Here is a 124981-nt window from a genome sequence, read left to right on the forward strand (position 1 = left end):
AATAGTAATAGTAATAGTAATAGTAATAGTAATAGTAATAGTAATAGTAATAGTAATAGTAATAGTAATAGTAATAGTAATAGTAATAGTAATAGTAATAGTAATAGTAATAGTAATAGTAATAGTAATAGTAATAGTAATAGTAATAGTAATAGTAATAGTAATAGTATAATATAATAGTAATAGTAATAGTAATAGTAATAGTAATAGTAGTAGTAATAGTAATAGTAATAGTAGTAGTAATAGTAATAGTAATAGTAATAGTAGTAGTAATAGTAATAGTAATAGTAATAGTAATAGTAATAGTAATAGTAATAGTAATAATAATGATAATAATAATGATAATAATAATGATAATACTAATAATAATGATAATGATAATAATAATAATAATAATGATAATGATAATAAACATATTTCGTAACTTTTAGCTCAAATGATCTCAACTGGTTTGATCTACGAAAGGCTTTACTAATAGCTGATGGTAGACCTGATGTACACTCGATATTTACGAGACGCAAAACGTAATAGAAGTAAGTAATATTAATATTAATGGTTAGAGTTAATGCGTTAGTTAGTTTGTCCTGACTGACTGATTGGTGATCAACGTACAGCCCAAACGGTAAAATCTAGGAAGCTGAAATTTTGACTCAAGTATCATTTCATAGTCTAGGTGCCCACTAAGAAGGGATTTTGGAAAACTCCAGCTCCAAAGGGGGGAAACGAGCTCCAAAGTTTGTTTGAAAATTCTGCATTTCTGCACCGAACAACAAAAATTTGATTTTTATAATCTATAAAAGAATACAAACCAAACTGCATACTAGGATTTTTGAAATTTGTGGTGGAGCTTGAATTATTGGGGTTTTAATATTTATTCACCTTTTCAAATGAAAAGTTTGTGTTATAAATTTTTTCCGATCGATCACATCTATGTACATGTACACATCTATGTACATGTACACTTCTATGTACATATGTATGTATGTTCATTCGTCTTGCACTGACAGAGCAAGAAATGTTAATTAATTAAAAATTATTTAACATTTTTAAAAGTAATTTTTTCTTTGCTTAGTACATTTGTCATTATGGTTTTCATTAGTAACTTTATGCAGCATCAACAATTTACAAAGAACGCAAATATAAAATGGTTGGGGACATCATATACACACACTCATACACATAACAAGCAACAGTTCGTGTCTATGTGTGCGGTTCTCTACGTACGGTTGAAAAAGTAAAGAGAAACATGCATGCATATCAGAGAACTGCAACGAGTATGTTTGACCACCCTTGCTGAAAATTCAATCAAATCAGATCTTTGCTTGGCTGCAAACGAGCTCGTACGAGTTGAGTACTCTCAGAATTTTTCTTATGATCGAACTTGCACGAGCAATCTTTCTATTTTTACGAACAAGCACCGGTCTTGATTGGTTTGCTTTCAAACACTTCAGGCTCGGTCACTTCGTTTAAGATGACTGGGTGCTGATCGAAGCAAACCTGACTTTGCAGAATGAGCGTTTGATCGAACGAGTATAGTGCCGTTATTGGTCAAGTATTGTTTGGGTATTGCGCGAGCTATACTCGGGTATTACTTGAGTATTGCGCAGGTTTTACCCGAGTATGACCATATGAAATATGCATGTATGTACATATTTACATACGTATTTGTGCGTGAATGTGTTGTTTGCAATTATGCGCAAACATGTGTATATGTATGTACTTATTTTAAATAAAGAGGTACAGAATGAAAAGAAAACATGTATACATATATTTATGTGATATTTAGCATGATTTAATTTCTTAAAAAAGGATCTCAAATATCTTAAAAAAAGCAAATTAATATAAATTAAAATAGCATAACTTTTTTTAATTTAAATAAAAAGGAAGGTATTTCTTTTCGCTAATAGTTGTGTTGGCTTCTTTAATATGCATTTACATACTTGTATACGAAGTTACTATTGAACTAATAGCCGAAAAAACAATAGAAAATGCAAGTGCACGTGCTCACTTTTGAGTTTTTGCAGTTTTGATTCGAACTGAGTGTTCGTTGAGGGCTCGTTCGCAACCAAATGAAATAATCATACCGATTATGGGTAAGTACTCGAGTATGACCGAAAATGTAGTACTCGTTTCAGTTCTCTGATGCATATGTACATACATATGTATGTATGTATGCCAGTGTACGTACATATATAGCATGTATGTACATTCGTATGTATGTATGTGTACATTGGACAAACGAGCACTGTTGTTTGATTGTAATAAATAATGATCTATGGTTTTAAGTCAAATTTTTAAAACGAAAACAAAAACAACTGCAAGTCATTGGTTGGCGCTTCTTTCGTTTTGATCATTTACGCCTGTTAATTTCAAATGCAAAATGTCAAAGGTTTACAGTTACCGTCGCCAGTCAACAACTGCGTAAGCAATAGTAAAGCAGAAACCGAAAGCGGACCTACGCATATTCTGCTTCGCGTTGTGGGCAGATGTACATATGTATGTTTGTATATGATTAGTTCTAATTGATCTCAATAAATTATAAGCTGTTATTATTTAAATTTTCTGCTAATTGTATTCAAACTTCGATGGAATTATTGATTGTATCGACGGATTCAACTATCGATAGTTTTGATGCTCTAGCACATAGAGCATCCGACACATGCCCATCTCTAGCATCTCAGCTGATAGCATATTTACAGCGACTTACCGTTTTAGTGTTACCTAACAACGCTACAAATGTATTCTGAACAAATCTAAGAGTCATTTACCGTTCAGCCTATTTTATGAGTGTATTCATGCGATTTACAAAAGCAGAAACACACCTTTTACATTCACAACAACCATATTTGGAATTGAAGACACAAATTAGTGTTGAATTAGACTTACAGTTTTAGTGTTAGCTAACAACGCTACAAATGTATTCTGAACAAATCTAAGAGTTGTTGCATCGGCCAATTAGCGGCCGCGGTTTCTGGCAACGCCGGCATATATTTATCCCGCCAATCAGTCACCAGCGCCACCTTGCGGTACTGGTAAGTGACAGTGCCAGCCGTTGCGGTAGCAGGCCATGGTTGCTGGAAATGGGAGTAGGAGATGGCAGCAGGAGAAGGATGGGAATAAACGGATGCGAAAAGGATTTGGAAAGTGTCACGCGGTTCGCGAAATGGCGGCGGCATTGTTGCCGGCGAATCAGACGGGCAGATAGATGTTAGATAGATGTTAGATAATCGTAGACCCAGAAGCAGACGAGCGGCTGCTGGGTCTATATTAAATTTGGGCCTATATTTTGGACCGACCTAATTTTGGGACCAGTGTAAAGTGTCTATTGTTTCGGCCTGAAACATTACCTTCTTCGGCGGCGCATTGTAAGGTTGCACAGGACTCCCGGCATCACCATCATTGTCAACGGCAGCCCGTAGTAGCGGCCTATTCAGCGCCATCCCACCGACCGGCAGATTCAGCCGTAGCATGGTCATCGAAGGCGGAGGATAAAAAAAAAGGAGTGCAAACTGAGTGAGTCCGTTCCGATACAAGTCCCCGATGATAGCGGCGCCTCAGCAGCTGAGTCCTCGCCTCTTCGTGGCCTGCTTGCCGAGGGAACTAGAGACGGCAGTGTAGGGACTCATACGGGACGCTTGCCAATTGTTGTGCCGATGGCGAATTGTTGTCCCGGTATAGATCAGATAAAAAGAAAAATTATAAATAAATGAAAATTAGTGTGGATCAGATTTGCTTAGAACTCATGTATGTATAGACGCATTTTCGATGTGGACTAGTAGGGCTGATTGCGAAAGAAAGCGGAAAGGTTTTCAATATTTGGCCGTAATTAGATAATATCGAGGAGTGCCCCTGACCCCATAAGAGCTCTTAGGAGGGAAGGTGATTTGCGCCCGTAGCTATCTTCATTCATGTAGGCCTGCATGTGTATCTGGCTTTCATTCTTTTGTTGTTGCCTATATAAAGCCGCATGCGAGTCTGCGTACATACCCTAAAACCTGGTCCTTCTGCGTATGCCAGCGTATTATAACTGGGCTATATTTTGCTCACATGCAATATATTTTAGTTCACAAAATATAAATAATTTAATATGAGTTTATTTTATTTTTTTGATTTCCCCCCTCCCCCTTCTTCCAGGCCACAGAGTTTCGTTAATAATGTCCACATTTCAAAAGCTACATAAACAAAACTTTGCACACGTCATCTATCTTTGTTTTAAATTTCAATCAAATCGGTACATTTTTAGAAAAGTTATTAGCAAAAACATTTCACTCTAGTACTACGCCCACAAGCACAGCTACCTCAAGCTACCTCATGTTCTTCTTTTTGCTTCCGCTATAGGCGTATATAACTCAGTGCTTGAAGTTTGTCTGGGTACAGGGTATTTCATTGTCGGGATTGCTCGACTATAGCGTTTTCTATCACGGCTCAAAATCGCCATCAACATCAACAATCATGTTAAAAGCAAAACATTTTGTGTTTTTTTTGAATGGCTTTAAAGTTTGATTACAACTTGGCATGTGTTTTTTAATATAATTAGATAAGGTGTTTACTTTTATCGATATTAACATAGTATTGTATTCATCTAAGATGCTTACGTTAATTTTCTGTAATATATTCTGCTTAAATGCGTATTCTGAGTCTTTGTTGCTGCTACAAATGTCAATAATGTTTGCATGCCCAAACAGTAGTTTTGCTGCAACAAACGCAATTTTACAGAAAACGTTGGGACGAAGTTCTTTAGGAATTCCATAATAAACATATATTAGTTAGTATTTCCACATTTATAACTTTTTACAACTCTTTACCATTCAAAAGTACTATTCCACGAAACACAGCGCAACTTATAAAGGTTAATTTAAAAAAAAGCACATGAACAACACATGGCACAATTACACGAACACACTTCATCGCTTAAAAACAGTTTTGGATTATAATTTTACATACCTTGATTAACGTTTTCCATTATATAACTTAACTTTTGTGGTTTATTTTCTTAATTCTGGAAACTCTGAAAGTTTACCAAAAATTGCTGCCAAAATCACAAATACATGTGTTTCACACAATCAGGTAACTTTGACTGCGCGCCAAGAAAATGGTGTTGCCATATCAGCAGGAAATAATTTAATTTTCGCTTAATTAAACAATTTATAATAAAATAAAAATAAAATTGTTTATATTTGGACAAAATTTTTTTTTGGACTTTCTGCCAAAAAACGGAAAAAAAAAACATAGTGCCACGGCTCGGACCACTCTCGACTTCAGGAACTTCCTAGCAAACTTCGCGTTGAACGCTTTGCTAAAGTCGCTGAGTACGAAGTTCCGGCGGTAGACTTCTTGACCAGGAACCGCATGGAACTTACGCGCTCGTTGGTCAAAGCGGGCTTTACTTCCCTCATACGCGGTGTGTAATTGTTTCTGCACCTTTTCCTGGACGAGTTTCTGTCTGTCGGCTTTGTTTATATATGTCATCTCGTGGTCGCCCAGCGACTTCAGTTTCCTCGCCAAGTCATATTGGGACCCATGCAACATCATGTGCTGCCCGAAGAGTGCAAAGAAGGGCGTCACTCCTGTTGCCGCGTGTACGCTGTTTCGTGTCGCCACTTCGATCTCAGGCAGATGCAGATCCCACTCCCTATGGTCCTGTTCTAGGTACGCTCTGATGGCTGCCAATACAGTGCAGTTGACCCGTTCCGAGGCGTTGCTCTGGGGCGAATATACCGGGGTCTTCAGATGCTTGATCCCGTACGCACCAATCATCTCCGCAAACATCGCTGATGTAAATTGCCGCCCGTTATCTGAATGGATCACCTCTGGCACTCCAAATGTGTGAAAGACGTTGTTCACCAGAAACTCCACCACATTTCCAGACGTAGCCTTCCTCATCGCTTTCAAGAAGGTAAACTTTGCGAAATGATCGACTACGATGAATATAAACGCTTGGCCTTGTTTGGATCTTGGATATTTCCCTAGGAAATCAACGTACAATTTCTGGAACGGTCGCCCTGTCACCACCTCAGCATCAATACCGACCTGCATATTAAAATTTTGCAGCCTTGGTCTCTTTGCAGACTCTTCCAGCGTCTTTGCAACTCCTCCGTGTGCCGCTGTTTCCTCGCAATGGGCTCTCGTAATCAGAGCTCCCGTCAGCGCGTCTGGCACCCACAGCTTCCACTCGACTCCGTCCAGCTGTTCCTCCAGGCGGTTGAATGCGATCCGATTGTAGATGATACCGTCCACGACGGGCAAATCCGTTGCTGCTGCTGCTGGCGCTGTGGGCGCAGCTCTGGGCGACCTCTCTCTTCCTGCCCCATAGCAAAGCTTGCCGCGAAGGCATACCTCTCATAATTAGCCTCAACTTCTTGGGCCAGCGCCAGTGCTGTCGGCAGAAGGGTGAGCCGAAAACAGCACGTCGGTCAGACTGCGCTTCAGTCCAGAGATAAATACGCGAAGTGCCTCACTCCTGAACTTTTCACACATACCAGTTGCCAAATTATCATCATAAGACATATGGGCCTTGTTCGTGAGCAACGTGAGCTTCTTCTCGACTTCATCGTAATACTGCAAAATGGACATGCCACCCTGCCTAAGCGTACCCATTTCCTGTTCAATCACATGGATAGGCCGCTTGTCGCTATACGTAAAGTCCATCCTCGCTATAATGGCCTCGAAGTTTAACGGAGTGTTAAATGAGGCGAGAACTGCGTCCGCCGGGCCTCTAACTTTACTCCTAATAATCACGGTGGCCTGGTAGTGGCGAGAACTTCCATCATATTTTTTTAAAATTTTATAGGTGGCATGCGCGGCCTGCCTCCAGGACACGTAAGTGTCCTGAGTGCCATGGAATTCGGCAAGGCATTTTACCACATCTAGAGACTCATTACACTCCCCCCATCTACGATCTCAACCTCCTTGTAGACTCTGACTTCGGGCACCGATAGCTGTGTATTTCTCAACTTATTTGACACCTGCGCAATTTGGCCCTCAAGCTCCTGCCTTAGCCTAGCTTCCCTATTTACGGCTTTTTGAGCCTGGGCTGCGAGTGCGTTCTGTACCGCTGCATCAATTATAGCGCGCAAATGTTCTGGGTCCATGACCAAGTCTGTTTCTATACTGGGCGCAGTCGGAATAACACCACCCGACACCTGCAATGTGCCGAAATTCCCCACCAAACTCACTAAAATGCTGTCGTCGCTATCGTAGTGTTCGTGTACGTCTACGTCGGAGTCACAGTCACTCATTCGAATTTACACTTAATATGAAACCACACAACGCCTGAAAGGTAAGCCAATGAGACTTTTGATTTTTAACGATAATTTATTTTACTTAAAACAAATCTTTTCTACCACTCAAAAATAGGCACTCTTTTCCTTACTTTAACAAATTTTAACACTGTATGCGTTTATCAAATTTTCTCTTAATTATTTGTATTCTCACATCGCAAATCACTTACATGGTTCTACTGTTGCCTTAGTTTCGACTTATTAGCCTAGTGTAGCAGCACGATGAAGTCCAACGCCGCCGTCACAGCCAGAGATGATTATGCCTTAGCATTCGCAGTAGCAGCCTGATGACCTCCCACGCTGCAGTCAAAACCAAAGATGCTGACTCTAGCTTTTTGTTGCTCAATATTTATTGCTTGAGCTGATTTCACCAATCACGTTTACACTTTGGTTATTTTGTTGTTTATTATTTATTATTCCAGCTTTAACCGATTTCGCGAATACGCGTTTATAATTACGATTTTTTTTTTGTTATTTTTATTTTTTTTATTTTTTAAACACTGTATCAATTGTTTAATTGATACATTGTTTTAGTACTTTTACGTTGGGCGCCAATTAGTCCTTTAATGACTATGGTTTGCCTTTTTTGCAAATGGTTTTGCAGATCAAAGCCGAGTTAACTAATATGAAAACTTGCGGACGATACGTCGCGCGTTTATTGGTTTCAGAATTAGACTAAAGAATAAATTATAATAAGCTAAGCCCGCAGCGTCGCCGTCGCTGCTGCAGAGTCGCTGCCGCTGCCGCAGAGTGGCCGCCGCCGCTCCCACGAAAATGCAGCGTTAGCACCTCGTGCGCGGTGTCGGATGTCCGTCGCTGCCAACAGTGCAGTCGCCACACATCTTTCACAACCATGACTCTGGTCATTGGCTTTCCCAAAGTGCTGGGTCAGCAATTGCCAATCGTCAGTGGTTAACTTGTACATATGCGCTGGAACGCGCTTTAGTAATTTTTTTTTTTTTTTTTAATTGTGCTGTCTGTAATTACAGCTCTGACAATTTATCTGTATTTACAGTTTTTAATTAAATAAATTGTTTTTCACTCGTCGCCAAATTTGTAATGTATTAATAATTCACACGAGGTCTTTTACATTATGTTAGGTCTTTATTCATTGCCACTTCGTTGCCTTCTCTCCGTCTTCTTACATATTTTCTTACTTCTTAACTTTTCTTAGTGTGGCTGTGTTGGTTTTATTTAAAAACGGCTAATAAATCTTAATATCCAACACATATGTATGTACATACATATATGTACAAGTATATCTTTGATAAATATACAGTGGACCATCGAACACTGTTGTTTAATTGTAATAAATAGTGTTCTATGGTTTTAAATCATAAATGCAATTTTTAAAACGAAATACAACAACGGCAACTGCAATTCATTGGCACGCTCTTATCCTTTCGTTAATTAATTGCAAAGGCAAAATGCCGAAAGTTTACAGTTACCGTCGCTAGGCAACGACTGAGTAAGCGATAGTAAAACAGAAATCGAATAACGGAGCTACGCATATTCTGCTCCGCATTGTATGTATGTGTGTACATATGTATATGATTTGTTCTAATGGATCTCAATAAATTATAAGATGTTTTTATTTAGATATTCTGTTTATTGCATTCAAACTTCGATGTATCGATATCAATAGTATCGGTGGATTCAAATATCGAGCTCGTGCGTGATCGTATTGACTCAATAAGGCACGAAAAGATAAAAATGTGAATTTAAAATTAGCTATACTCTTATAATTATTCCCCTTTTTTGCACATAGTCTATCTTAAAACGTTGCGTTATCTCTATATACTTATATCAAACAGTTTGTCCTGACTGATTGGCCTGACAGCCCAAACGGTAAAAGCTAGGAAGCTGAAATTTGGGCTCAAGTATCTTTCCATAGTATCCATCATAGTGTAGGTGCGCACTAAGAAAGGCTTTTGGAAAATTCGGGCTCCAAAGGGGGGAAACGACCTTAAACAAGACGAATGCTAAAGTCGAGCAGGCTCAACTCTTAAATACCCTGTACCACCCCACAAAAAAAGAAATTAATTAATAATAATAACCTTTCTCTATATACTCATCCAACAACTGTTGAACTGGCGTCTTTTCAGTATATGACAACCGCCTGGGGGGGGGTTTTCATTTCACATTTTACATTTGGTAACATTGGCCTTTCTGCGTTTTTATATACTTTCTTGAACATGACTTCCAGTTTTCCCTTAAGCTTATGACAACATTGCGTCCCCACTATCAAATTATCGTCTTCATCTAAAGATGGGTATTGCACTAGTAATAAATTAAAATTATCTTCTTTTGCTTTTTCTGCAACTTTGTTGCTATTTATACTCTGTACATGAAATGTACAGAAGTATATTAGGTTTGCGGGAGCTGAAAAATGTAACAGGCAGAAGGAGGCGTGCCAGACCCCACAAAGTATATATATTCTTGATCAGCATGACGAGACGATTCGATCTAGCCCTGTCTGTCCGCCCGTATGAACACCTAGATCTCAGAGACTATAAGAGATAGAGACACCAAATTTTGCACAAAGATGCCTTATGTGTGTATTCTATACGAGTTTTATTTTTTTGATTTTCCCCCCACTTACCCCTTATGGGGGTTTTCCCGATTTTCCATTCGTATAATCGCCTATATCTCGGAGACTATAAGACCTAAGAACACCAAATTTTAGTCCCAGATGCCTCATGTGAATACGCAGAAAATGTATATTTTGGAATTTCCCTCCCTCCCCCTCTCCCATGCAAATCGCGATTTTCTCTAACTCCCGTAATTCTTGGAATTTCGAACTAAATACCCCCAGTTAGTTATTATGTGTCCGTATGCAAAGTTTCACTGTGGTAGACCGATTTAACGATAAGTTATAGCCATAAATATATTTGCTGCTACAGCGCTGCTCAAGCGCTGAACGCGGCTGTTGTTGATGCTGGTACTTTGGTTGACCTCACACATGTTTACACAGACACGAATAGATGTGCATAGGCATACATACACTCACACAGACGCAATTGCTATGTAAATGTGCAATTATACACCATTTACGTGAGTTCGAATACCGAGAAAGGTAAAATCAAGCAAATTTTTTTTTTTTTAATTTTTTAAATTTTTTTGGTTTTCTATAATTATTGTAAACATATGTACAGAGTATTTCAAAGTCGGGACACCCGACTTTAGCTTTTTTACTTGTTTACTTGTTATATTCTGGTTTTCCAAACTATCATTGATTTCACTCTCATTTTCCCCACCTAAATTTATTAACCTGCCCTCCCCTTCTATGCTATTCAACTCTCTTTTTGTAAACTTTCACTTTCCAACCGTTTCGCTTCTAGACACTCGTTTTCATTGTGAACACATTCTTTTTTAGAACAATCATTTATACTCCACTCATTCTTAAATCTGTCATTTTCAACACTAATTTTTTGTAGCTTCACATTTCTTATCTTGCCTTTTTATACATCCACTTTAGAACCACTAACCATACAACATATAGATGCTTCATTTCATACAACGAAAACGTCCCATCAAAATTGTGAGCGACAGCTCCCACAGCTGTTCGGGTATTTGCCGAATGGGAGCTGTCGCACTTCGGCTAACCCGACTGGGAGCTGTCGCATTCGTGCTCTCTGTGAGCGAATTTCATTTCAATCGCAGAGAGGCAGTCAACAGCGACGGTCGATCTGTGCCGCTTATGCTCTTTGAATGTGTGCCTGCACATACATCTATATCTATAAAACAGTTTGTCCTGACTGACTGACTGATTGGTGATCAACGCACAGCCCAAACGGTAAAGGATAGGAAGCTGAAATTTGGACTCAAGTATCCTTTCATAGTCTAGGTGCCCACTAAGAAGGATTTTGGAAAACACGAGCTCCAAAGGGGGAAAACAGGCTCCAACGTTTGTATGAAAAATCTACAAGAAAAACTGTATACTTGGTTTTTAAATATTTTTTTTGGGGCCTAAAATATGGGAGTTTTCCTGTAAAAAAATGTTGGGGGCACAAAAGCAAACCGCGTCAACTCCCACAGCCCACACGGTAAAAGCTAGGATGCTGAAATTCATCCTATCATGGTGTAGATGCGCACTATGAAGGGATTTTGGAAAATTCGAGGTCCAAAGGGGGGAAAACGAGCTCCAAAGTTTGTTTGAAAAATCTGCATTTTTTAGCCGATCGACATAAAACTTGGTTTCTGATCAATCAATAAAAGAATACAAAGAAAACTGCATACTCGGTTTTTTAAATTTTTTGTTGGAGCTTGAATTATTGGGGCTTTCTTGGGGCACAAAAGGAAACCGCGTCAACAGCCCACAGCCCAAACGGTAAGAGCTAGAAAGCTGAAATTTGGGGTCAAGTATCCTATCACAGTGTAAATGTGCATTAAGAAGGGATTTTGAAAAATTCGAGCTCCAAAGGGGGAAAAGTAGCTCCAAAGTTTGTTTGAAAAATCCGCATTTTTCAACCGATCGACTTAAAACTTAGTTTCTAAAATTAAAATTCAATTAAAGAATACAAACAAAACTGCATACTCGAAATTTCTGTTGGAGCTTGAATTATTGGGGCTTTAATATTTATTCACTATTTCAAATGAAAAGTTTGTGTTATAAATTTAGTCCGATCGATTTAAAATTTGGGTAATGTGCAGTGCAAGACCACGTAACTAAATCTACAACTTTGCATTCAAGGTTTTTCAAAATATGCATTTTACAAAAGCAGGCAGAACAAAGAATACAAAATATCAAACAGTTGGGGACAACTCAGTATACATACACACACACACACATGCAAGCAGCTGTTCGTGTAGTTACGTGCAAACGATTGAAACTAACTAATTCTACAACTTTGCATTCAAGGTTTTTCAAAATATGCATTTTACAAAAGCAGGCAGAACAAACAATACAAAATATCAAACAGTTGGGGACAACTCAGTATACATACACACACACATGCAAGCAGCTGTTCGTGTAGTTGCGTGCAAACGATTGAAATAGCCAAAGCAACATGTGAGACACTAATGTGTGAATGTCCATACATATACATATGCACATCTATGTATGTACATATGTATCTACATATGTATGTATGTACATTCGTCTTGCACTGACAGAGCCAGAAATGTTAATTAATTGAAAATTATACAAGTATAACATTTTTAAAAGTAATTTTTTCTTTGTTTAGTGCATTTGGCATTAGGGTTTTCATTAATACCTTTATGCAGCAACAACAAATATCAAATAGTTGGGGGCATCACATACACACACTCACACACACAACAAGCAACAGTTCGTGTCTATGTGTGCGGTTCTCTACGTACGGTTGAAAAAATAAAGAGAAACATACATATGCATGTATGTATGTATGTCTGTGTATGAATATAGCATGTATGTTGTTGGTAATTGGCAACGTCAGTAATAAAAAGGGGAACTATTCATTCGCTGGTGTGGCAACAGTCAATATACTAAATAAACATGCATGGTGTATCGATAGTGGGGCAATTTCACATATGCGTGCCCGTCGTGAATTATTCGATAAGTTCGAATGTCATCACGAACAAATAGAGTTGGCAGGCGACAAACACACAACGGCATGTGGTCGCAGCACGGTGGTCATCGATGGAATGTGTGGCTACAAAATAAAATTAAAAAATGTGTTATATGTCCCAGAATTACAATGCAATTTTATATCAGCAAGCAAAGCTGTAGAAAACGGTTGCACAGTAAAATTTGATAAGCAAAACGCACAGATAAATGACAACAAAAGTCTAGTTCTTACGGCCAAGAAAGTTAATGGTTTGTTTATATGTGGAATGCGCAAACATGAAGTACTGACGACAATAGCCGATATGTTCATGTTTATTTTCTGAAACACAAGTCAGAAGTATTTCAAATATTTAAGCAACATGTAACTATGGTTGAGCGGCAGACAGGTAAAAAGGTAAAAGCTATCAGGAGTGATAATGGGACGGAATATTCAAACATGGAGTTTGAAGAATATCTGAAGGCAACAGGCATAAAGCGCCAGCTCACGGTCCCATATACACCACAGCAAAATGGCGTCGCTGAGAGATTCAACAGAACCCTAATGGAGATGGGTCGAACCATGTTGAATAGTGCAGGGCTTCCTGAATCATTTTTGGCTGAAGCTGTTGCGTACGCATCATATCTGCGCAACAGGTCACCTACAAAAGCGTTGGTAGGCGTGACTCCATTTTAACTATGGATGGGATACAAACCGATCGTCAAGCACCTACGAATTTTTGGGTCGATTGCTATTGTACTTGACAAGACGCAGAAGAAAAAATTCCAAGAGAAAGGCAAAGATATATAATGGTGGGATACTCAGAGACATCGAAAGCATATCGTCTGTATGATAAAGAAACTGGTGTCGTGAAGTTTAGCCGTGACGTATACTTTGTGGAAAGTTTCGAAACAAAGGAAACTGTTAATGTCGAATCTGTGATGCTGACTGATTCTGAGCAAGTACTACTCGAAAGCACAGGCGAGCAGAACGGCGAATCCAGCAGCAGTGAAGAGGACGACGATGAGCAAAGCGACGAAGCTGCAGAAGGGCATACTGCGGCAGATGACACACAGGTGTCTGATAAAGTTGGTCCAGGCAGGCCAAGAATCATCAGAACGGGATTAAGAGGTCGACCGCGCAAGGCGTACAACGTTCTCAATATGATGTGCGGCGACGACATTCAAGTTCCAGAAACCGTTGAAGAAGCGCTATCGAGTCAACAGGCGCATAAATGGCAGAGCGCTATGCAGGAGGAGTGCAATGCGTTACTCAAGAACGAAACATGGCAGCCAGTCATGTTACCGGCAGGTAAAAAACCCATATCCTGCAAATGGGTATTTACACTAAAACGAAGTCCGGATGGCGATATCGAAAGATACAAGGCACGCTTGGTGGCAAAAGGATGTAGTCAAAAGATTGGAATTGACTATGATGAAACATATTCTCCAGTCGTGAGATATGCAACCATTCGCATGATCTTGGCTATGGCGGCTGAATGTAAATTACATGTCCACCAACTAGATGTATCAACGGCGTACCTTAATGGTGATCTTCAGGAAGCGGTATATATGAAGTAACCCGAGCAATTTGATGATGATACTGGCAACGTGCTGAAACTGAAGAAATCACTTTACGGGCTGAAGCAGTCAGGCCGCGTAAGGAACGAGAAACTGAATAGCGTCCTAGAACAAATTGGCTACAGGGCATGCGAAAGTGAGCCATGCCTGTACACGAAGACCACAAAGAACAAGAAGAGCATCAACGTAATTGCAGTTTACGTTGACGACATGATGTTAGCGTGCTCAGATCTAGGTGAGATGGTAAAGGCTAAAAAGGCTATCTCTTCTCAATTTCAGATAGTAGACAAAGGTCCAGTGGCAAACTTTTTGGGTCTGGAAATCGAGAGAGAGGGTGATACGGGTACAATCCTTGTGAGCCAGAAAATACATATTCTGGGCTTACTCAACACGTTTGGCATGAGCGAATGCCGCTCGGCAGCAACTCCGTTGGACCATAAATTCCAAGTTAGCTGCGAAAATTCTGAGTGCAAGAAAGTGGACGAGAAAGAGTATCAATCCGTTATTGGTTCTCTAATGTATATTGCACTATCTACAAGGCCGGACATTTTGCATTCCGTATGCAAGCTGTCACAAAGAAATGCTAATCCGCATAGTGAGCATTTAGCAGCAGCCAAACAAGTATTGCGGTACCTGAAGACAACAGTGGATCTGAAGCTAAAATACGAGCAGACCGGTGAGCCTATCTGTGGCTATGCAGATGCAGATTGGGCACGCGATGAAATGTATTTACCATTTAAGCTTGATTCTGTTGTAATGCATGGTGACAATCTTAGTGCTATAAATCTTGTAAAGAATCCAGTGTATCATGCTAGAAGCAAGCATATTGATATTAAGTATCACCATATTCGTAATTGTTATGAAAACAATGAAATTGATATAAAGTACTGCCCAACAAAAGAAATGGTTGCTGATATTCTTACAAAGAACTTGTCAAAGAATATGCATCAAAATTGTACTGCATTGCTCGGCTTAAGTTAAAGAATTGTATTTGTATACATATAAGCATTGAGGAGGAGTGTTGGTAATTGGCAACGCTAATTAGTATACAACTATATGTATGTATGTATATGATTTGTTCTTATGATGCTGATCTCAATAAATAATTAGATTTTATTATTTAAATATTCTGCTTATTGCATTCAAACTTCGATATTTTGATGGTATCGGTGGCTTCAACTATCGAAAGTTTTACTCTAACAAATTGAGATGAGAATTGTCAGTGCTTTTTGATCGTGGCTCATCGCTGCACGGCATTGACACGAGTGCCGTGTTTCATATTCCGAGTTTGTGCGTGACCGTATTGACTCAATATGGCACGAAAAGGCTCAAATGTCAATTTAAAATTAGGATATACCCCTTTTTTGCACATAGTCTATCTTAAAACGTTGCGTTATCTCTATATATAAAACAGTTTGTCCTGACTAATTGGGGATCAACGCACAGCCCAAACGGTAAAAGATGAAATTTGGACTCAAGTATCCTTTCATAGTAACCATCATAGTGTAGGAGCACACTAGGAAAGGCTTTTGGAAAATTCTAGCTCCAAAGGGGGGAAAACGAGCTTTAAAAAATATGAGTTATAGTGGTCATGTTCGTTTAACGAAATAGTTTGGCAAGAACAAAAATGTAACGGACTACTGAATAATATTTTTTCAAGAACAGGAAATGTTCTTTTAAATACCTTAAATGCCTTCCTACTGGTAATTAATAAGGTGAAAACATATGGGTGGGTCATGCACACACAAAATAAATACATACAATTTGAAACATTATATTGAGTCGGGTTAAGACGGGCAATACCTGTGTATATGTATGTGCAATGCAAGCAGAAAAAGCTGCGGGCAAAGCTTCGGTAGATGATATATTTGTGGCTATAACTTTCTTCACAATTGACCTATCACGGTAAAACGTTTTTGCCTTGTTTATCACCTTAGGTTTACACACGAACAATAGAAAGCAGAGGACTATAACACTGCAAATGAGGCATACGCCAAGCAGGGAAACAAATGTCACAGCAATCGTCGCTCCACCAAACTGCGACCAGTCATTGAAAGAAGTACAACAACCGCTACCGCAGTTCAATAACATTCCCTACTTCTAGAGATAGCTTGAGGCCAAGCTCAAATTAAAGGGGGAGGAGTAAAAATAAAATAAGTTTATAATTGAATTAAAATAAACATGTAATACAACAATAAATAATTCAACAAATGAGAACAATAAGAAATATGCATTGCAACAAACCAAGAAACTGCTGACTTCGCGTCTGGCTAATTTCTTGCACGCGCCGGCCAGCTGCATTGAATGATGAATTTTAAGCACAGCTCAAGTATATCTTCTCTAACTTTCCTTTCGGCAGTAGTCTGAAACTATTTTCTATTTAGTTTTATTTAACACTCTCATATCCAGTCCACCAAAAGAGAGCTCCATTCCTTTATCATTTAAGCCTTCATATGTGCCAACAAAAACTCCTGCAATATAAAGAACGCGCGGAGAGCGCTGCCCAACATACATCTGTAACAGCCGTCTACCTATTTTAACAGAGGCCGAGCTTTCCGAAAACAACTAAAACAGGGGACGTTGCTTATAAGCACAAGCAGCACACATATACAAAGCGTCTACGTGAGTGTATGTATGTATGTGCTCGTATATTCGTGTCTGTGTAAGCATGTTCGCAGTCAACCAAAGCACCAGCATCAACAACAGCCGCGGGCAGCGCTGCAGCAGCAAATATATTTATGGTTATAACTTCTTGTTAAATCGGTCTATCATAATGAAATTTGGCGTACGGACACATAATTACTAACTGGGGGTATTTCCCAATTCCCAATATTTCCCATTTCAGTTCCCAATTCCAAGAATTACGGGAGTTAGAGAAAATCGCGATTCGCATGGGAGAGGGGGGTGGGAGGGAAATTCCAAAATATTTTTTTTATGCGTATTCACATAAGGCATGTGGGACTAATTTGGTGTCCGTAGGTCTTATAGTCTCCGAGATATAGGCGGTTATACGAATGGAAAAAAAATGAAAAAAAAGGGTGTATAATTGCACATTTATGTATGCATGTCTATTCGTGTCTGTGGGAGCATGTTTGCAGTCAACCAAAGCACCAGCATCAACAACAGCTGCGGGCATACAGACATACATAGATCGACCCGTCTTGTCATGCTAATCAAGAAGATATATACTTTGTGGGGTCTACTACGCCTCCTTCTGTCTGTTACATTTTTCAACTCCCGCAAACCTAATATACTCTTGTACATTTCATGTACAGAGTATTAAAATTCGACAAATGCATTGTACCTATGCACACACTTTTATTTTATTACAAAAGAAGGTTCAGCAGTTGCTGGCAAAGATAACATCTATACCCGAAAAATTTAATTTAAAATTACTGGTTTTGTTAGGTGCACTGTCGACCCGAGCATGGCAACAAACAGCACGTATCCAAACTGGTTTATTCTTCTTCTTTACAGTCGTCTGCCAGCACAAAGAGAAAGTAGGTGTATTGCTTGAAAACTTTGTGACAACAAATACCAGTCGTTTTTTTGTGGTTGAGCTCATGATGCCTATTAGAGAGAGAGAAACATTAAAAAATTATATTGGTTGTTATAATTAAATTATCATCAGCAACGTTTTATAAACAGCAAAATAAAATGGTTACAGATACGAAAAGCGACAATAAGCAAGGCGGACACATTGACTTACCGAATTTTAATGGGTGAGTAAAAATGTACTGGTATATGCTATAATTTCTACTTTATATCTTAAACCAATTATGTGTTAGAATACGCTGGTGGGCGTTATTTGGTGCTGTTTGCTTGGCAACTCTCTGTACACGCTTTTACAAAGTAACAGAACCCGATCATATATGGTGAGCCTTTCTATAAACAAGTGCCACTTCTCATTTTATCATTTGTACTTTGCAGCTGGGATGAAACACACTTTGGTAAAATGGGCAGCTGGTATATAAATCGAACATTTTTTTTCGACGTGCATCCACCATTAGGGAAAGTAAATTGCAGAGTTTTGTATATAACTTAGCAAATTAAATAATAGTTTCACATTTTATAAAGATGCTGATTGGGCTATCTGGTTATTTGACCGGTTACAATGGAAAGTTTGCATTCGAAAAACCTGGCGACAAATATAATGAGACCCGTTATCAAGGAATGAGATATGTAAGTTGCGCAAATGTTTTTTTTTCAGACTTTAACGAAATGCCTTTTTTGGTTAGTTCTGCACTACCCTCGGTGCATTGATAATTCCAATTGGATTCGATACGGTCTATGATTTGACAGGATCAAACGAGGCAGCTCTGTTAGCTGCTGCTTTCTTAGTTTTTGGTAACATTTTCGTTAAAAATTGCTGTTGCGTTATAAAAACGAGCTATTTTAATATTTTTTAGATGTTGGACTGCTAACTCTTAATCAGTATATTCTGTTAGACCCCATTTTGCTCTTCTTCATGATGGGCTCCGTTTGGGGCATGGTAAAAATAACAAAGGCTACAGCCAGAGGGTTATCATATACATGGAAGTGGTGGTTCTGGCTCTGGATCACGGGCACAATGTTGGCATGTACTATAAGTGTAAAGTTTGTTGGGTTATTTGTGGTCCTTCTGGTTGGATTACACACTGCAAGTGAATTGTGGTTTATACTTGGAGACCTTAGGCAACCAATAGTAAGATAAATACGCGTTAACTGCCGCTGTTGTATACTTATACCTAATAATTTCCGTTTATAGATCGAGACGCTTAAGCAGACAACTTGCCGTGCTTTTGCATTGATTCTTTGGCCGATTTTTCTCTACACAGTCTTCTTTTACATCCACTTGAGGGTTCTCAACCACAGCGGAAATGGCGATGGTTTTTACAGTTCTGCTTTCCAGTCTCAACTTGTTGGAAATTCATTGTACAATGCTAGCATGCCGCGCGATGTAGCTTTTGGCGCAGTTGTAACAATTAAAAATCATAAAACAGGAGGCGGATATTTACATTCTCATTTCCATCTCTATCCGAAGGGAGTGGGGGCCAGACAGCAACAGGTAATCGAAAAAAGCAAAGCACTTTTATATTAATATATTTTAATTTAATAGTTTTCACAATTCCAGGTTACAACATATACTCACAAAGATGATAATAACAAATGGCTTATTAAGTCGTATAATAAATCCTCAGGCCGGGAACCACAGCTGGTTCAACACGGCGATCTAATCCGACTAGAACACTTGACAACCCGGCGCAATTTACACTCACATAATGAGCCAGCACCCATGACCAAAAAGCATTTACAAGTTACTGGCTATGGAGAGGTAAGTACATAGTTATTATAGGCAATGACTTGGACAGATAACCATATGTATATACCAAATTTCAGTTAAAAATTCCAAAAATTACGGGAGTTATGAAAAACACGAATTGCGGTGAGTGGAGGGGGGGGGGGGGGGGGGGGGTATATCAGAAGAAAAATACAAACTTGACATTCATAGGGCTTAGGGGAACCTGGATAACAAGTTTGGTAATTCTAGCTCTTGTATTTTCTGAGATCCTTGCGCTCATACAGACGGACGGACAGACGGACATGGCTATATCGACTCAGCTTGTCACCCTGATCAAGAATATATATACTTTGTGGGGTCTGTCATGCCTGCTTCTGTCTATTACATACATTCGCACGAAACTAGTACCTTACCCTTTGTGTAAAGGCTATAAATACAAATAAACTGCATAATCGGTTTTCTGAATTTTTTCTTGGAGACTGAATTATAGGGGCTTTCATGGGACACAAAAGGAAACCACGTCAACATTCCGTAGTCCAAGCGACAACAGCTAGGAAGCTGAAATTTGAGCTCAAGTATCCCATCATAGTGCAGGTGAGCACTAAGAAGGGGATTTGGAAAATTCGAGCTCCAAAGGTTTTTTGAGTTATTCTTGTACACACAACTTATACGCAAGCCAAGTTTGAAGCCAATCAAATGAAAATTGCAGATTTTTCATACAATTTTGTGAGCCCGTTTTCCCCCCTTTGGTGTTTGAATTTGGCGTTGATTGACAATCAGTCAGTCAGTCAGGACAAACTGTTTTATATATATATATATATATATATATACCTATATATATATATATATATATATATATATATATATATATATATATATATATATATATAATATATATATATATAGATATGATATTTCTCGCCGACACTCTAAAGCACTCTAAATATATACATAACTTCATTACGCGCCGGGCCGCGTACATACATTTGTAGCGTTGTTAGCTAACGCAACCGTTTAACACAAACGGTAAATCGCTTGTAAATATGCGATCAGCTGAGATGTTAGAGATGGGTATGTATCGGCTTTTTTCGGCCCGTCACAGCTCGATCACGTAATTGGCTGTAAAAAACACGAATCCGTATACACAGTAAATGAGTACACATATTTTTCTTTGTAAATCGAATAATTAGGTGAAAGTCGATATTTAATTTATGCTTGAATACATGTGTATATGGTACTCCTTAAAATTAAGGACCGATATATGTACATACCACCAGATATTATCCATCTTAACCCGGCTCAATATAATGTTTCGAATTATATTTATTTTGTATGTGCATGACCTACCTATATGTTTTCCTCTTATTAGTTACCAGTTGGAAGGATTGTAAGGTATTTAAATGAACATTTTCTGTTCTTGACAAAAATTTGTTTAGTATTCCGTTACATCTTTGTTCTTGCAAAAATATTTCGTTGAACGTACATCCACATGACCACTATAACAAATATTTGTATAGCCTGTACCCAAAGGGTAAAAGGCTATACCAGTTTTGTGCGAATGTATGTAACACACAGAAAGAGGCGTGGCAGACCCCACAAAGTATATATATTATTGATCAGGATGAGCAGCCGAGTCGATTTAGCCATGTCCGTCTGTTGTCCGTCCCTCCGTCTGTCTGTATGAGCGTAACGATCTCAGCAAGTACAATAGCTAGGATAACCAAACTTGGCATTCAGGTTCCCCTAAGCCCCAGGCAGATCGACTTTGTGTTTTTTTTTCTGATACACCCCCCCCCCCCCCCACTCAACCACAATTCGTGTTTTTCCTAACTCCGGTAATTCATGGAATTTTGGACTGAAATTTGGCATATACATCCAGTTCGTGGTTATTTCTCCGTATGCCAAGTGTCATCATGATAGGTCAATTATGAAGAAAGTTATAGCCATAAATAAATCGCTGCTCATGCACTGCCTGCAGCTCTGCTGGCAGCGCTGGCCCCAGCTGTTGTTGTTGTTGCTGCTTTGGCTCAACTTTATGCTGCATACATACACGCATATGCACGTGATGTAAATGTATGCTGTTAAAACTGAACATAAACATGTCTTCTAATTTAATTTAATTAATTAATTAAATACTTCAATTTTTTTTTAATAATTTAATTTTAAACAGGAGAGAACGCTACAGTCGAGCAAGCCCGACAGTATAATAGCCTGTACTCTCCACAAAAAAAAAAACAAGTAAAAAAGCTAAAGTCGGGGGTCCCGACTTTGAAATACTCCGTACATATGTTTACAATAATTATAGAAAATAAAAAAATTAAGAAAATTAAAAAAACAAAAAAAAATGTGTTCGATTTTACCTTTTTCGGTATTCGAACTCACGTAAAGGGTGTATAATTTCACATTTACATAGCAATTGCGGTTGTGTGAGTGTATGTATGCCTATGCGCATCTATTCGTGTCTGTGTAAACATGTGTGCAGTCAGCCAAAGCACCAGCATCAACAACAGCCGCGGGCAGCGCTTGAGCAGCGCTGCAGCAGCAAATATATTTATGGCTATAATTTCTTGTTAAATCGGTCTATCATAGCGAAACTTGGCATACGGACACATAATAACCAACTGGGGGTATTTTCAAAATTTTAGTTCGAAATTCCAAGAATTACGGGAGTTAGCGAAAATGTACAAGAGTATATCAGGATTGCGGGAGCTGAAAATGTAACAGGCAGAAGAAGGCGTGGCAGACCCCACAAAGTACATATATTTTTGATGAGCATGACGAGACGAGTCGATCTAGCCCTGTCTGTCTGTCTGTTCGTATGAACACCTGGATCTCAGAGACTATAAGAGCTAGATACACCAAATTTTGCACAAAGATGCGTTATATGTGTACGCTGTGCAAGTTTGTTTTATTTTTTTGATTTCCCCCCCCCCCCACTTCCCTCCTATGGGGGTTTTCCCGATTTTCCATTCGTATAATCGCCTATATCTAAGAGACTGTAAAAATTTTAGTCCCACATGCCTTATGAGAATACGCAGAAAATGTGTATTTTGGACATTCCCTCCCTCCCCCCTCTCCCCCGCAAATCGCGATTTTCTCTAACTCCCGTAATTCTTGGAATTTCAAACTAAAATTTTGTAAATACCCCCAGTTAAAAATTATGTGTCCGTACGCCAAGTTTCACTGTGATAGACCGATTTAACAAGAAGTTATAGCCATAAATATATTTGCTGCTGCAGCGCTGCTCAAGCGCTGCCCGCGGCTGTTGTTGATGCTGGTGCTTTGGCTGACTGCACACATGTTTACACAGACACGAATAGATGCGCATAGGCATACATACACTCACACAACCGCAATTGCTATGTAAATGTGCAATTATACACCCTTTACGTGAGTTCGAATACCGAAAAAGGTAAAATCGAACACATTTTTTTTTGTTTTTTTAATTTTCTTAATTTTTTTATTTTCTATAATTATTGTAAACATATGTACGGAGTATTTCAAAGTCGGGACCCTCGACTTTAGCTTTTTTACTTGTTTATATACGTGTATGTATGTAGCACAAAGAAATCAGCAACAACAATAAAAGCTGCGGGCAGCGCTGCAAGCAGAGCATGAGCACTGTCACGGAGATGAGTGGAAATTCCTTTAATACAAGTTATATGTTGCATACAAGTATAAACCTGAATATCGGAAGAGCAAGTGATGTAAAGAGCAAAAGACGGAAAAGTTACTTTAACAGCAACAAATTCAACATCATTTTACATATCACCAAAAATGAATCTGCCACGCCTTATTCTGCCTGTTACATTTTTCAGGTCCATAAAGGCAAAAGTTTACAGTTACCGTCGCTAGGTAACGACTAAGTAAGCGATAGTAAAGCAGAAACCGAATAACGGAGCTACGCATATTCTGCTTCGCAATGCGGGCAGATGTATGTATGTGCAAGTATGTACACATGTATATGATTTATTCTAATTGATCTCAATAAATTATTATTTAGATATTCTGTTTATTGCATTCAAACTTCGATGTATCGATATCGATAGTATCGGTGGATTCAACTATCGAAAGTTTTACTCTAGCAAATTGAGATGGGCATTGTTAGTACTTTTTGATCGTGGCTCATCGCTGCACGGCATTGGCACGAGTGCCGTGTTTCATATTCCGAGCTCGAGCGTGATCGTATTGACTCAATAAGGCACGAAAAGATACAAATGTGGATTTAAAACTAGCATATACATTATTCCCCTTTTTTGCACATAGTCTATCTTAAAACGTTGCGTTATCTCTATATATATCAAACAGTTTGTCCTGACTGATTGGTGATCAACGCACAGCCCAAACGGTAAAAGCTAGGAAGCTGAAATTTGGGCTCAAGTATCTTTCCATAGTATCCATCATAGTGTAGGTGCGCACTAAGAAAGGCTTTTGGAAAATTCGAATCGAAAGGGGGGAAAACGAGCTTAAAATAATATAAGTTACAAGAACAAAGATGTAACGGACTAACTTAACAATTTTTTGTCAAGAACAGAAAATGTTCTTTTAAATACCTTAAATGCCTTCCTGCTGGTTACTAATAAGGTGAAACTAGGAAGAAATGTTACCTCCCACCAAAACGGAAAAAACGAAAAAAAATTGAAAATTATATTAATTAAATTATTTTATTAAATTAAATACAAATTATTCAATACATATTGGAAGTGCTCGAGGTTAGGCTATTTTATATTTGTAAAAATGTATTGTTAAGGTGCTATTCTGAAGGCTTCAATGCTTTGATTAAACAGAAAAAAACAAAAAAATTCAATACATATATACGATAGTGGAGACATATTCATGTACAGTTTCAACAGCATAGACTTACATCAGAATCGTGTTTCTGCGTGTTTATATGCGTGTATGTATGCAGCACAAAGTTGAACCAGAGCAGCAACAACAACAGCTTCGGGCAGCGCTGCAAGCAGAGCATGGGCAGCGATTTTATTTATGGCTATAACATTCTTCATGATAACTCTTGGCATACGGATACGGACAAATAACCACAAACTGGATGTACATACATGTACTTGTAGAGTAAAAAGAAAATTCGATTTTCATTCATTCGGTTTCAATTATCAATATTATTTTATTCGGCTCTAGTTACATACATATGAGTATGAGTATGTACTATAAATTTGGAGACCATTGAAAAAAAAATATTACAACATATCATATGCATAAAAATAACGAAAACAAAAGTTATTAATGAAAAATTACTTTTAACAAGAGAGAACGCTACAGCCGAGCAAGCCCGACAGTAAAATACCCTGTACTCTCCACAAAAAAGAAAAATTATAAAAGAAAAATTTTTTTTAAAAATTAAATTATTAAAAACAAGAGAGAACGCTATAGTCGAGCAAGCCCGACAGTAAAATAGCCTGTACTCTCCACAAAAAAGAAAAATTTAAATAGAAAAAATGTTTCTTTAGAATTAAATTATTAAAAAAAATTGAATTAATTAATTAATTAAATTAAATTAGAAGACATGTTTATGTTCAGTTTTAATAGCATACATTTACATCACGTGCCTATGCGTGTATGTATGCAGCATAAAGTTGAACCAAAGAAGCAACAACAACAACAGCTGCGGGCAGCGCTGCCGGCAGAGCTGCAGGCAGTGCATGAGCAGTGATTTATTTATGGCTATAACTGTCTTCATAATTGACCTATCATGATGGCACTTGGCATACGGACAAAATTCTAAGAATTACCGGAGTTAGGAAAAACACGAATTGCGGGGGAGTGGGGGGTGTATCAGAAAAAAGCACAAACTCGTTCTGCCTAGGGCTTAAGGGAACCTGAATGCCAAGTTTGGTTATCCTAGCTATTGTACTTGCTGAGATCGTTGCCCTCATACAGACAGACGGAGGGACGGACGGACAGACGGACATGGCTATATCGACTTGTCTTGTCATCCTGATCAATAATATACATACTTTGTGGGGTCTGCCACGTCTCGTTCTGTGTGTTACATACATTCGCACAAAACTAGTATAGCCTTTCACCCAGTAATAAAAATGTTAAAAAATTTTTAATTAAATAATATTTCTTGCCTTGTCAATGCAAGACGAATGTACATACATACATATGTAGATGTGTGCATACATTCATACATTAGTGTCTCACAGTTTGCTTTGGCTATTCCAATCGTTTGCACAAATCTACACGAACAGCTGCTTGTATGTGTGTGTGCTTGTGTGTGTGTGTGTGTATGTGTGTATGTATACTAAGTTGTCCCCAACTATATGAAATGCATTTTATGTTGTTTGTTCTGCCTGCATTTGTAAAGCGAAACCCGTATTTCTATATTTTGAAAATCCTTGAATGTAAAGTTGTAGATTTAGTTTCGTATTTTACATTACCCAAATTTGAAATCGATCGGAAAAAATTCATAACACAAACTCATTTGAAAAAGTTAATAAATATTAAAACCCCATTAAATCAAGCTCCAACACAAATTTCGAGAAACCGTGTATGCAGTTGCATTTGCATGTTTCTAGAGATTATAAGAGCCGAATATGATTCTTAGAACAATGCGGATTTTTCAAACAAACTTTGGAGCTCGTTTTCCCCCACTTGGAGCTCGAATTTACCAAAATTTATGATGGGATACTTGTGCTCAAATTTCAGCTTCGTAGCTCTTACAGTTTGGGCTGTGGGGTGTTGATTGTGTTTAAATTTTCCCACGGGAAAACCCCCCTTTCTCATGCCTCAGGAAAAATTGTGAAAAACCATGTATGCAGTGTTTTTTTAATTGTAAAAATTGTAAAAACTATTTTACAGTTGTTAATTGGTATTCGTTGCAGTCTGGTATGGGAGATTCTAACGACATTTGGCGTGTTTTCATCATTGGAGGGAAAGCAAATGACACCATTCAGACGATAACATCAAAGTTGATCTTTGTGCACTACCTTCAAAACTGTGCACTAACATCAAGTGGTAAACAACTTCCAAAATGGGGATTTGAACAGCAGGAAGTGACCTGTAACCTAAACATCCGTGATAAAAATGCCCAATGGAATGTAGAGGGCAATCAACACTTCAAACGTACGACTTAAATATGCATCATCGTTAATGCTGTTTGACTAATATCATTTTTTAAAGTTCCAAGTGTAAATTTCAGTGCATACGCGCCTGGTTTTTTTGACCGCTTCTTTGAGTCTCACGCGGTCATGTTACAGGGTAACGCTGGGCTTAAGCCCAAGGATGGAGAAATTACAAGTCGACCTTGGCAATGGCCCATTAACTATCGAGTAAGTAAAAGATGTACAATTACTTTTTTCTCAATAATGCCTTAAGTGTTCAACATCCTCTAAAAACATAAAGTTACTGTTAAAATGTACACAAACGCCAACTACCTGCTTGACTATGTTCACCCCGTCATTTTTTAATTTACTCTGGGCAGTGAGAAAATTATAGTTTTTCAACCGTCACAGAGTTGAGGCAAAGCAGCAACAACAATAACAACTGCGGGCAGAGCTTGTACAGGATTACATTTATGGCTATAACTTAGTTTAAAATACTCCTACCATGATGAAACTTTGCATACGGACGGGATCGAGGGAAATTCCAAAATACACATAGCTGCATGTTCATATAATCTTATCTTGAGCTGTTATAGTCTTTGCTGAATATATAGAAAATATATATACTTTGTGGGATCTGCCACGTCTGGAGACAGAGAAGGAGAATAGTATACCCTTTTATCCTTTGGGTACAGAGTATAATTATTTACAGTCTTAAAATTCTGTAAGTGGCCAGTTATATAAAAATGTTAAATAGTCGTAATATCATGCAAAAAATATCAGCATGAGCAGACGAATCGATGTAACCTTGTTTGTCTGGCTGTCTGTCCGTATGAACACCTGCACATCAGAGACTATTAGAGGTAGAGATGCCAAATTTTGCACAAAGTTTGCTTATGTGTGTGCGCTGTGCAATTTTATATGATTTTCCGTAGCGCCTATATCTCGGAGATTATAAGGCCAAATTTTAGTCCCAGATGGTTTGACCTTACATGAATACGCAGAAAATGTGTACTTAAGAATTTTTCTTCTTCCCTCCACTCCCCTGGGCTCGATCGACTCATCTTGTCATCCTGATCAAGAATATAGGTGCGAGTATATACTTTTGGGAATCTGCCACGCTTTCTTCTGTGTGTTGTATATATTCGTAGAAAACTAGTGTATCCTTTCACCCTTTGGGTACAGAATTACACAGCACGTAAATGCAGTCTTGCAGAAAATACATTTACAATATTGACATACATAGTCAATGCGTGATTCTGTGATCGCGAATGTGTGCAGAGTTGTGCCAAAGCAGCAAAAACACAAACAGCTATGGGAAGAGCATGAGCTGAGGTTTGACTCATTACCATAAGGACCGATACATTTGACATATCGTGATGAACTTAACAAGAGAATACATAAGTACGGAATGGATTTGACTGCCGAATTTGAATTGAAAATTCCGAGAATAACGGGAGTAATGGAAAATTTACGATTAATTGGATTGATGCGCAGCTATTCTACTCGATTCATGTTGTCTCATACGTTCATTATGCTATTCTTGATATTGACGTCTGCGAATATCTGCTGTTCTGATTCGGTGAGTTGCGTGAGTTTTTCTGACTCTTGAGCTCTCTGAGCCCAATCCCAGCGGGCTGTATTTCTGCTACACACATTACTAAGGTTTGATTTTTTCGGCAGCATTATTATATTCGGTTATTAAATACTTCTTATTCCCGCAAACAAAAACACTTTGACTCTATTTTATTTTTCAGTCTTACTTTTGACGTACTCATCACTAACTAATGGGAATTTTCCGAATTATAATGAACAAGTAAAAAAATAAAGTCGGATGTCCCGACTTTGAAATACTATGTACATATGTTTACAATAATTATAGAAAATGAAAAAAAATTAAGAAAATAAAAAAAAGAAAATTTGATCGATTTTACCTCTCTCAGTATTCGAACTCACGTAAAGGGTTTATAATTGCACATTTACATAGCAATTGCGTCTGTGTGAGTGTATGTATGCCTATGCGCATCTATTCGTGTCTGTGTAAACATGTGTGAGGTCAACCAAAGCACCAGCATCAACAACAGCCGCGGGCGGCGCTGCAGCAGCAAATATATTTATGGCTATAACTTCTTGTTAAATCAGTTTATCATCATAATAACTAACTGGGGGTATTTCCAAAATTTTAGTTCGAAATTCCAAGAATTACGGGAGTTAGAGAAAATCGCAATTGCGGGGGAGAGGGAGGAGGGAGGGAAATTCCAAAATATACATTTTCTGCGTATTCACATAAGGCATCTGGGACTAAAATTTGGTGTTCCTAGGTTTTATAGTCTCCGAGATATAGGCGATTATACGAATGGAAAATCGGGAAAACTCCCATAGGGATGAAGTGGGGGGGGGGGGGGGGGAATCCAAAAAATAAAACAAACTCGTATAGAATACACACATAAGGCATCTTTGTGCAAAATTTGGTGTCTCTATCTCTTATAGTCTCTGAGATCTAGGTGTTCATACGGACGGACAGACGGGCAGTCGGACGGACGGACAGACAGACAGACAGGGCTAGATCGACTCGTCTTGTCGTGCTGATCAAGAATATATATACTTTGTGGGGTCTGCCACGCCTCCTTCTGTCTGTTTCATTTTTCAGCTCCCGCAAACCTAATATACTTCTGTACATTTCATGTACATATATACTTTGTGGGGTCTGCCACGCCTCCTTCTGTCTGTTTCATTTTTCAGCTCCCGCAAACCTAATATACTTCTGTACATTTCATGTACAGAGTATAAAAAAAATTAAGAAAATTAAAAAAAAAAATTTGATCGATTTTACCTTTCTCGGTATTCGAACTCACGTAAATGGTATATAATTGCACATTTACATAGCAATTGCGTCTGTGTGAGTGTATGTATGCCTATGCGCCGCTATTCGTGTCTGTGTAAACATGTGTGAGGTCAACCAAAGTACCAGCATCAGCAACAGCCGCGACCAGCGCTTGAGCAGCGCTGCAGCAGCAAATATATTTATGGCTATAACTTCTTGTTAAATCGGTCTATCATAGTGAAATTTGGCACACTGACACATAATAACCATCTGGGAGTATTTCCAAAATTTTAGTTCGAAATTCTAAGAATTACGGGAGCTAGAGAAAATCGCAATTTGCGCGGAGAGGGGGGAGGGAGGGAAATTCCAAAATATACGGACAGACTGACAGACATGGCTAGATCGACTCGTCTCATCATGCTGATCAAGAATATATATACTTTGTGGGGTCTGCCACGCCTCCTTCTGCGTGTTACATTTTTCAGCTCCCGCAAACCTAATATACTTCTGTACATTTCATGTACAGAGTATACAAATTTTTGATAGATTTGTTTATTATTAATTTAATTAAATCAGAAGACATGTTTATGTTAAGTTTTAACAGCATACATTTACATCACGTGCCTATGCGTGTATGTATGCAGCACAAAGTTGAACCAAAGCAGCAACAACAACAACAGCTGCGGGCAGCGCTGCCAGGCAGCGCATGAGCACCGATTTTATTTATGGCTATAACTTTTTTCAGAATATATTTATCATGATGAAACCTGGCACACGGACACATTATCACTAACTTGATGTAACTACCAAAATTGATTTCAAAATTTCCAGAATTACGAAATTTATAAAAAAAAAAACAGGAAATGCGGGGGAGTGTGGGGGTATATCAGAATAAACAAGATAGAACGCTACAGTCGAGCAAGCCCAACAGTAAAATAGCCTGTACTCTCCACAAAATGGAAAAATTAAAAAAAAAAATTAAATTATTAAAAAAAATGAATGTATGAATGAATTAATTAAATTAAATTAGAATACATGTTTATGTTCAGTTACATCACGTACCTATGCGTTTTTATATGCGTGTATGTATGCAGCACAAAGTTGAACCAAAGCAGCAACAACAACAACAGCTGTGGGCAGCGCTGCAGACAGAGCTGCAGGCAGCGCATGAGCAGCGATTTTACTTATGGCTATAACTTTCTTCAAAATTGACCTATCATGATGAAATTTGGCACACGGACATATTAGTACTAACTGGATGTACCTACCAAAATCAAAATTCCGAGAATTACGGAAGTTATAAGAAAAAACATGAATTGCGGGGGAGTGGGGGGGTGCATCGAACAAAAACTCAAACTCGTACTTTCTCGGTCTTAGGAAAATATGCAAACCAAGTTTGGTTATTCTATTGTGGGGTCTGCCACGCCTCCTTCTGTGTGTTACATACATGCGCACAAAACTAGTATAGCCTTTCACCCTTTGGGTACAGGCTATAAAAATAAACTTGACCTGCCTAGGGCTTAGGGGAACCTGGATACCAAGTTTGGTAATTCTAGCTCTTGTACCTTCTGAGATCCTTGCGCTTATACAGACGGACGGACAGACGGATATGGCTATATCGACTTGTTTTGTCATCCTGATCAATAATATATATACTTTGTGGGGTCTGCCACGCCTCCTTCTGTATGTTACATACATTCGCACAAAACGTACCCTTTGGGTAAAGGCTAAAAAAAAATTTTATAAAAACATATATATTAATTATTAAATAGGATAGATACTTCTATTTTAATAAACTAGCTTGCCTTATTTTTAGGGACAATTTTTTTCTGGCAGTACTTACCGAATTTACCTTCTCGGAAATCCAATAATATGGTGGACCAATTTAGTGTTCTTGATGTTGTTTATCTACGTTTTCCTTTGTAATACTATTACGGAACGTCGAAAAGGCCATGATGGAGTTTCACTTCCTTATACCATACAAAAAATGAGAACGCGCTCTTTGAAAGCAGCTTCGTGGCTTTTTGTGGGGTGGCTGATTCATTATTTGCCATTCTGGGCTATGGGCCGTGTACTTTATTTCCACCATTATTTTCCGGCACTCATCTTTAATTCAATGCTTTCTGGTAAGTTACAACTGCTTACTACTTTACCTAGTTTTTATTTTAAAAAGGTGAAAACAAGATAGAACGCTACAGTCGAGCAAGCCCGACAGTAAAATAGCCTGTACTCTCCACAAAAAAAAAAATGAAAAAAAAAAAAAATTAAAAAAAAAAAAATTAAAAAAAAAATTAAATTATTAAAAAAATGAATGAATTAATTAATTAATTAAATTAGAATACATGTTTATGTTCAGTTTTAACAGCATACATTTACATCACGTACCTATGCGTGTTTATATGCGTGTATGTATGCAGCACAAAGTTGAACCAAAGCAGCAACAACAACAACAGCTGCGGGCAGCGCTGCCGACAAAGCTGCAGGCAGCGCATGAGCAGCGATTTTACTTATGGCTATAACTTTCTTCAGGATTGACGTATCATGATGAAATTGGCACACGGACACATTAGTACTAACTGGATGTACCTAACAAAATTAATTTCAAAATTCCGAGAATTACGGAAGTTATAAGAAACAAGAAAGGAATGCTAAAGTCGAGCAGGCTCAACTCTTAAATACCCTGTACCACCCCACAAAAAAGTAATTAAATTAATTAATTAATTTAATTAAATTAATTAACTTAATTAATTTAATTAATTAACTAAATATTAACTAATTAAATATAAAATATTCCATGCATGCATACATACATTTACAATTACATCAGAATCGTGTCTATGCGTGTTTGTGTACTTGTACATATGTATGTATGTGTGCATTGAGCCTGGTTATATGGCTATAACTTTCTTTCCGATCATTATATCATAATGAGACTTGGTATACGGTTATATAATTACTAACCTAATGTGACTACCAAATTTTAGTTCAAAATTCCAAGAATTACGGGAGTTATAGAAAATCAGTAATAGGGGGGGAGTGGGGGGGTGGATCAGAAAAAATGAACAAACTCGTCCTTTCTCGGTCTCAGGAGAATCTGTATACCAAGTTGGGTTATTCTAGCTCTTATACTTTCGGAGATCCTTGCGTTCATACAGACAGACAGACGGACAGACGGACAGACAGACAGACGGACAGACGGACATGGCTATATCGACTCGGCTTGTCATGCTGATCAAGAATATATATACTTTGTGGGGTCTACCAAGCCTCCTTCTGTGTGTTCCATGTGCACTCGCACTAAACTAATATACCCTTGTACCCTTTGGGTACAGGGTATAAAAACACGAATTGCGGGGGAGTGGGGGGTGCATCGAAAAAAAACTCAAACTCGTACTTTCTCGGTCTTAGGAGAATATGGAAACCAAGTTTGGTTATTGTAGCTCTTATACTTTCTGAGATCCTTGCGTTCATACGGACAGACGGACGGACGGACAAGGCTATATCCACTCGGCTTCTCATCCTGATCAAGAATATATATACTTTGTGGGGTCTGCCACGCCTCCTTCTGTGTGTTACATACATGCGCACAAAACTAGTATAGCCTTTCACCCTTTGGGTACAGGCTATAAAAATTGAATTAATTAATTAAATTAATAATGAAAATGTATTTAATACATACATAGACGACATGTTTATATTCAGTTTTAACAGCATATATTTACACCACGTGTCTATGCGCGTTTATATGTTTATATTCTGAGATCCTTGCGCTCATACAAACGGACGGACAGGCGGACGGACGGACAGACGGACATAGCTATATCGACTCGTCTTGTCATCCTGATCAATAATATATATACTTTGTGGGGTCTGCCACGCCTCCTTCTGTGTGTTACATACATGCGCACAAAACTAGTATAGCCTTTCACCCTTTGGGTACAGGCTATAAAAATTGAATTAATTAATTAAATTAATAATGAAAATGTATTTAATACATACATAGACGACATGTTTATATTCAGTTTTAACAGCATATATTTACACCACGTGTCTATGCGCGTTTATATGTTTATATTCTGAGATCCTTGCGCTCATACAAACGGACGGACAGGCGGACGGACGGACAGACGGACATAGCTATATCGACTCGTCTTGTCATCCTGATCAATAATATATATACTTTGTGGGGTCTGCCACGCCTCCTTCTGTGTGTTACATTGTACCTGCGCGCAACTAGTATAGCCTTTCACCCTTTGGGTACAGGCTATAAAAAGTATATTAATTAAATTAAAGACATGTTCATGTACAGTTTCACCAGCATACATTTACATCAGAATCGTGTCTCTGCGTGTTTATATGCGTGTATGTATGCAGCACAATGTTGAACCCAAGCAGCAACAACAACATCTGCGGGCAGCGCTGCAAGCAGAGCATGGGCAGCGATTTTATTTATGGCTAACTTTCTTCAGGATTGACCTATCATGCTGGCACTTGGCATACGGACACATAAGCACTAACAATTCTAAGAATTACGGAACTTATAAAAAAAACTCGAATTGCGGGGGAGTGTGGGGATGTATCAGAATAAAACAAGATAGAACGCTACTGTTGTATTTGGGGTGGCCGAGCAATAAATGATGCGAGAGATGTTTGAGTCTACTTGCAAGAATCAGCGTTTATTCTAGACTGACTGTGTATTAGTATTTTGTTAGTGGCATATGTGAATGAGTACATTGACAATGAGTACTGGAGCAACGTTAACAAGTGCGAATGGTTAAAAGCTATTTTATGTATATGAGGATGTACAACATCTCCTCCCTTAAATTACAACACATTCGCTGTTAGTTATTTCTAATGTTAGTAGGACTGTAGCGGTTGGGAAGCTGGCGACACCGAATGCTTCTTCGAACAGGAATGCCAGAGCGGCGGTGGCTGGAACCTTGTCGGACTTCCGGTTGCGAAGGCAAGACTGCTGACCGTGATGCTGAAGATGGCTGTAGGGCTTCTAGTGGTTGGGAAGCACTTAGCGATGGCGATGTAGATCGTTGCTCTGTTGGTGACGATGAGTTTTCCAAGTAATGATGCCACCAGAATTCAGACGTATCTGTTCAGTGGTTTCTGGACCAAATCTCGGCTTGAGTTCGTTGATGTGGCGTCTGATATGACCAAATACGTGTGTATTTACGATGTACAGCATTTTACCCAGGGAACGGACTATGGTACCTTCTACACATTTTTCTCCCTTGGCGTAATTTCGTGCAAAGACTTGTTGATCAATTGCGTACTTTTCGGAATGATGGCTACGATGATTGTCGTGTGATTGCTCAAAAAGTTGACTCAACAAGGTGCGAACTGGTCTTCCGTGAAGTAACTCAGCTGGGGTTTTGTTGTCTGCATTCGGTGTGAATCGATATGAAGCTAGATACTTAATTACTGCCATTTTAGTTTTATGTCCCTCTTGAATGTTTTTTGTTATAGATGTTTTAAATTGTTGTACGAACCGTTCGGCCAACCCATTCGATGCTGGATGAAATGGGGCTGTTGTGATGTGCGTTATTCCGTGTTTGTTACAAAAATCCTTGAATGTGTCGGATGTAAGCTGAGGACCGTTATCGCTGACTAACGTTTTTGGGTATCCCTCAATGGCGAAAATATCTGTAAGAGCTGCTATTGTACTTTGCGATGTGGTTGAAGATAGCTCTGTAACAAAAGGAAACTGTGAATAAGCATCGACACACATCAGCCACATTGAATTCAAAATTGGACCAGCAAAATCAATGTGTATTCGTTCCCAAGGCGTAGTAGCCTTTGGCCAACTTTGGAACTGTTTCACTGGCGATGAATTGTTGCGTTTACAAATATCACAAGTTGAAGCCAATTTTGAAATGTCGTCGTCAAGACCAGGCCACCAAACATGTTGTCTGCTTGCTTGCTTTATTCTTATGATTCCCCAATGACCATCATGAAGTAGCTTTAAGATGACAGGTCTTAAAGAACTCGGAATTATGATGCGGGTTGCTTCCGATTGTAGACACAGATTATCTTGTAGTGAGACTAAACTGATTTTCTTGTTAAAATATGGCTTTAGGTCGTCGTCTTTTTTAGAGAGTTTTTCCGGCCAACCGTTAATAACATAGTTGCGGACTTTTTTAGTCGTTGGATCGTTTTCGCAGTGTTTCCGTATGACGTCGGCATTGATAGGAGGTGTAATATCGGTGATATTGTAGCATGCCTCTTCCCTATCAAATTGTTCATCATTTCCAACAGGAAGGCGTGATAATGCGTCAGCATTGCCATGTGCGGATGTAGTACGATACATGATGTCAAAGGAATAAGCCATCAATGTGATTGCCCAGCGTTGCAGTCGACGTGAAGCAATCGTAGGTAAATGCTTACTAGGGCTGAAAATATTTACAAGCGGTTTGTGGTCTGTTATTAGAATAAACTTTCTCCCATAAAGATACTGATGGAAATATTTTACGCCGAAGATTATAGCAACCCGTCTTTATCGATTTGACTGTAGTTGACTTGATGCTGATCAAGTGTTTTAGATGCGAAAGCGATGGGGCGTTCCATTCCGTCAGGCTGGATGTTTGATAAGACTGCACCGATACCATGTTCTGATGCATCTGTTGCTAAGATAACAGGCAATTCCTCATGAAAATGAGCTAATTGTGTTGCGTTGATGATGTGAGACTTAAGTGCGTCGAAGGCGTTTTGTTGATTTGGACCCCAAGTGAACTCTACATTTTTTCTACGCAGCTGGTTGAGTGGTGCGGACAGCTCGGAGAAGTTTGGTATGAAATTGCAGTAGTAGTTTACCTTACCCATGAAGGCTTCTAGTTGCTTTAAATTAGTCGACGGTTTTAATTCCTTTACAGCACGCAATCCCGATAGGTCAGGAAGAATTTCCTGTGCGCTAATACGTCAGCCTAAATACTCAATTTCATGCTTTAGGAAAAGGCATTTTTGCTTTTTGCATCTAACACCATTATCTTGTAGAACCTTTAAGACTTGTTCCACACGACTAATGTGTTATTTTACTGTTGGGGCCGTTATAATTATATCGTCGAGATAGTTACCACAACCTTCTATGCCATTTAGAAGTTGTTCTAAGTAACGTTGGAAAATAGCAGGAGCGCTAGCTATACCCTAAGGTAATCGTTGATATTGAAAAAGACCCAAAGGTGTACTCACGACCATAAATTGCTAAGATGGGTCGTCTAGTTCCATTTGTAGATAGGCGTCTTTGAGATCAATCTTTGAAAAATGTGTACCACGACGAACGGTGTGTAACAACGACTCTCGTGTAGGCAAAGGGTATTGTTCGATGTCAATTTGCGCGTTGACAGCTAGTTTAAAATCACCGCAAATTCGTACTGTTCCATTCGGTTTCGGAGCTAAAACAATAGGTGATGCCCCATTCCAAATACCTGCGTTTGTAAGGCGTTCAGATTCTGCTTTGAAATCTGCTAGTTGAGCGAAAGGTATTTGTCTTGATTTGAAGAATTTTGGCGGTGCATTTTGTTTCAATGTGACGGTTGCCTTAAAGTTTTTGATTACTCCCAGAGCCGGTTCAAAAACTTCCTTGTATTTAGTACACAGAACAGATATTTGAGGCGCGTATTGTTCAACCAAGTTTGCCACTTGATGAATTTCAAAACCGAATGTTTGAAATAAATCTAAGCCAAAAAGATTGTTTGCGCTCTCGACATTTGCGACTATTTATGTTATTTTGTCTTCTTTATTACCACATTTTGCGACAGTGTGTAGCTCACCTAATATTGGAATTGGTTGCTTACCGAAGGCGTGCATATTTTGTTGCTCTTTTGCAGCTTTGGGCTGTTAATTTGCTGATATGTTTGTAAATTTATAACTGAAACGGTTGCACCTGAATCCATTTGAAATGTTATAAATTTATGCAAAATTTCGACTTCAATAGTGTTTTTATTTGAATCAAATTTCACTATACCTGTTACACTGTGTATAATTTCTGGCTGACGAAAACGTTGTGCGTCGTTGACGGTTTTGCTATGATCATCCCTTCGTACCTTATGATCATTTTTGTTCTGTTGCTTGGACTTGCAAACGACAGCTATGTGTCCCTTTCTACCGCAATGATTGCATTGGGCATGACGAAATTTGCAGTTCTCTCTTGCATGAGAGTGTCCACAGCCAGAGCACGATTGTAATGCGTTTTGTGTGTTTCCAGTTCTAACTGTTTTCTTCTTGTTTGCGTATGTGCGTGTGTGCACTGCGTTCACTGGAATATGCTTTTCGCTCTCGTTCTTAAGTGTAGCAACGGTTTTGGTTGTTGTCTCATAACTTTCGGCAATTATGAGCACATCTTCCAATGTCGGTTGTAACTTTTGCAAAGCTGCTGAACGTATTGGATCGAATGACGTATGCACTATAATTTGGTCACGAATCATTTCGTCTACTAAATTAGCTGAGCATCCTGGTGCTAGACAGACAAATTTACACTGGCGTGCTATTCCACGTAAATCGGCAACCCATTTTTTGTGTGTTTGTGAGGGCTTCATCTCCCGTTTGAAAAATTCATAGCGTGCGGCAATAACATGTCGCTTAAACTGGAAATGTTCCGTTAACTTACCGATCAATTGTGTGTATGTATACGTAAGCAGGTCTTCGCTGCCAAATAAGTTTTTTAATAACTCGAACACGTCGGCACCAATCCAGGATAGAAAATACGCCTTCTGTTTTCAACGTCATTTACTGAGTATGCTTGCAAATGCTGGCTTAATTGTTGGAGGTATCGGATCCCAATTGAAATTGTGGAAATGCGGACAATTAGTCGAATCACCCGCGGAGCGGCTTGAAACACTAGCATTGTTTTTTAAAATCTCTTGCATCCATTGTTGTTGCTGTTCTAACATAGTTTTTGCAAATTGTTGCTGCTGCTGAAGTAATTGTTGTAAATTACTGTTTTCATTGACTTCGTTTGGCATTTTGATGTACGTTTGTGTGTATGTATACCAACACGACTGATGAAATACACAATTCCGAGAATTGCGGCGAAATATGTATACAAGTAATTGTGTGTATTTTTTTACGCGTTACCAATTGATGAATTGGGCAATGTTTTGTTTTAATCAACTTCGTCACTATTGATAAGTCTACGAATCGATATAATTAGTTTATCCTCGTCGCCAGTTGTGTTTGGGGTGGCCGAGCAATAAATGATGCGAGAGATGTTTGAGTCTAGTTGCAAGAATCAGCGTTTATTCTAGACTGACTGTGTATGAGTATTTTGTTAGTGGCATATGTGAATGAGTACATTGACAATGAGTACTGGAGCAACGTTAACAAGTGCGAATGGTTAAAAGCTATTTTATGTATATGAGGATATACAACAGCTACAGTCGAGCAAGCCCGACAGTACTGTACTCTCCACAAAACAGAAAAATTACAATGATTTCATGACATTTCATCGATTGAAAGTGAAGTTATTGCGTTTTAAGTGTCAGTATGTTTGTGTTATCGGTGCGAAAATGAGCTTCGAACAAAGAGCCAACAATAAATTTTTTTAAAATTGGTAAAACTTTTACCGAAACGTTTCAATTGATGGAACAAGTTTATGGCGATGATTGTCTATCCCATAGCAGAGTGCACGAGTGGTTTCAACGTTTTCAAAGTGGTCGTGAGGTCATAAATGACGATCAACATGTGGGCCAATCAAAATCCGTGATCATCGAAAATTCCATCGAAACTGTGCGTGAATTCATCAAAAATCAGCCGAAATCATCATTGAAATTGATGGAAATGTAATTGAACATCTCCAAAGCATCGATTTATCGCATTCTGACCGAACATTTGGGCTTACGAAAGGTGTGTGCACGGTTTGTTCCGCACAAATTGACTGACGACCAAAAATTGCTCAGAATCCAACATTCGAAGCACATCATTAAAGAATTCAAAAAGGACAAAAACTTCCTTTACAATATTGTGGCTGGTGACGAAACGTGGTGTTTCCAATATGATCCCGAAACGAAACGCCAGAGTGCTGAATGGAAGGCACCGGACGAGCCGAAACCCAAAAAATCGCGCGTCTCATCGATCGACGCTTGTGAACGATTATTTGACTAAAAATCACATTTTAACCATTAACCACTCGCCGTATTCACCTGATATGGCACCGTGCGACTTCTACCTTTTCGGAAAAATGCATTTGCCCATGAAAGGAAAGCGTTATGGAGACGTAGAGGCCATTCAAAAGTCTTGCACCGGCATACTGGCGGCCATACCGGCCAACGAGCTAAAACACTCGTTCGACATGCTTTTGGATCGTGCAAAAAGCTGTATTGAAGCAGAAGGAGACTATTTTGAATAAAATAAATTGATTTTGCCGAAAAAACCATTTGTTCTGTTTTTTTTTTTAAAGTCCTGTTTACTTTGGAACACACCTTTTATATAGTTTATTAGCAGGTGTTGCCCATCTTTGCTGGACTCTCTGATATATGGGCATTTCTCTGATGTCGAACACGACATTCGTACGCATTCAAAGTGAAAAAAAACATATGCCAAAACATAATTTTGTTTTCACAAAAGGAGAAAGTTATAGCTCTTGACTAGCTCTATTGTTGGTGCTAAGGTGGATTTTGGGGATTGTTTAGTTTTTGAGATAATTTAAAAAAACCAAGGCATTCGCACGCGACATATATAGAAGTCGCTTTTTCGGCGAACAGTTCAAACACTGATTTCAGCGAAACCAGAAGGAAAATTTTAATGCGTATAACTTTAAGATGTTTCGCATTGATGTATCTTAATAATGCTTTTTATTTCATTCAAAAATATTAGGTGGTTTATTTATTATTTAATTTTTAACCCCTGTCGCACGCGACATGTCGCACGCGACATTTTCTTCCATCATACTTTTAATGTTTTTTTTTTTATTTATGTGCAGTTAGAAATACATAAGAAGATTATAAATGATTTTTATATATACTTTTTTTTTCAAAATAAAAATTATAACAAATTTTCTTCAATAAAGAAAAAACAAAAATAAGTACAAGTATATTCATCTACATATATAAGAATACCAGAAACTAACTGAACTTAATAGCATTACTTATGCCAAATATATATTTTTTTAAATGGAATATGCAGTCCTAGCTCCTTCTAACTGATGGAACATTATCATTCTGATAAAAATCATTGATGGCATTAACTGACACTATTTGGCTAGATTGGTTTACGTTTTCGTTTCCTAAATTCTGCTTATACTTTTTGATCAGGACCTCAAAAACTTTAACTCTTTTGTGTATGTTCTTTGGCATCGCTTTTTCCACTTTTTTTTACCGCTTTCGCCAAGGTTTGTCTACATTCGTAAGGTGCGGTTTGACTTTGACGAGCGCCTGATATTTCATTTTCGAAGACTTTTTGGCGTCTCTCTCGTTGGCGTGTGCGATTATATATCCGCCGCTCTTCAATTATTTTTTCTTTACCTTCAGCCTGCTCTTTCCATCTCTTCCTCAAATTGCGCATTCTTTCCTTGTTTTTCAATTTATAATTTTGTAATTTTGCTTCATCATCCTTTAACCTCTCTCTCCACCGTTTGCAGTTAGACTTATTTTTCTCGGCTCCGTTCTTACTCATCTACATTTTAAAAGTGATATTTTGTATGTATATATACAAATAAAGCTGTTTTAGATTTTTTTTGATTTTTTTATTTAGACATTTTGCACTTACGATGTCGCACGCGACAAACTTTAAATAAGTTCTGCGACCAAAGCGTTGATTATTTTCGCCCAAAATTTTTAAAATATTATTTGCAATAAAAAACTGTGTTTGCAGCTAATATTTGACGCTCCTTGTACAAACACCTTTGACGCTCTGATAACAAATGTACTTTTTCGATGTCGCACGCGACATTGAAGTATACCTTAAAGCAGAGTTAAAAATTTACCGTAATTGGCAATCGCATCGTTCCTTTTACATTTTTCTTATATTGCCTAAATAACAAACAATATTTAAAAGAGCAAATATCAACGCATGACGTCTCTCATTAAGAACAGTAATCAAAACAAAAAGTGCAACATATGTGTTCAAAACTTAACTTTTGCAGTTGTTCGACTTTGCATTTGAATTTTTCGAAATGTGTTATGAATAAATGTAAAATTTGATTAGATTAGTTAAATTTGATAGATTCTCTATACAAATATGTTAAAACATCATAATTTTAAGGACTTTGAATTTTTTGGCTGCGGTTGACATTTCTGTGGAAATGCCCATATATATATATATTTGTATATATATACTAGGTTGCCAAATTCTACTAACCCAGTCACCACTGCGGAGCCCTATCCTAACCGGGCCCAAGCTCTGTCCGCAGCTGTATTTGTTGCTGCTTTGACATAATTATGTAACATACACATACATATGTACAAGTACACAAACACGCATAGACACGATTCTGATGTAAATGTCATACATTTACATTTACATCATGCATGTTTGGAATATTTTATATTTAATTTAATTATTTAATTTAATTAATTAAATTTTTTATAAAATTTTTTTTTTTTTGGTACAAGATATTTAAGAGTATAATCTGCTTGACTTTAGCATTCCTTTCGCGTTTTAAATTCACATTTGTGTCTTTTCGTGCCTTATTGAGTAACTACGATCACGCACGAACTCGGAATATGAAACACGTCTCTCGTGTCATTTGTGCAGCGATGAGCCACGATCAAAAAGCACTGACAATGCCCATCTCAATTTGTTAGAGTAAAACTTTCGATAGTTTAATCCACCGATACTATTGATATCGATACATCGAAGTTTGAATGCAATAAACAGAATATCTAAATAATAACATCTTATAATTTATTGAGACCAATTAGAACAAATCATATACATACATATGTACACACAAACATACATACATTTACCCGCAATGCGAATCAGAATATGGTAGAGTTCTGAGTAAATTCTACCGCAAATCGAGCAACGACACACGCACTACCTGTATTTTGTTTTTCCATCAATCTGCTTGTGCGTCTGGCTGGCGACAACTGCATGTATTTTGTTTTTGTAAGTTCGCTCGCGATCGATCTTTTGCTTGTGCGTCTGGGTACACATCGCTGGCGTAGATATTCAAAAAACGTAAACGAAAGAATAAGAACGTGCCAATGACAATCAGGTGCCGTTGTTGCTTTTCGTTTTAAATATTTCATTTATTTTACAATTAAACAGTGTTTGATGGTCCACTGTATATATACAAACATATTCATATCTTCTTCTATATATATATCAAGTAGAGAAGCTAAGGTCGGGTGTCCCGACTGTGAAATACTCTGTACATATGTGTATATATAACTTCCTGTTAAAACGGCCTATCATGATGAAACTTAGACATAGACAACATACAAACTTATAATCAATAACTGAGGGTATTTTTCGAATTTCAATGAACAATTCCAAAACAAGAAAGGAATGCTAAAGTCGAGCAGGCTCAACTCTTAAATACCCTGTACCACCCCACAAAAAAGTAATTTAATTAATTAATTAATTTAATTAATTAACTAAATTAATTTAATTAATTAACTAAATATTAACTAATTAAATATAAAATATTCCATGCATGCATACATACATTTACATTTACATCAGAATCGTGCCTTATGCGTGTTTGTGTACTTGTACATATGTATGTATGTGTGCATTGGGCCTGGTTATATGGCTATAACTTTCTTTCCGATCATTCTATCATAATGAAACTTGGTATACGGATATATAACTACTAACCTAATGTGACTACCAAATTTTAGTTCTCAATTCCAAGAATTACGGGAGTTATAGAAAATTGGTAATAGGGGGGGAGTGGGGGGTTGGATCAGAAAAAATGAACAAACTCGTCCTTTCTCGGTCTCAGGAGAATCTGTATACCAAGTTTGGTTATTCTAGCTCTTATACTTTCGGAGATCCTTGCGTTCATACAGACAGACAGACGGACAGACAGACGGACAGACAGACGGACAGACGGTCAGACGGACAGACGGACATGGCTATATCGACTCGGCTTGTCATGCTGATCAAGAATATATATACTTTGTGGGGTCTACCAAGCCTCCTTCTGTGTGTTCCATGTGCACTCGCACAAAACTAATATACCCTTGTACCCTTTGGGTACAGGGTATAAAAACACGGGAGGGAGAGAAATTCCAAAATGTTTTTTCTGCGATTCACATAAGGCATCTCTGACTAAAAGTTCGTGTCCCTAGCTCTTATAGTGTCCGAGATATGGGCGGTTATTATAATAAGCTTGTGCTTATTAAAAAAACAAGCTGTTTATAATTTACAAGTTTATTAATTATAAGCTTAGTTGTTGTGCGTCTGGTTTATTTGGGTGTTGACGATCAACTGAGGAACGAACTAGGTTCTTCTTGAACTTCGCCTAACCAGTGTTGTTTAACATTTGGCACTTAATGTTCAACACTTATTACATGCTTTTCTCTTTTTTTTCTTTTCTTTTTTTTTAATTAATTAAATTAACTTAACTAACTTAAGACCACTCTATGTCTCTATACCGCTCAGGTGGTCGTACAGATCTGCCACTTCTGGTTCGGTAGCAAGGACTTATAGGTTCTTCGTCGTTTGCCTCCGAACCAGATGCTGTTACAAATTTATCCTCTGATTCACTTGAGTCTGGACTGTCTACAATTATATATTTTTCTTTTATTGTACTATTGTTGTCCCTATTAGATATGTTGTCCTTAGGTTCAACGATTTGTATTTCAGGCCAACTCTGATTATTATTATCGTTTCCAGTGTTATTTGACTTGATATTATTTTCAAAACTTATTTCATTTGTGTTTAAGTCCTTATGAGTGGTCTTAGCAATAAAACGCTGATTGCGTCTATAATGGCTGTTAAATGTATCCTTAATAATATATGAACGGTCATTTACAACTCCCACAATTTTTCCATAATGCCATTCATTACCATTTTTCTTAAAAATAACCACATCGTCAATATTTAATAAAGCTAGTGATTTTGCACTGCGGTCATAATAGTATTTTTGTTTTTCTTTTTTAATTTGTCTTGAATGTCTGTCTCCTTTAAGTTATTCCTAATCAACAACGAATCCGATACTGGGAGTTTGGTCTTGAGTAGTCTGCCAAAAAATAGTTCTGTTGGTGTTAGTTTCATGCTGGCTATTGGAGTTGTATTATATTCAAGTATTCGATATTGAAAATTCTCTACATCCTTAGCTTCATAACATCTTTTTAATATGTTTTTCGCAATCGCCACACCTTTTTCTGCTAGGCCATTACTTTGTGGATACCTGGGGCTTGAAAATTTTAATTGAACATTACTGTTGCTTGAAAAATCTCTGAACTCTGCTGAGCCAAAGGGACTATTATCACTTTTAATGATAGTTGGGTATCCGATTTTATCAAATATTGATGTTAATACTTTGATTATATGACGGTTCCTTTTGATTATTTCTCCTGAATTGTTCACAAACACTGCACGATTCTATAAGTTCTTTTATTTGTTTGTTCATACCAGGCCAATAATAAAGCATTCTTGCACGTGAGAGTGTTTTCTCTATGCCTAGATGAGGTTCATGCAACCATTGGGAAACTTTGTGTTGCATTTTGCAGGGTATGACAACCCTGTGATTCCAAAACAATAACCCACTTTCAAACTGTAATTCAGATTTGATAGCGTGAAACTGCTTGCCCAGGTCATCAAGATGATGGTATCCTGGCCGTTAGCCACAAATGAGCAGATACGTTAATATTTTTCATCTTCCTCTAATCCCTTTTCATAAAGATCATAATTATCCTTGGTTACACAAACTGACTTTATAACCGAGTGAATAACCCCTGATAACCCTTCAATCTCAGATATGTCTGGCAATTGAGCACGAGATAAGCAATCTGCCACAAGCATTTCTTTACCTGGATTAGAAGCAATAGTCATTTTTGCATATTTCAATAAGAACATAAACATTCGTTGAAGTCGCATGGTAACATCGTCAATATCCTTCTTAACCAATGTCTCTAATGGTTTATGGTCACTCTCAACAGTGAATTCGCGCCCATATAAAAAGAAATGAAACCGCTGGCATGCAAACACAACTGCTAATAGTTCTTTTTCCAGCTGGCACCATTTTTGCTCACTGCCACTGAGAGTTCGTGAAGCGAACTCCACAGGGTGTCCATTTTGCACTATTACACAGCCCAGTCCGTCTTTGGATGCATCTGTTTGTACAATCACTGGGAGTTTCGGATCATATATAGCCAAAACTGGCTCTTCCGTTACAATGGCTAATAGGTTATTAAATTCTTTTTCATGTTCTGCAGTCCAATTGAAATCCGTATCGTTTTTTGTCAAGTTTCGCAAATTAGCCGATTGCCTTGAGAGATTCGGAATGTATCTGGCTATACTTCAGAAGGCCGAAAAATCTCAAAACATCTGATTTATTCTGAGGCTTCCTTATTTTGAGAATTGCATCCCTGTATTTAACCTGCGGCTTTATTTTTCCCTCCGATATAACGTTTCCCATGAACTTGATTTCAGTACAAGAATACTGAATTTTGTCTGGATTAAATTATACGTCATTTATACGTGCCCTCTCCATAATCAATCGGACAATCTGATCATGTTCTTCCTTACTTTCTGCACAGATGGCTAAATCGTTAAAGTATACCATAACTCCTGGTAAATCCCCGAAAATATTGACCATTTTCCGTTGAAACATTTCCGGTGCACAATTGAGACCGAATGGTACACGTTTAAATCTGAAACTCCCAAAAGGAGTCATAAAGGTTGTCAAATCCGAGCTTGCTTTATCTAATTCCATGTGCCAAAACCCACTGCTTAAGTCAAATACCGAAAAAATCCGTTGACCCACTAATTTTCTTGTTAGGTCATCAATGGTGGGAATGAGGAAATGCTCTCGCTTAATACATAAATTTAGTGGCTTGGGATCAAGACAAATTCGAAGTTTTCCACATGGTTTTTATAGCCTGTACCCAAAGGGTGAAAGGCTATACTAGTTCAATTATTTGCAAGTTGTTCACCCAATCGGTAGGATATTCCACTTTTGATATAATATCGTTTTCCAGCATTGTGTCTAGTTCTGCTTTTAATTTGTCTGTTAATGAGTTCGGTATCCGTTTCTTATAATGAAGCACTGGCTTAGCATTTTCAGTTAATTGAATTCTTACAGTTCCTGGAAACTTTCCGATTCCGTTAAAAACATTCCTATACGTATTTACAAAAGACTCCCTATTTTCATACTGATGTTTAATACTATTTACATCCATTCGTTTCATTAATCCTAACTCTTCACACGTTTCTAACCCTAATATCGGCTCACAGTTATCGGCTACAATTATAAACTTAATCATTTGCTCAATTTCTAGTTTTAAATCATAACATTGTAGCTGTACTGCTCCATATACTTTTATCTTGTTGCCATTATAATCCAAAACCAACATTTCATTCAATTCATAATTAAGCTTAAGATTATTTTCCTTTTTAAGTTTTTCAAGTAGATTTCTTTGAATGCAGTTTACATCGGATCCGCTGTCTAGCTTAAATGTAACTATCTGTCCGCCTATCTGATAGTCTTTGGTCCACCTCTTGTGTTTTACTCCGATTGAATTTATTCTAAAAGAATACCCGTTGATTAATAAACCCGTTGCTTTTGTTACCTTGTGAATTATTGCTACTAGAGCCTGCCATACCTCCTTCGTTCTTGTTTTCCTTCTGGCTTGCTGTCTTCACGCCCATGGTTTGAGATTTCTGCTTTCGGCACATCCTTTGGAAATGACCCTTTTTTGCACAACGATGACACGTTATGTCCTTTGCTTTGCATTCGTCTTTGTGACCAAATTTTCATGGTCCCCCGCAGTTGAAGCAAACTCTATTAATCGCATTAATTACAGGTCCGTCGTCTTTGATGATATTAACCGACTGGTTTCCTTCCAGTATTCCTTTAGTGATAGAGGCTGCTTCAGGTGCTTTGCAAGTATCAATGACTTTTGACAAATGTTCATCACGCCCGTCCAGAAGTTTCAGTTGTAGTTTTTTGTCATGCACTCCGATAATACCGTCACGCAGCATTCGGTTTTCGTATGATTTGCCACACTCACATACGAATTCACAATGATGTAGCTGTTCCCGCAAGTTTGTTTCAAATTCACTAAAAGGTTGACGCTCTTTTTGTGTAATCATGTTGAATTTGTAAGACTCCATTGCATTATTTCGTTGTGGTAGGCAAAATTCATCAAACTTTTTAAGCACCTCCTCCATTGTGCGTTGCTGAACACTGCTTTCCGTTGTTACTGTTCCAAGCATAGAATTCTGTGTACCATCATTCGGGTACATTGTGTTGTAGATTTGTGTACCTTTTCTTCCCACTAGCCACAAGAAGTTTGCAAGTTTTCTCTTTTCCGGTTCCGTTGATTTGCCAGTCGCCATCAAGTACATTAAGAACTCCTGTTTCCATCTTGGCCATTCCGTTAATAAATTGCTACAATCCAGCTCTTTTTTTTTTTTTTTTGATTTAGGTTACTTTGCACAGTTTAATGCAAAGAATTATTTGGCCGTCCACGTTGGTTACGAGGAAAACGCCATCACCAATTGTGTTTTTAGTACGATGTTAACATTTAAATATTAGACTTAATTGTGTTTAGAAATTGTGTGATTGATTTGTATGAGCTGGTATTTTCGTTAGCAAAAAAGTTATAAATGCTGTTGTACTTTAGCAGTGTTGGGAATTGCTGTCTTGTAGTGGTATATTTTATACAGCTGAAGATTATATGCGAGGCGTTTTCCACCACTTCACATGCGTCACATGTGTTGCAGTTTATCACCTTCATTTTGGCTAGTGTTGCTTTATCAAAGCAGTGGCCTGATAAGAGCCTGTTTATTTGTTTACATTCTGCGCTTGAGAGCTCGCCTTTATATTGATGAAACCAAGGTATTTTCACGAGGCTGGGGAAAAGTGCGGTGTAACCTCTATTTCTGTTGGCTGCGAAGTTCCAGTATTCTGTTTCCCATTGGTTTTGGATTAGTTTGCGGATTGAGTTGATAGCGTCGTTGACTGACCATCTCATTATTATAAATGATCCATGAAAGGGGGCCACTTTTGCGGCGGCATCTACCAAAGAGTTTTGGGGAATGTCTTTATGACCAGGTATGTAGTGGATCTCAACGGAGCGGATTTGATTATTCTCTTTTATTTTCAGTAGGATGGTTTTGGCAATGTAGCTGGGTTGAATGGATTTCTGAAGGGCCTGAATGCCGCTGCGGCTGTCTGTAAGGATGGCTATATTTGAATAATTGTGAGATATGGCATGATCTAAGGCTTTGTCTATTGCAATCAGTTCTGCAGTGAGCGACGATGTAATTTTGTTGGTATAGAAACTGTCGATGAACTTGGAGTTATTGTGGAGGAATGCAGCGCTGGAGTGAGTATTAGTTACTGAACCGTCTGTGAAGAAAACTTCAAAATTCCTTTTTTGGAGGCCTTCTAGTTTTTCTTGGAATAGCTGATGGATTATGTTCGGATTCGCTTGATGTTTGTTTGTTGCCGATCCTTTAAAGAAGTTTGTGTCCGTGCAGAGCTTGAAGCAGTAGATATATGTGTTGTCGTGGAGTTGGATATGGTTTAGAATATGTGAAAATTCGTTGTATATTTTTGCATAGTTTGTATTGCATGATGAATTGTGAAGTAAAGTTTTGCTAGCCGGTAAATTGTACGCGAAGACTTTGACCAGTTCTTTGGCTGTTAAGAATTTCATTCTGTATTTTGGGGGCAGCTCTGCTGCTAGGTGGTAGATGATATTGATTGGAGTTGATTTAATCAACCCCAGTGCTCTTCTTAGATGAAAGTTCGTGTGTACGGCGATCTTGTCTGTAGCTTTTTTCGAGAGGTTGCTGAAGGATGAGCAAGCGTATTCCAACTTTGATCTTATGAATGTTCTTTTACAGAACCGCGTTTGGGATTCACCCCAAATTGGCATCCGTTCAACAACCTTAGAAAGGCGCATGACTTGTTGGAGTTTGAGATGACTTGAGTTATGTGGGAAATTGGGGAATTGTTTGCTGAAACGAATCTTCCCAAGTATTTTATTTGGTGAACTTCTTTTAAAGGTTCTCCTGCGTGTGAGATGTTTAAAAGATGTCTGCGAGAGTTGAAGTGTATGATGTTGGATTTGTTTGGGTTAAATGAGAGGTTAATTTTTTTGCATTCCTGTACAAAGGTTGAGATTTTTTCCTCTAAGAGATTTCGTGCTACGATGAAGTTCGGGTGGAAGCATAGGAAAAAGAAGTCGTCAGCAAATTGAAATAAAATGCAGTTTGAATCTGTTATTCTGTGCAGGTCCTTTGTGTAGAGGTTGAAAAGAGTTGGACTGAGACAGCTGCCTTGACTGACTCCTCTGTTGATTGTAGTGCTGCTGTCACCAAGAATTAAAATTCTTTTTTGAAGGAACCCTATGATCCAGGCTATAATGTGAGGATTGAAGTTCATTTTTTGCAATTTATTGGATAGAATGGAGATATCCACGCAGTCAAATGCCTTCTGAAGATCAACGCATGCAGCCACCACTTGGTAACCTTTTTGTTTGAGGTCTGATGTTATGTTTATTAGGTCGTTAATGCATTGTGATGTTGAGTGGTTTTTTCGGAAGGCGTAGGATCTTTTAGGGAAAAGGTTCAATGAGTTAATGTGTTCGTCTATTTGGAACTTTATAAGTCCTTCCAGTGACTTTAGGAGAACGCTGAGTAGGCAAATGGGTCTATAATTTTTGACGCTTGATTGGTCCAAGCTTTTCTTCGGGATTGGTACTATTTTGATTTTTCTCCATTCCTCTGGAATATCACCCTTCAGCCATGTTTTGTTTATAATGTTGAATATATCTTTCTTTTTTTCGGAGGTTAGAGATTGAAGAAGTTTGTAGGACACCCCATCCAGGCCTTTTGCGGATTCTGGATTTTTATTGTTTAGGAAAAAAAGGAAGTCTTCAAAAAGCAGGGGAGTGGGAGGGGTCTCGCTCAGATGGAGATTTGCTGGATTAAACTGTGTAGTGTTGCTTGTGATAGTTGGAATATTTTTCAAAAGCTTGAGGAAAGATTCGTTATCATCTTTGGACCAGCTGTTACCAACTTTCTTGATTTGTTTGTAGCTTTTCAGGTTTTTTAGTTTATTCCACATAATCTGTGGAGAATCAGAGAGCTCTTGAAGGAAGTTGCTGAAATTTTTCTTTTTACAGATATTTATATGTTTCTCCAGGTTTTTTTCTGCTTCGATAAGAAGTCTGGCGTCGGTGAACTTTTTAGTTAAATAAAATTTTTTCCTGCAAGCATTTCTGATTCTGAAGAGTTTTTCGGCCTCTGGGTTCCACCATTTTTTTGGGGTATATCTATTGTTAGTTGGAATTGTGATGGTATTTTGAATTTGTATTTTTTTTAAATCTGAATGTAGTTTGTTGAGATTGGAGAAGTTAAGTTGTCCAAAGTCCTTGGATAATTTATTGTATAGAGTTTTTTTGGTTAGAACGTTGATATGAGTAGAATTAATTTCAATGAGTATTGGGAAGTGATTGTTATTCGTTAGTTTGTTATTGGAGGTTTGCCAGGAAATATGTAGATTTGTAGCGTTGGAGAAAGTGAGGTCAAGGAAGGAAAACTGTACTGGGCTATGTGAGTAGGTGGGTGATCCGTCATTTAAGCATATGAATTTGTTGTCAATCATGGCTCTTTCTATTGTATGACCTTTGGCGTCTGTGGATGAAGTTCCCCATATGGTAGATTTAGCATTAAAATCTCCTCCTATTATTGATGGATGTGTTAGAGAGGCGCTTATAGCAAATAGTTCTTTTATACCAGTTTTGAAGGTGATGAGATTAGTGGAAGGGGGGGAATAGGCACTGAAAATGTTGATGTTGTTGGAGAGGTTTAAAGTTTGAATTCCTATTGCTTCTATTGAACATTTGAGATTTAGCAGTTTAAATTTAATATGTTTTTTAATGTATATACCAACTCCTCCGTATCCATCATCTCGTGTCTTACAGAAAAAGTTAAAATCGGCCAAACTGCTGGATGAATTATCTTTAATCCAAATTTCTGATAAGATCGCTATGTCAATGTTGTTGTTAACGAGATACATTTCCAGAATATTTTTATTGTTTTTACTTATTAAACTCTGAATATTTAATTGTAAGATTTTCATGGTGTATTTGTGGTTGAGAATGGAAGTATTTGGTCGTTTATTTTGGCTGCATCTATTTTTGCGTTAGCGTAATTGAGTTGATCTCTTAATTTTAACAGAAAGGTTTTGGTGTCGGCCTCTTCGAAATTGTTATTTTGTTTGCCGATGAATGCCGAAAGTTGAAGTAACACCTGTGTTAGTTCTTTCTCGGCAATTTGTTCGGGATATTTTATGGGGATGATAGTTTGTGATAGTTTGCCTCCATTCATTCATGGTGGCAAGAGCTTTTTCGTTTTTCCTAATTTTGTTTTTATTGTTTTTTACAGTATTGGCGAAGGAAGTTGGGGAGTGGATTTCTCTGGCAGCCTCTTTGTTGCTGTCATAAGTATTAGTTACAATTGAGTTGGACCATATAGGTTTGGGAAAGGCCTGTTCATTTAGGTGGTCGGGAGCTTCTTTATGAAAAAGGGATGGATATTTAGCACGCACTTCTTGTCTTGATAGATTTTCTAGTGCCATACATTTTTGGATGGCAAATGCCTTCTTTCTGGCTGGGCAGCTGGTATGGATTGCAGTGTGTTCCCCCTTGCAGTTGCAGCATCTTGTGTCAGTACATACAATGTCCTTGCCGTGGCTTTCCCCACACTTAATACACTTTGCTTGGCTGCATTTGCAGTGCTGTGCAAAGTGGCCAAATCTGAAGCAGCGGTAGCATTGTGAGAAAGGAATGAAGGGGTGTACTTTGACTTTGGTGTACATAAAACTTACTTCATTCGGAATTTGATTTCCTAGAAAGAAGAGTTTCACTCTGTTTGTGGGGACGAGAAGTTCTTTGTTGTCTTTGTCTTTTCTCATTATTCTGAAAATTTCAATAATTTGGATGGGCGAAGAGATAAATTCTTTTAGGTCGACATCATTGAAATTAGTAGGGACTCCAAAAATTAACCCTGCTTTACAGATAAAATGTTTGAAAATTTTTGGATCATAGCCTTCTGCTCTTAAGCGAACGTCTTTTTGAAGGGCGTTTGCACCTTCTGCAGAGCTACACGTGATTTTGCATCTGCCAAATCCTATTTTACTGATATCGACAATTCCATTAAGATTAAGTTTATGTATAACTGCCGATAAGCTGATAGCATTTATCGGTGCCCTTTCCGTGCCCGTTTGACGTTTGTCAACATAGACTATGAAAGCACCTTTATGTGCTGAGTCATATTCATACCTGACAATAGGATTTTGAGATTTTTCTTGATTCATTGATTCATTTTCTTGACTATTTTCCTCAATAACCTCCATGCTTAATTGTTTGGTCGGTTCGATACTTTTAATTGACTTCTTAAGTTCGTTGATAGAAGGATAATTTGCCTGTTTGGATAAGCCTAGTGGTTTGGTAGTGATTTTGGATTTGCTGACGCCCCCGGGAGGGGGGCGCTTGGTTGCCATTTTTCTTTTTAACTTGTTTCTTGATTCCGTGATTTTCAATTTTTGACTTCGGGATGGAAAATTAAAATTGGAAGGAGAAAGAAAGAAAAAAAAAAAAAAAAGAGATGTCAAAAGTGACGGTTGAATGGGGTAAGCAGTCTTTTTTTCCAAATTACGACCTCTCGGCTCGGATGATGAAAAGCGACTCCATCCAGCTCTTTTATTGCCCGCTCACTTGTCCCCATTGTTTACAATTTGTTTTGATTTTCCGATTATTTTAATTCCAATTTTTCTTATTTCGTTCCGATGCTTCCTGATGATTTCGATGCTTATCGCTTTTTTCGATTATTATTGGATTCCACTACTACAGCTGTTTTTCCAATTCTATTGAATTTTACCGCGTGCTTTATGATTCAGCTTTTGCTTCCAGTTCCGCTGAAGTTCGCTGCTTGCAGTCTTTCCTTTATGAAATTTTCAATTTTAATATCGTTGCTTTGATATACTTTCATGCGTCTCAGCGTTTATCCCACTTCTGACACCATGTAATAAGCTTGTGCTTATTAATAAAACAAGCTGTTTATAATTTACAAGTTTATTAATTATAAGCTTAGTTGTTGTGCGTCTGGTTTATTTGGTGGTTGACGATCAACTGAGGAACGAACTAGGTTCTTCTTTTAACTTCGCCTAACCAGTGTTGTTTAACATTTGGCACTTAATGTTCAACACTTATTACAGTTATAAGAATGGAAAATCGGAAAACCCCCCATAGGGGGGAAGTGGGGGGAAAATCGAAAAAATAAAACAAACTTGCACAGCGTACACACATAACGCATCCTTGCGTCTCGAGCTCTTATAGTCTCTGAGATCCAGGTGTTCATACTGACAGACGGACAGACAGACAGTGCTAGATCGACTCGTCTTGTCATGCTGATCAATAATATATATACTTTCTGGGGTCTGCCACGCCTCCTTATACCTGTTACATTTTTCAGCTCTCGCAAACCTAGTATACTCTTGTACATTTCATGTACAAAGTATAAACAAGAGAGAACGCTATAGTCGATCAAGCCCGACAGTAAAATAGCCTGTACTCTCCACAAAAAAGGAAAATTAAAAAAAAATTAAATGATTAAAAAAATTGAATTAATTAATTAATTCAATTAAATCAGAAGACATATTTATGTTCAGTTTTAATAGCATACATTTACATAAGAAGCGTGTTATATGCCTTCTGTTGTTGTTTGTATTTGCTGTTTTTTCGCATTACCTAAAAGTTCATCTTAGTGCCGCTCAGTTTCTTTGCTCAATTTTTGCTTACAGCATTCTTCTTAAGCTTTGCGCCAACTACGTTATTTAGGTCATTCATCCTTATATTTATTCTGCCCACAATGTTTTGCTGCAACAAGTCTTGCACAGTTAAAGATGCAATTGATTCTGATCAACTTCGGTTTGTTAACTGTTGGTTGTGCGAGAACTTTATGCATATTAAATGTGCAGGATTAAGTGGGCGTGACCTCGACAAAGTTTACTCACCTAAAAAAGGCTGTGGTGGTTTGAGGTGGTCATGCCCTGTATGCAATGGCATCCAATTTAATTTCTCACGTATGTATAATAATGTGCGAAATAAATTTTTGAAATTGCAAAAGTTAACTAAGCAACTTTTAACTGAGTTCGACTCTGGAGAACAGTTGCTAAGTCAATATAAGTTTGTGTCTCCGCCCAAACGTAGTTTAGAGCCTCAATTTCTTGAGATACCGCATTGCTCGGCGCCGTCAACCTCAATACGCCCAAGTTCTCCAGTAGATCTTGATCTATCGCCAACAATATCGTTATCTGCTTCCCCTGGAAATATTTTTGAAATTTCCCCTGTGCCTTCTCCTGCTCAGGTCACCTTAGCCCCTTTGATCGAACCTCCTGCAGTAAGCAAGATAGTAGTGGCCTCGAAAGCTTCTAAGAAAGCTTTCTCCATAAAATTTTCTGCAATTTCCCCCGCAGTCTCATCACGTGCTGCAGATTGTGCGTCAGTTGCTGCTCTGCCTCAGCCCCCGGCTCTTACTGTTATAGCTCCCAGAAGGCAAGTTTTTGTATCAATCTATCAATCTTTTATAATTATTTGTGACCCAAAATTTTGGCCTCCACATATGATTGTTCATGAGTTTAGGCAGAAAAAACGAGCTTTGTCACTGCCTGTTGATTTACAGTCTAATATTTTTTCTTCGAAACCAACGTCAAGTATGGCTTCAAAAAACTAGACTCGCGACCTTTTTCGCTTAATATTCTGTATCAGAATGTTAGGGGTCTTTTGTCCAAGCTCGGAAATTTATTTCTGAGCAGTTTTTCTTTTGATTCTAATATTATTGCGTTTTCAGAAACGTGGTTAAGTCCTTCGATTTCTGATAATGAAATTTTATCAGATGACTTTTGTATTTTTCGTTATGATCGTCCGAGTCGTCGAGCTGGAGGGGTACTGTTTGCAGTCAAATACAACCTTCGGTCGGAAATCATTGATGGTGATGTGCCAAATGATGTTGAATTTGTTGCTGTTAAAGTAACTTTTCCGTCTTTTGCTCTTTACATCACATGCTCGTATATACCTCCCTCTTCCAATATTCAAGTTTATATGCAACATATAACTTGTATTAAAGCAATTTCCACTCATCTCCGTGACAAAGATGCGTTTATTGTGTTAGGTGATTTTAATTTACCTAACATAGAATGGTCATTTTTCAATGAGTCCAAGTATTTGGTGCCCTCAACAGAACATGAATTTTTGGATTGCCTGTTGGACCTTTCTTTGTTTCAAATTAATTCTATACCTAATCACCTCAGCAAAATGCTTGATCGCGTCTATGTCACTGACCCTAGTAGCGCAGTAGTCTCTAGGTCTTTACCCCTGTCAGTGCCTGAAGATACTTACCACCCTACTTTACAAATCTCCCTATCATTTTCAAATCACACCTTTATTCCTACACTTTATTGTAATAAAACACGTCGTTGCTTTCGCAAAGGAAATTTTTCTTTGCTTAACGAACTTATTTTAGCAACTAATTGGTCCTTTTTGTATAGTACGGTTGATATCAACATAGCCGTCAAGTTTTTCTATGACACTGTTAATGCTCTTTTTGATGTCTGTATCCCAAATAGTGTCATATCGTCTGCGTCATCAAAACCTCCTTGGTTTTCACCAAGACTTTCAAACTTAAAAAATGTTAAATCTAGATGCTTTAAAAAGTATAAGCAGTCGGGCCTATCTATTGACTTCTATAAATACTCTTTAGCGAAATCGAATTTTGTTCTTCTTAATTCACTATGTTACAATAATTACCTTGCCCGATGCAAGATGCAATTTGCACAGGACCCTAAACAATTCTATAAGTTCGTTAAGTCTAAACGTAAAACTGCTTCTCTACCTTCATCATTTTTCCTTGGTGACAAAAAAGCCAGCAATGATTCTGAAGCTGCTGACTTGTTTGCCAACTTCTTCCAGTCAACTTATTCCTCTGTCTCTATTAGTAGTTCCTCCTATCTTTATAGCATATCATCTTCCTACACTATTTACGCTCCCATAATTACTGATAACTGTCTACTTTCTGCTATCAAATCTTTAAAATCTTCATACTCTCCTGGAGCAGACAACATTCCTAGTTGTGTTCTCAAGGAGTGTTCTAGTTCCCTATTACAGCCATTACTTAAAATCTTTAATCTGTCACTTGGTTCCTCAATCTTTCCAACTATTTGGAGAGAATCTTTTATTATTCCTCTTCATAAAAAGGGTGGTAAGTCGGATATTTCAAACTAAAGAGGAATTGCAAAGTTGTCTGCCATACCGAAATTTTTTGGAAAAATAGTTTGCAGCACTTTGCAGCACATGGTCAACATGGTTTCATAAAGAGACCAATTTGCTGGAATTTACTTCTTTGGTAAATGAAGCATTTACTCTAAAAATGCAGACTGATGTCGTTTACACTGACTTCAGTAAAGCATTTGACTCTGTGAACCATGATCTTCTGCTCTTTAAGCTAAGTCGTATAGGATTTCCCTCCGCTTTTCGGTGTTGGATTTCGTCTTATCTAAAAGACAGATCCCAACGGATCTTGCTTAGGTCGCACATTTCTAAGCCTGTGTTTGCATCATCAGGTGTGCCTCAAGGTAGCCATCTTGGCCCCTTACTTTTTACATTATTTATTAATGACCTCCCCGCTACCTTGTCACACTCTCATATTCTTATGTATGCTGATGATGCGAAACTAATTCTGACCTACAAAGACCCTTCTCATTTTCATCGCCTGCAGGATGATCTGAACTGCATGCAATCTTGGTGCTTAGCTAACCACTTGTACCTCAATTGCTCTAAATGTAAGTTCATGACATTTCACCGAACCTTGCCTTATTTAGGGACGTATACGATTGACAATGTGCCATTGCAACGTATATCGACTGTTCAAGACCTTGGGGTTATTTTTGATTCCAAATTGAACTTTAACCTTCACATATCTAGTATTGTCAATAAGGCCAAGGGATTACTTGGATTCATTAAACGTTGGTCCAAGGAATTTAATGACCCTTATACCACTAAGCTTCTTTACACTGCTCTAGTACGCCCTGTGCTTGAATACTGCTCATGCGTTTGGTCTCCGCAGTATAGAAAGCATCAGGAAAGTATTGAGTCTGTTCAGAAGCAATTCCTTCTCTTTGCTTTACGTGGTTTAAGCTGGGATCCCAATCTCTGCTTGTCATCGTACTCTAGTAGACTGATGCTTATAAACCTTCCTTCCTTAGTACATCGTAGGACTGTTCTTGGAGTAGTTTTTCTCCACAAATTGGTTATTGGTGAGGTTGACTCCTCTTCCCTCTTAGGTCGCCTTAATTTTTCAGTTCCTTATAGACCAACAAGGAATTATTTGCCGCTTATATTGGCCAGATGCACAACCGATTACGCTTTGCACAATCGTTTTCGGGTCATGTGCAGACATTATAATGATCTTTCACATTTACTTTCGACAGGGCTCTCTCTCTGTTCTATCAAATCTATTCTTTATAATTATCTTCGGGGAAATCTCTGACCACTTACTGCTGTGAGTTGGGGCATAGCTTGCCAGACTGGCATTTAAAATTTCCCCCACCGGGTTGGAGATTTCCCTCTTTTTCTTTTCGTCTCTCTTTCTACCTTTCCCTTTTTCTGTTTCTCTGTCTCTCCTTTCTTCTTTCTTTTTCTCTTTCTCGTTCTACTTCGTACTTTTTCTAATTAGTTGTTAAATAGAATTAATTTTTCACCTTTATCTACTTTTTGCATAGTTTTTTAGGTCTTTAATGTCTCTGACCGCATATGGCTGTGAATCGGGGCATAGCTGGCCAATTGGCAAATAAAATTCCCCCAACGTGTCGGAGGCATTAATAGAGGTCATTGTACAGCTTTGTGTTAGGCTTTCTTATCTTTTATTTTGTTTAGTTTAATTTGTTATATTAAGTTTTATAATATAAACGACAGTAGTATTGTTGATATTTTGAATAAAATAAAATATATGCAGCACAAAGTTGAACCAAAGCAGCAACAACAACAACAGCTGCGGGCAGCGCTGCAAGCTGAGCATGGGCAGCGATTGTATTTATGATTATAACTTTCTTCATAATTGACCTATCATGATGACACTTGCATTACGGATAAATAACCACGAACTGGATGTATATGCCAAATTTGATTTCAAAATTCCAAGAATTACCGGAGTTAGGAAAAACACGAATTGCGGGGGAGTTGGGGGGTGTATCAGAAAGAAAAAAACACAAACTCGATCTGCCTGGGGCTTAGGGGAACCTGAATGCAAAGTTTGGTTATCCTAGCTATTGTACTTGCTGAGATCGTTGCGCTCATACAGACAGACGGATGGACGGACAGACGGACATAGCTATATCGACTTGTCTTGTCATCCTGATCAATAATATATATACTTTGTGGGGTCTGCCACGCCTTCTTCTGTGTGATACATACATTCGCACAAAACTAATATAGCCTTTTACCCTCTTGGTATTCGAACTCACGTAAAGGGTGTATAATTGCACATTTACATAGCAATTGCGTCTATGTGAGTGTATGTATGTTTATGCGCGTCTATTCGTGTCTGTGTAAGCATGTTTGCAGTCAACAAAAGCACCAACATCAACAACAGCTGCGGGCAGCAAATATATTTATGGCTATAACTTCTTGTTAAATCGGTCTATCATACAAGGTGTGTTCCAAAGTAAACAGGACTTTTGAAAAAAAACAGAACAAATGGTTTTTTCGGCAAAATCAATTTATTTTATTCAAAATAGTCTCCTGCTTCAATACAGCTTTTTGCACGATCCAAAAGCATGTCGAACGAGTGTTTTAGCTCATTGGACGGTATGGCCGCCAGTATGCCGGTGCAAGCCTTTTGAATGGCCTCTACGTCTTCATAACGCTTTCCTTTCATGGGAAAATGCATTTTTCCGAAAAGGTAGAAGTCGCACGGTGCCATATCAGGTGAATACGGCGAGTGGTTAATGGTTAAAATGTGATTTTTGGTCAAATAATCGGTCACAAGCGTCGATCGATGAGACGGCGGATTATCGTACAACAAATGCCAACTTTCAGCTTCGCGATATTCGGGCCGAACACGTCGAATACGGCGCACCAACCGCTTCAAAACTCTGGGATCATATTGGAAACACCACGTTTCGTCACCAGTCACACTATTGTAAAGGAAGTTTTTGTCCTTTTTGACCTCTTTAATGATGTGCTTTGAATGTTGGATTCTGAGCAATTTTTGGTCGTCAGTCTATTTGTGCGGAACAAACCGTGCACCTTTCGTAAGCCCAAATGTTTTCATTTGGCAGAAATTATATTTATGGCTATAACTTCCTGTTAAATCGGTCTATAATAATCATCACAATCACTAACTGGATGTGACTACCAAATTTGAGTTCGAAATTCCAAGTATTACGGGAGTAATGGAAAAAAGAAGAATTGCGGGGGAGTGGGGGTGCATCGGGAAACAAACTCGGACGTAGGAGGATATCGATACCAAGTTGGGTTGTAGTAGCTCTTATACTTTCTGACATCATTGCGTTCATACAGACAGACGGACGGGCTATATCGACTCGTCTTGTCATCCTTGTCAATAATATATATACTGATGGGTCTGCCACGCCTCCTTCTGCGTGTTACATACATTCGAACAAAGTTAATATAGTCTTTTACCCTTTTGGTACAGGCTATAAATACTCACACAAAACCTCGCATAATAATAAGTCGTGTTGTCTGGGGATAAGGGGAGTCTCCATACTAATTTTGCTATTTATCCATGCGTTCAATCAGACAGATGGACGGACAGTCGAAATTGGCTGTATAGATTTCTCTCGTCATAATGATACATATACCTATTACTGCACCGTAAATAAGAGTTAATAACATAAGTACTAATGCGCTTTTTCAATATTTTTGCAGGAGTAATGTTCAATTATATGATAAAACAATTAGAAAGGTGGATGCAACACGTTTTGTTCGGTATTTTTTTATCCATGGTCATCTACAGTTTTTTATTATTTTCACCCTTGGCTTATGGAATGAATGGACCCTTTGCTAATGAACCTAACTCGACTATGCACAGCCTTAAGTGGCTTTCTTCGTGGGAGTTCTAAGTAAAATAATTATTATATTATATTATATTATGTATGTTTGGTCCAGCAGTCAACGCATCATAAATCATAAAATTGTAACTTAAAGTTTGAGTAGCATTGCTCTGCGCAGCATGAGTGTTTCTTAACGTAGTTATCACACCACACTTGTTTGTTTGTACGCACTCAGCTACTTTCGTTGTTCTTTCTTTTGCTCATTTGCCTTCTGCACAGATTTAATTATGCTGCTGCAGTTTGTGCACAGTCAGTTGATATTTCGTCTTCAAAGAAGCAAGTTGCTATTTCGTCGTTTTGGAAGTCAGCTGTCGTTGCTACTTCACCTATTTCTTTGAACAGTATCGAACTCGGCAGCGCGTGGCAATACCCTTTTCGTTTTCGTATATGTATATTGTGTCTGGCTCGAGCGCACGGCCATCGAAGGGCCGCTTGCATCGCACACAATATAAAACATTTAATAAACGCGCCTGCAACCGCATTTGAATTTTGAACATTTCGTGTTATTATTTTCGAAGGAACTAAATACCTGCAGAAAAAGCTCTGTAGGTCAACATTTCTGGTGACCCCGACGTGATCAATACTCTATCGTCGGTTAGGAGAGAGTATTAAAATATCGTGCAAATGTGTTTAAAGTGCACATAGTTGTGTTCGTGAACGTGTCAGGCGATTGCATATGTACATGCTTACACTGCTACACACTCGCCTATATACATCCGCATATACATACATACAGTTAGTTTTGGTTGCTAGACTGTACAAGGTGACGCGTTACGGCGCTTTGATTTCGGTACTTGCATACATACATATATGTACGCATTCGCTCATGCATATATACGTGTGTGCATATACATAAGCGCGGACAGTTACTTTTCGCGCGCGCCTGTACTTTGGCGCGCAGTCGACAGACAGTTATCTTTCTTGCGCTTGCTTTGTTCTTTGTATTCGGCACTCAATACAGGGTGATTTTTTGTGTTGTGCAATATGGCAAACGAGGAATCTTTTACCACGCCGCCGGCTGCTGCTAATAAATTGCAATTCTACAAGCGCAAGGTAGAGTCAATTTATCAACATGTGCAAGAGAAGCATAGTGCCGTGGACGGTGATAAAATTAATATTTTGAGCTGTGACGAATTGGCTACCTATCACAATATTCTCGATGAATTGCGGTCGTCATTTAATTTAGTGCATGATGAGCTGGAGGAATTGTGTTTCGATGAAATTGGCAGTCAATTGCGAAAGGACTTTTGTGAATTAGTGGCAAGTTTGCAGACTTGAATCAAATCTCAAATTCGTCTACGCAACTCTCAGTTGCCCACCTGTTCAACTCTACGGCCGGAAACTACGATCGAGCAGAACCCTTTTGCTGTTTCATCCACTAGAGTACGGCTGCCCAAGCTGAAATTGCCTACTTTTAGTGGATCATATACGGAGTGGGGCGATTTCTTTTCAATGTTTTCCTCAGTCATCGACAATGAGCCAAGTTTGTCAAACATTGAGAAGCTTCAGCATCTGCGGTCATGCCTAAGGGGCGCAGCATTGGATACGATTCGTTCATTGGAAATTTGTGACGCTAAGTATTCGTCTGCATTAGAGTTACTTGAAAACCGATTTAATAACAAGCGTTTGATTTTTCAGGCACACATCGCAGAGATAATGGCGCTCAAGAGAGTGGATACAAGTTGGCAAGTTACGGGCATTTTCGGATAAATTCAATGCACATATGCGTGCCCTACGGACGATGGGCAGCGCGGATGACATATCCAGCTGCATAATCGTGCATATGCCTCTTCAAAACGTAGACAGCGTAACTCAAAGTAGATGGGAAGAGTCTACATCACAAGGCGCGATTCCTTCGTGGGAGCAGTTCTCCAAATTTCTTGAACGGCGGTGTCAGACCATGGAAAATGTGGAGCATGCTATGGCAACACGAACGCCTAGCTCACAGGTTGGAAAGATCAACAAAATTACTAACGCCAATTAGATCGTTTGTTGCTACTAACAACAATCCTCCTGGTTGCGTATTCTGTGACGACGCAAGTCACATGATTTATAATTGCTCACAGTTTGGGAATTTGTCCCCTGCGTTGCGCCTTAAAGAAGCAAAAAGGCTTACACTTTGCCTTAATTGCTTACGAAAAGGCCATCAGTGTCGAGTGTGCACTGCTTCCAGTTGCCGTAAATGTCGTTTAAAGCATCACACCCTATTGCATATCGGAAATTCTGGCTCGAGTGCATCAAATGCTCAGGTTACCGCCTCAACTGCTCACATGCCCGAGCCAATGCCATCCACTTCTGCTCACAGCGTCGTCCGCATATCCTGTCTCTCTTGCAGCCCAGAATCTCGGTAGCGATGTAGTGCTGCTAGCTACAGCCATTGTCATGGTGAAAAATCGTTCGGGCACATTGGTGCCATGTCGTGCACTGCTCGACTCCGGGTCGCAGTCGCACATCGTCACATCTCGTTTCGCAAATCAGCTAGACTTGAGAAAGTCAAGGTCCATTACACATATCTCTGGAATTGGAGATTCCAGTTTCGCTACGGATGGCTTTGAAGTCAACCTTAACATGCAGTCACGAGTCTCGGGATATTCTGCAAACATCACTGCGTTGGTTGCATCTAAGATCACTGATTACCAGCCAAGCTTCTCGTTCGATGCGTCAACTTGGCGCATACCTTCAAATCTGCAATTGGCTGAACCTGATTTCTTCAAATCGTGGGGCATCGATTTATTAATTGGCGCAAGCATCTTTTTCGAATTGCTTTGCATTGGCCAAGTTAAAACGTTCCCGGATCTACCAGTTTTGCAGAAGACTCGCCTCGGCTGGGTTGCTTCTGGTAGTTGTAGGAAGCCACATTCGTCCACATTGCTGTCTTCGTATTCTTCACAAGCTACAGAAGAAGAAATAATTGCCAGCATTGATAATCTTGTTCGTCAGTTTTGGGAAGTTGAGAATTATTCAACTACGCAAACCAAGCGTACCAAGGAAGAGCTTGATTGCGAGAGGCATTACAAGGGAAACTTCTCAAGGCTTAAATCGGGCGAATATTCGGTGCGTTTGCCTATCAAACTTAGTCTGAATTTTTTGGGAGACTCATATCTACAGGCACATTGTCGTTTTTTAAATTTGGATCGCAAATTGGAGCGTCGTCCGCAGACGAAAGTCCAGTATGCAGCTTTCATCAAGGAATATCTGGAATTAAACCATATGTCGCTCGTTAGCCCAGATTCTCTTCACCTTTGCAAGTACTACTTGCCGCATCATTGTGTTTTTAAAGAAGACAGCACAACGACCAAACTTCGAGTCGTTTTCGATGGGTCAGCCGCCACATCATCTGGATATTCTCTAAATGAGATATTAATGGCTGGGCCCACCATACAAGCTAACCTGTTCAACACACTGCTTAGATTTCGCACTTTCCCAGTAGCTCTAACTGGTGATATTTGTAAGATGTATCGCTGCGTCCGCGTCGCTGAGCCAGATAGCTACATGCAGTGCATTTTATGGCGTGATTCCCCTAAGGAAGATGTGCGAGTATACAAACTGGATACCGTAACTTACGGTACGAAGCCTGCATCATTTTTATCGGTTCGTACAATGCATCAGCTTGCCATTGATGATATCCAGTTGGCTCACAGACGTTGCAGCGCGACTTTTATGTTGACGACCTCATCACTGGTGGCAGTTCTGTGGCGGAGGTTCGCGAAATAATGCGTCAAACATCTGGCTTGTTAGCTAAAGGCCATTTTACACTTCGCAAATGGTGTTCTAATGCTCCTGCTGTGTTAAAAGACATTCCCGATCAAGAGAAGGAAACGTTCTTAAAGTTCAACGATGGCAGCGATATCAAAAAGGCATTGGGCCTCGCTTGGGATCCCTCATCTGATAGTTTTCTATTTTCGTTTTCGCCTACTCAATCGGCATCTAAGTCAAATAAGCGCTCGGTCCTCTCGACAATAGCTCGCCTTTACGACCCCCTTGGTCTTATTGGTCCAGTCATAACTAAAGCCAAAATCTTTCTACAGGAACTTTGGAGAGAAAAACTGGACTGGGACGAGAGCTTTCCATCATCGTTAAACTCAAAGTGGCTCAGCATGTGCGATCATCTTGGAAGTATGCAGCGCGCAGCATTTCCACGTTTGGCTTTACTACCAGAGGCTCAACTGGAAGTTAATGGTTTCTCTGACGCCAGTATCGATGCTTATGGGGCCTGCGTGTATCTAGTTTCGAAGGCGCGTAACAAATCCTTCTCCCAGCTACTGTTTGCGAAGTCTCGATTGGCTCCATTGAAGACATTGACGGTTCCCAAGCTAGAGCTATGCGGCGCTGCACTTTTGGCACACTTGATGAGCGATCTGGCGAAAATGGAATTATTCTCGTGCCAATTCTATTGTTGGTGTGACTCGACCGTAGCATTGTCATGGATCAGGAGCGAGCCATCAACATTTAACGTTTTTGTTGCAAACCGCGTGGCGTCCATTCAGCAGCACACAGAGGGCATGAGCTGGCGCTAAGTTCCGACGTCGCTGAATCCTGCCGATATACTCTCTAGAGGAGCGCTACCTAGCGAGCTCATCGCGTCTAAGCTTTGGTTTCATGGGCCAGAATTTCTGAGCTTGCCAAAAGATTCGTGGCCAGAATCCTGCGTGCCGAATAAGCCAACCCTCGAACTTCGCAAATCTTCTGTACTAGCTGCGACGACACGCATCGACATCACGGATGGATGCAAGTACGTGAACTCGTTTCATACAATGCAGCGGATCTACGCATATATATACAAATTTGTACATCGAGTAAAATCGGCTGGTCTGTCGACCCTTGACATTCGAAATGGTACTCAGCTGTTGCTTAGAGTCGCCCAGAGATCGCATTTGTGGAATGATTTTAAGGCAGTTCAATCAAGGCAGCCGGTAAAGCCATCTAGCAACCTTGCTTCGCTTTCGCCGTTCTTGGACAAGTCTGGACTTCTTCGCGTCGGTGGCCGTTTGGAGAACTCATCACTTAATTTCGAGACTCGCCACCCCATCATACTGCCGAAGACACATCCAATTACACGCTCATTGATAGCTCACTTTCATGAGAGGAATCTGCATGCTGGCCCTCGATCGTTGCTAGCCATGATACGGACTCAGTATTGGCCCGTGGGAGGCCGCAAAACTGTCGCAAATGTCATAAGGAAATGCATCAGATGTTTTCGTGATAAGCCTCGCCTCCTGGAGCACATAATTGCAGACCTTCCAAAGGTCCTAACTTCCCATCCTATGCCTTTGCGATCACAGGAGTGGATTACTGTGGCCCATTCTTTTACAAACCTGATGGTCGTAACAAGCCTCCACAAAAATGTTACGTTTGCATTTTCATATGTTTTACGACCAAGGCGGTTCACATGGAATTGGTACAGGATTTGTCCACATCTACATTTTGAGCTGCCCTGAAGCGGTTCATCATGACTCGTGGTCGGCCTGCCTGCATTTGGTCCGATAATGCAACGAATTTCGTTGGCGCCAGAAACGAGCTCGCTGAATTGACTCGATTGTTTCTCAGCGACGAGCATCAGCAAGCGGTGCAACAGTTTTGTCTGATCGACAATATAGAATGGAAATTCATCCCTCCGCGCTCTCCGCACTTTGGTGGATTGTGGGAGGCGGCTGTGAAGACGGCGAAATACCATTTCTACCGCACCGTTGGATTTTCTCAACTTAGTTTTGATGCATTGCGCACTCTTGTATGCGCAATCTCGGCCATCATTAATTCCAGACCGTTGTTTCCAATTTCAGAAGATCCTGCAGACTTGGATGCTCTAACACCTGCGCACTTCTTAATTGGTGGCCCGATCTGTTCATTCTTGGAGCCAGACGTCTCGCAGCTGAATTTTAATCGACTCGACAATTGGCAGAGTGTGTCGTGCCTGCAGCAGACTTTCTGGAAGCGATGGAGCAGCGAGTATCTAACCCTGCTTCAACAACGCGCTAAGTGGCGCACTCCGCAACCATCCCTCCTTGTCAACGATGTCGTCCTCGTCGAAGACGAGAACTTGCCACCGCTGAAATGGGCGCTGGCAAGAATACTGGAGCTGGTCCCTGGAAAAGATGGCATAGCCCGAGTTGCCGTCTTGAAGACAGCGGCTGGGGTGACGAAGCGGGCAGTAACCAAGCTATGCCTGCTACCTATTCGAGATGATGTTGAAAGCCCCTGCCTTCCAACGGGGGGAGGATGTTTGGTCCAGCAGTCAACGCATCATAAATCATAAAATTGTAACTTAAAGTTTGAGTAGCATTGCTCTGCGCAGCATGAGTGTTTTTTAACGTAGTTATCACACCACACTTGTTTGTTTGTACGCACTCAGCTACTTTCGTTTGTTCTTTCTTTTGCTCATTTGCCTTCTGCACAGATTTAATTATGCTGCTGCAGTTTGTGCACAGTCAGTTGATATTTCGTCTTCAAAGAAGCAAGTTGCTATTTCGTCGTTTTGGAAGTCAGCTGTCGTTGCTACTTCACCTATTTCTTTGAACAGTATCGAACTCGGCAGCGCGTGGCAATACCCTTTTCGTTTTCGTATATGTATATTGTGTCTGGCTCGAGCGCACGGCCATCGAAGGGCCGCTTGCATCGCACACAATATAAAACATTTAATAAACGCGCCTGCAACCGCATTTGAATTTTGAACATTTCGTGTTATTATTTTCGAAGGAACTAAATGCCTGCAGAAAAAGCTCTGTAGGTCAACAATGTATATATTATATTTTTCATGCCGTGCAAAATATAAATAGAAATATAATAAACCTATTATAAATGTACCCTGTTAATTATAATTATTAATTAATTTATTATTTACTTATTATAGCCTGTACCGAAAGGGTAAAAGGGTATACTAGTTTTATGCGAATGTATGTAACACACAGAAGGATGCGTGGCAGAGCCCATAAAGTATATATGAAGAGGGTGACAAGCCGAGTCGATATAGCCATGTCCGTCCCGCTGTCCGTCCGTCTGTACGAACGTAAGGATCTCAGAAAGTATAAGAGCTAGAACAACCAAACTTGTTATCCAGTTTCTCCCAAGTTCGGGAAGGTACGAGTTGAGTTTTGTTTCTTTCGATGCAAATTGCACCTAAAATTGCATTTAATTATATATTTAAATTTTTATACTCTGTACAAATAGTAGGTTTGATCGAGCTGAAAAATGTAACAGGCGGAAGGAGACGTGGCAGACTATACAAATCTCTCTATATATAAAACAGTTTGTCCTGACTGACTGACTGACTGATTGGCAATCAACGCACAGCCCAAACGGTAAGAGCTAGGAAGCTGAAATTTGGACACAAGATCCCTCTTATAGTGAAAGTGAGCACTAAGAAGGGGTTTCGGAAAATTCGAGCTCCAAAGGGGGGAAAACGAGCTCCAACGTTTGTATGAAAAATCTACAATCCGATTAACTTCAAACTTAGTTTGTATATTCTCACAAAAAATACAAAAAAAACTGTATATTTGGATTTTCAATATTTTTCCTGCGGCCTGAATAATAATGATTTTCCGGTGGAAAATTCGGTAAACGAAAAGCTATTTGCAATCAACGCACAGCCCAAACGGTAAGAGCTAGGAGGCTGAAAATTGGACACATGTTGTCTTCAGTGGTGTAGGTGAGCACTCTCAAAAAGAATACAAGAAAAACTGCATACTTGGTTTTTCAACATTTTTCCTGGGGCATGAAAGAGGGGGGTTTTCCGTGGAAAAATAGAAACAAAATCTACACCCCACAGCCCAAACGGTAAAAGCTAGGAAACTTGAAATTTGGGCTCAAGTATCCTATCATGGTGTAGATGCGCACTAAGAAGGGATTTTGGAAAATTCGAGCTCCAAAGGGGGGAAAAGTAGCTCCAAAGTTTGTTTGAATATTCTGCATTTCTGAATCGATAAACTTTAAATTTGGTTTTTAAAATCTATTAAAAAATACAAACAAAACTGCATACTCGAAATTTCTGTTGGAGCTTGAATTATTGGGGTTTTAATATTTATTCATTTTTACAAATGAAAAGTTTGTGTTATAAATTTTGTCCGATCGATTTCAAATTTGGGTAATATAATCTACGTAACTAAAATTACAACTTTGCATTTAACGATTTTTAAAATATGCATTTTACAAATGCAGGCAGAACAAACAATACAAAATATCAAACAGTTGGGGACAACTAAGTATACATACACACACACACATACAACATACAAGCAGCTGTTCGTGTAGTTGCGTGCAAACGGTTGAAGTAGCCAAAGCAAAATGTGAGACGCTAATGTGTGAATGTTCATTTGTACACATGTATGTACATACATACATATGTATAAAAGTACATTCGTCTTGCACTGACAGGGCAAGAAATGTTAATTAATTAAAAATTATTAACATTATAACATAAACATTTTTATGTTATTTTTTCTTTGTTTAGTACATTTGGCATAAGGGGTTTTTAGGACAACGGACTACAAGGGCGTACGCAGGTTGGGTAAGGCGGCCAACCGTCCCGCATTGTGCGGGACAGTCCCGCATTGACAGGTATTGTCCCGCATTGAAAAATCGAATAAAATAGTCCCGAAAAACCTAAAACGCGTCCCGCATGTCCCGCATTACCAACATGACATTTAAAATACATAATATAATAGAGGAAGATATAGAAAACCATTGTTCTTGTCTACTGCATCTCCTCCTCCTGCTCTCCTGTTTGACAAAACAGCGGTGAATTGAGGTGCTTAATAATCTAAGAGAAAAAGGAATACCAATGCAAAATTGCCTATCTATCATCCAGTACCTTCTCTATTTTTATTTTCATTGATAATTGCTTTGTGGACTAACGTCACTAAAAGTGGACACATTTCTTTTAATATATAATATTGGCAGTTGCGGACAATTTAAGGACATTATAAATAACAAGAGAGAACGCAGAGCAAGCCCGACAGTGAAATACCCTGTACCCAGACTAACTTCCGGCAATGAGCTTATGCGTCCCTAGCAGAAGAAAACTTGATGCTGCCATTTGCCGATGTAGTACTGGAGTAAAATTGTTTCGGTAACTTAGAATTGACCGATTTTCATAAAAATTGAAAAAAAAAAAAAAATATATATGTATATATAAATTATCTTTGCAAATATGGTTTATGTTGCTTATTTGGTTAATGTGCGCTCAACCGTTTTCAGACGGACGGACATACTTTGATAGATTTCTCTCGTCGTGCTGATTAAGAATATATACACCATATGGGGTCGGAGATGCTTCCTTTGCGCAAACCTAATATGTATATACTTTTTACCTTACAGGTACAAGGTAAAAAAATCCAGTACTGGTCAAAAAGTTTCACTCGTGTGAAAAATATGATTTTAAAAATAAAAAAACATAAACAAATTGAATAATTATTTTAAGTGTTTAATATTTACATACATATGTAACTGTACATATGACACATCGAAAAAAACACCACCTTAAATTGTCCCGCATTGGCTTTTGAAAAAGTTGGCCGCCTTAAGGTTGGGCAGGGGGAACATTGCTCCCCCTAGAAAGAATTTCGCATTATGAATTACACTAGCACCATATGTATTACATACGTACATACATATGTATATACGTCTGTATGTATAGTATGTACATATGTACATCAATAAGTATGTATGTACGTACATACATTCTTATATACATATATAGGTTTGTATGTATGCAGTGGACCATCGAACACTGTTGTTTAATTGTAATAAATAGTGTTCTATGGTTTCAAATCAAAATTTTTAAAACAACAACAACAAGTTATTGGCTCGCAAATCTTCTTTCGTTTTGATCATTTACGGCTGTTAATTGCATGCCAAAAGTTTACAGTTACCGTACACATGCAAATACATTTGTATGTTGTTGGCGCAGATGCTGCTTTAGATTAAGATAGTTTAAGAGAATTATTTGAATTTTAGTTTAGGGCGAAAAGAGAGCGCGAGAGCGGCCGTTTGCGGACGTCGCCTCGCGCCCTTTTTTCGCCGCCTTAGGCTAAGTTTAGCATGTAAGCCTAATTTGAAGTCAGTTGCAAAATAGAACCAAATAAAAGCACAATTGTCGCCGAATCGATCGCAATTTTCCGCATTAAAAAGTTAAAAGCAAGCGTCCCATTCTTTCTTTGTTTTTAAAGATTTATATAAAATCATATAAATTTTCATTGGCGCCCGAGCAGGGACTTGCTTGTTTTTTTTAAATTAAAAACTTTAATTTGTGCGGAACCGCGTCGGTCGTGTTGTTGTTGCTGCACTGGGGAGTGTGTGTGTTGCTGTCACGTCAACTGGATTATTGGAGGATGAGTCAAGTCGACCAAAGGGAAGTTCCTGAGCCAAAGTCGACTTCACAGGTACTGTGCTAAAGTTTGAAAGTGGAATTTAACCAGCGAATTGCTTATTTCGGCCTTCAACTTTCAACCTTTGGCACATACGTGACCATAATATAATACGGTAGATAGTTGAGCATAATTAACACAAATATAAATCGCATGTCGTACTAATATTAAATAAAAGTGAACCGCTATAGGCAATTATTTAAAGTGCCAATTTATTGTCGTTTGATTTTATTATACATACATACATACATAAATATACATAGCCACTTTTACATACGGCATCCCCCCCACGTCAATCTCAGCCAACCGTCGGCAGTTTTCGTTTGTTGCTTGCTCTCGTTGTTCTCATCAAATTCGCCGTTGTCGTTATTACATATGTAAATATATACCGACATACTCGCATACATAACATAGCTAATACATTGCTGTCGTGTTCGCGCTTAAGCTGCTGCATTTTTTGTTTGCCTGCGCTTCGCATAATACAGGCATAAGAATTAGCTGTTCTGCTAACGCACACAAGGCATTTGTATTAGAATTATTCTTTTCGTTTGTCGCCACTTTCGCTGCTGCTTCCAAAGTATTGCCTTCGACGGTCAGTCAACTGCAGTTCTTCTCGTTTTCGTTCGCACTGCTAGACGACCATCTGTTGCGCTCCCCTACACTTGCTGAGAACAGCATATTATTTTCGATTTCTCGTTTGTCACTCGACAATTTTCGTTCGATCAAGTTTAAAACTTTAAATCAATATGAGTAAGGACTTGATCGAAGAACTTAAAAGGAAGCGCGAGGGCTGTATGAGGAGTATATGTCGTATGCAACGGCAATTAAAAGAAGGCTCGATTTCGTTAGAGCCAATCGAGTTAGAATGCAGGTTAGAGCTTCTAACAACTCATATAGAAACTGCAAATATATTGCAAAGCAAAATTGAAGCAAAAGATACAGAAGATGACTACCGTGAAGAGTTGGAAGAAACTTGCATTATGACCAAATCCTTATTAAAAGGCCAGCTGGAAAAACTAAGAAGAAAAAGCATCGACAATTCAAGTTCGGCAAACGGTATTGCACCGCCTACTTCAAAAAAGCCAAGGTGTCGATTGCCAGCGGTCGCTCTTCCAACTTTTAGCGGTAAGCATTCTGAATTTAAAAATTTCATGAGTCTTTTTGAAACTTTTGTTCACAATGATGACACACTGCATGATATTGAAAAATTCAATCACTTAATATCATGTTTGGCTGGTGACGCTTTAGGCACAGTTCGCGCCTTCCAAGTGACGGAAGACAATTATAGCAAAGCCCTTGAAAGTCTAAAGCGGGTGTACGATAATGACTGCCTAATATTTTTCGATAACATATCGACACTTTTCAATCTGCAAAAGATTTCCCAGCCATCTGCGTCAGCTTTGAGAAGCCTGATCGACACAGTGTCGGCCACCTATGACTCACTTCTGTCAATTGGTGACGACAAGAAAATCGCTAATGCCATTTTAATTTATTTAGTTATGGGCAAAGTCGATCCTACCACAAAAAAGAAGTGGGAAGAGCAGCTCGACTACACAACGCTCCCACTATGGCGAGATTGTGAGACTGCTCTTAACAGACGCTACCAGCATATTGTTGCTGAAGAAGCTAGTAAAGCTCAAGCGAAGGGCAGCCAGTCGAACAATAACACTCAGACTCAAAAAGTAAAAAATGCTAGCAGGATAAATCATTCGTTCGTTGCTGCCAAAAACGAACAGAATAACCTTTGTCAATTTTGCAATTCAGCTGACCATTCGATTGGCAATTGCCAGGCATATATTGCCTTGTCAGTGCAGCAAAGGTTTGACTTCGCTAAAGGTGCGCCTTTGTGCATGAACTGTCTTCGACGAGGCCACACAGTAGCGAAGTGTAAGGCAAAGAAATGTAGCGTGTGCCAACGTTCTCATCACACACTGCTACATATTTATACTGCTAGCACAAATCTTGCGTTACCACCACCCTCTCAGCCACTACATCTTCAAGATAGCTCTTCCACTTCGCATGCCATGCATGCGACTGCTTCGGATAGAGTGGTTCTTGCAACAGCAGTCGTGAGCGTTAAAACGAAAAGTGGCGATTTCGTTTTAGCAAGAGCATTGTTAGATTCTGGGTCACAAGTCAACTTTGTGACTGAGGATCTAGCTCAAAAGCTACAGCTCAGACGAGAGGATGCGTGTATGGTCTTGCGCGGCATTGGAGACACCAATGCGCGTGCCAAGAAAAGAATTCATATAGTAGTGAAGTCGCGTGTCAATTGTAGCGAGTTTTCCGCAGATTTTTGGATCTTGGGATCGGTTTCTGGTTATCATCCCGATCAAGCGGTGAACACCAGCGGGTGGAGGGTCCCCAAAAATATTCAATTGGCCGATCCTCAATTCCATAAGCCGCAAAAAATTGATATGCTAATTGGAGCAGAGTCATTCTTCGACTTATTGTCGGTAGGCCAAATAAAGCAAGGCCCTGAGTCTCCCACATTACAAAAAACGCTTCTCGGCTGGATAGTGTCAGGCAGATGCTCTACTCAACCTACAACGAGTATAGAAGGAGCAGTGAATTTAAGTTGCCAAGAAGAACAATTATTTTCGATAGACTCAACGATACAAAAGTTTTGGTCCATTGAGGACTTGCCTAATAATTCGAAAGTTCTCTCACCTGAGCAACAGCTTTGTGAACAACACTTTGTTGATAATACAAAAATCTTGTCGTCTGGTCGATTTCAGGTACGGTTACCTTTTAAATCTGACCCAAAAAATCTTGGCTCGTCGTATGAAATTGCGAAACGTCGTTTTTTGTCGCTTGAAAGGAGGTTGTCAAAAGACCCTCAAATGAAAAGCATGTATCTGGAATTTATGGACGAGTATGTTTCGCTCGGTCACATGTCCTCAACGGACAACAAAATTCCAGATACTCCACACTATTTTATTCCGCATCAGTGTGTCCTGCGGCCTCAAAGCACGTCGACCAAGTTGCGTGTCGTTTTCGATGCCTCTTGCCGCACGTCCACTCAGATTGCGTTGAATGATACCTTAATGGTCGGTCCAACAATTCAGGAGGAGCTTTATTCTACGCTGCTTCGTTTTCGTTTGCGAAAGTTCGCCTTAGCGGCAGACATTAAAAAAATGTACCGTCAGGTGATGGTGCACGAAGCAGATAGAAACTATCAGCTCATAGTGTGGCGAAGAGATCCGTCTGAGTCTTTGAAAATCTTCAGGTTAAACACTGTAACGTATGGCACGTCGCCAGCTCCGTTCTTGGCGGTGCGGTGTTTAACAAGGCTGAGTGAAATGGTCCGTTCCTCACATCCAACAGCTGCTGAAGTTATTCGGAGCGACTTTTATGTCGACGATATGTTAACTGGTGCTGAAAGCGTTGAACAGCTAAAAAAGCTTCGAGCAGAAGTGTCGCACGTTCTTCAAAGTGCAGGCTTCGAATTGGCAAAGTGGTTTTCGAACTGCTCGGAACTGTCCGCATTTGATAGCACAGTTATTCCAGTAGCCACAGTCGACTCAGACCCAACCAAAACGCTCGGCGTTATGTGGTTGCCGAAGGAAGATGTATTTCAGTTCCAGTTGGAAAATTCCTTCCTAGATCTCCGCTCGACAAAACGGAACATATTATCGGTGACTGCCAGGCTTTTCGATCCTCTGGGCCTTCTTTGCCCGCTGATCACCAAAGCAAAAATGTTGCTGCAAGATTTGTGGCTACAAAAACTAGATTGGGACGAATCCATCCCTGAGAATCTTCATACAGTTTGGGACTCATTTAAGCAGAATTTGTTGAACCTCAGCGGTATTCAAGTCCCTAGATTCGTCCATACAGATACGCAGTCACCCATTCAAATACATGCGTTCGCCGATGCCTCAATGCGAGCTTATGGCGCCTGTATTTATGTTCGTGTTTCGACTGCGAATGGTTGGAAAGTGTCACTTTTGACCTCAAAATCCAAAGTAGCTCCACTCAAGACGAAAACTTTGCCTCGTCTTGAGCTGTGTGCAGCTCACCTTCTCGCAGATCTTTTTCATCAAGTCCGCCCGTTGCTTAATTTTCCAATAGACAAGATAGTTATGTGGACTGACTCGGAAATAACGCTCCACTGGATCAAGTCGCATCCGTCGGCATGGTCAGTTTTCGTTTCAAACAGGGTTCCTCAAATCCAAGAGTGGTCCGAGAATGCAACGTGGCGACATGTCCCAACGAAATCCAACCCAGCAGACATCGTGTCCAGAGGATGTAATGTAGACGAGTTGTGTAGCTCCATTTGGTTTACAGGGCCAGCCTTCCTCATGGAATCGGAAGAAAATTGGCCTGTGAATGCTCACTTCGAGCCGCCTAAAAATTCAGCTGCCCTAGAAATTCGTAAGTCTGCTGTAGTTTTACTCGCAGATCGGCAAGCCAATTATGTTCTCGAAGTTATCGAAAGCTACTCGTCACATTCAAAATTGCTGAGGGTGTTCGTTTGGGTTTTTCGATTTATACAAAGGTGCAGAAAGGTCTTGAAGCCCTTTGATCCTATAGCCAAGCCAAGCGAACTCAATTTGGTATTCAACAAAATTGTTCAAGTCATCCAGGACAATGAGTTCGGTGACGAAATCGACAAGGTTCGAAAAAAGAGAACACTTAACGCTAACTTGCAGCGTCTGAGTCCATTTCTACATGAGTTTAGAGAAGACGGTTTCTTGTTTTCCTTGCCGTTCCACCCGTTCGAAGTATGTGGTGTTGATTTTTGTGGCCCTATAAGCACAACGCTCCGCATCCGTGGCAAGCCACCGTACAAGTCGTACGTGGCTCTTTTCGTTTGTTTTGCCTCGAAAGCGGTTCACTTAGAGCTTGTGTCAGATCTAACCACTGATGCTTTTCTCTTGGCTTTTGAAAGGTTCGTCGGCAGGAGAGGCGTTCCTCGCAAAGTTTACTGCGACAACGCAACGAACTTCGTGGGAGCCGACAGGAAGCTGCAGGAGTTCCGAGCGAGATGGGAGAAGGAGGCGGAAGGCGTACGCGAATTCGCATCAAGAAAAGGATGCGAGTTTGCGTACATACCACCCAGAGCACCTCACTTCGGCGGTCTATGGGAGGCAGGTGTCAAGTCTGCAAAGCACCTGTTCCTACGGACGGTGGGCAATGCGCTCCTGACCGCAGAAGAGCTCGGAACACTCCTGGCGAGCGTCGAGGCGGTGCTGAACTCTCGGCCACTGGGACCACTCAGCGCGGACCCCAGCGACGGCGAGGCGCTAACCCCGGGCCACTTTCTAATCGGGCGGCCTCTTCTGGCGACTCCAGCTCCACCGCTCCCGGACATCGACAGCCAAACCTGCTTAAGGCGATGGCGCAATGCCTCGTGTCTCAAGCACAGGTTTTGGCAGCGATGGTCCCGGGAGTATATTTCGAGCCTCCAGGTGCGAGCGAAGTGGTTCCAGGAGGAACCCAACGTCGTCGTGGGACAACTCGTCGTGGTGGCCGAAGACAACGTGCCGCCACAAAAGTGGATACTTGGCAGGGTCACCACAACTCACGCCGGGACAGACGGGAAGGTGCGGGTGGCCGACGTCGCCACGAGTAGTGGCAATCTACGGAGGGCTATTCATCGGCTGGCGCCATTGCCCGTTGAAGGACGATGTCCCTCCAAGGGGGCCGGTGTTGGCGCAGATGCTGTTTTAGATTAGGATAGTTTAAGAGAATTATTTGAATTTTAGTTTAGGGCGAAAAGAGAGCGCGAGAGCGGCCGTTTGCGGACGTCGCCTCGCGCCCTTTTTTCGCCGCCTTAGGCTAAGTTTAGCATGTAAGCCTAATTTGAAGTCAGTTGCAAAATAGAACCAAATAAAAGCACAATTGTCGCCGAATCGATCGCAATTTTCCGCATTAAAAAGTTAAAAGCAAGCGTCCCATTCTTTCTTTGTTTTTAAAGATTTATATAAAATCATATAAATTTTCATATGTATTTATGTACATATGTGTACAGTGAACAATCGAATACAGTATTATAATCAATAACTCTCAAACGATGTTTTTCGATGTATTTGTATTCGACATGTATTACGATATATCAACACAAGTATCGATAGTTTCGATATATCGCATTTAATTTTATTATTGGGGTTTTAATATTTATTCACTTTTTCGAATGGTCAAATGTGTTATAAATTTTGTCCGATCGATTTTAAATTTGGGTAATGTAATCAACATAACTATATCAACAAATTGGCATTCAACGATTAAAATATAGCAATATGTTTTTTACTTGCCATATATCAAATATCAAATAGTTGGGGACATCACATACACACACTCACACATACATACAACAAGCAACAGTTCGTGTCTATGTGTGCCCATGCATACATACATATGTACTATACAAGCATATGTATGTATGTATGCCTGTATATGTATGTAGCATGTACATACAAAACAACAACAACAACTGCAAGTCATTGGCTCGCACATCTTCTTTCGTTTTGACCATTTAATGTTAATTGCAAAGGCAAAACGCCAAAAGTTTACAGTTACCGTCGCTACACTATGATGGATACTATGGAAGGATACTTGAGTCCAAATTTCATCTTTTACCGTTTGGGCTGTGCGTTGATCACCAATTAGTCAGGACAAACTGTTTTATATATAGAGATAACGCAACGTTTTAAGATAGACTATGTGCAAACAAGTAAAAAAGCTAAAGTCGGGTGTCCCGACTTCGAAATACTCTGTACATATGTTTACAATACTTATAGAAAATAAAAAAGAAAAAAAAAATTGGATCGATTTTACCTCTCTCGGTATTCGAACTCACGTAAAGGGTTTACAAGTATAATTGCACATTTACATAGCAATTGCGTCTGTGTGAGTGTATGTATGCGCATCTATTCGTGTCTGTGTAAGCATTTTCGCAGTCAACCAAACAGCAACATCAACAACAGCCGCGGGCAGCGCTTGAGCAGCGCTGTAGCAGCAAATATATTTATGGCTATAACTTCTCGTTAAATCGGTCTATCATAGTGAAACTTGGTATACGGACATATAATAACCAACTGGGGGTATTTCCAATATTTTAGTTCGAAATTCCAAGAATTACGGGAGTTACGATTTGTTGGGTAGAGGGGGGAGGGAGGGAAATTCCAAAATATACATTTTCTGCGTATTCACATAAGGCATCTGGGTGTTCCTAGGTCTTATAGTCTCCGAGATATAGGCGATTATACGAATGGAAAATCGGGAAAAACCCCCATAGGGGGGAAGTGGGGGGGAAAATCAAAAAAATAAAACAAACTCGTATAGAATACACACATAACGCATCTTATCTATCTATCTCTTATAGTCTCTGAGATCCAGGTGTTCATACGGGCGGAGAGACGGACAGACTGACAGACGGACAGACAGGGCTAGATCGACTCGTCTCGTCATGCTGATCAAGAATATATATACTTTGTGGGGTCTGCCACGCCTCCTTCTGCCTGTTACATTTTTCAGCTCCCGCAAACCTAATATACTTCTGTACATTTCATGTACAGAGTATAAAAAGGGGAATAATTATAAGGGTATATCCTAATTTTAAATTCACATTTGAGTCTTTTCGTGCCATATTGAGTCAATACGGTCACGCACAAACTCGGAATATGAAACACGGCACTCGTGTCAATGCCGTGCAGCGATGAGCCACGATCAAAAAGCACTGACAATTCTCATCTCAATTTGTTAGAGTAAAACTTTCGATAGTTGAAGCCACCGATACCATCAAAATATCGAAGTTTGAATGCAATAAGCAGAATATTTAAATAATAAAATCTAATTATTTATTGAGATCAGCATCATAAGAACAAATCATATACATACATACATCTGCCCGCAATGCGAAGCAGAATATGCGTAGCTCCGTTATTCGGTTTCTGCTTTACTATCGCTTACGCAGTCGTTGCCTAGCGACGGTAACTGTAAACTTTTGGCGTTTTTCCTTTGCAATTAACATTAAATGGTCAAAACGAAAAAAGATGTGCGAGTCAACAACTTGAAGTTGTTGTTGTTGTTTTGTATGTACATGCTACATACATATACAGGCATACATACATACATATGCTTGTATAGTACATATGTATGTATGCATGGGCACACATAGACACGAACTGTTGCTTGTTGTATGTATGTGTGAGTGTGTGTATGTGATGTCTCCAACTATTTGATATTTGATATATGGCAAGTAAAAACAAGTAAAAAAGCTAAAGTCGGGTGTCCCGACTTTGAAATACTCTGTACATATGTTTACAATAATTATAGAAAATAAAAAAAATTAATAAAATAAACAAGATAGAACGCTACAGTCGAGCAAGCCCGACAGTAAAATAGCCTGTACTCTCCACAAAAAAGAAAAATTAAAAAAAAAAAAATTTAAAAAAAAAATTAAATTATTAAAAAAAATTAATGAATTAATTAATTAAATTAAATTAGAATATATGTTTATGTTTAGTTTTAACAGCATAAATTTACATCACGTACCTATGCGTGTTTATATGCGTGTATGTATGCAGCACAAAGTTGAACCAAAGCAGCAACACCAACAACAGCTGCGGGCAGCGCTGCCGACAGAGGCAGCGCATGAGCAGCGATTTTACTTATGGCTATAACTTTCTTCAGAATTGACCTATCATGATGAAATTTGGCACACGGACACATTAGTACTAACTGGATGTACCTACCAAAATTGATTTCAAAATTCCGAGAATTACGGAAGTTATAAGAAAAAACACGAATTGCGGGGGAGTGGGGGGGGTGCATCGAAAAAAAACTCAAACTCGTACTTTCTCGGTCTTAGGAGAATATGGAAACCAAGTTTGGTTATTCTAGCTCTTATACTTTCTGAGATCCTTGCGTTCATACGGACAGACGGACAGACAGACGGACAGACAGACGGACAGACGGACGGACGGACAAGGCTATATCGACTCGGCTTCTCATCCTGATCAAGAATATATATACTTTGTGGGGTCTGCCACGCCTCCTTCTGTGTGTTACATACATGCGCACAAAACTAGTATAGCCTTTCACCCTTTGGGTACAGGCTATAAAAAAAAAATTTGATCGATTTTAGCTCTCTCGGTATTCGAACTCACGTAAGGGGTTTATAATTGCACATTTACATAGCAATTGCGTCTGTGTGAGTGTATGTATGCCTATGCGCATCTATTCGTGTCTGTGTAAGCATTTTCGCAGTCAACCAAACAGCAACATCAACAACAGCCGCGGGCAGCGCTTGAGCAGCGCTGTAGCAGCAAATATATTTATGGCTATAACTTCTTGTTAAATCGGTCTATCATAGTGAAACTTGGCATACGGACACATAATAACTAACTGGGGGTATTTGCAAAATTTAAGTTCGAAATTCCAAGAATTACGGGAGTTAGAGAAAATCGCATTTGCGGTGTAGAGGGGGGAGGGAGGGAAATTCCAAAATATACATTTTCTGCGTATTCACATAAGGCATCTGGGACTAAAATTTGGTGTTCCTAGGTTTTATAGGCTCCGAGATATAGGCGATTGTACGAATGGAAAATCGGGAATACCCCCATAGGGGTGAAGTGGGGGGGAAATCAAAAAAATAAAACAAACTCGTATAGAATACACACATAACGCATCTTTGTGCAAAATTTGGTGTCTCTATCTCTTATAGTCTCTGAGATCCAGGTGTTCATACGGACGGACAGACGGACAGACAGACAGACAGGGCTAGATCGACTCGTCTCGTCATGCCGATCAAGAATATATATACTTTGTGGGGTCTGCCACGCCTCCTTCTGCCTGTTACATTTTTCAGCTCCCGCAAACCTAATATACTTCTGTACATTTCATGTACAGAGTATAAAAACATATTGCTATATTTTAATCGTTGAATGCCAATTTGTTGATGTAGTTATGTTGATTACATTACCCAAATTTAAAATCGATCGGACAAAATTTATAACACATTTGACCATTCGAAAAAGTGAATAAATATTAAAACCCCAATAATAAAATTAAATGCGATATATCGAAACTATCGATACTTGTGTTGATATATCGTAATACATGTCGAATACAAATACATCGAAAAACATCGTTTGAGAGTTATTGATTATAATACTGTATTCGATTGTTCACTGTACACATATGTACATAAATACATACAAATGTATTTGCATGTGTACGGTAACTGTAAACTTTTGGCATGCAATTAACAGCCGTAAATGATCAAAACGAAAGAAGATTTGCGAGCCAATAACTTGTTGTTGTTGTTGTTTTAAAAATTTTGATTTGAAACCATAGAACACTATTTATTACAATTAAACAACAGTGTTCGATGGTCCACTGCATACATACAAACCTATATATGTATATAAGAATGTATGTACGTACATACATACTTATTGATGTACATATGTACATACTATACATACAGACGTATATACATATGTATGTACGTATGTAATACATATGGTGCTAGTGTAATTCATAATGCGAAATTCTTTCTAGGGGGAGCAATGTTCCCCCTGCCCAACCTTAAGGCGGCCAACTTTTTCAAAAGCCAATGCGGGACAATTTAAGGTGGTGTTTTTTTCGATGTGTCATATGTACAGTTACATATGTATGTAAATATTAAACACTTAAAATAATTATTCAATTTGTTTATGTTTTTTTATTTTTAAAATCATATTTTTCACACGAGTGAAACTTTTTGACCAGTACTGGATTTTTTTACCTTGTACCCGTAAGGTAAAAAGTATATACATATTAGGTTTGCGCAAAGGAAGCATCTCCGACCCCATATGGTGTATATATTCTTAATCAGCACGACGAGAGAAATCTATCAAAGTATGTCCGTCCGTCTGAAAACGGTTGAGCGCACATTAACCAAATAAGCAACATAAACCATATTTGCAAAGATAATTTATATATACATATATATTTTTTTTTTTTTCAATTTTTATGAAAATCGGTCAATTCTAAGTTACCGAAACAATTTTACTCCAGTACTACATCGGCAAATGGCAGCATCAAGTTTTCTTCTGCTAGGGACGCATAAGCTCATTGCCGGAAGTTAGTCTGGGTACAGGGTATTTCACTGTCGGGCTTGCTCTGCGTTCTCTCTTGTTATTTATAATGTCCTTAAATTGTCCGCAACTGCCAATATTATATATTAAAAGAAATGTGTCCACTTTTAGTGACGTTAGTCCACAAAGCAATTATCAATGAAAATAAAAATAGAGAAGGTACTGGATGATAGATAGGCAATTTTGCATTGGTATTCCTTTTTCTCTTAGATTATTAAGCACCTCAATTCACCGCTGTTTTGTCAAACAGGAGAGCAGGAGGAGGAGATGCAGTAGACAAGAACAATGGTTTTCTATATCTTCCTCTATTATATTATGTATTTTAAATGTCATGTTGGTAATGCGGGACATGCGGGACGCGTTTTAGGTTTTTCGGGACTATTTTATTCGATTTTTCAATGCGGGACAATACCTGTCAATGCGGGACTGTCCCGCACAATGCGGGACGGTTGGCCGCCTTACCCAACCTGCGTACGCCCTTGTAGTCCGTTGTCCTAAAAACCCCTTATGCCAAATGTACTAAACAAAGAAAAAATAACATAAAAATGTTTATGTTATAATGTTAATAATTTTTAATTAATTAACATTTCTTGCCCTGTCAGTGCAAGACGAATGTACTTTTATACATATGTATGTATGTACATACATGTGTACAAATGAACATTCACACATTAGCGTCTCACATTTTGCTTTGGCTACTTCAACCGTTTGCACGCAACTACACGAACAGCTGCTTGTATGTTGTATGTGTGTGTGTGTATGTATACTTAGTTGTCCCCAACTGTTTGATATTTTGTATTGTTTGTTCTGCCTGCATTTGTAAAATGCATATTTTAAAAATCGTTAAATGCAAAGTTGTAATTTTAGTTACGTAGATTATATTACCCAAATTTGAAATCGATCGGACAAAATTTATAACACAAACTTTTCATTTGTAAAAATGAATAAATATTAAAACCCCAATAATTCAAGCTCCAACAGAAATTTCGAGTATGCAGTTTTGTTTGTATTTTTTAATAGATTTTAAAAACCAAATTTAAAGTTTATCGATTCAGAAATGCAGAATATTCAAACAAACTTTGGAGCTACTTTTCCCCCCTTTGGAGCTCGAATTTTCCAAAATCCCTTCTTAGTGCGCATCTACACCATGATAGGATACTTGAGCCCAAATTTCAGTTTCCTAGCTTTTACCGTTTGAGCTGTGGGGTGTTGATTGTGTTTCAATTGTTCCACGGAAAACCCCCCTTTTTCATGCCCCAGGAAAAATGTTGAAAAACCAAGTAAACAGTTTTTCTTGTATTCTTTTTGAGAGTATACAAACTAAGTTTGAAGTTAATTGGATGAAAATTGTAGAATTTTTATACAAACGCTGGAGCCCGTTTTCCCCCCGTTGGCGTTCGAATTTTCCAAAACCCCTTCTTAGTGCTCACTTTCAATATAAGAGGGATCTTGTGTCCAAATTTCAGCTTCCTAGCTCTTACCGTTTGGGCTGTGCGTTGATTGCCAATCAGTCAGTCAGTCAGGACAAACTGTTTTATATACATATGTATATAGAGGGGTCTACCAAGCCTCCTTCTGTGTGTTCCATGTGCACTCGCACAAAACTAATATAACCTTGTACCCTTTGGGTACAGGGTATAAAAAGTGTTTATATATCAAAAGAGACTGTCATAGCATTTTACTTAATGTTGTTAATCACTCGTAATATTGACTTTTGATGAACTTGTATGGCTTACTTAAAAAAACTTATTATAACAGTTTTTAAAACAACGACGCGTTGCAGCTACATCTCTTAGGCATATTAAGTGTGACATTGCATACGAAAAAAAGAAGATCAAATACTTAACAATCTAAAATTTATATTATAAAATACACATTTTAACGAAAACATCAAATAATTTATGATATAAATATACATACCATTTTCGGTAAGCCACACAAAGAAATGTGACCGTCAAACAAAACATGAATAATGTTCGATGTTTGGACAAACATCGATGGATCAACGATGCATCGTTAGCAAAAAAACATCGGAAAACATCGATGCATCGTGGTAAAAACATCGTCGATGCTCGATACATCGATGTTTTTTTACATCCCTACGACATATACGTTACTCCAGGGATGCAAAACAAACAAATGAGCTATCAAAACAAAGCTGTGGAAGCCGACAGTATAACACGAAATATTAGCACTACTCCCAATACAACAATGCCGAGATTTGCGGTAAATTTTAGAGACATTGAAGATTCAATAAGATCGTTCAGTGGTGATAATACTCTGTCAGTTGAAGTCTGGTTGGAGGATTTTGAGGACACCGCTTCCATTATGTATTGGGACGACTTGCAGAAATTTATTTTTGCAAAACGTTCTTTAAAAGGATTGGCAAAAATGGTCGTGATGAGTGAGCGCGGTATTTCGAATTGGCAAGCACTAAAAGCCCTTTTAAGTGAATTCAAAACAACAACAAACAGCGCGCAACTGCATAAGCAACTGAGTGAACGAAACTTGAAAAAGTTTGAAAATTTACAAGAATATTTCCTTGTTATGAAAGCGTTAGCTTCGCGCGGTGATATTGACGACGGCTCACTAATGGAATATGTCATAGATGGTATAAATGACATGAGCGTTAATAAATCAATATTATACGATGCAAACAACTTAAAAGAATTTAAACATAAGTTTAAACTTTATGAAGTTATGAGATCAAAACGTGAAAATAACCAACGTAATGAAAACAGAAATGCAAATGTGGTAAACAAAAGCTCTGTGCTAAGCAAGAATACCAATGTGTCAATTAATACAGATGAAAAAGAAATAAAATAACACATCAGTGAACTGCATAAATAAAAGCAAAGGCAAAAAATGTTTCAAGTGTAACAATTTTGGCCATATCGCAAAAGATTGTGATGTAAACAAAGATGAACCCAACCCGATTAATACTCGGTCGATCACACATTTATGTGCAAAGATATTGAAATGAATGGAAAATATTATACCTCTCTAATTGATACGGGTAGTAAATATAATATAACAACAGAGCAAACATACAAAACTCTTAATAATCCAACCCTAAGCGAGTGCAGTTTGTACCTAGTTGGTTTTGGAAACAAAAATGAAAATAAAGTAAAACCCTCAGGCAAACTCGAAACAGCGTTTGTTATAGACGATGAAGAATTTATTGCAACATTCTTAGTTGTGGACACAGAATTTCTTGATGTTGATGTAATTTTAGGTGAACATTCTTGTAAACAAGCTGAAGTGAAAATAAACTCTAATGATGTAACAGTTTCAAAAGTATAAAATGACTCAAATGAAATAAGCACTTTAATGAAAATAGACGTTCTGAATAAACATGAAATCGATATTGACATCGATTTCAACGCAAGTAACGCTGCTAAAGGTAAAATTTTTAATTAAATTAAAGACTACAAGCCAGAAAATATCAAGAGCACAAATATACAAATGCGAATCATTATGAGAGAAGACATGCCAATTAATTCACGACCTCACAGATTGCCCAATGCCGAACGATGTATCATTGATGACCAGATCGAACAATGGTTAAAAGAAGGTATCATACAGTCATCTGAATCCTAGTACAGCAGTCCAGTGGTATTAGTCAAAAAACGAGATGGCTCACCACGTTTGTGCATCGATTACAGACGTACATATAAACAAATGTATTGTACGAGATCACTTTCCCCTGCCGTTGATTGAAGATCAGTTGGATAGACTTCAAGATGCTCGAATTTTCAGTACAATTGATCTTCAAAATGTTTTTTTTTCATGTTGATGTAGAGAAAAATAGCCGAAAATATACTTCGTTTGTTACACACAATGGTCAATATGAATTCTTAAAAGTTCCATTCGGTTTGTCAAATTCTCCAAGTGTTTTCCAACGTCATGTCAATGCTATATTCCGAGATTTAGCAAGAAAAGGAATAGCATTACCATACATCGATGACGTTATTATCCCTGCAAAAAATGAAGACGAAGCGGTATCAAACCTAACAGAAGTCATTCAACGTTGTTCAGAATATGGACTCATGATTAACCTAAAGAAATGCCAGTTTTTAAAGTCAAAGATTGAATTTTTGGGTCATGTTATCGAGAACCAAAAAATAAATCCATCTCCTGAAAAGACTAAGGCCGTAACGAACTTTATGATACCATGTAATTTGAAGCATCTACAATCATTTTTGGGTCTAGTTGGGTATTTCCGAAAATTCATTCCCAATTTTGCTACGATCGCTAAACCACTAACAGATTAAACTAAACAAGACGTAAAATTCAAAATCGAAGAAAATGCTCTGTTCGCAATCCAAAAGTTGAAGAAAATAATAACCGAAAAACTAGTTTTAAAGATTTTTCATCAACAGCATGAGACAGAGCTTCACACCGACGCATCAATTGAAGGGTTTGGCGCAGTCCTCCTACAAAAGTCACCCGATGACGGCTATCTACATCCGGTTTACTACAAGTTTCGAGTATATCTTCTGGGAATGCATTTCAAACTGGTGACCGATTGTAATGCTTTCGCCAAGACTTTGGAAAAAAGGAACCTATTGCCGACAAGAGTTGCCCGATGGACTCTACTTCTCGAGGAATTCGATTATGATGTGGAACACAGGTCAGGCACACGCATACGTCCCGCCGATGCCCTAAGCAGATATCCTATCATGCTGATCAACGATGACAACGTACTCGGTAGACTGAAATGTGTCCAATTAAACGATGACGAGCTAAAAGCCATTATTAATATCCTCAAAAATAAGACGACACACAACAATTACTTCATGAAGTCGGGACTTTTACATAAGTTGGTAGATGATGATGAGCTTATAGTGGTTCCCTTAGGAATGCAACACGAAATTATCAAACAAGCACACGAGAGAGGACACTTTTCTGTCAAAAAGACAAAAGAAATACTAGCAAAAGAATTCTATATTCCACGAGTCGACGAAAAAATCCAAAAGCTAATCAGATACTGTATCCCATGTATAACGTCGAACCGCAAGAAAGGAAAAAAGGAAGGTGAACTTTATCCTCTTTCAAAAGATGAAGAACCGCTCATGACTTACCATATTTTTTGGGACCACTCGAATCCACACACAAGCAGTATAAGCATATACTATATTTGCAGTCATCGACGGTTTTACTAAGTTTTGCTGGTTGTATCCGACCAAAACAACGTCTGCCAAAGAGGTAACAACACGTCTACATGCTCAAAGTATGATCTTCGGAAGTCCATTGCAAATCATTTCTGATCGAGGCTCTGCATTTATGTCCGACGAATTCAAGCAGTATTGTGAAGGCGAAAATATACGACATCATGCAGTTACGACACGCGCAAACGGTCAAGTCGAGAGGCTTAATGCAATCATTATACCTGTTTTAACAAAACTTTCAGTCGCAGATCCTAGCAAATGGTACACATATGTCGACCAGGTTCAACAAACGATCAATTCTACATGCTGCAGAAGCACTCAAAAGGCGCCATTCGAGTTGCTTATCGGTACAAAAATGCGCACCAAGTCCGATTTGAACATTCAACAAATGATACAAGACGAGATGATCCAAACGTTTAACGATGGTCGAGATGAGCTTCATAAGAAGGCCAAGGAGCAGATTTCAAAGATGCAAAATGAAAACAGAAAGACGTATAACTTACGACGCAAACCTGCTAACACCTATAAAGTTGGAGACGTTGTTGCTATTAAACGTACGCAACTCGGTGGGGGACTAAAGCTAAAGCCAAAATACTTGGGACCATACCAGATCACAAAAGTAAAGAGCAACGACACTTACGACGTAGTAAAAGATGCAGCATCTAGCGATGGTCCAAGACATACAAGTACTTGTGCCGAGTACATAAAACCCTGGATTTCGATCCAATACGACGACGACGAAGACTTGGCAGCATTCGGGTCGAATGCTGTCAGAGGCAAGCGCCAGAAATGATCCAGCCCAGCTGGATCTGTTGAGCCGCTGGGAAGCCGTCGCTGGCAGGCAATATCCCCGGCATGAGGAGCTCCTAATACAGGACCCAATCACCTATTTTTCATATGATCTATGATCTATCTATATGATCTATATATTCTTGATCAGCATGACAAGGTGAGTCGATCTTTGTTTGTCTGTACGTCTGAACACCTGGATCTTAGAGACTGTAAGAGCTAGTGACACCAACCCCCCAACTTCCACCCTATGAGGGATTTACCGTTCGTATAATAACGGAGACTAAAAACCTAGCGACACCAAATTTTAGTCCAAGATACCTTATGTGAATATACAGGGAATGTGTATTCAAAAACTACTTTTTCTAACTAAATATATATTTATGCAAACTGAATAAAACATATCTGATTGCTCTGAGATCCAACTGATCTATTCCTTTATTTAATTGTTTATATGTATCTCTTATTCTATACCAAGCTGACGATGGTGCCCCATTCCAGACTGTCGCATGAACATTCTGCCGTAATGCTGAATTTGTGTTTTGGACGACTTTAGCAACATTGGGCTACAATGTTGTGAAAGCACTTCTCAATTACAGAATGCTCAAGCTAATGTTGCCCACACAGTAAAGCTCGGCTAAACCGACTCAAGAGAGGCTGAGATGATAACTCCTCCTCCCTAGTGTGAAGTGAGGGCAAAAGGGATGGAATGGCAGAAGTTCCAGTCGAATGTTATCGGAATGAACGACATTTTTCTGTTTCTGCAACTCCGCATTAAGCCAATAATTATTGTGGTCATCGCAAATAAGATGTTGTAAGGGGGTGCCAGGGAGTCCCAATACAATATGCACTCAATACAATGTATAATAAACAGTGCCTTTTCAATAGCGATATCACACATCTGGCTTCGAACGCTGCTAAACTCAAGACTGAATGCATACTCTGTGCGTTGCCCTGTGCGTTATTTTATTTTATGTAATAAATCATCATATATTACTGTAAATACATACTTAACAACTTTTAGATATGCGCGAGTTGCCATGTCAGCCCTTTCACCCAAGTAGGCTTACTTTGAGCAAGTACAATTGGCAGTTCGTTAATTCAAACGAGCAGTTGCAGAGGTTGAGCTGACCATGCCAACTTCAAGCCATTTTGACTATATGTCCACCACCAAAATAAATACCTTTATGACTTAGGACTTCTCCGATACCGTAAAGCGATGTGTCACATGTTAGTATTAATGGTAATTCCGTTCCACGGTTGCTTTTTGTGACAAGAATGCAAGTTTAGCAAGTCCCAAGAATGACTGTAATTGCTTCTTGTCGTTCACTTCAAATTATATAGAGATTTTGAGGATCCAGAGAGCTTGGGCTATGACCTAAACCGAAACCTACCGAAACGGCTGTAATGCAAATTGATGATACAGTCTGTGCAGACAGCGCTCTTGGTACCAAAACAAAGGTGACAAGACAATTGCCACTGCAACTACCAAAAATGTCAATACCAAAATAATAATAATAATAAATTATCCCCCAACTGGTCAGTGACTCTTCACCTTTAATTTTTAATTATATTTTATCTTTTATTTATAGTATTTTAATTTTAATTTGTTTTCTTCCATCTTTTATTGCCATATATTTTTCATCTCCACTTCTTTTTTGATAGGTCTAATAACGTATCTGACTACTCTCTGCTGTGAATCGGGGCATAGCTGGCAGTTTGGCAAATAAAATTCCCCCACCGTGTCGGATTTTTTTATTTCTTTAGTTTATTTAGTTTAAGTGCTCTATCAATCAATCAATACATGATTGTTTTTATGTACATCGACTGCATTGTTTGTCGATGAAATACATAAATAAATAACATGACAGAACGCTGCAGTCGAGCAAGCACGACAGTAAAATAGCCTGTACTCTCCACAAAAAAGAAATATAAAAAAAAATTCTTAAAAAAAATAAATTCTTTTAAAAAAATGGAATTAATTAACTAAATTAAATAAAATTTATTTAATATATACATAGAAGACATGATTATGTACAGTTTCAACAGCATACATTTACATCATCGGGTCTATTTGTGTTTATATGCGTGTACAAGTATGTATGCTGCACAAAGTTGAACCAAAGCAGCAACAACAACAACAGCTGCGGGCAGAGCTGCAGCAGCGCATGAGCAGCGATTTTATTTATGGCTATCTTGATGAAACTTGTCATACGGGCACATAATCACTAATTGGATGAGACTACCAAATTTGAGTTCCAAGAAATACGATGAAAAAAAAACACGAATTGCGGAGGAGTGGGGGGGGGGGGGGGGGGGGGTGTATCAGAAAAAAAAACACAAACTCGATCTGCCTAGAGTTTAGGGGAACCTGAATGTCAAGTTTGGTTATCCTAGCTATTGTAGTTGCTGAGATCGTTGCGCTCATACAGACAGACGGACAGACGGACGGAAGGACGGACGGACGGACATGGCTATATCGACTTGTCTTGTCATCCTGATCAATAATATATATACTTTGTGGGGTCTGCCACGCCTCCTTCTGTGTGTTACATACATTCGCACAAAACTAGTATAGCCTTTCACCCTTTGGGTGCAGGCTATAAAAATTAAAAAAAAATTAAAAACAAAAATTTGGATTGATATTACCTCTCTTGGTATTCGGACTCACGTAAAGATGTTATAATTACACATTTATATAGGAACTAGCAGGCCTTGCCTGTCTTTGCTGGGCTAAGTAAAATGTGCTTATAATTATAAGTTTATTTACTATATGATATTCATCTTTCGACGTTCTCTAAAGTTTTTTAAAGAGTTCATTTTCCAAATAGCAAATATAGTACAATAAGTATGTATGGTTATACGTACATACATACATATGTATGTACATATCTTCGTTACGCCCCGGGCGGACTGCCAGTCCTGACTTAACTGTGTGCTTCCTCAGCACGTTGTACGCACGGTCGAGTTATCCCCGAAAAGTCCGACGCGGGACATTTAATTTTGATTTATAAGTCGGGACGTCCCAAAATTGGAGCGTTCGATAACGCTGATATGTACATACATTTAAATTTTTCATGCAGGCGTTATCCGCCTATATACATACATAAGTCGCTGTAAATATGCGATCAGCTGAGATGCTAGAGATGGGCATGTGTCGGGTGCTCTATGTGCTAGAGCATCAAAGCTATCGATAGTTGAGTCCGTCGATACAATCAATAATTCCATCGAAGTTTGAATGCAATTTACAGAAAATTAAAATAATAACATCTTATAATTTATTGAGATCAATTAGAATAAATCATATACAAACATACATATGTATGTACATATGTACATCTGCCCGCAACGCGGTTTCTGCTTTACTATCGCTTACGCAGTCGTTGGCTAGGGACGGTAACTGTAAACTTTGATTTAAAACCATAGAACATTATTTATTACAATCAAACAACAGTGCTCGATTGTCCAATGTATACATACATACATACATACGAATGTACATACATGCTATATATGTACGTACACAGGCAAACATACATACATATGTATGTACATATTCATGCATGTTTCTCATTACTTTTTCAACCGTACGTAGGGAACCGCACACATAGACATGAACTGTTGCTTGTTCTGTGTGTGAGTGTGTGTATATGATGTCTCCAACTATTTGATATTTGTTGTTGCTGCATAAAGTTATTAATGAAAACCCTAATGCCAAATGTACTAAACAAGGAAAAAATTACTTTTAAAAATGTTAAATAATTTTTAATTAATTAATTTTTCTTGTTCTGTCAGTGCAAGACGAATGAACATACATACATACATTGATGTGTACAGTTACATAGATGTATACATTTACACATTAGCGTCTCACATTTTGCTTTGGCTATTTCAATAGTTTGCACGCAACTACACGAACAACTGCGTGCATGTGTGTGTGTGTGTGTGTGTGTGTGTGTGTGTATGTATACTTAGTTGTCCCCAACTGTTTGATATTTTATATTGTTTATTCTGCTCCCACATTTCAGTCCCCAAAAAAACCAAGTATGGAATTTACCTGAGAGTAAACAGACTAAGTTTGAAGTTAATCAGATGAAAATTGTAGATTTTTCATACAAACATTGGAGCCTGTTTTCCCCCCTTTGAAACTCGAATTTTCTAAAATCCCGTCTTAGTGGGCACCTACACTATGAAAGGATATTTTTGTCCAAATTTCAGCTTCCTAGCTTTTACCGTTTGGGCTGTACGTTGATCACCAATCAGTCAGTCAGGACAAACTGTTTTATATAAATAGAGATTGTGTCTATGTGAGTGTATACATGTGCTTGTGTCACTTCGTGTCTGTGTAAGCATGTATGCAGTTGTAGCGCCTCGGAAGGAAGTATTTGTTTCAAGGCTGTCTGCTGATACTAGCTGTGAGTCTATCGCTGCTTACATTGCTAGCAAATCTTCTGCTAGCGTTTCCATCTCTAAATTTAATTTTTCGTGCCCCGAGAAATTCGTTCTTTTAAGATTAGTGTTCCGCTTGAAGCTTTTGAAACTATTTGTGACCCAACATTTAGTTCATGAGTTCAAACAGAAAAAAGCACTATTGCAATTCCGGTATCCCTGCCAGTTAGTTCTTTAATACCGCCTACTAACAATTGTTAAAAAAACTAGAAATTTTTCCTAATTCTCTTAGTTTACATTACCAAAACGTTAGAGGTATTGCATCTAAACTGACTGATTTATATAGGGATAGCTTTTCGTTTGAATTTGACAGCGTATATTACCAGTAAATCGACGGCCGGTGTATCTATTGCGAAGTTCAGTTTTGCTGAGCCCCGTGAAATAGCCTCGTTTAAAATAAGTGTTCCGCCTGAGGCTTTTACAATTATATGTGATCTAAAATTTTGGCCTCCGGATATGATTGCTCATGAGCTTAGGCAGAAAAAACGAGTTTCTTCACTGTCTGTTGGTTTACAGTCTAGTACTATTTCTTCGAAACCAACGTCAAGTATGGTTTCAAAATCTAGACTCGCTTTTCGCTTAATATTCTTTATTTCTGAATAGTTTTTCTTTTAATTCTAATATTATTGCGTTTTCAGAAATGTGGTGAAGTCCCACGATTTAGATAATGAAATTTTATCAGATGATTTTTGTATCTTTCGTCATGATCGTCCGAGTCGTCGAGGCGGAGGCGGAGGTGTACTGATTGCAGTCAAATCCAACCTTTGGTCGGAAATAATTAATGGTGATGTACCAAATGATGTTGAATTTGTTGCTGTTAAAGTAACTTTATCGTATTTTGCTCTTTACATCACTTGCTCGTATATACCTCCCTCTTCCGATATTCATGTTTATGTGTAACATATAAATTGTATTAAAGGAATTTCCACTCATCTCCGTGACAGTGATGCGTTTGTTGTGCATCTAGATTTTAATTTGCCTAACATAGAATGGGCATTTTTCAATGAGTCCAATTATTTGGTTCCCTCAGTAGAGCATGAATTTTTGGATTGCCTGTTGGACCTGTCTTTGTTTCAAATTAATTCTATACCTAATCACCTCATCAAAATGCTTGATCGCGTCTATGTCACTGACCCTAGTAGCGCAGTAGTCTCTAGGTCTTTACCCCTGTCAGTGACTGAAGATACTTACCACCCTACTTTAGAAATCTCCCTATCTTTTTCAAATCACACCTTTATTTCTACACTTAATTCTAACAAAACACGTCGTTGCTTTCGCAAAGGAAATTTTTCTTTGCCTAATGAACTTATTTTAGCAACTAATTGGTCCGTCAAGTTTTTCTATGACACTATTAATTCTCTTTTTGATGTCTGTATCCCCAATAGTGTCATAACGTCTGCTTCATCAACACCTCCCTGGTTTTCACCAAGACTTTCTAATTTAAAAAATAAAGCTGCAGACTTGTATTGGTATTTACATAAATATTCTCCCGGCCATGAGGAATTAATGTAACTTTAACTTATATCAGCTTTCGGCGTCAACAGCCACCTTCTTTCAATCAACCTATTCCTCTATTTCTTTCAGTAATACAGTAACATAATCAGCAGCTTAACATAAGCATAACAATAACATATGTAATAACATTATGTTATCATAATGTTATCTAAGCTCATATCGAAGCTATGTATATCAACTCTTGTAATCACGTCAACAAAGATCACGCCATCAAGCTTTTTGGAACGGCAGCATTACAAGGTGAACCAAAGTCATTAAAGGTCATGGAGCTTTTTTGGAGAGCGAGGCTTTATCATATTTTAAGTCATTAGGCTTAAGTTAGTCTTAAGGTGACCTTTAAGAAGAAATGTACATACATATACAAATATATTTATGAACAAGAATCAACACATGTAATTGGCGCAGTCGGTAGGATCGTCGTAAAAGGTGAAACGTTTCCTTTATCCTACGTGTATCCTTGACCAATCGTCTTAGTGCAAATAAAACGAGACAAGGACCACCTTCTTCCAAACGACGATCCGCAAAAAGAAACCTATTCTGCACGGTTTCTGCAGTGGTTAGTAAAATTTGCATAATCAACTTTTTGCAAATAAAAACTAACCCAAATTTCCCGCAACCTCGGACAACTCGTATACGAGAATAAAGGCATCAGTATAAAGGCATCATTATAAAGGCATCATTATAATGGCTAACAACAACAACGGAGCTATTGGAGCAGTGCAACGCATTGCCTTGACGGAGGCTGTACTTGGACAGTGCCTCTCACAACTAAGGCAAATCACACCATTCAACGGCGATCCACGATACCTGGCCCTGTTCATCAAGCGAGTGGAGGCACAGATCGCTCTTTACCCTACACAGGATGAACAGCAGCAGTACATTATATACAACACAGTGGAAAATCTCATAGAGGGACCAGCCCAACGATTGCTTATGCGGACATCGCCACAAAACTGGATGGAACTACGTGGGATGCTAGTAAGCGAATATAATAATCATACCCCAGCGCATCAGCTCATTATGAATATATTTAAATTAAAATTTAGTACCTTAAGTAAATTTATCAACGACTTAGAAAATCACAGCAGTATTATACATAACAAGTTAACATTAGAAGGCAATCGAGAAAATCAAAGAATTTATACAAATGCTTTAAACACAGCAGTTCAACAAATTATACAAAAAGAATTACCAGACAGAATATATAGCACATTATGTAGATTTGACATTAGTAATCCAACAAAATTAAAACAAGCTGCTCAAGAGAACGGTTTATATGAATGCAATAATATCTATCAAAATACATTTCATTCAAATTTCAAGCCCAATTTAAAATTTAATGAAGATAAATTGAATTGCATAATACCAGATACAAGTAATACCCGCTCTCGCAATAATAACTTAAATGAAAACGAAAGACAGTGGTTTTATCCAAATAATAACGGATCCCGTAATCATAGAGGTTTTTTGGTTCAGCCAAGGCAAACACATCAAATTAACAATCCATTTCGTAGCTACACCAGGCAGCAACACTTTGATAATAATAGATTTTCCCAACCGAATAGTAACTTTAATAATTTTAATCAAAACAGGCAACAGCACTTTGACAATAACAGATTTTCCCAACCAAATAGTAATAATTTTAATCAAAACAGGCACCAATATAACAATAGATTTTTCCAACCAAATGGCAGCTTAAATAATTTCACTCAAAACACACAGCAGCCACAAATTAGTAATCAGTGATCAGGACAAGTGAGGCTCCACGAACCCATGGACACGTCCGAAAATTTTCAAGTGATAGCCTCGGGACAAAACACCTTAAATTAGATAGCACAATAAAATACAATTTGAATAATACAGAACTAAAATGCTTGATAGACACAGGTTCGTCCATAAGTTTAATAAATACAAACATATGGCCAGAAATAATTGAAGCGCAAGTCAAACCAATAAATCTACAAACAATGATGGGTAGCACAGTATTAAGAACAATTAAAATTGTTGACTCAGAAGACTTAACGACACAACGTGGTAAAATAAAGTTCTATGTGAACAAGTTTTCAGATAAATATGACATGTTATTAGGTAGAGATCTTTTGGAATTAGCAAAGGCAGAAATTAATTTTAGCAAAGGCACAGTTAAACTGAACTCAACCGTTTACAATTTTACATCGAATTTAAATAACGTAAATGAGCAGGTAGCTAATAGTGAACAACTAGTCCCAGATATCGTTGAAAATTTGAATAATATCAAAGACAAAGCTATTGTTTATGCGATAGGGAATGAAATAACATCTAATAAAGGATGTATACGAGATGACCATTTAAATAATGAGGAAAAACAACTACTAAAACAAATATTACATAAATACAAAGATATTCAGTTCAACGAAGGTGATAATTTGACTTTCACAAGCACTGTTAAACATAAAATAATAACTACTGATGAAGCGCCTATATATCAAAAGCCATATAGGTACCCATACGTGTATAGAGATGAGGTAAATAAACAAATTGAAGAAATGATGAGGCAAGGAATTATTAGAAAATCGAACTCACCGTATTGCAGCCCTATATGGATTGTACCCAAAAAACGAGATGCGTCAGGGAAGAATAAACTAAGACTAGTGATTGACTATAGAAACTTAAATAACAAAACAATTGATGACAAATATCCCTTACCAAATATAGATGAAATATTAGACAAGTTAGGAAAATGTCAATATTTTACAACCCTCGACTTGGCAAAAGGTTTCCATCAAATAGAAATGGATAGGGATTCTATAGCAAAGACAGCATTTTCAACACAAAATGGGCATTATGAGTACACAAGAATGCCCTTTGGCTTAAAAAATGCCCCAGCAACTTTTCAAAGATGCATGAATGACGTATTAAATAATCTAATTGGCAAGCATTGTTTAGTTTATTTGGATGATATAATTATCTTTTCAACTTCATTACAAGAGCACTTAATTTCGCTTGAGCATGTATTCCAAAAGCTTCGTCAAGCTAATCTAAAATTACAATTGGATAAATGCGAATTCTTTAAACATGAAACTGAATTTTTAGGGCATATAGTTACTCCTAATGGTATTCACGCTAATCCAATGAAAATAAAAACAATTAAACACTTTCCAATACCCACAACAGAGAAAGAAATTAAATCCTTTCTTGGACTTTGTGGATTTTATAGAAAATTTATAAAAGATTTTGCAAAAATTGCGAAGCCAATGACAAAGTATTTAAAAAAGGGTAATAAGCTAAATCTCAATGATCAAGATTATAAAAATGCATTTGAAAAGTTAAAACTTTTGATATCGTCAGATCCAATACTAATATATCCAGATTATAAGAAGGCTTTTACACTAACAACAGACGCAAGTAACTTTGCCATAGGTGCAGTATTGTCTCAGGAAAATAAACCAATATCATTTGCAAGCAGAACACTAAATGAACACGAATGTAATTATTCTACAATTGAGAAAGAATTACTAGCAGTAGTCTGGGCAACGAAATATTTTAGACCTTATTTATATGGGCGTAAATTTAAAATTAATTCAGATCATAAACCTTTAGCATGGCTTCATAATATAAAAGAACCAAATATGAGACTTCAAAGATGGAAAATTAAGTTAAATGAATTCGACTTTGACATACAACATATACAAGGGAAAGAAAACCATGTGGCAGACGCACTATCAAGAATAAAAATTGACACGCAAGAAAATTATTCCAATGAGCAGTCAGCTGAACAGTCAGATGAAGTGCAGTCAAATGTAGCAACAATACACAGTGCGAAAGAAGATAATACAAACTCGATAGAAATTTCAGAACGACCATTAAATTTATTTCGTAATCAAGTTATTATGATTCCAGGGAATGAGCAGTCATGTACAATTCAGAAATATTTTCAAAAAACAATTACAACATTAACCTATTCACCTTTAACACTTCGCAAAACAAACGATTTATTAATTAAATATTTTTGCGGACGCACTTCCGCCCTTTATATATCAAGCGATTCAGATTTTATGAAAATACAAAGCGTATACGAAACAGTAATAAGACCAAATACCGGTACACGAATATTGCGAGCAATTATAAAATTAGACAATATTTATACATATGCTGATTTTAAAGAGAAAGTATTAGAAATACATGAATACGGTATTCATCAAGGTATAGACAAAACTTTAGCAGAATTTAAAACGAAGTACTACTACCCCGATGCGGCTAAATTAATACAAAATATAATAAACTCCTGTAAGACATGTAATCTTTGTAAAAATGATCATAGAAAAACTAAGGAGCCATTTCAAATAACGCCAGAACCAAGAGAAATAAGAGACAAATACGTTATAGATTATTATTTTTTCGAGCAGCGATCATATTTGACATGTATCGATATAAAATCAAAATTTGCACAAGCTATTAAAACAAATACAACGGATTGGGTAGAAACGAAGAGGGCATTATTACACATATTTACAGCTATAGGAAAACCTAAAGTACTTAAAATGGATCAAGACCCCGGCATGACAAATAAATGTATAAAACAATGGTTGGAATCAGAGGGCATAATAGTAGAAATTACAAGTACTAAAACAGGTATAGCAGACATTGAACGATTACACAAGACTTTTAATGATAAACTCAGAATTATATGTACAGAAAATGAAACAGAGAAGCAACTCATGGATGTATAAGAAACACTTTATGCATATAATCATAAAATAATACATAGTACTACAGGCAGAACTCCAGCAGAAATATTTTTATACAATGCAGGTATAATTCATAATGTACAACAAAGTAAGGAAAACAAAATTTTAAAACTAAATAATGGGAGAAAAGAATATGAAAGAGATCCTCGCTTTGTAATAGACAAGAGACCTCCTAAATCACGTAATCCTTTTAGATTCACTAAGAACGTCAATAAAGATTCTGATAAACACTTTACGGAAAATGTTCGAGGCAAAGAATATAGAAAATATAAAACACATTTTATGAGGAAGAAAATTATACACAATTCAAAATATAGGGAGCAAAATGCTGAGCCCAATGATGATATCCCTACCACTGATGGCACGAATATAAATATAAATGAAGCCAACTCAGAAAAATGAAGATAAAATCGTAAGAACAACTAGCAAGATCATCAATTTTAAACCCAAAGCTGCTAACTATAAAACGAACCTCTATGCAAATTTAGAAAAGAATAAGTCTTGGAAAATAAAACCTCAGTTTTTGCAGTAATTTACCCATTCAAAAATTTTAATGCAAAATAAACTCTAATAAATCTGTTCTTTTGACATACACAATCTTGGATTACTAATGAAAAACAAGAAAATAATTTATCTGTATAAATTGTCAAGAAGAAAATCATAGACTTTAAGAAACGAACATAATGAATTGTATAAACTCAAAAAGAAAAGCATAGACCTTAAGAAATTAATAGTATGAATTGTATAAAGAAAACTCAAAGGAAATATCATAGACTTTTAGATAAAATAAGTTATGAAAACATAAAAAGGAAATTATAGACTTCAAGAAAACAACTAAATGAATTGTAAAAAGCAAAACAAAAGAAAGTCATAGATTTAGCAAACCATATGAATTATCCAAACACAATTTTGAAAACAAACAAAATATTTAAATTCATTGAATTGTTAAAAAATTACGCTGAAAATCAAGAAAATAGAGTTATGTAAACAAAAAACTGAAAAAAAAAAATTTTAACATCCAACTTGTGCCTAGAAGATAAAAAAAAAAAATTAGAAAAAACACACCTTCAAATGCAAATGATTGTTATTACCAAAATCATAAAATCACGAAATTTGTTAAATTAACAGAATGTAATAACCCAAATTGTTAACCCTCAACTTAGCCACCACCATAATAAGTATGTAAATTTATAAAATATCGGCTTCTGTGGACAGCAGCATTCTTAAGGAGGGGAGGAGTAACATAATCAGCAGCTTAACATAAGCATAACAATAACATATGTAATAACATTATGTTATCATAATGTTATCTAAGCTCATATCGAAGCTATGTATATCAACTCTTGTAATCACGTCAACAAAGATCACGCCATCAAGCTTTTTGGAACGGCAGCATTACAAGGTGAACCAAAGTCATTAAAGGTCATGGAGCTTTTTTGGAGAGCGAGGCTTTATCATATTTTAAGTCATTAGGCTTAAGTTAGTCTTAAGGTGACCTTTAAGAAGAAATGTACATACATATACAAATATATTTATGAACAAGAATCAACACATGTAATTATACCTCTTATCCTTATTGCATTTTATCTACCCACTCTATTTACGCTTCCATTATTACTGATAGCTGTCTACTGTCCGCTATCAAGTCTTTAAAATCCTCTTTCTCTCCAGGTGTAGACAATATTCCTAGTTGTGTACTCAAAGAGTGTTCTTCCCCTCTTACAACCATTGCTTAAACTCTTTAATCTGTCGCTTGATTCTTCAATCTTTCCAGTTATATAGAGAGAATCTTTTATAATTCCTTTATATAAAAAGTTTGGTATGTCTGATATTTCGAATATTGCATACCTCTGTATTGCAAAGTTGTGCGCTATTAAGAGACGGTCACCTACGACCAATTTGCTGGAATTTACTTACCTGGTAAATGAAGCATTCATTTCAACAATTCAGACTGATGTCATTTACATTGACTTCATTAAAGCATTTGCCTCTGTAAACCATGCCATCGTATTCAAGCAGATTGTTGCTTATAAATCTTCTTTCATTAACAAGTAGAGGACTGTTCTTGGAGTAGTTTTTCTCCACAAGCTAGTTGTCATTGAGGTAGACTCTTCAGCCCTTATAGGTCACCCCAACTTTTCAGTTCCTTGTAGACCAACAAGGAATTATTTGCCATTCATCTTGTCTACTGATTACGCTGTGCATAATCGTTTTCGAGTCATTTGTTCTAATTACAATGATCTTTCTCATTTGCTTTTGACAGAACTCGCTCTCTCTTTAAAATTTATCCTTTATAGGTATCTCCGGAGAAATCTCTGATCACTTACTGCTGTAAGTCAGGGCATAGCTTGCCGGACTGGCTTTTAAATTTTCCCCCACCGGGTTGGAGATTTCCCTTTTATTCTATCTCTTTATGCTTAATTAGCTGTTAAGTAGAATTACTTTTCCTTCTGTAACTACTCTTTTTTATCCTGTTAGGTCTATAATGTCTCTGACCACATATGGCGGTGATTTGGGGCATAGCTGGCCAAATGGCAAATAAAATTCCCCCAACGGGTCGGCGGCATTAGTAGACGTTATTGTATAGTATTATCGTAGGATTTCTTACCTTTTAAGTTCAAATTATAACGTTGTGTTATTAAATATATATATAATAAATAAATAATTGCATCGTCAGAGACGTGGCTAAATCCTACCATATCTGACTTTGAAATTTTGTCGAATAGCTTTATAATCTATAAACGTGATAGACTTGTTCGCCGTGGGGGTGGTGTACTGATTGCAGTTAAAACCACCATCCAATCGGAAATTGTCCACGTTAATATGCCGGAAGACCTAGAATTTATTTGCGTTAAGACAACATCTCCTTCTCGAGCGCCATATATCACTTGCTCCTATATTCCTCCTTCTTCTGATATTTTATATGCTCCATATTACTTGTATCAGAGAAGTATGTTTCCGCCTGCGTGATAATGACTTGATTGTTATGGTGGGGGATTTTAATTTACCAAGCATTTCTTGGTCATTCTTTAATAGTTCCCCTCACTTTATTTCTTCGTCACAGCGTGACGTTCAAATTAATTAAATATACAATCATAGATATATCGATTTGGTGTTTGTTAATGATATCACTCTTTTTTTGTTTCTAGATCTGCCTCGTAAATGCTTTTGCAAAAGTGATTTTATTATGCTTAACCGTTTGATGCTAATTGCGTTTCTAATGCTAATTGGTCTTTCTTGTATTGCTCTGTTGATATAGATGTTGCTTCAAAATTCCGTGGTTTACGCGTAGACTTTGTAACCTAAAAAACATAAAATCCATATATTTCAAAAAGTTCAAGCAGTCGGGCTTAGATGTTAACTTCTCTAAATATTGTATTGCAAAATCTAATTATATCCTGTACCCAAAGGATGAAAGGCTATACTAGTTTTGTGCAATGTATGTAATGTATTATTGATCAGAATGACAAGACGAGTCGATATAGACATGTCCGTCTGTCCGTCCGTCCGTCCGTCTGTATGCACACAATCGATACCTCAAATTCATTCGATATCTGCTACATTTCAATTACATTTGTGGGTTTCTTATCATTCAGCTATTTACATAAACCACGAAATATCGGTTGAGTAATTCAATTCTGTTTACAATACTACTAATTATAACAAGGTATTTACATAAATATTCTCCCGGCCATGAGGAATTAATGTAACTTTAACTTATATCAGCTTTCGGCGTCAACAGCCACCTTCTTTCAATCAACCTATTCCTCTATTTCTTTCAGTAATACCTCTTATCCTTATTGCATTTTATCTACCCACTCTATTTACGCTTCCATTATTACTGATAGCTGTCTACTGTCCGCTATCAAGTCTTTAAAATCCTCTTACTCTCCAGGTGTAGACAATATTCCTAGTTGTGTACTCAAAGAGTGTTCTTCCCCTCTTACAACCATTGCTTAAACTCTTTAATCTGTCGCTTGATTCTTCAATCTTTCCAGTTATATAGAGAGAATCTTTTATAATTCCTTTATATAAAAAGTTTGGTATGTCTGATATTTCGAATATTGCATACCTCTGTATTGCAAAGTTGTGCGCTATTAAGAGACGGTCACCTACGACCAATTTGCTGGAATTTACTTACCTGGTAAATGAAGCATTCATTTCAACAATTCAGACTGATGTCATTTACATTGACTTCATTAAAGCATTTGCCTCTGTAAACCATGCCATCGTATTCAAGCAGATTGTTGCTTATAAATCTTCTTTCATTAACAAGTAGAGGACTGTTCTTGGAGTAGTTTTTCTCCACAAGCTAGTTGTCATTGAGGTAGACTCTTCAGCCCTTATAGGTCACCCCAACTTTTCAGTTCCTTGTAGACCAACAAGGAATTATTTGCCATTCATCTTGTCTACTGATTACGCTGTGCATAATCGTTTTCGAGTCATTTGTTCTAATTACAATGATCTTTCTCATTTGCTTTTGACAGAACTCGCTCTCTCTTTAAAATTTATCCTTTATAGGTATCTCCGGAGAAATCTCTGATCACTTACTGCTGTAAGTCAGGGCATAGCTTGCCGGACTGGCTTTTAAATTTTCCCCCACCGGGTTGGAGATTTCCCTTTTATTCTATCTCTTTATGCTTAATTAGCTGTTAAGTAGAATTACTTTTCCTTCTGTAACTACTCTTTTTTATCCTGTTAGGTCTATAATGTCTCTGACCACATATGGCGGTGATTTGGGGCATAGCTGGCCAAATGGCAAATAAAATTCCCCCAACGGGTCGGCGGCATTAGTAGACGTTATTGTATAGTATTATCGTAGGATTTCTTACCTTTTAAGTTCAAATTATAACGTTGTGTTATTAAATATATATATAATAAATAAATAATTGCATCGTCAGAGACGTGGCTAAATCCTACCATATCTGACTTTGAAATTTTGTCGAATAGCTTTATAATCTATAAACGTGATAGACTTGTTCGCCGTGGGGGTGGTGTACTGATTGCAGTTAAAACCACCATCCAATCGGAAATTGTCCACGTTAATATGCCGGAAGACCTAGAATTTATTTGCGTTAAGACAACATCTCCTTCTCGAGCGCCATATATCACTTGCTCCTATATTCCTCCTTCTTCTGATATTTTATATGCTCCATATTACTTGTATCAGAGAAGTATGTTTCCGCCTGCGTGATAATGACTTGATTGTTATGGTGGGGGATTTTAATTTACCAAGCATTTCTTGGTCATTCTTTAATAGTTCCCCTCACTTTATTTCTTCGTCACAGCGTGACGTTCAAATTAATTAAATATACAATCATAGATATATCGATTTGGTGTTTGTTAATGATATCACTCTTTTTTTGTTTCTAGATCTGCCTCGTAAATGCTTTTGCAAAAGTGATTTTATTATGCTTAACCGTTTGATGCTAATTGCGTTTCTAATGCTAATTGGTCTTTCTTGTATTGCTCTGTTGATATAGATGTTGCTTCAAAATTCCGTGGTTTACGCGTAGACTTTGTAACCTAAAAAACATAAAATCCATATATTTCAAAAAGTTCAAGCAGTCGGGCTTAGATGTTAACTTCTCTAAATATTGTATTGCAAAATCTAATTATATCCTGTACCCAAAGGATGAAAGGCTATACTAGTTTTGTGCAATGTATGTAATGTATTATTGATCAGAATGACAAGACGAGTCGATATAGACATGTCCGTCTGTCCGTCCGTCCGTCCGTCCGTCTGTATGCACACAATCGATACCTCAAATTCATTCGATATCTGCTACATTTCAATTACATTTGTGGGTTTCTTATCATTCAGCTATTTACATAAACCACGAAATATCGGTTGAGTAATTCAATTCTGTTTACAATACTACTAATTATAACAAGGTATTTACATAAATATTCTCCCGGCCATGAGGAATTAATGTAACTTTAACTTATATCAGCTTTCGGCGTCAACAGCCACCTTCTTTCAATCAACCTATTCCTCTATTTCTTTCAGTAATACCTCTTATCCTTATTGCATTTTATCTACCCACTCTATTTACGCTTCCATTATTACTGATAGCTGTCTACTGTCCGCTATCAAGTCTTTAAAATCCTCTTACTCTCCAGGTGTAGACAATATTCCTAGTTGTGTACTCAAAGAGTGTTCTTCCCCTCTTACAACCATTGCTTAAACTCTTTAATCTGTCGCTTGATTCTTCAATCTTTCCAGTTATATAGAGAGAATCTTTTATAATTCCTTTATATAAAAAGTTTGGTATGTCTGATATTTCGAATATTGCATACCTCTGTATTGCAAAGTTGTGCGCTATTAAGAGACGGTCACCTACGACCAATTTGCTGGAATTTACTTACCTGGTAAATGAAGCATTCATTTCAACAATTCAGACTGATGTCATTTACATTGACTTCATTAAAGCATTTGCCTCTGTAAACCATGCCATCGTATTCAAGCAGATTGTTGCTTATAAATCTTCTTTCATTAACAAGTAGAGGACTGTTCTTGGAGTAGTTTTTCTCCACAAGCTAGTTGTCATTGAGGTAGACTCTTCAGCCCTTATAGGTCACCCCAACTTTTCAGTTCCTTGTAGACCAACAAGGAATTATTTGCCATTCATCTTGTCTACTGATTACGCTGTGCATAATCGTTTTCGAGTCATTTGTTCTAATTACAATGATCTTTCTCATTTGCTTTTGACAGAACTCGCTCTCTCTTTAAAATTTATCCTTTATAGGTATCTCCGGAGAAATCTCTGATCACTTACTGCTGTAAGTCAGGGCATAGCTTGCCGGACTGGCTTTTAAATTTTCCCCCACCGGGTTGGAGATTTCCCTTTTATTCTATCTCTTTATGCTTAATTAGCTGTTAAGTAGAATTACTTTTCCTTCTGTAACTACTCTTTTTTATCCTGTTAGGTCTATAATGTCTCTGACCACATATGGCGGTGATTTGGGGCATAGCTGGCCAAATGGCAAATAAAATTCCCCCAACGGGTCGGCGGCATTAGTAGACGTTATTGTATAGTATTATCGTAGGATTTCTTACCTTTTAAGTTCAAATTATAACGTTGTGTTATTAAATATATATATAATAAATAAATAATTGCATCGTCAGAGACGTGGCTAAATCCTACCATATCTGACTTTGAAATTTTGTCGAATAGCTTTATAATCTATAAACGTGATAGACTTGTTCGCCGTGGGGGTGGTGTACTGATTGCAGTTAAAACCACCATCCAATCGGAAATTGTCCACGTTAATATGCCGGAAGACCTAGAATTTATTTGCGTTAAGACAACATCTCCTTCTCGAGCGCCATATATCACTTGCTCCTATATTCCTCCTTCTTCTGATATTTTATATGCTCCATATTACTTGTATCAGAGAAGTATGTTTCCGCCTGCGTGATAATGACTTGATTGTTATGGTGGGGGATTTTAATTTACCAAGCATTTCTTGGTCATTCTTTAATAGTTCCCCTCACTTTATTTCTTCGTCACAGCGTGACGTTCAAATTAATTAAATATACAATCATAGATATATCGATTTGGTGTTTGTTAATGATATCACTCTTTTTTTGTTTCTAGATCTGCCTCGTAAATGCTTTTGCAAAAGTGATTTTATTATGCTTAACCGTTTGATGCTAATTGCGTTTCTAATGCTAATTGGTCTTTCTTGTATTGCTCTGTTGATATAGATGTTGCTTCAAAATTCCGTGGTTTACGCGTAGACTTTGTAACCTAAAAAACATAAAATCCATATATTTCAAAAAGTTCAAGCAGTCGGGCTTAGATGTTAACTTCTCTAAATATTGTATTGCAAAATCTAATTATATCCTGTACCCAAAGGATGAAAGGCTATACTAGTTTTGTGCAATGTATGTAATGTATTATTGATCAGAATGACAAGACGAGTCGATATAGACATGTCCGTCTGTCCGTCCGTCCGTCCGTCCGTCCGTCCGTCCGTCTGTATGAGCGCAAGGATCTCAGCAGGTACAAGAGTAAGAATAACCAAACTTGGTATCCAGATTCTAGATTTAAGAGTTGAGCCTGCTCGACTTTAGCATTCCTTTTTTGTTTTCTTCTTTTAAATTCCCTGTATTACACAAATAGCGTTGCAAGCTCCAATTTAAACATGACCCTAAAAAGTTCTATAATTACGTAAATTCTAAGAGGAAATCTTCGACTTTGCCTTCGTCATTTTTCCTTGCGAATAACAATTCTTGTAATGTGCTGATTACAATGATCTTTCTCAGTGCTGAATTATTTGCAAATTTTTTTCAGTCGACGTACTCCTCCGTGTCTTTTAACGTTAATTCTTACCCCTTCCGAATTATGCCTTCAAATTCTATATTTGCCCCAATAATTACAGATTCTTGTATTTTATCTAATATACAATCTGTAAAATCTTCATTCTCTGCTGGGCCTGACAACATTCCTAGTTGTGTGGTTAAAGAGTGTATTACTTCCCTCTGCACACCGTTGCTTAGGCTTTTTAATCTACTCCTTGAGAGAGGAATCTTTCCTGCTTCTTGGATAGAATCGTTAATTATACCACTCCACAAAAAGGGCTGTAAGTCAGACATTTTCAATTATAGAGGCATTGCTAAACTTTCTGTCATTCCTATAGTATTTGAAAAAATAATTACTTCCTCGTTACAGCATCATTGTAAGTCTGTAATCTCGCTTGCTCAGAATGGATTTTTTAAAAATCTGGCAACAACGACTAATCTGCTTGAATTTACATCTTTGATAAATGATGCGTTCCTAGCAAAGATGCAAGCTGACTTCAGCAAAGCATTTGATTCTGTGAATCACGACCTCCTCTCCTCTTGAAGCTAACTTTTATGGGATTTCCCTCAAACTTTTTGAATTGGATTTCCTCTTACTTAAAAAATAGGACACAGAAGGTACTATTCAGGTCAAGTATTTCTAAACCTGTTCTCGTAACTTCTGGTGTACCTCAATTCAACGGTGGTGCTTGGTCAACTACCTGCACCTTAACTGTTCTAACTGCAAGTTTATGACTTTTCACCGGTCCAGACCATATCTAGGTACTTATGCTTTTGACAATATACCATTGCAACGTACATTTACAGTTGAAGATCTTGGAGTTCTTTTTGATCCCAAATTGCATTTCAATAGTGGAGATGTGAATCTCCACTATCGTTAACAAAGCTAAGGGTGTTCTTGGTTCTATTAAACGATGGTCTAGAGAATTTAACGACCCCTACACTACCAAGCTACGTTACAGTTCTCTAATACGACCAGTGCTGGAATACTGCTCATGTGTTTGGTGTCCTCAGTATAAATTGCATCAGGATCGCATTGAGTCGGTCCAGAAACAATTTCTTCTTTTTGCTCTTCGTGGTCTAAACTGGGACCCTATCTGCGATTACCATCCTACTCCAGTAGATTTCTCCTTATTAACCTGCCTTCTTTAACTCACCGTAGAATAGTTCCTGGTGTTCTGTTCCTCCACAACTTGATTGTCGGAGATGTTGATTCCTCTATGCTTTTAGGTCGTATCAATTTTTCAGTTCCTTCCAGGCCAACAAGGAACTTTCTGCCTCTTCCACTTAACAGATGCAGTAGTGATTACGCCATGCACAATCCTTTTTGAGTATTATGCGCTAACTATCTGAAATGGCAGCAATTTCATGATATTTTCAAGACGATTATTAATGAGGCCGAGATACCCACGATGCAAAAAATTTGGTATTTAAAGGCAAACGTGCAAGGCGAAGCAGAAATGTTTATTCGCCACCTATCGCTCACTGAAGCAAGTTACGACACGGCTTGGAAAATGCTCCAGGACCGTTTTAACAACGAGAGAGTGCTATGTTCAGCACTACTTAAGAGGCTGCTTGATCAAACACAAGAGGTGAGTGCGACGCCATCAATAATGCAGTTTTATGACACTATTCATGAGACTCTGGCTGCTTTAGAGAACATGGACATCAGCAAGAAAACGTTGCATCCGATTTTGTTATATGTCTTAACAAGGAAGCTTTATCGTCAAACTCATACGCTATATGAACAATCTGTATCGGATACACGACGACTACAGCCGATCCAGGATTTTCTTTCCTTCCTAGAGCAACGCTTCATGGCATTGGAGGCCATCGGAAAGAGAAACACAAATGATGCGCAGCTGCTACAACTGATGCAGACACAACATGCCCATTTTGCAAACAACGTAACCACAGCATTTTTCAATGCGACAGGTTACAGTCGATATCAGCCCCAGAACGCCTAAGCTGGGCACAACAACAACGGTTATGTGTTAACTGTTTGGGGACAAATCACAGAACTCAAGAATGCCGTGCCCGAGGATGTTTACAGTGCAATAAAAAACACAATACATTATTGCATCTACAGTTCCCGAATAATGCGAATGGTACAAATACCCCAACAGTTGCCATCACGACTACCACCAGAAAACAGCACAATCATGTGCTGCTACCTACCATTAAGGGCCAAAATGGTACAAAGCGCTGAATTCAGGGCACTCGTGGATTCAGGCTCACAAACAAATGTGATCTCTGAACGAGTGGTTCAGTGATTGTCACTGAAGCTGTCAGATACCAGCGCAAGAATTAATGGCATTGGAGGACAACATAAACCCACAACTACAGTTGCAACATAAGCCCGCAAAAACAGTTTTGTGCTACCGCACATTGTAGTAAATCAACCCACGCAATCACTGCAAGCAGTTACTAGAAACCTGCCAACTGACATTTCACTGGCAGACCCACATTTTCCCAAACCTGGGAAGATTGACTTGATCCTGGGTACTGAACATTATTTCGCATTAATGCGATCAGAAACACATCGGGACACAGCTGGATTCACTACAAAACTCCCACCTTGGATGGATTGTAGCTGGAAAGGTTAACATGACAAGGCAAGAACAATCTGTTCAGTTGCAAGAAGCACTAATGATACGCATGGTTAATAAAGTGTTTTGGGAAAACCAAATCCCTAGAAGCCACCAAGCCACAGCGTACACACATTGAAAAACGGAAACAGAAATAACACATCGCCCAGAATCGTCCAAAAGGTATCAAAGCAAGATTAAAATCACAAATTCCTGAAAAAGTTTCAGCTCTGGGGGAGCCTTATGGAGAAGGAGCAGAAAAGGAAGATACCAGCAACAACATCACTGCGCCGGAAAACGAGACAGTCATACTACTAAGTTAAGAGCAGTATTGTACTCAGCAGCTACGAATGACCAGTCAAAATGCCCAAACCATTGGGTTTGCAATCAGTGAAAGACGTGTTTGCTTGAGCTCTGTGTTTTTTATACTCTGTACATAATATTGTATGTACAAGAGTATATTAGGTTTGCGGGAGCTGAAAATGTAACAGGCAGAAGGAGGCGTGGCAGACCCCACAAAGCATATATATTCTTGATCAGCATGACGAGACGAGTCGATCTAGCCCTGTCTGTCTGTCTGTCTGTCCATATGAACACCTGGATCTCAGAGACTATAAGAGGTTTGGTGTCTCTCCAAACTTTGCACAAAGATGTGTTATGTGTGTACGCTGTGCAAGTTTGTTTTATTTTTATACTCTGTACAGGAAATGTACAAGAGTATATTAGGTTTGCGGGAGCTGAAAAATGTAACAGGCAGAAGGAGGCGTGGCAGACCCCACAAAGTATATATATTCTTGATCAGCGTGACAAGACGAGTCGATCTAGCCCTGTCTGTCTGTCTGTCCGTCCGTATGAACACCTGGATCTCAGAGACTATAAGAGATAGAGACACCAAATTTTTCACAAAGATACGTTATGTGTGTATTCTATACGAGTTTGTTTTATTTTTTTGATTTTCCCCCCCACTTCATCCCTATGGGGGTTTTCCCGATTTTCCATTCGTATAATCGCCTATATCTCGGAGACCATAAGACCTAGGAACACCAAATTTTAGTCCAAGGTGCCTTGTGTGAATACGCAGAAAATGTATATTTTGGAATTTCCCTCCCTCCCCCCTCTCCCACGAAAATGCGATTTTCTCTAACTCCCTTAATTCTTGGAGTTTCGAACTAAAATTTTGCAAATACCCCCAGTTAGTAATTATGTGTCCGTATGCCAAGTTTCACTATGATAGACCGATTTAACGAGAAGTTATAGCCATAAATATATTTGCTGCTGCAGCGCTGCCCGCGGCTGTTGTTGATGTTGCTGTTTGGTTGACTGCGAAAATGCTTACACAGACACGAATAGATGCGCATAGGCATACATACACTCACACAGACGCAATTGCTATGTAAATGTGCAATTATAAACCCTTTACGTGAGTTCGAATACCAAGAGAGGTAAAATCGATCAAAAAAATTTTTTTTTTTCTTAATTTTTTTATTTTCTATAATTATTGTAAACATATGTACAGAGTATTTCAAAGTCGGGACACCCGACTTTAGCTTTTTTACTTGTTTTGATTTACGTTTGCTCCTATTTCTAATTTGAAATCATTTATTGTTTTATCGTATTCTACTTTTGGTTTTTGTTTTTTATCTTCTAGCATAGTTCTAGCTCGTTTATATGCTGTTTCCAGTCTTAATTTTGATTCCTTATCGTAGTCTTCTACGTTGTAGAGAGGTTCTATTTTATCTATGCTATTAAAATGATTAACTAAGTTAGAAGTTTTGCTAAAAACTAATTAGTATGGACAAGAATTGTGTGTATGTATGTATTCTAACAGTATACGAAGTAATGAAGCCACACGTCCCAATCAGTTTTATCTACCGATATATGTATATGAACGTATGTATTTACAAGAATTAAGAGTTCGATGACTTCGTTCAACTGTTCCTAATGTCTGGTGATGGTGTGCTGTAGACGTTATCTATATTTAAATATTTGCACAAGTCATTTATTATGGAATTCTTATATTCTGTTCCCATGTCCGTTATGTCTTCATAGGGCCCTACTTAAGAATAAAGTGTTCAAATATAGCTTTAGCGCTTTTATTAGCTATAGGTATGGCTACTAAATATTTTGAAAAATCACCTATTAGTGTGATTGCATATTCATTACCATTTTCAGACTTGGTAATGGGCCAATTGTGTCGACCAGTACTCTGTCGAATACCCATATTTGTGAATCTGTTATAGTTAGTTTTTGCATTTTGGACAACTTCGTACGTACTTTGTTATATGACGTTTCATATTTTTATAGTTTTCCAATAGTAATGTCTTCTTATCTTTGCTAGCGTTTTTGAAATGCCTGTATGACCTCCCTGTATTGGATCATCATGTAATTTAGACAGTATAGCTCCTTTTTCTTTATCGTTTTCTATTATCAGCCGTTATCAGCGGCTTGAGTGGCGCTACGTTACGTTACGTTTTTAAATATTTTATTGCCCATATTTTTAAAAGAATCTATTAAAACATGTTCAAAGATATCATCGCACGGTGCCATTTTAAGTTGGCTGATACCATTCATACTGGCTATTTTCAAGCCTTTGGAAAAATTGATCTAAATCAAAGACTCCATTGGTAGATAGATCGTCAACATTAATTGTCGCTATCACCCTTTTTCCATGTTTTAAAAAACATTTGGTAAGGTATAAATGCAAGGTCATTACTTTTCGTACATCGTCATTTTTAATGACTTCATATACGTTGGGCCTAGAATTTGAGGATCTTGCCTAAGCGAAGTTTCCTTTTCTATTCCTGCGCAGGATTTTTTCTGTCTACTTTGTTGTCTTGTAGAGACTCTTAAGACATTCTTATTCATTGTTTTCAGCTCGTTGATGGTTATTCTTGACAACGCATCCGCTACAAAATTATCTTTTCCCCTAAGATATTCCACCGTAAGCTCATATTCCTCCAAATCAAGTCTCATTCTAGTCAACTTCGAACTTGGATTGACCATTAAAAACAAGTACGTAAGGGGCCTGTGATCTGTTTTGACAGTAAAGTGTCTACCATATACTTATATATGGTGGAAAATATGTAATTGCCCAGTGTATTGCCGCTAATTCCTGTTTTGTTGTATTTTTATTACTTTCACCTTTTGTAAAGGAGCGAGATGCATAAGCTACTGGGAGTTGAAGTCCATTGTAGTTTTGAGATATAACTGCTCCGCATGCTTCTTTGCTTGCATCTGTTGTAATGCAAAATTCTTTTCTAAAATCTGGGTATGATAACAATGTTGGTTTTATTAATTGTTTCTTCAAATACTCTATGTATTATTCAATGATATCATATTTCTTATCATCTTGTAAAATACCTTTATCAGTACACTTATGACCTAGGAAAGTCACTTCGTGCATGAAGAATGAACACTTATCTGGGTGCAGTTTAAGATTATTTTTCCTGCACAAATCAAAGACATTTGTTAAATTTCTAATCATGTGTTTTTCGGAACAACCGATGACAATTATGTAATCCATATATAGGAATGCCTGAGATTGTTCTAGACCAGAAAATCCAATTGTCATCATATTTAATTTTTAAGGGTAAAAGGCTATATTAGTTTTGTGCGAATGTATGTAACATACAGAAGGAGGCGTGGCAGACCCCACAAAGTATATATATTATTGATCAGGATGACAAGACAAGTCGATATAGCCATGTCCGTCTGTCCGTCCGCCCGTCCGTCCGTTTGTCCGTATGCCAAGTGCCATCATGATAGGTCAATTATGAAGAAAGTTATAGCCATAAATAAATCGCTGCTTATGCACTCATTTTTCTTTTTTGTGGAGAGTACTTGCTCGACTGTAGCGTTCACTCTTGTTTTTAAATAATTTAATTTTTTATAGCTTGTACCCAAAGGGTGAAAGGCTATACAAGTTTTGTGCGAATGTATGTAACACACAGAAGGAGGCGTGGCAGACCCCACAAAGTATATATATTCTTGATCAGGATGACAAGCCGAGTCGATATAGCCATGTCCGTCCGTCCGTCTGTATGAGCGCAAGGATCTCAGAAGGTATAAGAGCTAGAATTACCAAACTTGGCATCCAGGTTCCCCTAAGCCCTAGGCAGGTCAAGTTTATTTTTATAGCCTGTACCCAAAGGGTGAAAGGCTATACTAGTTTTGTGCGCATGTATGTAACACACAGAAGGAGGCGTGGCAGACCCCACAAAGTATTTATATTCTTGATCAGGATGAGAAGCCGAGTGGATATAGCCTTGTCCGTCCGTCCGTCTGTCCGTCTGTCTGTCCGTATGAACGCAAGGATCTCAGAAAGTATAAGAGCTAGAATAACAAAACTTGGTTTCCATATTCTCCTATGACCGAGAAAGTACGAGTTTGAGTTTTTTTTCGATGCACCCCCCCACTCCCCCGCAATTCGTGTTTTTTCTTATAACTTCCGTGATTCTCGGAATTTTGAATAGGTACATCCAGTTAGTACTAATGTGTCCGTGTGCCAAATTTCATCATGATAGGTCAATTCTGAAGAAAGTTATAGGCATAGTAAAATCGCTGCTCATGCGCTGCCTGCAGCACTGCCCGCAGCTGTTGTTGTTGTTGCTGCTTTGGTTCAACTTTGTGCTGCATACATACACGCATATAAACACGCATAGGTACGTGATGTAAATGTATGCTGTTAAAACTGAACATAAACATGTATTCTAATTTAATTAAATTAATTATTTTAATTAATTAATTCATTCATTTTTTTAATAATTTAATTTTAAAAAAAAATTTTTTTTTTTTTAATTTTTCCTTTTTGTGGAGAGTACAGGCTATTTTACTGTTGGGCTTGCTCGACTGTAGCGTTCTATCTTGTTTTATTTTGATACACCTCCCCACTCCCCCGCAATTCGTGTTTTTTTATAACTCCCGTAATTTTTGGAATTTTGAAATCAGTTTTAGTAGTTACGTCCAGTTAGTGCTTCTGTATCCATATGCCAAGTTTCATCATGATAGTTCAATTCCGAAGAAAGTTATAGCCATAAATAAAATCGCTGCCCATGCTCTGCTTGCAGCGCTGCCCGCAGCTGTTATTGTTGTTGCTTATATATACACGTATATAAACAAGCATAGACAAGTGATGTAAATGTAAAACTGTACATAAAAATGTCTTCTATGTATGTATGTATTAAATAAATTTTCTTAATTAATTTAATAAATTAATTAAATTTTTTTTACATAATTTAATTTTTTTGTACTCTCCGTACAGGCTATTTTACTGTCGGGCTTGCTCGACTGTAGCGTTCTATCTTGTTTAATTCTCTTACTTTTTTTATACCCTGTACCCAAAGGGTGAAAGGGTATACTAGTTTTGTGCGAATGTATGTAACAGCGCTGCCCGCAGCTGTTGTTGTTGTTGCTGCTTGGGTTCAACTTTGTGATGCATACGTACACGCATATAAACACGCAGAGACACGATTATGATGTAAATGTATGCTGTTGAAACTGTACATGAACATGTCTTTAATTTAATTGAGCAATTTAATTAATATAATTTTTTTTAATAATTAAAAAAAATTTCTTTTTCATTTTTTCCTTTTTGGTGGGAGGTACAGGGTATTTAAAAGTTGAGCTTGCTCGACTTTAGCATTCTTTTCTTGTTTTAATTTCTATAATTATTCTAAGCATATGTACAGAGTATTTAAAAGTCGGGACACCCAACTTTAGCTTTTTTACTTGTTTTTATACTCTGTACATAAAATGTACAAGAGTATATTAGGTTTGCGGGAGCTGGAAATGTAACAGGCAGAAGGAGGCGTGGCAGACCCCACAAAGTATATATATTCTTGATCAGCATGATGAGACGAGTCGATCTAGCCCTCTCTGTCCGTCTGTCAGTCTGTCCGTATGAACACCTGGATCTCAGAGACACAAAGATGCCTTATGTGTGTACGCTGTGCAATTTATTTTTTGTTCCCTCCCCCCCCCCCCACTTCCCCCCTATGGGGGTTTTCCCGATTTTCCATTCGTATAATCGCCTATATCTCGGAGACTATAAGACCTAGGAACACTAAATTTTAGTCCCAGATGCCTTATGTGAATACGCAGAAAATGTATATTTTGGAATTTCCCTCCCTACCCCCTCTCCACCGCAAATCGTAACTCCCGTAATTCTTGGAATTTCGAACTCAAACGTGGCAAATACCTCCATTTAGTTATTATAAGTCCAAATGCCAGTTTCATCTTGATAGGGCGATTTAGAAGGAAGTTATACATATGTACATAAGACCAAGTAGTGCCCGGAGCTGTTGTTGTTGGTACTGCTTTGTTTAGGCACACGAGACATACACAGACACACACAAACACACACATACACGCATAATTATTCTACACATATGTACAGAGTATTTAAAATGCGGGATACCCGACTTTAGCTTCTGTTTTTTATAAATTTTTTTTGTAGTTACATCCAGTTAGTACTAATGTGTCCGTTTGCCAAGTTTCATCATGATAGGTCAATTGTGAAGAAAGTTATAGCAGCGCTGCCAGCAGCTGTTGTTGTTGCTGCTGCTTTGGTTCAACTTTGTGCCGCATACATACACGCATATAAACACGCATAGGCATGATGTGTTAAAACTGAACATAAACATGTCTACTAATTTAATTAAATTAATTAATTAACTTATTTAATTTATTTTAATAATTTAATTTAAAATTCTTTTTTTAATTTTCCTTTTTTGTGGAGAGTACAGGCTATTTTACTGACGGGCTTGGTCGACTGTAGCGTTCTCTCTGGTTTTAATTGCAGTTTACTGCACCTATTTTGGGTTTACTACTTAAATTCTTTGCAATTGTGACACGTTTGCATGGCTGATCTATCTCTGCTTGGCCTATCCAACTTATACTATTGCTATTCATTCATAACAGTGGTAAAACAAAAAGGTTTTTTTTTCACAATTTTGGTTTTCATTGATCCCTACCTAGTTTATACGTTTACGGGCCATTTGCAGGGACAGCTCGTAATTACAATATTTCTTAGTAATTATTTTACAATTTTCTTATTGGTTATTTTTACAATTTTCTTGCATCTTAAATTACTTTACAAATTTGGTGTACATACAAGTATATCATATTTTTTTTTTACAATTAGCTTAAGTTTTTATGTCCATCCTCGTCTCTCCTACTCCAGATTTGATGGATCCCGCAGCATCAGCTGGGCGTCACCGGATGTGGCACGCTGATGCTCCCTCGTTGATGCAAGCGGTGGTGCCTCTCCCACGTGTTGTTCTTAGCATAGGCGGACCTATGCCTTTCGCACTTGTTGATCCTGGTGACGTTTTATTTAGTACAATGCTGGCATGTTTTATTCGCGTTGTATTGAGATAAGGGGTCCTTCGCAGTGTCTGGGGCAGATTTTTACTGCCTTTGGTATTTACTGGGGAGGTGGAATCATTGTAATTGATTTTTCGTTTATTATTTTAATGATTGCTGAGTGAGCTGCCGTATTTGGGGTTTTTCTTTCGAGACTTGATTTGAGATAATCAAGTTCGGATTGTAATTTCTGGGCTGTTTCCCACGCGGGATGTGATTTGCTTATAAACAATAGCCACTTTATGTGTACTATTCTTCTTTTTTTTTTTTTTAATTTCTGATGAACACCTCCGCGTCTTCCCATTGCTCGCACTCTACTCACTCAGACTTTTGTTTTAATTCCTTCCGTTGTTGTTGATGACGGTGTTGATTATTTCCGAAGCTGCTTCTGTTGAAGATGAATGTTGTTGGTTGTTGCCGTGCTTCAATCCAGTAGTAGACCACTGTTGCTCGCATTGTTATTTTTTTCGGGATTTCATATGAAGCAAAATTTTAATCACAATTATGCAGAAAGTTATGACTTTGTAGTTTCGTTGACGATGACACAAAATTTGTTTGTTTTTGAACATCAGTATCTCTTAAAGCCATCTTGTCTGATTTTTTATCACTGGTACTGCAAATGGCACGTCCGACAGATGCGCAAACAAACAGTTGTTACTCACGTATTTTTGTAATTATTGTTCTTTTTGTTTTTAAAATTTTTATAATTGTAGTCGAAGATCCGAAATTTGTCACGGTCGCCATGTAAAGTGTTATGTTGTATATAAATTGTTCACTTTTACATTTCCCAGACCCAAAGCAGACACAAGTGTCTTCTTGTTCATCTTTTTTATTAAGGTCTTATTCACTTATTCCCTAAGTTAAACAAGATAGAACGCTACAGTCGAGCAAGCCCGACAGTAAAATAGCCTGTACTCTCCACAAAAAGGAATAATTAAAAAAAAAAAAAAATTTTTTTTTAAAATTAAATTATTAAAAAAATGAATGAATTAATTAATTAAAATAATTAATTAAATTAAATTAGAATACATGTTTATGTTCAGTTTTAACAGCATACATTTACATCACGTACCTATGCGTGTTTATATGCGTGTATGTATGCAGCACAAAGTTGAACCAAAGCAGCAGCAACAACAACAGCTGCGGGCAGCGCTGCCGACAGAGCTGCAGGCAGCGCATGAGCAGCGCATGAGTAGCGATTTTACTTATGGCTATAACTTTCTTCAGAATTGACCTATCATGATGAAACACGGACACATTAGTACTAACTGGATGTACCTACCAAAATTGATTTCAAAATTCCGAGAATTACGGAAGTTATAAAAAAAAACACGAATTGCGGGGGAGTGGGGGGGGGGATGTATCAGAAAAAATAAACAAACTCGATCTGCCTAGGGCTTATAGGAACCTTGATACCAATTTTGGTTATCCTAGCTCTTGTACTTACTGAGATCCTTGCGCTCATACAGACAGACGGACAGACAGACAGACGGACATGGCTATATCGACTCGTCTTCTCATCCTGATCAAGAATATATATACTTTGTGGGGTCTGCCACGCCTCCTTCTGTGTGTTACATACATGCGCACAAAACTAGTATAGCCTTTCACCCTTTGGGTACAGGCTATAAAAAGGTTCTTAAGGTTTTAAATGTAAAGAAGTTTTAGTGAGCGAGAGAGCGTTTGAGTGTACTTTTTGTTAAGTATGTGAGCATGAGCGTTTGCTACTTTCATGCGTACATACTTCGAGTGACTCTTGGCCGTCGCATGATAGCCACGAGCACTAAGCTTCGAGTCGTTGAAATCTAAATTATGTTGAGTTGACAAATTTATATTTGTATGCTCGAGCATGCTTGTACGTAATTGTTTTGTATTAAATGTTTATGCTTAATACTGTCTGCACTCGCTACAAGGTATTTATTGTATAATTTCATTGTTTCGCTGTCAGTGCACTGCATTTTGTTTTTGCAATTATTTTGCATTTTGCTTTTAAGCAGTTCCCTTTGCTTGCAAAATGTTTTTTGTGTGTGTTTTCGGCAACCGCTCATTGTGTACTTTGCTGTTTGTCGCAGTACCTAAAAGTTTATCTCAGCGCCGCTCAGTATTTTGCTCAGCACTCTTCTTCAGCTTTGCTCTAACTAGCTTATCTACATCATTAACCTTTGTATTTATTCCGCCCAAAATGTCGTGCTGCAACAAGTCCTGCACAGTTAAAGATGCAATTGATTCTGATCAACTTCGGCTTGTTAACTGTTGGTTGTGCAAGAATCTTATGCACATTGAATATGCTGGATTAAATAGTCGTGACCTCGACAAAATGTACTCACCTAAAAAAGGCTGTGGTGGCTTGAAGTGGTCATTAAATTGTTCTCAATTTCTAAAGTATTAATATTGTGCTTAGTGCAAGAAGTTGTGCATCTATTGCGTTCATTTGTTTGGGTAAATTAAGTGATTTAAAATAAACAACGTCATCTCAGTATTTGTTGTTTGTGCATTTATTTTGCCTGTTTTGTTTTGGCGGCCGGCAGCTGTGTTAAAGGTTTGTGCGTTTGTTCGCTGTCCATAATTTGTTTTTGGTGCATCGCTACTCCCACGCATTTTGTGTTATTTTTTGCTTTTGCTCTCTTCGCTCTTATTAATATAAGAGTCCACATATATCGCCGCTCAGTGAGTGTATATTCTTGTTCATTTACCCAAATTTCATTTCTGTGCGCTCTTGCATTTACTTACATTTTTAACCCTCTACTTGCTCGTGTCATAATGTCGTGCTGCAATAAGTCATGCACAATTAAGGATGCAATTGATTCCGAACAACAACGATTTGTAAGTTGTTGGTTGTGCGAGAATTTTATGCATATTAAGTGTGCGACCACTTAGTCCATGACCTTGATAAAATTTACTCGCCTAAAGAAGGTTGTGGTGGTTTGAAATGGTCATGCCCTGTTTTCATAGACATACAATTTAATTTCTCTCGTATGTATGACAATGTGAGAAATAAATTTTTGAGCTTGCATAGAATTACTAAGCAACTCTCAAGTGAGTTTGACACAGGGACCGACTTGCTTAGTAAATATAAGTTCGAATCTCCTCCCAAGCGTAGGCTTGAACCTCAATTCCTAGAGGTGCCACCTAGCTCGGCTCAGATAGCTTCTCCGATTCCCTCTCTATTAAATGTAGATGTGGCGCCGGCAATTTCATTGTCTACTTCGCCTGGAAATTTATTTGAAATTTCCCCTCTGCCTTCGCCGGCTCATGTTATGTTGGCCCCCTTGGTAGCTCCTCCTGTGCCTAATATATCTAAACCTGTAAGAACAAGGGCTTCTTCTAAAACGTCGGCACCACCTCCTATAGTTTCTTCAGGAGCTGTAGAAGGTGCGGCAGTCTCAGCCCTTCCTCTGACCCCCGTCTCTTACAGTGGTAGCTCCAAGAAAGCAAGTTTTCGTGTCTCGGTTGTCCCCTGATACTTCTTGTGAGACTATCGCTGCCTATATCGCAAGTAAGTCGACAGCTGCTGTATCTATTTCTAAGTTTAGCTTTTCCGAGCCCCGAGAAATAGCCTCGTTCAAAATAAGTGTACCGCCTGAATCATTTACAACTATTTGTGACCCAAAATTTTGGCCGCCACAAATGATTGTACATGAGTTTAGGCAGAAAAAACGAGCTCGCTCTTTGCCAGTCAACTTACAGTCTGCTGGCCAACCTTCGCAGCCAACCTCAAGCTCGACTTCAAAAAACTAGGAGCTCGTCCACTTTCGTTAAACATGCTATATCAAAATGTTAGGGGTATTGTGTCCAAGCTCAGTAGTTTATTTCTTAGTAGTTTTTCGTTCGAATCTGATATTATTGCGTACTCAGAGACGTGGTTAAATCCCACGATTTCTGATAACGACATTTTATCAGATAATTTTTGTATCTTTCGACGAGATCGTCCGACTCGACGTGGCGGAGGCGTACTGATTGCAGTCAATTCCTCCTATCGGTCGGAAATAATTGATGTAAATGTACCTAATGATGTTGAATTTGTTGCTGTAAGAGTATCTTTTCCGTCTTTTGCATTATACATCTCTTGTTCTTATATACCTCCCTCTTCCGATATACAGGTCTATATGGAACATATAACCTGTATAAAAGGAATCTCTAATCTCCTACGTGACAGTGACGCGTTCGTTGTGGTAGGTGATTTTAATTTGCCTAACATTGAATGGTCATTCTTCAATCAGTCTAATTATTTGGTACCCTCGGCAGAGCATGCCTGTTTAGACTGCTTGTTTGACCTTTCATTGTTCCAAATTAATTTTATACCTAATTACTTAAGCAGAATGCTTGATCTCATCTTTGTCACCGTCCCTGCTAGTACAGTTATCTGTAGGTCTTCTCCCCTTATACTGCCTGAAGATTCTTACCACCCTACTTTGCAAATCTCCCTCTCAATTTCAAACCCTACCTCTACTCCAGCACTTATTCCCAAAAATACTAGTTTGTGCTTTCTCAAAGGAAATTTTTCTTTGCTAAACGAACTTATTGCACTTATTACATACATTATACTTATTACATCAACATAGCCGTCAAGTTTTTCTATGACACTATTAATGCTCTTTTTGATGTCTGCATCCCAAAAAGTGTCATTTCGTCTGCGTCATCAAAACCTCCTTGGTTTTCACCAAGACTTTCAAACTTAAAAAATGTTAAATCTAGATGCTTTAAAAAGTATAAGCAGTCGGGCCTATCTATTGACTTCTATAAATACTCTTTAGCGAAATCCAATTTTGCTCTCCTTAATTCACGATGTTATAATAATTACCTTGCCCGATGCAAGATGCAATTTGCACAGGACCCTAAACAATAATATAAGTTCGTTAACTCTAAACGTAAATCTGCTTCCCTTCCTTCGTCATTTTTCCTTGGTGACAAAAAAGCCAGCAACGATTCTGAAGCTGCTGACTTGTTTGCCAACTTCTTCCAATCAACTTATTCCTCTGTCTCTATTAGTAATACCTCTTATCCTTATAGCATTTCATCTTCCCACACTATTTACGCTCCCATAATTTCTGATAGCTGTCTACTCTCTGCTATCAAATCCTTAAAATCTTCATACTCTCCTGGAGCAGACAACATTCCTAGTTGTGTTCTCAAGGAGTGTTCTAGTTCCCTTTTACAACCATTACTTAAACTTTTTAATCTGTCACTTGGTTCCTCAATCTTTCCAACTATTTGGAGAGAATCTTTTATTATTCCTCTTTATAAAAAGGGTGGTAAGTCTGATATTTCAAACTACAGAGGAATTGCAAAGTTGTCTGCCATACCAAAATTATTTGAAAAAATAGTTTGCAGCACTTTGCAGCACCTCTGTAAATCTGTCATATCTCCAGCTCAACATGGATTCATGAAGAGACGGTCTACTACGACCAATTTGCTGGAATTTACTTCCTTGGTAAATGAAGCATTTATTCTAAAAATGCAAACTGATGTCGTTTACACTGACTTCAGTAAATCATTTGACTCTGCGAACAATGATCTTCTGCTCTTTAAGCTAAGTTGTATAGGATTTCCCTCCGCTTTTCGGTGTTGGATTTCGTCTTATCTAAAAGACAGATCCCAACGGATCTTGCTTAGGTCGCACATTTCTAAGCACACCTGGTGCTTAGCTAACCACTTGTACCTCAATTTGGCTAAGTGTAAGTTCATGACATTTCACCGAACTTTGCCGCATTTAGTCACGTATACGATTGACAATATGCCATTTCAACGTATATCGACTGTTGAAGACCTTGGAGTTGTTTTTGATTCCAAATTGAACTTCAACCTTCACATATCTAGTATTGTCAATAAGGCTAATGGATTACTTGGATTCATTAAACGTTGGTCCAAGGAATTGAATGACCCATATACCACTAAGCTTCTTTACACTGCACTAGCACGCGCTGCGCTTGAATACTGCTCATGCGTTTGGTGTCCACAGTATAGAAAGCAACAGGAACGTATTGAGTCTGTTCAGAAGCAATTCCTTCTTTTTGCTCTATGTGGCTTAAGCTGGGATCCCAACCTCCGCTTGCCATCGTACTCTAGCAGGCTGATGCTTATAAACCTTCCTTCTTTAGTAAATCGTAGGACTGTTCTTGGAGTAGTTTTTCTCCACAAGTTGATTATCGGCGAGGTTGACTCCTCTTCCCTCTTAGGTCGCCTTAATTTTTCCGTTCCTTGTAGACCAACAAGGAATTATTTGCCATTCGTCTTGTCTAGGTGCACAACCGAGTACGCTGCGCACAATCGTTTTCGAGTCATTTGTTCCAATTATAATGAGATTTCTCATTTACTTTCAAAAGAACTCTCTCTTTATTCTATAAAAGTTCTTCTTTATAGTTATCTCCGTGGAAATCTCTGACCACATACTGCTGTGAGTCGGGGCATAGCTGGCCGGACTGGCTTAAAACTTTCCCCCACCGGGTTGGAGATTTCCCTCTTTCTCCTTTTGTCTTTCTTGTTCCATCTTTCTCTTTCCCTGTTTCTCTCTTCCCCTTTCTTTTCCCCTTTCTCTTCCTCTTCCTTTCTCTCCCTCTTTACCTCTGTCTCTTTCTACTCCTTACTTTTTCTAATTAGCTCCTAAGTAGAATTAATTTTCTTCTTCTACATAGTATTTGTTTAGATTGTTAGGTCTATAATGTCTCTGACCACATATGGCTGTGAATCGGGGCATAGCTGGCCAACTGGCAAATAAAATTCCCCCAACGTGTCGGGGGCATTTATAGACGTTATTGTACAGCTTTTTCGTAGGCTTTCTTATCTTTTAAGTTGAGACTATGTTATATTAATCATATTTGCATTTTTAATTTTAAATCGTAATATATATATAAAATGTTAATACTTATATATTGTTATTGAATAAATCGACAGATCCACTTGTTGATTTAAATAAATAAATAAACACATAATTCGTTATAAACTGTAAAATATCACATACCTCAACTATAATCCATAAACTGTGATCGCTCAGATCATCCAAAGTTGCCGGTAGGCAAAGTGAAGGCGTCCCTCGTCGCGACGATCCAATCAAGATGTATGTATATAAGTACCCTTGTACTTATATGCACGAACGCACTGGCTTATGTTCACTGAAGAGCACCGGAACGAAAGAAAGTAAACTGCACAAATCGACTTCCAATTTTCAAGTGCTTTATTGCTAGCCATGCAAGGCTTAGCATACGCATAACATAATGTGGACATTAACTTAACAGCGACCAAGAGACTAACATAAACAGCTGTTATTACAAATTAACATTTATGAGCGCTTACAACTAATTACTTACAAACGGCTTAAGTCTACAATTCAATGATAATTCAAATAACTTATATCTACAATTCAGATTATTTCAACAAACTTAAATCTATACTTAAGTATAAAGGCATGAAATGCCCATACAAACTGTATCACACAATATATATTAAATAAACCATATTATACTCTACTACAAACTTTAGATTATTTGATCAATAACTGCAAAAGACTAGTGTTTGGTCATGCGGCCAAAAACAGCCAAAACCGGCAACACATCATAGTTAATAATTAACTTAAATAACTCAAGACACAGCGCTCGTTTTCTTGTAGCTTGCTTTGCACAGAAAGCTGAGCACTTTACGTCCAATTTGTTGCCTGCCATAAATTTGCATTGGCTGCTGTGCAGCCGCCACATATGTTTTAGTTTTGTCGCTTACTCTGCAAATTCAGTTCGTTTTCGTTATATTATCTGGTACGGAGAAGCCTGGCTTTCCGTTTACCAGCATAAACTTTGTAAATCGCGCAAAACATACAAA

The 124981-nt window shown here is 38.2% G+C and overlaps 2 protein-coding genes and 2 long non-coding RNA genes across 5 annotated transcripts; 2 read left to right on the forward strand and 2 right to left on the reverse strand.

Annotated features, from left to right (window-relative positions):
• The first annotated feature begins 18042 nt into the window (after positions 1-18042).
• Positions 18043-61312, forward strand: LOC115630051 (protein O-mannosyl-transferase 2). Its single transcript, XM_030526683.1, has 12 exons — positions 18043-18107; positions 18174-18260; positions 18316-18400; positions 18463-18567; positions 18624-18732; positions 18795-19069; positions 19133-19432; positions 19499-19699; positions 26512-26752; positions 26810-26958; positions 31371-31680; positions 60634-61312. The coding sequence occupies exons 1-12, from the start codon at positions 18043-18045 to the stop codon at positions 60825-60827; spliced, it is 2121 nt and encodes a 706-aa protein (XP_030382543.1). The 3' UTR covers positions 60828-61312.
• Positions 34253-38161, reverse strand: LOC115630052 (uncharacterized protein K02A2.6-like). The gene is made up of 2 exons (XM_030526684.1): positions 37357-38161; positions 34253-35254 (listed from the first exon to the last, which is right to left on the reverse strand). The coding sequence occupies exons 1-2, from the start codon at positions 37367-37369 to the stop codon at positions 34578-34580; spliced, it is 690 nt and encodes a 229-aa protein (XP_030382544.1). The 5' UTR covers positions 37370-38161; the 3' UTR covers positions 34253-34577.
• On the reverse strand, positions 43864-48428 carry LOC115630054. Its single transcript, XR_003995984.1, has 2 exons — positions 47278-48428; positions 43864-47200 (listed from the first exon to the last, which is right to left on the reverse strand). It is a non-coding gene; the product is annotated as an uncharacterized LOC115630054 (long non-coding RNA).
• On the forward strand, positions 48421-49302 carry LOC115630053. 2 transcript variants are annotated; one of them, XR_003995982.1, is made up of 2 exons: positions 48421-49005; positions 49063-49302. It is a non-coding gene; the product is annotated as an uncharacterized LOC115630053 (long non-coding RNA). The 2 variants fall into 2 exon arrangements; XR_003995983.1 differs by having other exon boundaries at positions 49072-49302.
• Positions 61313-124981: the final 63669 nt, after the last annotated feature.

The sequence above is a fragment of the Scaptodrosophila lebanonensis genome, unplaced genomic scaffold (genome assembly GCF_003285725.1).
Source record: "Scaptodrosophila lebanonensis strain 11010-0011.00,11010-0021.00 unplaced genomic scaffold, SlebRS2 tig00000238-arrow-arrow-pilon, whole genome shotgun sequence".
Lineage (NCBI taxonomy): Eukaryota > Metazoa > Arthropoda > Insecta > Diptera > Drosophilidae > Scaptodrosophila > Scaptodrosophila lebanonensis.

Coding starts and splice junctions, on each gene's coding strand:
- LOC115630051 (XM_030526683.1), top strand. CDS start 18,043: ATGGTTACAGATACGAAAAGCGACAATAAGCAAGGCGGACACATTGAC. Junction 18,401..18,462: donor TGCATCCACCATTAGGGAAA/GTAAATTGCAGA, acceptor CATTTTATAAAG/ATGCTGATTGGGCTATCTGG. Junction 18,733..18,794: donor TGCTGCTTTCTTAGTTTTTG/GTAACATTTTCG, acceptor AATATTTTTTAG/ATGTTGGACTGCTAACTCTT.